This window comes from Tinamus guttatus, unplaced genomic scaffold, assembly GCF_059628265.1.
Source record: "Tinamus guttatus ecotype Peru unplaced genomic scaffold, ASM5962826v1 Tinamus_guttatus_pri_ptg000208l, whole genome shotgun sequence".
NCBI classification, from domain to species: domain Eukaryota; kingdom Metazoa; phylum Chordata; class Aves; order Tinamiformes; family Tinamidae; genus Tinamus; species Tinamus guttatus.
The window spans coordinates 2852974-2996356 of NW_028288742.1; the positions used below are offsets into that span (position 1 = coordinate 2852974).

At 42.7% G+C, this 143383-nt stretch overlaps 3 protein-coding genes across 6 annotated transcripts; 1 reads left to right on the plus strand and 2 right to left on the minus strand.

The window, feature by feature from the left end:
• Positions 1 to 44266: 44266 nt before the first annotated feature.
• Positions 44267 to 69412, minus strand: MEMO1 (mediator of cell motility 1). The gene is made up of 9 exons (XM_088524168.1): positions 69260 to 69412; positions 58942 to 59023; positions 57288 to 57356; positions 56229 to 56341; positions 54778 to 54889; positions 53486 to 53628; positions 52290 to 52366; positions 46278 to 46382; positions 44267 to 44926 (listed from the first exon to the last, which is right to left on the minus strand). The coding sequence occupies exons 1-9, from the start codon at positions 69318 to 69320 to the stop codon at positions 44795 to 44797; spliced, it is 894 nt and encodes a 297-aa protein (XP_088380294.1). The 5' UTR covers positions 69321 to 69412; the 3' UTR covers positions 44267 to 44794.
• Positions 69413 to 76045: 6633 nt separating this feature from the next.
• DPY30 (dpy-30 histone methyltransferase complex regulatory subunit) lies at positions 76046 to 79392 on the minus strand. The gene is made up of 4 exons (XM_010227314.2): positions 79279 to 79392; positions 79120 to 79167; positions 78160 to 78302; positions 76046 to 76279 (listed from the first exon to the last, which is right to left on the minus strand). Exons 1-4 carry the CDS (start codon positions 79312 to 79314, stop codon positions 76207 to 76209), a joined length of 300 nt encoding a protein of 99 aa, XP_010225616.1. The 5' UTR covers positions 79315 to 79392; the 3' UTR covers positions 76046 to 76206.
• A 2428-nt stretch (positions 79393 to 81820) lies between these two features.
• Positions 81821 to 112698, plus strand: SPAST (spastin). Of its 4 annotated transcripts, none has more exons than XM_010227316.2 (17): positions 81822 to 82320; positions 85610 to 85696; positions 86903 to 86986; positions 90930 to 91025; positions 96312 to 96499; positions 97444 to 97577; positions 97858 to 97951; positions 100263 to 100337; positions 101997 to 102068; positions 102573 to 102648; positions 103229 to 103320; positions 105008 to 105087; positions 106146 to 106188; positions 106848 to 106927; positions 109731 to 109801; positions 111556 to 111596; positions 112459 to 112698. In XM_010227316.2, the coding sequence occupies exons 1-17, from the start codon at positions 81927 to 81929 to the stop codon at positions 112579 to 112581; spliced, it is 1830 nt and encodes a 609-aa protein (XP_010225618.2). In that variant the 5' UTR covers positions 81822 to 81926; the 3' UTR covers positions 112582 to 112698. The 4 variants fall into 4 exon arrangements, with proteins under 4 accessions (XP_088380296.1, XP_088380297.1, XP_010225618.2 ...); XM_088524169.1 differs by having other exon boundaries at positions 85613 to 85696; XM_088524170.1 differs by lacking the exon at positions 90930 to 91025 and having other exon boundaries at positions 81821 to 82320.
• The last annotated feature ends 30685 nt before the right edge of the window (positions 112699 to 143383 follow it).

Below are 143383 nucleotides of genomic sequence, written 5' to 3' on the forward strand. Positions count from 1 at the left end.
TAGGCACAGGCAGTGTAAGAACTAGAAGAGGCTGTGATGTAAAATAGAGCCCTGTCAGCTGCAGGTATGCCCGTACTTACCGTCCTGGTTGTTTGTGTTCAAGTCAAAGGAAACTAGTTCTTCTCTAGGACAAATGGGTTGGGAATTCATCTAGTGTTTGAAAAGGTAACACCTCTACCTGGGCTGGTCAGATAGAAACCCTTTCCAGTCCATGGAGAGAAGGGAACACTTTTAAGGTGTAATGCATCTCTCTCTAAGGTGAAATAAAACAGATCAAATGAATCACACCATGGAAAAGCCTGTTTCTGTTCGTTGGCACTAAAGAAATTCCAGACAAATACTGCAGGAGAGCTGGATCCCACCTTTGCTTTATATAGCAGAGCTCTTAAGCTGTTTCTATAGACACATATATCAGCAGACATTCACCTGCAATGCTGAAAAGACATGGTTTGTACAGGAACACTAAAACTTTATTTTAAGCCATGCTTTATTTTTCTCATTGCATAAGCAGATGTGGGTTTCACTAGCCCAATGGAGTACTAAGCAGTAATCAATCTTGCTCTGAAATTATCTTGAGCCAAAACAATCAGGCTATAAAACACAGTTTGGGTAGTTGAAACTTCTTGTGCTTTGGTAATTTACAGATATTCGGAATAATTTTTATGTCCCAGCAGTAAATAATTCAGTGGGTGTACTGGTTGAAAAAATATTTGATCAAAAAAGTGCCTGCAGTGCTACTTAATTTGAAGTGAGAGGAAAAAAGGATATTCTATGTTCTGTTTACATATTTGATATTTGATAAAATTTCATATCTCTTGATTTGTTTTACCTTTGAAGAGAAACATCCAACTCTTCCAAAGAACCGAATTGCAGGTTGTACAAAAATAGTTACAATGGAGGCAGGAATTTATAAGTAGGGATCAGCTAGAGAAAATCTGCACTGTTTATAAATCTAGAGGTCTGTGGCTTGAGCGGCTTCTTAGAAGAACATTACAAGTAGATATCGAGCTGGTTTTGCACTGCTGCAGGTCTCCCTGCTGAGTTCAGGAGGTAACAAAGAATCATTACGAGCCATTGCAGAATAAGTGGAGTGAAGCTCTCCTTAAGCACAGCCCGCTGCCCTCTGGCATGTCCGTGCCTCCTCCGATCAGAGCATGAACGTCCCTGCTCTGGTAGCTCTGGGCAGGGGAGCTCTGCTGGATCTGCCTCCTCATCTGCAGCTCAGAGAAGCTTCTTACCTGAAGGAGCTTCTCTAAAAAGGAGCTGGACTACAGTGAAAGTACAAAAATGATCTGTTGCTTTTACTAGGAGGGTATAGAGCTGGGTGTAGCAAGAACCCTCAGCTGTTCAATCTCTTGCAGTTGCACATATATAACCTGTAGGAAGGGCTGCAGGATTAACCTGTGAATTCCTGAACGTATGGCAATGCTCAATTAGATGAACAGTTGCCTCAGGTAGCTCCTTAGATCTCCCAGAGCGTGAACGTGCACTTAAACCTGCAGAAGTGTGAACTACTTTGGTTATTACTTGTTCTCCTGACACTGTTGGAAGCATCAGAATCTTAGAAAACTGTAATATTGTCACTAAATCTGGATAGAAGTTGTTTGAAAGACAATTCTGAAAACACAGTATTCGTGGGAAGGGGAGCAGTTTGCAACTTTGCTAGTTGCAAAGAAAGCCTCATCTACAAACCTTCACTCTATAAAAACTCTGTGATGAACTGTTGATTAGCAACTTTTCATTATTTATGCTTACTTACCATTAGGCAAAAGCACAGAAAGACTTGCTTAAGCAGATCCAGTTTGAGTGAAAAGATAGTAAAGGTAGGTTTTCTAGGGAGACAAGGCAGACTCAGCTAGGAAGACAGGGAAGAGGGAAGGAATAAATCTCTTGCAGGATTAACTTTGATCTAGTGCACAAAGAGTTTTGCAACAAATTATTTTTCATACTGTTTTGCATTGTTACTAGGATGAGAATAAAAACCCTGGCAATCAAAGAAAAGTCCACAAATTTTGTAGGGAGACACTTAAAATTTCAAGGTTGTCTTTCCTTTCATTTGAAATTGTCCTGAATGAAATCAAAATATGTCAGTCATGAGATCAGAATCAGGGCCCCAGTTCTTTCCTTTAATTGATTTTATTTTTTCTGGTGACATTTTTTACTGCGTTCTCTGGTTTTCGTATTTTGATCCCTGAAAACACAGTTCTTTCAGAAGAGAAGAGCGATAATATCTTTACACCCACACTGCCCCACCTATTCCAGTTTGTTAGCATTAAAACATCCTAGCATCTGAACATTACGAGATGAGGAAATGCTCAAACTAACTGTCTAGCTCATTGAAACTGAGCCAGAAAATCACAGAATGAAAAGCAGGGGGAGCTTGAGGAGCACAAGAGAATCTTCCTCATCTAGTATCTGGTGCAAAGCACTAAGATCACAAAGCACAGAACTGCTGTTTCTGCACTCACCAGAAGCTGGGACATTGTTGTTTCAGACAGTCTCTCCAGGGAATTTAGCTGTAACACTCTAACAAGTTTCTCCTGATCATCATAAACTACAGATTTTCAAAGACTTGTCACTTGGCATGGCCCAGACACAAAAGCCATCTCCGGCCAAGTGTCAGACAGATCCTCCAGAGCTTGGGGGTGCTAGAGCAGCTCAAAGAAAATGTCACTATTTTTTAACATTTTTAGTTATTGTCTTCCCAGAAATGGTTGAATTGTTGGCTCATATTTTCCAAGGAGTTTAAGTAGACACCAAACTTGGCATGCTGGAGCCTGTATGGTTAAAGCTGGTAAAGTTATAAACAATTTAAGATGGGGCCTAACAATGGGAAATGCCAGGAGCCTCTTTTAATTTCTAATACTTTTTTCCCTACTATAATGTAGGAAAGTAGTAAGTAAGTGAGGTAGTGAAACCCATATCCCATATGCTGCTGCATTTCCCTGCAGCTGCATCATCATCGTTGCTTGCCCTGCATGTGTCTCCTGACTCGGTGGTGTGGGTGGTCGGAGTCAGCACAGCACCCTGTGGAAACTCACAGTCTGTGCTGGGCTGCAGAGCAGATGACTGCTGTGGCAGCCCTGGCCACCTCTCTGTTAAAACCAGTGCTCTGTGTGGAGTATACCCCACCTCCCATGCACCTGGGTTTCCTCTCCATTGAAACAGAAAGCCTAGGAAGAGGGCAAGTGTCCCGATACAGAGTTGGCTGAAGAATTTTCCCTGAGTATCAAGGTCCTACTGTTACATATTTATGCCTTGGTTGCCTGTGTAGAGTTTTCTTCCAAAGAGGTAAGTTGGAGAAGTTTAGGTTTCTGAGCTCGTATGACTGTCAGCAGGTTCATGAACATGAAATTGGACTAATGTTTGGGTTGTTATACATCTAGTGGTTGCTTTGTCTTCCTAGGGAGCAAAGGAAGTCTTCTCACCAAGAAGCACTCACCTTCCAAATCGGCTGTGCTTTCTCAGTCTGCCTGTTCATATTGCACCAAGACAACTGGTCTACTTTAGCTTCTTTGAGCCACTCCAATGTCCAGATTATCTTCAGAGCTAAGGATAATTCATGGGTGGAGTTTGAACTGCAGCAATCCTCAGATGATATAAAACTATAGGGAGCTTGGAAAACTAGAGCAGCCCTAACTCTTACAGAGACTGAGTGGACTGCTTTGTACCCATTCAGCTGCTGACGTGGTTATTGCTATATGCTCATTTGTATTGTAGAGCATCTTGAAACCTTGATTTGAGCACCTTGAATTGTGGCCATACACTGGTACCAGTGTTCTGCCCACTACTACTCTGTGGCAAGATAGCTCTAAATTCCGTGGCAATTTCTTTTAAATTGAGGAACAGAAGTTACTCAGAAAATGATTTACTAACAGTTTGAATGTTACTAATACATTTATTTCAGTAGTTGGATGCATTTCTGCATTTCTTCGTGCCTTCAGTGCAATTTTATTTTCCCACTTTTTTTTTTTTTTTTAAAGAAGGCTTTTAAGAGGTATGGCACTACAGAAAATGCAATAGCAAAAGTTACATGTTGCACAGCTACCTGGTCTGCTGTAGTCAATAGAACAACCACATCTCTTTGAGGTCTTTTTAGGACCATATTTATCTTTCCTTATAAAGGATTTCCTCTTGACTGCCTATAGGTCTTCATAAATACTTCATTGACAGATAGCAACAGCCTCAGGGTTTCAGTTAGATACGTTGGCCTTTGATGTGTTGGGGATGTTTTTGGAAAACACACACAGACAAATAATTTTCCTTGTAAAAGCTCCTGATTTATTAATGCCATATAGCCAACTCAAGCAGTATTGTTAACTTTGAGCATTAAAAAAAAATCAATGCCCCAAGTCACTGAGGATTGTCTTAAAATCACATGATTATATGCAAATTATAATAATCACAGTATATATAGTTACATGATATATAAAGTTTGCTGAGCTTTCCGGATATTTTGTTTTCCATTTCTGATTGTTTACTCTGCCAGGATTACAGGACTTGAACGAAGCGAAAGTTCACGTGTAATCTCTTGACTCTAATAGCCAGGGCATTATGACAGACCTCAATTAAAGTAAAAGTTGCAATAAAATTAAGATGTTAATGTTGTATCATGAGCGTAAGTTGTTTATTCTGAGTGAGCGTGTAAATCTCTTGCAAATCAGGGCCAAAACAACCATTAGTGAAGCATGTGAATTGCAGTCCCCAAGGATAACTTTAGCTGTCTATTGAGAGGAAAGGGACAGTTTGTACATTGTGATTATAGTCCAGGCAGCCTGGAGGCTCCAGACTTACTTCTGGATTGGTCTGTGCTCAACAAATGCTCCAAGGTTACTTGCAAATTGTATTGTCAAGTTAGCCATATTCATGACTGTTTTCCAGTACTGAGACCAGCTGGCACAAAACTGCCTGGGCTGGTACTATTAAACTTCCCTCTCCTCCAAAACAGGGCAATTGGACGCCAGTAGTCTCTGGGGAACAGTTCCTTGCTATCTACCAACCCGCGCCTGGGAATCCCAGCAGTGTTGTTTGGTCTAGGACGAAGCTGTGCCAGGGGCCACTCACACAATTTAACAGCTGTCCTCCAGCACCCAGGAGCAGATGATCCAATTTAGTATTGTACACCCAGCCAAAGGTAGCAGAATGCATTTATTTTTTAATGAAAGACTAGATTCTTCTACATCATTCTGAAGCTAGTAACAGTTTCTAAAACAAATCTAATAGTCATGAAACCAGCACATTGTTGTTTGCTATGTTTAAGAGACAGAACAACCGATAATTTAGTAAGTCAAATCTGCAGAGAGCAAATGGTGAAAAAGAAATTTCTCTTTGAACCCTGTTTCTAGGCAAGAAAAATAGGTATGGCTGCCTGTCGTCTGCAGAGCCATTAGGGACATTTGTGCCCCATGGCCAGAAACTAAAGTATCAAAAGTTCCACAGGAACTTAAGGAAAAATTTCTTGACAGTGAGGGTGACAGAGCCCTGGAACAGGCTGCCCAGAGAGGTTGTGGAGTCTCCTTCTCTGGAGATCTTCAAAACCCGCTTGGACGCAGTCCTGTGCCACGTGCTCTAGGTGACCCTGCGTGTGCAGGGGGGTTGGACTAGATGATCTCTAGAGGTCCCTTCCAACCTTAAGCATTCTGTGATTCTATGTGTTAATCTAAGTTGAATCTTGAAATATAGGTATCCTGCCTATGACTTAGCAGGGTTTTTTTTTATATTTTTTTCCCCTTTCTATCCTCCTTTGAAAATTTGGTCTTCACCAAGCTATATGAGATCAAACACATTGTTTCTTTCTCTGAAATAAGTATAAACAACTGTTTCAAATGAATTCTCTTTCTTTTAGTGAGACATAACAGGAGATCCTGTAAGATGAGGACTTTCATTTCCTGACCTCACATGAAACAGAATTCCAGTTTCACCCCCTCAGCTCTCTTCACCCTCCTCTGAATTACCTTAAAGCCATATGGTATTTATCAGTGATGGTGACAGTTACAAGGAGAATTCTGTTTCTAAATCTGGCTCTGACATGATTAAAAGATGTTTAAGAAGTGCAGAAATGAGCTATAAAATGACTTGTGGACTGAAAAAAAAATCATATAGCAGTATTTAAAAGTTACTGATTTCTTTAGATTAAAAGGTAACTCAATTCATGCAAAAGTACTTTTACTGAGAGAAAATACTTGGTACTAAAGGACTCTCTAACTTACCAGAAAAAAATATGCAAGAAAGCCCAATATTTGGAATTCAAAACCAGCCACATTCAAGATAGAAATCAATCATATCTTTTTTTTTTTTTTTTAACAGGAGGTGGCTACTGCAGAATAAACTGCCAAAGAAAAGTAGTAGATTCCCATTGCTTAATGCAGTCCAAATGTGATTGGGTGCTTTTCCAGAAGATAGGCTTCAGGTCAGGATGGTTACTGAGCACAAGAGGTTGGACAGAATACAGTGGCCTCTGTTAGAAGCTTAGTTAAGATGAGCTAGAGATTCTTTCTGACCTTGAGACTTATGGGCCTATGAAAAACATAAAGAAACTGCTGCTGGATCTAATAAATCCACTATTTCTGGTTATAATCACTAGTATACAAAGCTGTACTGCTCTTACCACAAACATGTCACACTTCTGTGGCCATACAAGAAGTCAGGATACAGTCTAGAAATCAAATGCTCTCTGATAGTGTGGCACACCAGCGATAGGGCCACCTCCACCTGCCACATGGGGAATACCAAGGACTTCCTACAACAGAAGCCAGAGAAAGTACAAATCCACCCGTGCATCTATCAACACGCACACATGCCAGCCCAGCCTTCAGAGTTCAGGTTTTCACCTGAACTGGGAACTGCAAACTGGTTTACTTGGGTAAATGGTTCAACTAGAAATGATGTCTGCAGCAACAGTAAAGATAATATTGCACTGGGTTATCTGAGAAAGGGTATGCAATCAAGTAATCAGGTGGGCTGTTGCACACAAATGGGAGCTTGTGCTATATACCTGCTTTTAAATAATTGAATGCACTTAACTGAAATAGGGTAATGGTGACAGGAGAAATTGTGCAATACAGAAGCTGAAAAAATCTTGTGTTACTTGGTCTCCTGGAAGCCAATTTCCTTGATTTTACCTCTAATTGCTTCTTGGTCTATTTTGTTGTCCTCACAGATTGTTTATTTAATTTTGGCTTACTCACTATGTTGGCACTAATCTAGTAACAGGAAACCACATGTTTCTATGCTGTGACTTCTGAAAGCTTGGCTGCAGAATCAGTTTGCCCATTTCTCCCTTTGCTCTTGGCAACATACGAACCAGCAGCAGACCTTTATGAATGTATCAGGCAGAATGGGAATGAGTTGTGGCTGGCAGTTAGACTCTGGGTAACTCTACCCATATCTTTATATTATCTTTGCACAGGAATCTGAAAAAGGGGGCTTAGATTTCTGTCATCACTGCTAAAGATTTGCGGCCCAGCATCTGAAATGCCAGTGGGAACCGAAGGGGAGACACGTGGGGTTTGGATGCAGACTGAGCAAACAGCATGTAGCAGGCAGCTACATGAGAGGAAGGAAAGGTGTGTGACACGGGGGCAGGGCTCGTGCCTCCATGTTCTGAGCAGACACTTATGTGTATTTCTGAATTAGACCAGAAAGCTTTGAATAGAGGTCCTCAGTATAAGTTAAACAGGTGACATGGCTGTTTTCTCAACTATAAGGCAACACTCAACACTGTGCTTCTTTTCCCCCAAGTACACATCTTTAGTTTTCATATTTTAATTACCTTCACCTCTGTTTTACACACTCCTTATCTCTGTTTGCTACATGCCATGTTCTCAGGGCACCATTTAAGTTCATTGAGGTTACTGGGAAAGACTCCCACTGACTTCAGCAAGCGCATTGGGTTTAATCAGAACCATTCAAGAAAAGGCCCTGGAGATATATATATATTTTCACATTGTTGCTTCAGACTTTGCTGTTCTTATAACTATATAGTTGACCAGGCAATAGAAGTTTAGCAAGAGCAAAGGTGGTTCAGTACTTCACTCAGCATTCAGAAGATCTACGGTCAATTCTCATATCTCCCACAAACTCCACAGGTAGCTTTGAGCAAGTTACTCACATTTACCTCAGTTCCTCGTCTGTAAAACGGCAATGATAGCACTGTATTAGGTCTTAATCCCCAGGTTTGTAATGAGGTTAGTGTTTTCAGGATTATGAGCTTCTTCAACACTACAATATTATGAGCTACTTGCTTAAAATAGACCACAGGGAACTAAATGAAGGAAATATGCATCACTAACCCTGCAGGTCACTGGCAGCAGTGCTTCATGGCACAGCACGTGCATGGGCTTTGATGCACAAACAAAGAAATAAAATTGGCTGTACTGGCAATAAAGCATTTCTAACTTCACAGTTTGTGAGCCTGACATATTCCTGGCCTGACCTTAAGCAATATGCCCCATACTGATACTGTGACTCTGCTATTGAGACATAATACCTAATTTTACCCATGTCAGTTTAAAATTGCATGGCAGTGTTCTCTTAGGAATAGTTTGTCATTGTTCTCACTTAGGTTTTAAATATCCCCAATAGTTCTCCTATTTCAGTGTTTTCCTCTTGCGTGACTCCAAATAACTGTACATGAAGACTAAGTATAGTACACAAAATACCTGCTAGCTCTTGGACACAGGGGCAGTGGTGACAGAGGAGATGATGGGGGTAGGGGATGCAAGTTCATACATGGTAATGGAGATACCATTTATCTCTTTTTTGACAGGTTTCGGCCAGGTTTCCCTGACTATTGGACAGGATTTAGAAATATCTATGTTTAGTGCTCTAAGCATTCAGCTCCTTTTTAGTTGCACCCTTTCTGGAGCTGTTGAGAATGATTATGAAAAAGATCTGCTGTAGCTAGAGGTATCTGCCAAGCTTATACTGACTGCTTACACATTTTTTAGGATGCTTTTGAAGAATGTCCCATGAGGAGAAGTCAGAGGCACCATCCATCCTCCATCCATCTAGGGAACACAAACTGCCCTGGCTTTTGTAGAGGCCTTTCTAGCTCACACTGAGCCCAGCTCAGCTGCATGTGTCACCCCTTCTGCCATCTTGCTTGGGTCAGGTTCACTGCCTGATTTCTCTCACTAATCCCCACAGCCTTGTGGCAAACACAGCACAGAGCTGGGGAGAAACAGGAGAGAGCGAAACATATGAACTTTAAAAATGTATCTCTATTGTAGTAGCTTTAAAGCCTCATTGACCCCTTCAAGCAGACTTCCTCCTGTGTAAAACAGGGTGGCCAGCCCCCATTCCCAGAGGCACGGCTTGCTTGAAAGCCAGAGCAGAGCAGAGTGGCCCTCCCTCCCAAGGCTCCTGTCAGGATGCAGTGATGGGCCCTGGGGCGTCTCCCTCATCTCTCTATCGAGCTGCTCTCTCACTCACTGGAAGCTTTCAAGCCTGGTCCAAAATCAACACGACTCAACAGCATGCTGAGACTTGGCATGGTGGGTGGAGAAGGAGGGGACATGGCCTCTGCTTGGGGGTATTCTAGTGACATTTTCTTTAAGTTGTGTCCCCCCATGGTGGGAGACTGGCACTTGCAGATTGGGAGCACTTGGATTTGGGCTCTGTGTCAGAAATGTGGCATTTGCCATTCTCTTGATGGCATACATGCATTTGCTCCAGTTCAAAGTAGCATTGTTATCACTAACTAGAGCTAAAATAATGATAATAATAAAGTTTTTTATTAAGAGAATTAAAATAAGATCAACACAATTCTGCCAAAACTAGAGAGCAATTGTAGCTGAAATGCCAACCAACATAAAGAACTAGAACAAACTGTGAGTGTTTCTACTTGGTGTCAATGATAGGATACAAGCAGACTTCCTTGCAATAAACCACATGCCAAGTTAGGTAACTTATAAGTTCTATATGTTGGCAAGCAAACAAAATTCATATGTTTCTGAAAACTAGCAAATGTCTACTTAGGCTTCGTAATGTAATACTGTAGTAAGAAGTGGAATATGCATTCCAATGGACTAAAATAAATTTCTAGATCTAGAATCAACACTTAAGCTGTTGTATACTCAGGAAAGACTTGAGATCAGTTTTAGTTTCTGATAGAAAAATGAAAAAAAATCCTCCTTTAAAGATAAAAGTAGCATTTATTTTGACAAATATACAGATAATTCAAGATACCTGAGATTATAAACATGTGTTTCTACATGATCCTTTTAGTATGTATCCTGTCAGTCCCACTGAATTTGCCTGTTTCTTTCCTGTTTATCTGAAGTCAGTGGCTGAATGACCGGTGGGCCTGCTACCTTAACTCAGGATGAACTGGGCCCTTTTCTCACTGTAAGACAGAGCTGAATACAGACACTTCTGCTTTTTTTGGACAGGCATAGATACAGACTGCCTGTTCAGACACCAGCCAGATGTCTAACCACATAGGTCATCTGTAGTTTAGTTAATACACATAGCCAACAGAGATCTTTTAGTAACTCATTCTCCAAGGGGCTGGCTAATATATCTCTAGGTAGCCCTTCCACTTTTCTCTGCTCCTGTTTTTTCTGGCTTTATATCTTCTTCCTGCTTTTTACTACCCTCTCACCTCTGCCCCTGTTTTTTTTTTTCACTCCAATTTATCCCATATTTTCTATCAATATAATTGGAAAGGACTTTGCTGATTTTTTATTTTTTTTATTTTTTAGAAATTGAAAGCAAAATATGTCCCACTTTATATCCAAGCTTTGGCTGAGTTGAGCTCTCACTGATCTTCCCTCTGCCATCCTACAAGGACTGACCTACCTAATTATGCTTTTCTCACTTTTCTCTGAATGTTGCTGGCATATGCCAAAGAACTCCCCCAAGAGGAACTTACGGAGGATCAGACGTTATTGCAACAACTTATCCATGGAAAAGGGGGTCCACTCAATGGTTTCTTCCCAGTGTTCACAGAATGTTGACTTCTATTGAGAGCATTAGAGCAAATATATAGAGAAAAAAAAAAAGAAAGCCTAAATGCACTAGGTGTCATGACAAAGCAAGTAAATTGCTTTAGATCTATACAAAGATGTTAGGATAATGTCACCTAATCATCATCATCAGAACATCCTCAGTAAAATTCATTTTATAAAGGAGTGTAAAATTAGGGCACAAAACACAATGCTACAGGAAGCTTTGCCAGGAGATTTAGCTGGAAAAATGCCTTTCCATTTTCAAGCACTCGCCACAATGGCAAGAGCAGAAACCAATTAAATTCCAAAACTGAAAAAAAAAAAAGGAAAAATAGTATTTTATCTATGCTGGCAGTTGGCTAACATTGTTATGCTGTGCAACTGTGTGGCTTCTCCGTTCTGGTAAACTCTGGCTGGGCATGTCCTATATGAGGCTTGTTGATCTCATAAATCATCCCCAGGAGATGACAAGCATGACTAAAAGCCTGGAGGACCATATACACGTTAGAGGATGAAAAGCAGAAGAACTGGAAGAGGATTTGAAATTCTGACAAGGGAGTATCCAAGCAGGGAAAAAGGCATAGAGGAAAAATGCAGGACATGATGACTAGAGATCAAATAGCCTTTTGTTCCTGTTGCTCCGTAGTTGCGGTTCCTATGCAGGTAGCTCCCCACAGGCCTTCACAGGGGTGAGGGGGAGACCGTAGTCTCATTGGTCCCATCCCAAGACAAGGAGAATAGCAGAGAGCCCATCGGCATGTATCTGTGACTCCCCATTACACACGTACCATAGTGCTTCAGTGTTGACATTGTCTTGCTATTTATGAAATCAATAAAAGCTTTTTGTTTATTGAGCATATGTTCTTGGTTACAAGGTTTATTGAAACACACTCGTCCTTCTTAAAACATTTGGATGCCTTTTGGATGGACAGTCAAATTCTTAATGTCATAAGAGGTTATACTCAATTACAAATGCCGTAGCATATTAACAACACATGTACAGCAGCTTCAAATTTGATAATGTGCCATAACAATCTATTAAAGTTTATAGAATGGGTTGGAGATTTTTTCTGAAGTGATTCATGAAGAAGTACTGTTACACATTCAATGCCCCTGCACCCTACTTTTGAGAATAAAAGTACATCTTCACACATTTCCCTGACTGATGAAGGAGGCACTTAGAAATTACCTCTCTTTCTCTCCTCTGTACTCTGCTAGGAAGGAGGTTTCTTTTATTCTGCCTCCCACTGAGCAGGCATTTGCCTTTAAAAGCTTCTAAAACACAATATGTATTAGCTGCACAAGGCAGAAATTTCTCAAATGCTTCAAGCCATGGCCTAACATATTTCCATTCTTCTTTCTTTCTTCCACAATTTACAGTCATTGTTCAGACATTGATACTATAACTCAAAAGATATAATCCTCAGACTTCTATTTGGTGGAAAGCTTATCTTCCTGAAAGCAGAGAAAATCAGATGTCTGAAAGTGAACAGCACTATTAACACACCATTTAATGTCTGCAATATGGGACTGGGGGAAGTCCGGGGATGCAGGAGTCTAGTTTCCTAAACTAGACTAAAATTTTGAAAAAAATCTTGGCATGAGAGACTATTGCAGTAGTTTGCTGCCCATTTACCTTAAAGCAATTCAGCAGTATAGAAACATGCTTTCGGGTTCAATTAAGCATTCTAGCAAAAGAGAAGCAAACAGAGAAAAAATAATTAGTCAAAATAAACCAAATATGCATTTCAAAAGCTTTTTTTTTTTCATTTAAAAATGCAAAGATAATACTAAAGCTGCTAAAAACTACAAAGCATAAAAATCATTTCCGCTAGTTTTTGTGTTGCTGAAAAAGAAACAAAGCCACTAATCAATTATTTGTATTGTCTGACACTGGCTGTTGTATGACATTTCCTGCTTTCTTTGGTTCATTTTTAATACTGCTTTTATCCTTTTGCATACTCTATTGTTGCTTTTGCTTTGAAAATTATCCGTGGCCCATTTCTCTTCTCTTCTGCATCTTTTCTTTTGGTTGAATATTTAATGTTTCTTAATTACTTTGAATTTAGCAATAAAAGATTATATGAAGAATGTGTTTTATATAGACATAAATCTGTTTATTTTTTGATCAGACAGCAACTATAGTTCTTGATACAGAATCCTGTATAAAAAAAGCAGTACTGAAAATTAATTCTATATTATATATAAAAAAAGCTTTTAAAATACACTAATCTATTCTATATTGTGTTTTTATATTGACTAACTTCAGCCAGTATGGGTTGTTGGTCTTACGTTATGCACTATTGAGAGGTCACAAAAATGCTCTAAACATCTATCGAAAAAAAAAGGTGAATGTTGCCATTAATTCACTAATTTTAAAGTGTAGATCTGTTGGCAAATAATCATGGTTCTTTTCTTGGTGCAGTGTTTAATAAGAAAATCATTGTAGTTCTGAAGCACCTACCGTCTTTTTTTGTTAGCATAATTATATTTTATGTTTTATTTTCATTTCCTACAGGGCCAAATTAGATAGACATTCAGCTATGGTGTCACTTGATGACACCGTGTTGTACAATCAATTGCAACATTCACCGCCTCCTTGCATTTATCCTAATGAGAAAACAAAAAGCAGGTTCATCTGTAAAGATATGTTGCTGTAGAAAAGTTCACAAGATAATTATAGCTGGATGGAAACAAGAACTGGCATTTTGCAAAAGAGTCATCTAAATTTTTGTTTATTTCAGACTTCAGATTTGTTTAAAAAACTATTGAAATTTCAGAGCATAATTACTTGGCTGAATGTGACTGTAGCTAGTCATAGTGAGTCTACACTGGAAAAGGACTGGAAATCTGTCAAGACTTTTTTCTCCTTAGCACAGCACTACCAATATGGACTGAATAAAGTTTTCCTTGCTATCCTCTTCTTTTTGCATTTTCCATACTCTTCTCTCATTGAAAAATGTCTAATAAATTTATTTTCTTGAATGACTTGCGTCTAACAATCTTTGTTATAGCTCGAATGGCAAATAAATAAATAAAGATTAAAGATTGCTCCTCTAAAGAGAAGTTTAGTTTTCATAATTGTAGTCATGAGTTTTTTTTCTTAGTAATTTCTGTGATGTTTGTGGCAGAGTGCTGAAGTAAACTGCAGGGAAGATTTGCTAGCACTAGCAGATTTTAAACACAGGATGCCTTAAGTTTTCTGGGTTTTTTGTTGTTGTTTTTGTTGTTTGTGAAATGAACAGTGCTTCTACAGGCATTTTCTTTTGTGTTCTCAGCACACTCTGAGGAGGTCCCCCCTGAGTCCAGCAGAGATGTGTGCAGTAGGAAGTGTCAGTGAACCTCAGATTCATATTTCTGTTGCCTGGAGCAGTGACTCACAAAATACGGGGACAAGGTGCTCACTCCTGTGAAAAAGCCCCTGGCTCCCTGTCTACAATCCCCTTGATCCAGGGCCTTGCCAGGTCTCAGAGCTGCCCAGCCCAAGGCACAGGGACAGCTCTGGGATAACGCAGTGGCCACGGCCCTCCACACCAACCAATGCACACAGGGCTTTTAGACCCAAGGCATCCTCACAGCCAAGCTGCCCCAGGAACAAGTGGTTTTACCCACCCTGAGGAGAATTTTTAGAAGTCAACATTTTTGCCATGTCAGAATGAAACAGATTTCCCTCTTCCCCCTCAGAAGAAAGGCCACTTGCACTCCTCACCACTAATGATTCTAAGGTGTAGGAAAGCAAGGTGCCTGAGCCGCTCAGACATCAGTGGGAAATGGGTTCCTAACTGCTGGAGGTGCCTTTGAACAGCCCAGCTAATTATGAAATCAAGCAGCACTCAGCTGTCATCACACGTTCCAGTCAAGGCTGCACATCTCGCATTTGCAGGCTCCAGACTGTCTCTAACAGTTTGTATCTCTAACAGGAATAATGTTGCTTCAAGGAACAGCAACAGGTTCCTGGTGTGTTATAAAGCAAAACCTTTGCTGCTGTGGAGGCATACATGGCCTGCAATGTAGGAACACCAAATCCTGCTAAAATGGGTACATACCCTGGGTATCAAAACATCCCTCAATGGCTCAGCTTCCCCATCGAGCTTTTGTTATATTCCCTAGTTTATATTTTGCCACTCTTCTTTCCCTCCATTCCTCTACAGTTTGCTGTTTTTCTTGAATATCTAGTCAGCAGGAACCTTCAACTTTACAAGAATTTTGACAATTGAAATTCAGCCCATCATGTGTTTCAAAGCAAGTCTCAACAATTCTCTATCTGTCCCCTAGCTATGAACTGTTCAGACATCTGATCCAAATTACGGCTTCAGCTTTCAGAGACAGGGATTTGCTGAATGAAAATCAATTGCTTCCAAAGTGTTTGTTTCATTCTTGCAATATTTTAAAATGCATGTCTAAAGAGCCGATTGGCAAGAGCTCTTCTTTATCAGTTATTGCTAACTAAAGGCTGTGAATCCCTCTACTATTTGGAAAATGGATGGAAATTAATTTCCCTGAAACATCAGTGCTTAATGGAAATGCATCAATTCTGATGCAAAATCTAAAAATATTAACATTAGAATGATTTAAAATGAAAATAGGAGATTCCAGCTCGAACCTCTCAAATTCTTTTCAGCCACCTCATTTCTCTTTGATTACTGTGTTACAAATTTCGACTGTGCTATTATAAGACAGTTTCTTTAAATGTCTTTGAATCATTTTTTTTTTCTTTTCAAGATATTTTATTATAAAGTTTGTTTGACTGCTTGTTTGTTTGAAACTTGCTTGTAAGTTAGATAGGAAAGAAGATTCAAAATGCAAGTATTTCCCTTGGAATGGAAATTTCTTTGTTGACTAGCTCTGAACTTGATCACTGAACTGCCTGAATTATTCCTTTAATTGTATTTATCACACCTCACATTCCAAGGAACTGAATGGAGTTCATTTCCATTTCCATATGCAAGAACTGTCTTCATCTCAGACTGCCTGAACCTGGGTTAGTACCCACCCACCATGTGCATAGATTTGATCAGGGATCTGTGTGCCTCTAGGAAGACATTTACAGCTTGTCACTGGTTTCAGCGGTCATGGATAGCCTTTTCTCAGGAGATGAAATTCCACAAACTCTCCTAGATACTGAAACTAGCACCACAGGTTTCCCAAAGGCCTTCTGGTTGCCTACATGCATTTTTCAGAGTCACTTCTGCATAGTCGCTTGCAGGTCATCACTTATTTCCTCCAGTATAACAGAGTAGCAAAGAAAGCAGCAAAGTAGAAAAAAAAAAGGAAAAAAACTACTGCCAACAAGCAAGAAAAACCTATCCATTTCAATATCCTAGAGAACAATACAAAACTGTACTGAGCTCTGATCTACAAAACTCTAGTCCCCACAGCAGGTTCCACTGCCCACTGTAATTCAGATATTTCAGGCTGTGCAGAGCTCCTCTTGAGCTCTTTCTTGTTCATCACAGCCCTTCTGGTGGGGCACCTGCTGAGAAGAGCGCATTTCTCAAGTGACTCTTGTGTAGGCATTTGCTGCACAGTCAGCTGGAAATGCTCAGTCCTTCTCTTTGGTCAGAGAGATCTGTAAAATCTTCCTGTTTCAGAGCAGCATGGCTTGGAATGGAAAATCACCTGAAGCATCTCCAGACAAAATATCTCATGACAATCCTTCAGCACATTGGAAGTCCTTTTATGATCAAAGCTCTCTCTGATATCTGCTATATTCTTGGCCTCAATTAGTCCAAAATTTCATTTGGCACCTAAAACTGGAGGCCCTACTACAATGTGGACTCCACATTTTGAGAGGAGGTGCTGCTCAGATGAGATGAGGCTCAGAGAGACTGACCAGACTTTGTGCCTTCATGCATTGAGGCCTCCCAGCATGTGAGCTAGGTTCCTGAAGGGTAATTACTTGTTTTCTCAGATATCCTTGCTTCAAGAAGCCAGACAAATTATTTGAAAAGTTCCCTGTTAGCTTTTGTGTTATGGAAGTAAAGACCATCTATCTTTTCCATCAAGGCTTCCATGGGTACAAGGCAGATACAAATGTTTTAAATGCCCTGTTTTTACATAATTTCCTTATCTTAAATCTTATCCAGTTGATCCTGAGAACAGCCTGGAAATCATCACTTTTCCCCTGTAAGACTTTGTGTTTTCTCTTTGCTTGAGTCCAAACATCTGCTGTTCTTTCCGTATTGATTAAAGTGTCTTTGTTCTTTTATCTTTTCTGGAAAATGTGATAATAGTTAGGGTGCGGATCATTTGAATTTGCTTTTACTGAGTGAGATGAACGTGATAAGATTTGATGTCTGCTTTGAGCCATCTACCATTGCTATCTGAGAAGCCACCATACCTTGGTTTAACATGCTGCTATCGCACCTTGTCTGACCTTTGTGTTGTAAGTGCTTTATCTATTTCTTCACTATTATAAATAGAAGTTTTTCTCTTCAGAAACACTCATCCTTAAAAAAATCAATATTGGAAGAAATGAGTATGAGTTGACTGTTTTAGAAATAAGTGAAACAAAACGATTACATTAACAATCACATTTGAGATTGCTGATTTTACCATAGAAAGTGTCTTGCTATTTTTTTTAAATCAAGAAATATGAATTCTCCTGTGTGTCATAGCAGCACAATATAATTTTATGTCTTTTAGGATACTCTGGTTTTTTTTTCTTCAAAAATCACTCATCTTCCATATATTCCCTAACAGGAAATGTTGGCTTTAAAGTTTTTGGAAGTTCTTTTTCAATATCAGGTTGTAGAGCCATTTGAGAAGAACACTCTTCCTTTAGGGAAATCCCTATTTTCACAAGACAGTGTGTGCAGATTTTGCTGTTTGTTGTTTAGGGTCTCATAGCCTAAAAATGTTCAATTATCTGGTAGGATCCAGGGATTTTATGGGATATGAATCTTCTGATCTCATGCTTGCCTTGGAAGAGTGGAAACAATGAGGTTAATGTATCTTCAAGACAATCTCGCAAGGTATGTTTTCCTCCCCTAGGCACAGGTATCTGGAACAGGGCTCAACCATGGCACTGGTACGAGTCACACTGGCCTCTCCTTGGATGTTCTACATGGTAGAACATGAAAAAAACAGAGCTCTCTGCACTGGTAGGTGTTGCAGGACCTTGATGTGGTGGGGAACTCACTGTACCATGAAGTCCCACTTAGGTGCCCTACGGACACGCACACGCTCATCATGAAGTAAATAGAGTCCTTCAATGACTGCTCAGACCCTCAGAGTCTGTGCGTACTACATCCCACATCTCTTTTATTACTGGAATCTCTGTATCTCTGTGGTTTGTTATAGGTTTCATGAGAAGACTTCATCTCCTGCTCAAATGCTGCTTTTTTTTTGTGGCAGGAAACAAGCCTAACAACACATTGTAAAATCAAGTGAAAGCAATACTGTCAGATGCACCTCATTAGCTGTCCTGACAGTTGTAGCCTTAGGAAGAGACTTGATCAAACTGTGATACACACTCATGTAAACACAACAGGACTGCCACAGTGTGCGGCCCAGAGGGAGATGGGATGGCTGGAAGGGCCAGCCGTGCCCAGAGCAACATTGGTCCTGGCATTTCTGAGCTCTTTTCCCATGCTGGGTCAGGATATCACTTTGAGGTTAGAGGAAAGTGGGAAGCACAAGAATGTGTTGCAGATCCCTAAACATAGGTGTCTATCGCCACGAGAGCTACATAGGCTTTTGCATGGCCAAGAGAATTTGGTTTTTAATGACCCTCTCTCTCCTTAAGACTGCCTGTTAGTCCCAGACAGCAGTCCAGCCCTGCCAGTTCAACAGTCACAGACTTTGGTAAATCCCAGACAACTGGCAGGATCTCTGCCAGAGACTTTGTCTTCTCCCTCATGTATTGCTAGCTTTGTTATGTGGCTTCTACTGAGATCTGGAGGACAAGACCTCAGACTTCTGTAAAGTGTCAGTTGTAACAGTGCATGAACCAATGCTGTGTCCTGGACCGCTGGTAGTTCAACATTGTGCCAATAGCATTTATCCAGTAGTGGCTTGAACCTGGCTGTGTGTCAGCATCTAAACAAGGAGGTGACCTGGGTCAGCATGTCCCTGGTATGACACAAAGAGCTGCTCCTGGTGGGATGTAAAGTAATGCGAGAGAGTACCCATCAAAATAGCATGCAATATGGATGTGTTCAACTGAAAGTGACACACATTAATATTCAATGTGTTTAGCACATCTTAAGCAGAACTAGAAAACAAGTTTTCTCCTATTAGTTAATATACAATAAGAATTATATCATGTGGAAATGGGAGACCTCAGTGGAAGAATGTGAGACTGATGCAAACTCATCTTCCATCTTTCTTCTTCCATTTGCGGTCTGATGTTTATTGGTGCATATCATATCTACATGCCACAGTCAAGTTCCAGGCAATTTATGAGATGGCCTTGCTCTATGAGCATGGCATGAAATATTTTGTGTGGAATATCTCCGGTTCCAGGCTGCATTGTAGCTCTTGAGTGCCTGTAGGTCATGAACAGTTTTAATCCTTTTACCATGTGAGTAATCCATCTGGACCAAAATCTAGACTCATGTCATCCATCTTGCTTTCACACTGAGTATCCTCCAACAGTGCTAACTTCCTTCTGGTGCCAGATCAGATACTCCTTGATACAACTCCCTGCCTGTATTGTATCAAACTTTTCTTTTTATCTGTCAAATGTCATCATCCAAACCACAAAGAGAGGTAGTGGCTGGCACGAATAATGGTATTTGGTGTCAACACTTGCATTTCTCTCTTTTCTCCCCACCTCAGTGTTTCTGAGTGCTTATCTTGAAGTATATGGTTTTCTCAGCTATATTTCCAGAAAGTGTTTGCACTATGTATTTGTTTAGAGCTATTCACTTATCAGCATCATTGCTTTAATCAACAATTGGTGCTCTGTCCTACCAAAATCTCCAAGATGAATTTCTGATGTGTTATTTAGGAGTGAAGGAATTGCTACATAGGAGGAGGCCCAAGGTCCCTTGGCCAGCAGCTGGTGCTAGTTATGTTGAAGAAACTCTGCAATCAGCAGTCCTCCAAACCCTACAGCTTGTCCTGACATGTGAGGAGAGGCCTGATTTATTGGCAAGGCCAAAGGTTGCCATTTCTGAAAATGTTCTTGTGATTAATATTAACGAAAATATTATCCACATGTCCACTCAGTAAGCATCCAATTTCTTTGCAAGCTGTTGGTCTGAGCAACATCTGTATTGGCAGAGGGTTACAGCTCTGAGAATGGGAGCAGAGACTTGGGGTTGCTTTTAGTTTCACTGTGCCATGAGAAAGATAGGTCCAAATACTGTAGGGCATGTTTTCAGATAAATCTGAAGGTAGGATAAAGGTGATATTTGTTTCTGGATTTTACTCTAGTGTTGTTGTCCGGTTAGTATACTATGGGCTTGACAACTTGAAATGGTGCAGGCTAAAGAAGGTGATGGCTGCTGTGTGTGCTGGACCCGCAAAGCTGCTGGAGATTAGTGGCTATCAGCAGTTTTGGGTTCGTTCAGTAGTTCATCTGAGGTTTGAGGTTGGCTCCTTTTCAGTTCTTTTAGTAAGTGCCACTCTTGTGAGCAGTACAAAGTGTGGGTGTCTGCACATATGTCTCTTCAAAGAGACTGTTCCTATTTTCATAGTGCCTGTTCTGCGAGGCGATGGATTTATGTTTTGTGCCAGAGATGCACTTGAGTAAAGACATTTGAACTAATTAGTTTACTGAGTAGGGAAAGGAAGTTTTTCTTTATTGTGGTGTGGAGCTTGCAGCTCTGGCTTGATTTGATTACTGTTCAGGAAGTTTTTCCAGGTTGTTTATTGGTGTTCTGTGTTCCTCTTTTGATCATCATCTTTTCTTTAATTAATGTTTATGTTCCTTCCATAGAGATCATTTATTCTCTTGGCAAATTGTTTAATGACTGATATTTTATTCTAGGGGAGTGATTTGTGGGAGTGACACTCTTAACTAGATGTTACACAGGAAACATTTGGAACTACTTCCTCTCTTCTCAGTAATTTAGTCTTTGCTGATGTTTGGTGACATTTGCACCCTGAGGAAAGACAGTATAACTCACTGAGTTTTAGTGCCACTCTGTTTGTTGCACACTGTACAGGTTTTAGTACAATTGTGTTATTGTCTCAGCAGAGCTGTAGATAATATACTGGTACATGATCTCCTTTCTTCATCTTCTTCTTCTCTCCTTTTTTTTTTCCCCCAAACCTTTCCACTCATGATGTTTTAGCTATTTCTTTTATATAAATATATTGTTTTGGTACTTTTGGGATTCCACGTAAAAAGATGGGTTTGTTTTGAGGGATGGTTTTCCTCTGTTTAAGCAAGGCTTGGAAATAGGAAAATTAATATTAATTTTCTGTGAGAAACTCACAAAACAGAGAGCTGGGTCTTTGCCCAGTGTGAAGTCTAGGGGACAATAGAGATAACAAAAAAAAATCCTTATGAATCTTAGGCATGAAAAAGAGTACAAATGAGAAAAACAACCTTGAAGGAGACGTGGGAGACAGATTTGGGGACCAGCAACCTGGCCTTGGCTCGCAAGTCTCCCTCAATGGCTGTGCCAGCAACTGCCTGCCTCACTCTGGGCATGAGGCAACTAGGTCTGTCAAGGGCCTTTGGTGATGAGTTTCTCCTTGGACTTACATTTTGCTAGAAGAATGTATGTCTCCTAGTGACTTGCCAGATTCTATGAAAATCCTCACAGTACTTCAGTTTTGGACATGGAACAACTGAACAGGACTTGATTCCCTCTACATTGGTTCCTAACTCAAGTGACTGCGGTCATGGGATGGCACCCAGCACTAGTGGTTTGCCGCTTGAGTTTCACAAGGTCTTTCAGTCCCTTTTTCTTGCCATCTGAAAGAGATGTGGGGAAAAGTTTTACTACTCATTTATCACCAGGGCTTTATCCTGAGGCTAAAGGAGAAAAGGAGAAACCTCTGGGGGATGAAGCAGTGAAGAGTTTTGTCCCTTCTCTGGCTGTCAGGGACAGGCAAAGAATTTGCTAAATTGATTGCAAATTGCATGTGGTTTGGCTATGGACCCTTGCCATTCCTCCTTTGTTCTCAGTAGGGTTTTCTCTGTGAAACATGCAACTTTTGCCTCAAAAACATGTGGTTCCCCTAACGGGTTGATTTTTGGTGACTGGGAGATGATTTTTGAATATGCGAGTTGAGGATCCTTGGTCTATATTTCAGGTGGCCTTGGAGTAAGGGCTGCCTTTGTTTCCTTTATTCAGTTACTGCATAATGCCTAGAGTATGAGGGAGGGCTTGGCCTTCACTGAGTTATCACAGTGTCTTTTAACTAAATCTTAGTTATGAATATTGTGAAATTGCCTTTCTGGTCTTTTCCATTTGCTCATGTTAGCCTGCATGTGAATTAGTAAAAGTTTCATTTTGTAGAGTGTGGAAACAGGATCATTACTCACGAATGTGCTGTCTCCACCTCACCTGGCCACCTAGCTTTCCCAAAGTCCGTTTCAGTTTTCATCTCAGCCTGCAAGAAGAATGCACAGGTGACTGCTTGGCTTCATCACCATTCCTCCTGCCCTGGGTTAGCATTCCTTGTCACCTCTGTTATTTCTCCTTTCCATTGTTATGGAGAGGGACTGGCCAGAAATTTTTCCTGCTGGACTGATATTTGATCTGGTTTTATGAGAGGGCTTTTTAAAAAGTTTCCCAGCTGAGGCAGCAAGATTGCCCCTGGGCCTCAGGGATTGTAGTTCATCATGTAGTTCAGCTCAACTAATCCAACCTTAAACTGCTGCCAAAAAAGGTAGTCCTGCCCACTCAAGCCTCACCCTCCTCCCTGTCACCTTATGCTGCCCTGGTGCTCATCTAATCCCATAGAGAGCCAGTGTAGGAAGCAATACAAGCAGAAACAACCTCTTTTTTTTCCTTTTTGTGGTCAGGGTTCTGCCGGTTCTGCTGCTGCCGTTTCCTGATTCTGCTCCCGGCATGGGATTAGCTGAGCGGTGATGCTGGCACAAGGGAGGCAGCGGGAATGCACAGGGGTCCACTCTCTGCAGCAGCAGCTGAGCCCTCAGCCATCCCCTCTGTGCTGCAAAAACACTACCCCATGTGCCTTGGGGTACAGCTCTTTTCCTGCAGTCTTGCAAGCAGGATTTTTTTTTTCTAAAAAAGCAGCATCTCCCTTTACAAAAATAATCTATTTATTTTATTGTAACCTCTCATGAAATTCCAAGGACAAATTCTTGCTGTTAAACTTCAATTTCATCCCTTACATTTTTCACTGTAGGTGAAACTGGCACTGCCCATGCCTGCTATTACTAATTGCTTACTTAAACAAGCCTTCTCTACATGCTCCCTTTCTTGTGCCTTTTGCTCTGGATACAGGCCCACTCTTGATACATAATTTAGAAGTTGGCTTGTACATTCATTTTTGAGCTATTAGTTGATGAATTTGCTGGTGAATAGGATTCCCCCTTTTCTGAGTTTCTGAGAGTTGTAAAAATGTTTTGATCTGGACAATGGAGAAAGCAACTAAACAGCATTCATATTTCTTAAGATGGGGAGGAAATAAAACTAACAAAAAAGGCTAAGCATAAGAAAATATCTAAATAAATTAATATTAACCACAAAGGGGAACATTTCCACACTAAAATAGGCAAGAAATGGATCAGAAATTATGTGGATAAGTTACAGATTTTCAGCTGTACTGGTACTGACAGCCTGAGAGCCTGAAGAACTGGCAAGAGTAACCTCAGAACCATGAGCCACCTCGCAGACCAATGGGAGTCAAAAAGATGATTGAAGATGAGAAAATAGGAAATGTAAAATGTAATGGCTGACTTTTAAAAGTGTAGAAAGTAGTTTGGAAATTATCAGCTGAATGAAATAAGTTGTCCCAGAAAAGAAATCGTAATGGAAGTAGCTGAACAAACTGCAGTTATCTGGAAGACAGAGAAAAAGAGTATTAATTAACACGAATTTGTTGAGTATAAGTAACATCAAACTAATTTGCTTTTCTTCTGCAGCAGGGATAATAGGCCTTGTGAGAATGGCAAAAGCAAGGTTTTCCACATACTGTGATTCTAGCCAGGCCTTTGTTAATGCTCTTTCATATAACATTCTCATTACAAGGCAGGGAAACATGGCCAAGATGGGTGGTTTCAGTCTTTTCTAATGTGGTTCCCTGAGGAGGTTCACAGTCCTCTGTAGCAAATTTAAATTACTGAAAATATGTCTGCTTTTATTTGCAGAAAGCATTTCAGAAACCCATATAAAGCCTAAACCTTATCAAGTCTAAACCCTATCAAGCAACCCCTATCAAAGCCTAAAAACAATAATTTCAACTGTATATCAACACTGTCAACACTGGTATATATGAAGTTACCATAGGGCCAGTACAAAACTGCCTGCATTGCTGTGCCCACAAAGCAATGGTCTGTTATTAACATGTAAAATATACAGAGATGGTTTCTTTGGATTTTTTCCTAGGTTTGCTCTGTTACTAAAAAGTATGTAGGTCTCTAGACTCAAAAAACACAGCTGGCAATAAAAAGTTACACAGTATACTCTACAAAAGGATATGATAGGATTAATAAGGCAATTTAAGAAGTTGAACTTGAATCAACAGTATGGTTCTGGTGAAAATAAAGCAAATATTGTCCTTGTACCTATGTGTATATAGTGATGTCTATTGACTGCAAGAGATAAGAATTGACCATTCTGCTCTACTCATTGCTTGGTAATGACTCAGCTGGAATATTGCCTGTGTCTGGCTTACATCCCTGCAGATGGAGAAAGTCCAGAGCAGAGCAACACAAATGACAAGTGATCTAGAAAACAGGACTCATGGAGGAAAAATGAATGAACTCCTGGCTCAAAGAAAAGAAGACTGAGGAAATCAGGAATATCTTTTATGTCCTTAAGTACATAAAAGGTTGCTGTAAAAGGGAAGGAATAAGTGTTGCCCATACTTGCAATGAAAAAGACAAGGACTTAAGTTACTGCAAAGACTATTCAAGAATACATTAAGAAAAATGTTGCAATATTAAGAGTGAGAAAGCCCCCTAGAAGGGATTGTTTGGGGAACTTGTGGGTTCTCCAGCAATGCAGGTCTTTGAAGAAAAGGTACAGGTACGCTTGATGCTGCCTTAGACCAAAGGACTGGCTGGTCTCACACCTTACAGTCTTTATTACTACTAGCCTGTGAAGTTATACAAATTAAGAAGACAACTTTAATTTTGGATTTCAGCTATCCAACATGGCAAACTGTCTTCAGTTTGAAGAGACAGGACAAATCACAACCAGTAGTCCTATATAGTATTGCTTTATAGCTTATAGTTATATACAAAGGGTTTTGTATGTGATTTTACCTGAAAGGTATGATGTAAAGGAGACTGTTTATAAATCCAGGTCATAGTTGCTATTTGTTTTGCAGGTGGGTTGCGTGTCAGTTATGACTTGATTTTTTATTGTCTTGTGCATTTTCACTGTTGGGGTTCTGTTTATAAATTATGTCATTTTTCTCAATAACCTTACTGAAGCTTGGATGAGGACTCCTATTTTAAAAAGACAGAGGAGTAATTAATATCCTTCAGTCCCAAAGAATTTCACATTAGTTTCAGCAGGTTTGGGCATTCAGTTTACAGATTTTATTCGTACCAGCTAAATTTATTAATTTAGTGATAGAGTAATAGAGTGAACTATTGAAACACACTTGGTATTATTGTGTATACTGAAACTCATTCTAATTCAATATCTTTTTACATCTAGTATCTTGTCTCTGACACTGGACATTAGTAGCTACTTAAGGAAAGAGTATATGAGAAAGGAAAAGACAGAGGGATCTTTCCCCTGCAGTCCTCTGGCTCAGGAGACTTCTGAACCAGAAAGTTTGAGGTTAAACCTATGGAGATTATTTAGTCTAACCCTCTTGCTCAAGCAGTGTCACCTAAGCTATACTTTCAAGGACTGTATCCAGACAGCTTTTTGATAGGTTTTAACAACCTGTCATGTTTAACAGACATGACTTGATCTATTCCCTGGGAGCTTGTTTAATGCATTTGTATTTTAGGCCTATACAGTGTCTCATGGCAATTATGCATTACGTGAAAGCTCATTTCCTTTTCTTTCTTGGGTAATGTCATTGTGTACTCCCTTAATTCTCACAGTGTTGTGGGAGGTGCAAATTCCCCCTTCTTGCATTATTCAGGATTTAATCATGTTCTTATTGTGGATATGTCACATTCTGCCCCTGCCCAGTCCTCTCTGTCCCAGCAGAAGCACTATCACGGTTTTAAGGACACCATGCCGCACCATGTTGTGCATCTTGTTATTCTCCTGTTTTGTTACATCCTTTCTGAGGGAGGAGGCTCAATACTGAGCAGTACAGTGAACTGAGTAGTGGGCAAATCTTGGATTCGTACAGTGGCAGGAGGAAAATTTCTTTTTTATTCTTTATTATTTAAGTCCATAGAATCATAGAATCATTAGGGTTGGAAAAGACCTTCAAGATCATCAAGTCCAACCATAACTCCCTCACCACCACACCTGCTAAACCATATCCATAAGCACCTCACCTACACATTTCTTGAACAAAGCCAGGCATGGTGACTCCACCACTTCCTCGGGCAGCCTGTTCCAATGCTCCATCACTCTTTCTGAGTAGAAATTTTTCCTAATATCCAACCAGAACCTTCTGCAGTGCAACTTCAGGCCATTATCTCTTGTCCTATCTGTAGGTATTCTGGAAATGAGATTGACCACCTCCATATGAAGAACTTCTTTACTGTGAGGGTGGCAGAGCCCTGGAAGAGACTGCCCAGAGAGGCTGTGGAATCTCCTTCTCTGGAGATCTTCGAAACCCTCCTGGATGCCACCCTGTGCCACGTGCTCTAGGTGTCCCTGCTGGAGCAGGGGTTTGGACTACGTGATCTCTAGAGATCCCTTCCAGCCTCAACCATCCTGTGATTCTGTGTGACTCCTGCTTCACTATAACCTCCTCTCAGACATCATGATGTATGCAGAATTTATTATTTTTTTCTTCTATGTGCATTACTTAGTATCTTTTATCACTTAATTTTATTTGCCATTTTACATCCCGGTCACTCTATATTTTGAGATGGTTCTGCAGCTTCCAACAGACAGCTTTAGTGTAACGCGTCTGAATAGCCTTTTATAATGAGCAAACTTTGTTGCCGGAGTATTCACACATTTCTTCTGATTTTTTTATGCATATGTTGAAAAGCAGAGGCCTTAACATTGATTCCTGATGAATTCCAGCTGATGTCCTTCCTTCACTGAAAAACGGCTTTGTTTTCTAGTATTCAAGCAGTTATTAATCTATAAAATGATCTTCCTCCATACCCCCTGGCAGTTTAATTCCTTTTCAAAGCCTTCAAAGAAATTTAACATGCAGCATGACTTTTATTTACACAGTGCGGAACCTTTCCCAACATAACACATTTACCCAAGTGTCTGCTTTTAGCCTTACTCTATTTTTTTTTGCAATGCCCCTGAGCAGGAGTCAGTATTACTAATCTGCTGTTTCCTGGCTAAAACTGGCAGTGATTCTTTAGAACCTGTCTTAAAAGTTAGTATTGCATCTATCAGCTTCCATTCCTGTGGCACCACAGCTGAAGTGTTATAGATATATATGTAGGAAGTATAGCTGAAAGTAGCAGTAGTTTAATGATTTTTTATCATCTGAGTTACAGAAATATTCAGAACTTCTGTGTGAGTATCTCCTGGTCTCACCAACAGGTTACTGTTCATGCTTTCTTTCAGCTGCCTGAGGTCTCAGTTATTCACTCTCTAGCTTTAGGGAGCTCCTGCATAAAACACAGCTGAAGTCTAATGCAGCGGAGAGCAATGCTTTCTGTTAACCTTGTTGCCATGGGCTTACTCATCCTGCTTGCTCCTTTTGCCCCTTGATATGGTATCAATCCCACTGACTTGTGGCTTACATCCTCCCAGCCTTTTTCTAGGGTATATAAAGTATTTAATATTAGTTTTTACCTTATAAAGTTGCTCTTTAAAATATTTTTTTCTGTCCTGACTTTTATTTATTTTTTTTATGCATTTAACTTGACAGACATCTTGCTTTATTCCTAGTTTGAACTTTTCTAAACTTCTGTCTGTTTCTGCTGTTCAGCCTCACTGACTTCTTTGACTTATCTGGGCTTTCTCAGAGTGCTTTTCTGCAGCGCCTGTGTGCCTCTGGGTTTCTTTTTTGTTCCTATGAGAAGGCTGAATTTAACACGTTGTGATGTACACACCATGTAAGCAGTTACTTACTGAACCATGTACACTGCTTAGGACTGAATCAAGAGCTGCTTCTCTGTGGCAGGTCCTCTAGGGTCACGGCTACAGAGTTAATCACTTTAATTTCCTTGCGGTGCGGCTGCAGAGGGTGGTCTTGCCTTTCCCCCTTGCTGTCACTTCTTCCCTCTAGGCCAGAAAGCTGTGAACAAACTCAGCAAAACCCTGTCACGCTCAGCAGCACCATCCAAATGTGTCATCTTTCACTTTGGGAGCAGCACATGAAGCAGCAGTTGAATCAGCCAAAGCTCCAGCTCTGCTCTGAGTCAGGTTTGGCTGTGGCTGAAAGTGCTTCCAACAACAAAGCTTTAAAAACGTGTCTTAGTTTCGCTCTGGTTCAGGTCCCCAGTCCCAACTATCACAGACCCCACGGCAAACACGTCCCTGCCACTTGCAGTCTCTGAGCAAGAGTTCCCGTCGCTGGCCCCTAAAAGAGTACAGCAGCTTTACCCGGGAGAGGCTCAGCCCGCCTGGGTGAGCAGCCTTTTCGTACTCTGATGCAGTTTTAGGAAAACACTTTGTCTCTGCAGCTGGTAGATTTATTGCAATGAGAATGAGACGGAAAACATCACACTTGTTACCAGCTTTGCCAAATAACATTTGAAAGCAACTTCAAACAAGGGGAAAAAAAAAAAAAGTGCTCCTGATGCACAATATCCTGTTGTAAGGAGTTAAACCAGACCAATAAGATGGCACATCTTCTTTGATCTTTTGTTGCTCATAGAAACTCCTCAGTAAGAATTTCTAGGTTAATTAAATGTTACTTCATATTGATGATGGCTGAGCTGGTGCTCAGGCCAATCACTGGTTATTCACTTTTATGGTGGAAAGCTTGAAGTCCTCTTCTTCGCTTGCGTATGGCACAGACCTGCCGATGAACTAATGTATATACATAACTGAAAACAGCAAAGTATGAGATCCACCTTCCTCTCTTATCAGTGATGGAATGAGCTTCACATATCAGAGAACTGCCTGTTTTTTTTCTCATATTTAGAGCTACAAATGCGTAAATTCAAATCCATTTCTTTAATGGAAGGGAGAATACATTCAGCTTTCATACACTTTCTCTTCTTATTTTGGCTTACAACAAGACAGACTGAGTTGATTTTTTTCTCTACATGAGAGGAAACAAGAGGAGAAAAGAAGGAACAACTATTACCTACTTTATGTATGATCAGAAGCAGACAGATAATGGTAACAGAGCTTTGGTAGTTCTGTTACTCTCTCATGTCTGCATGTCAAACCTCACAAAGCTTACTGATGGTACAGAAGTGTTGCTACCAGGGGAAAACCTTTATTTCTATGAAGTGCTGCCTATAATATATCTGAAGCTATTACTCAAGCAGTCTCTCCTTTACCTGTACTTTAATTAGCTCTGTACAGCAGTTCCAAACATTTCAAAAAGATTTATTTACAGCAATGAATGCTGTGGTGCTGCAAGTATGAAATCCCTGCCAGTGAATGCCAGCACTGGAAAAGTGTTCCTTGCTATCACAAGGGGACATCACAGACAGAATCAGGTTCTGCAGTGCAAGCACTAACCAGGGCCTGGCAGTGCCTCCAGGATGGGGCCAACATAACCAGATTTGGGAGGGAAGGTGGGGGAAGGGGAGTGTTAAATGACAAATGGGCTGCGCTACCATCCAGAGCGACCTGGACAGACTGGACAACTGGGCAGTGAAAAACCTCATGCAATTCAACAAGGCCAAGTGCAAGGTCCTGCACCTGGGGAGGAATAACCCCAGACACCAGTACAGGCTGGGGACTGACCTTCTGGAGAGCAGCTCTGCAGAGAAAGACCTGGGTGTCCTGGTGGACAAGAAGTTGACCATGAGGCAGCAGTGTGCCCTTGTGGCCAAGAAGGCCAATGGGATCCTGGGGTGCATTAAGAAGAGCATCTCCAGCAGGTCGAGGGAGGTGATCCTGCCCCTCTACTCAGCCCTGGTGAGGCCGCATCTGGAGTATTGTGTCCAGTTCTGGGCTCCACAGTACAAGAGGGATGTGGAGCTGCTGGAGAGAGTCCAGCGCAGGGCTACAAGGATGATCAGGGGCCTGGAACATCTGCCCTATGAAGAAAGACTGAGGGAGCTGGGCCTGTTCAGCCTGGAGAAGAGAAGGCTGAGAGGGGATCTGATCAGTGTCTATAAGTACCTCAAGGGAGGGAGTGAGGAGGATGGTGCTGTTCTCTTCTCAGTGGTGGCCACTGACAGAACTAGAGGTAATGGCCACAAATACAAGCACCAAAAGTTCCACAGGAACTTAAGGAAAAATTTCTTAACAGTGAGGGTGCCAGAGCACTGGAACAGGCTGCCCAGAGAGGTTGTGGAGTCTCCTTCTCTGGAGATCTTCAAAACCCGCTTGGACGCAGTCCTGTGCCACGTGCTCTAGGTGACCCTGCGTGTGCAGGGGGTTGGACTAGAGGATCTCTAGAGGTCCCTTCCAACCCTAAGCATTCTATGATTCTATGGTTCTATGGTTCTATGTTTCTCAGGATCCTAATTTCTAAAATGGGCATATGAAGATGCACATATTTACTGAGCTAGCATATGCAGGTCTTGGGCCACTGCAGATCCATTCACAAATTTGCTGGCCATATGTGTTCAAAAATCACAAAACCGGCTCTCCCTTATACAAAGGACTAGTTTTAATTAAAATGATTTTTTTTTAATGCCGGAAACCTTGGAATCTTTTCCTTTTGCCTTGTCTGAACCCTGGAATCACAATCGAGTAACAATTTCCAGCTTTTCTCTAGCCCATGACAGCTAGAAAATGAATTATTGCTTTTAATCAGTTCTGAGATTGCCCTGTGCTTCTGGATTCCCAACGTCAGGGCTCTAAGAAGCCTTCCAGTAGCACAATAATTGCAGCAAAATGCCTCAATTTCCCAGAGCATACCCTGGGCAGAGCTGCTTACGAATTTCATTCTAAGGAGCTTTTGGGTGAAATTCTCTTTTCCTTCAGTTACCTGGGCTTGGGAAGCATTGTGCCTCCCCAGAGGTGGGCTGGGGCTCCTCACACCAGTGACGACAGTCGCCCATTCAGCCCAGGAGCTGCTGCCGGGGTTTCTCCCCAGCACGACACAGGGTTTCTCCTGCCTTGGCACTTGGGGAGGCGCTGCCAGCGTGTTTTTGACATGGGGACTTTTCTTGCAGAGCAAGACTCTTTTCAAGTGGCTGGATACTTTGCAGCCCTTTTGAGCCGGTATTTCCAGAGAGAAGAACTTCAAGTCAACTTTTAAATCACCGTATCCTTAGAGAATCCATGCTGGTTTTGTGAACACTCAGGGTTTGTACATAAAAACATTGAACTTAAGGCAGTTATTGCAGTGAAGTGATTTTACTTGAAAGGTGATGGACGGAGGCAAAATAAAGGCTTTGAGCATGTGGCCACCCACATTTATTCATAGTCAGTCACAAGCACCTGTGCCTTGTCTTCCTTAAGTTTCTACCAGGGCAGTTTTACTCCAAGGTAACTATTTTAATTATCTGTTGCATGGTCAAGAGACAGCTCCCTTGGGCAGAGGTGGCACAAACTCAGCTCATCAAAACACAAATGAGGGGACTAGGCATGATGTCTTAATAGGCCAGCAAGGAGCTTGACTTAGTTTCAAGTCTGTGTTCCCCAAATGGTTTTTGCTTTTCATCCACAGGCTAGAGCACAGTGTGTAGTGGTTCTGCCCTCCTACCCAAGCGCGCTCTCAACCCTCAGCTGCACAGCCAGGCTCTTTCTCACTGGCTGTCTGTGATGTGGGTTTGAACTTCTTCCATCTGAAAGGCTTAAAACCCATTTGTCTCATTTCCTATGTATGCGTTCAAACCACTAACTTAGAATTTAGGCATTATGCTAACCAATGCCTAAATTTATAATAATGCCTTTAATATAAAAATACCTTTTTTGTTGTTTTTTGAAGGATAGAATAAGCCTTGGTCAGGTCTGACACAGGCGAGGTGATACCAACAGCTCTCAAGATCAGACCCAGGGTTTGGGTGCCCAAAGTCTGGAGAAGGGCAGTACAGTTCCCAATACTTCTCCTGTTTCTTGGAGGCTAATAACAAAGGCTCCCTGACTTGCAGGATCTGCAGGTTTGCACTCATCTTTAGAGGCTGACTAACTCTCCTTGTCTCCTCTATCAAGCATATGGGTAACCAGCTTCAGGTTCTGGGCTTCACTTTGGTAGCTGTGGGATGCCAAAGTGTTTTCGGCAGTATCCTAGTCCTGCAGCACACTCGGGAGCTCAGACAAAACAGTGCCAGCAGCGTGTGCTGGAGGAGGGGTGCACTCACAGCTCCCACATTTCACAGACCAGCACCTCACGGCCTGCCCTCAGCGCCCACTGCGCACCAAGACTTCGTTTGCAGCGAGAGGTAACCTGGAGCCACCACTTCGCCTTGTTAGGGAACAACCCAGGAGAACTTAACAGGAACGAAAGAATGTTCTACAGCCTTTAAGATCATCTCGTTGAATTTTTATGGAAAATATACTTCTGCTGTCAGATACTAAGTCATTAAAATGCCGCCAGAAAATACATGTTTAGTGAAATTATTCATTCCGGTAGCTCGCTATTGAATATCCAGTGCCAGATCAGCTTTTTTTTTTTTTTTTTAAGACTTTTCCGTAAGGATTTAAGAAGTCTCCGAAGAGAAATTACTTTTAAAAATGCAAAGCAGTCTTGCCTAGGGATTTAATTTTAGGATAGTGTTTTCGTAGGAAAAGATTTACTATTAAGAAAATCTTATGCATCTTCACTCTTAATATAGATCCACATATTGAAGAAATAATTGGTTCTGATCTTTAAGTCAAAATAATATTTTTATTTCAGCCTGGCCCAATACTCAATCTTTGCCCCGCTTATGGTTCAAGATAAGGCGAACTGACCTTTGGAGACTGAAAGAGCTTCTTCTGGATTGGTGTGGAATATTTTTTTCTCATTTCAGCACAAACTTTAAAACTCTGTATGAGGTTGAGTATTTCTTGCTAGAAGAAGAGGAAAGATTTATGGATAAATGTTCATTTTGTCAGTGGTAAGGAAAAGCTTAGAGCTATCTTTAATTGTCTGCACACAGCATCACCTCCAAATAACACGTCAGGTTTCCAGAAGAGCATAACCACCCAGCTGCATTCCCAGCAAATCCAAGGGACTCACCACAGTGGCCACCATGGGAGCAGGAATCTACTTTCAAGTGGGCAAATTCTGTGTTTTAGTAAAAATGCCTACATGGCTGTTGGTGGCAGGGCTTCTCCCATATTTTATCTTTTCCTGTGTCAGAAATTGCTGCCTGTAACGGCAGTTACTCTATAAGCAGATAAAGATGAGTTTCATGTGGATTTGCTGCTCTGCTGGAGCGATTCTGCATACTTTCTATGGGAACCCTTCCTCCTTCTCCTCTTCCTCTCCCTCTGTCTCTTCAGTAGTGGTGGGAAAGAGAAGAACCGTCTCTTCCCTGTGCTCAGCACTGCCTGCCCGGGCACTGTCCTCGCGCTCCCGGGGTGGGTGGGCGCGAGCCACTGAGGGCACCAAGAGCCCTGGCAAGAGCCTGGGCGCGCACGCAGGGGCGAGCGTGGCGGGGACGTGAAGCCCCAAGGCCGCAGGTGCTGCGTGAGCCAGGCTCAGCGCCGGCCTCCCCGGCTCTGCCTTCCCGCCAGCGCTGCCCTCCCTGCTCCGCAGAGCGAGCCAGGCGCTGATGTGGTGCCGTCCTTCAGCGAAAGCTGCAGCCAGTGCGAGTCTGCCTGTGAGGGACAGCGCGCTTTGCTTGCGGGAATTTTTTTTCCTTAGAAGCAAATATTTCACATCTATGAAAGGAGAAAAATTGCTTACCCTGTCAGTTGTCTGCAAACTCTCTCCCACTTCTTGGCAGCGGAATTTATTGGTGCTGCTTTGGCACATCATGCACTCCCGGGATAAAAAGATTAGTTGTTTTAGTTGTTTCTAATTAATATAGAATTTTAAATAAGTTTTCCACATAAATTAGACTCTTATACTCTTCAGTAGTGCCAGATGCACTAAGCCATCTGTCAGAGATTAACACTCATTAAAGGACCACTTAGTATTTAAAAAAATAACAATAATGCAGAATTCCAAGAAAATTTTTGCTTTGTACATTGGTTGGACTAAACAATTGCATATGAAACTGCTCTTGTTTTCAAAGATCAGCATTTATGAGTGCTTATATAATGCTTTGCAGAATTAGAAACCAGAGATCGTTACATGATTAACCCATTTTTACAGCTTGGGAACATTTCTGAGCCCCCCTGATATGAGATGATGCTGCAAATGCTGTAAAAACATTGTGGAGAGTGAGAGACACCATGGCCACTGTGTGCCCACAAGAAAGTCACAAGCGGATCAAGAGAATGAGGATTGCTGCCTGACAGGGTTAAGCCCTGAAGAAAGCATCTTTCCCTTTGAATTCAGAACAAGACCCTTTGTAGAAAGTGAGCAATAACATCGTTTAGCTGGTTGGGATTCCCACTGCCCTACAAGCTCCCTCCTGCAAGATCCCCTTTGTATTTTTGCTCTTTACTGTGCCACTATCGGCATGAAGCCTGGCCCTGAGAAGAGTCTTCTTGGCCGCAGTTGGTCCCTGCGCCCATTGTGGACTTGGCTCATCTGGGGCTGGCAATACTGGGGGACATGGGAAGGGACCGTGCAGGCACCAGGCCAGTCCAAGGCATATAATGGGTGCAAGTTGAAACATAGGAAGTTTAATCTCCACGTGAGGAAGACCTTCTTTCCTATATGGGTGACAGAGCCCTGGAACAGGCTGCCCAGAGAGGTTGTGGAGTCTCCTTCTCTGGAGATCTTCCAAACCCGCTTGGATGCAGTCCTGTGCCACATGCTCTAGGTGTCCCTGCTTGAGCAAGGGGGTTGGACTAGATGATCTCTAGAGGTCCCTTCCAACCTTAAGCATTCTGTGATTCTATGTGATTCTGTGATATAAAACTCTAGTAATCAATAATAAAGGCAAAATATAAAACCCTGGCTCTCCAAAAGCTTGATATGCCTTTCTGTGTTCTGCTTAGCTTCAGTGTCCAGAATACCACAATAGCAATGAACCAAACTATATGCAAACACCTGGGAGATGGATATAGCCAACACTGAGGAACAAATATCAAACCCATTCAGGTTCTTCCAGTGAAAGAATAAAAGCAGAAAATGCCATTCTGTGGAAGCAACAGATGTGCTTTGACTACAGCAAAGTTTGACATTGCTCATGGGGGGCTCCTGTATGTGGTGGTGACAGGGTGGGAGTGCCACTTTCAGAAGGTTAGTTCAGAGTTGCTTAGAAAACCTGTTTCAGAGAGCCGTTATCAGTAAACCATTAATCAAACTGGAAGGGTGCGTCAATCAGCATCGATTTCACTGAGGCCAGGCTTGCATGGAGTATGATTATTAAGTTTGTAGTGGATGGCTAGGATGGCAGTATGCAGGAGACACTAAAATGATCTAGCCAAATTAGAGTAGTAATCATCAAAATTATTATTTGGATAAGGACAATAGAAAGTGCTACACTTAGCAAGGGACTTCTCACATGACAAGAGCCATTTCTCAGAGTAACAACTGTCTACACAACTATTCTGCTGAATTTAGGTGCCCTCATGCATCACAACCCCTTGGTGCTGCTAAGAAAGTTAAACATCACACTGGGTCATGCTACTCAGCAGCAAAATGTGCAAGAACATGAATTGAAATTTGTTTGACTACAGCAGAAGCACTGTAATTTAGGATTCCACACTTGAAGAAAGTAGTGACTGATAGTTTGAAGAAAAAGAGCATGAACAACAAATCATGGTGTAGGAAAGTTATGAAGATAATTAGGGTGGTTCCTGCCAGGGAAGAGAATACTGAGTGAAGATGCAGTAAATGCTTTTAAATGGAAAAACAATAGCTGCAAAGGAGAAGAAAGACTTGAGCAGTCTCCTGGGTGAGGACGCAATTGCAGAGAGGAGATCTCAGCTGGATTCCCTCCCAGGAAGGGCAACGACACCCTGGCAGGACCAACCCAGGGGAGGCTGAATGATCATCACGCTACAGGCCTTTCACGAGCACGTTGGAAAAACATCTGCCAAGGGCAACTTAAATGCATGCACTCTAATCAAGATGGGGCATAGAAGATCTGAGTGTCACTCTATATAATACCGCCATTTCTTCAAATACCTGCAAGTAAGGAAAAGACCCTGGCAACCATGGTGGAGGTCACTAATGTTTCTTTGTTGCCGCTACCAAAAGAAGTCAAGCACCACATTGCTTCCTTTTTAAAGACTTAAATCGAGGCACATAGCTGTACTTGAATATAACTTGATCATTTGGGGAAGCACGGAGAGTGAAGCTAGATGGAGAGTGTAATATTCTCCAGAACATGTGACACCAGAGGTGCCAGAGGTGCAGTGGAGCACTCGCCCAGCTGGAATATACTTTTTGAAGAAAAACATCAAGATTTGAGCCAGGTCTTATTATTTTGTTTTTTTGTTTTGTCTATATTATGTTGCCCATGGAAATAATTACAAAAAATCTGCGTTTCAGATGCATAACAGCTTAGAAAATGTTTAATTCCTCTCATAAGGGACAAGAGAAACATCAAGATTTTATTACTTTTTAATCTATTAAATTATTGCATCCTCCCTGCTGCTCCAAGTTGGTCTTTTTTTTTTTTTTTTCCCCTGTAAATTTCTTTTGAGAGCTGGGCACTGCAGAAGGCATGTATTTACGGCTATGCCAAACGAAAGGGGAAGTAAGAAAGATAGATTTAATTCTGATCTGTAGATAGGATGGCTGAAGAGATTTGACTTCCTTTGAAAAATCTCAGGAAGGAAGGAAGGGAAAGCTATTCCTAAAAGATCCTCACAAAGCTTTTGGAAAACCCTGCATGAGGAGAGAAGAAAAAAAAACCACAACCCTATAGTAGTGACTATGTAATTACATAGCAAAGCTGCATCAGGAAGAAGGCAACTAGCAGATCAAGGGATGTGACTACCCACTTGTCAAGACACACCTGGCACTGGGTTCAGCTTTGCTACCCCCCAGAGAATGATACTGAGAAACTAGGGGAGTCTGGAGAGCACAAAGATGGTGCCTTATTAAGAAAGGCTGAAGGAATTGGGATTATGCAGCCTAGAGAACTGAGAGAGGGCTGTAATCCCTGTTTTGAAGATGTGAAACATATTTATAGAGAAGATGGAGGCCCACTCTCTGCAAGGATGCACAGTGACAACACAGGAAGCAACAGGCACAAGTTGCTTCATGACAAATTTTACCTAGATACGAGAAAAGTCTTCCACTGTGAGGATAACCAAAGGCTGGGATAGGCAGCCCAGAGATGTGATGACATCTCCCTTGCTGGAAACATTCAGGGCTTGGTTTGACAGGGCTCTACATGACCTAACCCAGTCCAGAGTAACCCCCCACAACACCAAACAGCAGCTGCATCACAGTGGGGGCATGTGGAAAAACCTCACATCATCCTGCTCTGGTAGCACTGGAATCTGAGTGCCAGGTGCTCCCCAATTGATGGAAGAGCAGCTCAGAGGTGGGAATTTAAGAATATGAATTTCCAAATGTCTTCACCAGCCCCAACTGTGCTCCAGATGGAAGAAACAAACAAACAACAAAAACAAAAAAGGCAAAAAAAAGGCAGACAGGGCCTTTCCTTTTTCAGGCTGACTTCTTGGTCCCTCACCTTCTGACTTCAATCTGGAATGCTGTTTAGTTATAAAATTAGCTGGATAGAGCCTGAGATCTCACTCTCAGATAAGAGGAGTTCAGCAACTAAAAGAAACTCTAATCATGGAAAAGCTCACATGTCAAGAAAATAGAACAAAGCTTTTTTTTAAAAAAAAAAAATTGGATCCTATCCCTTTTTTAATGAACAAAATAATCTTGTAAAATCAACTGGCAGAGCAGACAAATGAACCTTCTTGCTCAGGGTCATGCAGTGTAGACATTTGTCTCCAAATGCACTTTGAGCGCGTCTTTCCCATCCCTGGTTTGGTTCCATGGCGAGGCCTGTCAGTGGTGTCATTCAGCAAACTCGCTCATGATTTATAGCAGCTGCAACCTGGCTCGCCCATGTTTTTCCTGAGTGGCTCCGTATCTCCTTAGAAATGCAAAGTTTGATCCAGCTCCGACTCACTTCAATGGGGGTTTGGTTGGACGAACAAGATCTTCCAGGCTCCCTAAGAAGCAGCGTCCACGGGGCTGCTGCTCTGACCTCTAGGGCCCTGGAGGCGGTAGGAGGTCTGAGGGCTGCCCCACTGCTTCCCTGGGGCCCTTTCTTGAGAGAGAGGGTGAATACCTGTTGGACACAGCCCAAGAAGTAGCTCCCTGTGCTCTGCCAGCATTGGGGCTGGCTAAGGCCCAGGAAAGGGCAGCGCTGGTGCAGAGACCTCACTGGTCTACAGCAGAGGGGGCTGCTGCTGCTGGGGATCACCTGGCCCTCAGCACAGCAAGCAGGCAGGACAACCAAAGGAGAATATTTCACCATGTGCCTCAAGCAGAATTTAGGACTTAGTTGTAGCTGCTTCTGCCCCCCTTCCGCTTCAGAAAAGGGAGGCTCCAATTAACCTTTGACCTGTAATTTCACTTGTATTAAAAGGCACACAAAACCATTCCTTTTGCTCATGCAATGTGTGGGGTGATCTTTTCTTCTGCTGAAAACTGAATCTACCCTACCTAACACTTCTACTTTTCAGTTCAGACCTAAAGAACTGCCTTCTTGAAATGCCAAGGAAAACAAGTGAGGTTAATTTCTGCATGATTAAAGAAGGTGTGTGCTACTACATAGCGCAAGGAGGCCCTTGGCCACAGACAAGGCCAAAGGTACACACTCAGCTCCAGCACTCGGCCTTTGAGAGGGATGAATAGATTTGTCAGCAGCAGCGCCTTGATTTAGTAGAGCGTGGTGCCATTTATTTCTGACACTTGTCAGAGACAACTTAGGAGGTGACAACCTCTGATATAATTTTACTCAACAAAAAGTATTTTAAAATTTGCTATTGTAGAGCGATGGTGAGAAATTGGGGCTTTGGGGCATGGCCTTGAAGTTGAGGACAAACTGGAAACATGAAAGGATCTCCCGTTGTCACTTTAAAAAATAACAATAATTATTATCGACTGCTTGGGGTTAGAATTTTTTTGTAAACTCTTTGTCACAGGAAGGAAACAGTTCTCAAGGGCCACGCAGAAGGCACAGAGAAGCACGACACTGACATCTAGTGTTAAACAGCCCTCCTCTCTTTTTTCCATCCTCTCCCCGCCCCAAACTAAAATTTAATGCTGTTTAATAGTTATCCAGTGCTTTAAATAAATAAATAAATAAAGAGGTACTGAGCTCCCAAATCACCAATTGTGGTCACCAGATTACCAACTTCCTCAACTTTGGGCCAGCTGATATTATTCTGAGGTTCCTGCACTAACCCTTGTATCAGCCAGCAATATCATCTCCTTAGGGCCTGGCGCTAGTTATGTAGACTGAACTAGAAACACTTTTGAGGGCCAACATCACTGCAGCCTGCTGCTTCAGGGACCTGCTGAGGTTCTTCCTTTGACTTCATTGCAGGATGGTTTCCTTTCTACCAAGATTGCAGAGCTATCATAGGCTCTCAGGAGACTGTGGCTTGAGGCAGCTGTGAAGGCCCGTTCCTGGGGCCGAGTGCTCCCACGCCAGTGCCCCTGTGATGGCTGCCCACCTCTCCAGCATGCAGGTCAGGCACCTTGCCTGTGCTCGGGGTCCCAGCCCTGTGAGGAAGGGGTAGCTACGGCCAGGAGGGTGAGAGGCAAGGTCTCCCCCAGCCACATGAAGTGGCCTTTCCCAAAGCCTGTGCTGAGGCAGCGCAGGATAAAGATTGCTGGGAGCAGAGTGAGCGTCAAAGGTGTTTGTGCTGGCCACCTTTTATACCAAACTCAGTTTTATGAACTTACACAGCACGTTTAGGCTCACAAGAGCGAGCTCACTCTGATATTTCCCCAGTGAGGAGCCATCCCTCAGTAACTGTATCATGGTGGAAACTGCATAAGCTGCCACTAAGTACATGCTTATATATGTCACAATATTCTGCGGTCTGCTTTACCAGAATTAATTTTCCCCACACAACCTCATGTTTTGGATAATAGAGTTGACATGGAAATACACTGCACACCCAGGTTCCTTGTCTCCTGAATAACTCCTGAGATGAACCCTGATCACGCTTGCCAGAGCTAGTGGTCACACACAGGAACCAAATTAATTTATTTCAGAGCTCCTTGAAAGTTGTATGTGATTAAAACTGCCTTTCACACTGAAAATATTTCTCGCAATTAAAAAAAATATATTATTTCTCCCTGAAAGCAATCATAAAAACAGCATTTTCCAAATCCTCCATCTCTAGCAGACATCTTACTGACAGGTTATTTTTCAACACTAGCTCTTTGCATTGTGACCATAAAGAAAATTTGACTTTTATCATAAAAAAAGAATATTTATACAAGTGCAACACTGATTCATCACAGCTCAGCTTTGAGCTTACAGGCTCACTGCTCGTGTTCTTGTAACTACTTTTAGATGAGGAAAAAGAAAAAAGCAGCACTTTGTGCTTAACCCTACAGGTAAAAAGGCATTTGTGACAGAGGAGCACTAGGCATTACGTTGGCCTAGCACAAGGCTTACTCAGAGGCCATCCTGGCCCAGAGGGGACACATGGCAGGGGTAGGGCAGTACATACATATGAGGCATCTTCCTCCCATGGTGAGGATGAGGTAAGGGACGAGATGAGTGATCGGGGCTCAGGTTGCCTGCAGGCAGCCAGGGTTGGGACTGCTCCTAGCTGGCACCCCTGCACTGTCCTCTGTCAAGCCAGTTATGAAGCCAACTCCTTGATATTTAGGACAGTGTCGTATGAGTTAAATCACCCCAAACTCAGTTTTAATTTAGATGGGTTAAAAAGAATAAAGTGACAATACTCCAGTGCATGCTCAAAGAGTTCATCAGGAGAACACGATATTCACTTTTTGCTTAAGAAGGGACTGACTTTAGGCAATTTCTTGGAGATCAGAAACTAGCTAGCACACCTAATTCAACCCGAGGAAATAACAATTGCAAGTAGTAATGACCGATGTAATTTAAAAGCAAAGCTCTCATTGGCACAGCTGTTATTTTCCTTAGGAAGTAAGAGGAGAGAACAAACATGGAGAAAGAACAACATCCACCTACAAAACAACAAATAAGACAAAAAGTTACGCATGAACACATTGAACACGTTTACCAACCACTGACACCAGGTGCCAAAGCACTAGGAGACCCTGTGTGCAACCAACAAACAGAAGCCCCCAGTTCAGTGTCTGAGTATCAAATCACAACATACACAGCACTACCCCGAAACACAACCATAAACTAGTGGAAAATGGTAAGAGCCTAAAATGGTAAGGCCTAAAAACACCTGGACATATGGAGCATTTTCAAAGGTCCCTGGAAACGAGGCTGCATTGGAGTAAAAACTAAATTCAAGCAATTCAAAAGATTTAAACTAATGCTCATGCAGGCTGTCAGGAACTAAATTAACTCTTATAATGCTGAGGCCAAGGAATGCATGTTCTTAGGCACAACAAAAACGCCACCACCAAATGCAGCCCCTGATACAGAGAGGCATCACTGGCCAGCCGCAAAACACTGCTTGGGCTAACACATTTTTATGCTAACATTACGTAGCTTTTAGCTCTGCAGATGCGCAATAGCTGAAGAACTATTGCTTCCATTCAGCGTCCAAAACAATGGATTAAGGAATTGAGAATTCACTGGATGCTTAAAAACACTTTTTAAATAATTTTTAAAGCTTTTTTTTTTCCCCCGTAAATGTAAGAACAGGAAAGCAATGTGGTGCTTCAATCAGTATTTTCACATTTAACATGCATTAATTTTTCTAGAATGTCAAAGTTTGCAAATGAGAGTTACTTTCCTAAATTGTACTGAAAATCAGTCAAATCCTGTTCATCCTATGCGCAGAAGTAGCCTCCACAAAAAGCAAACGGGACAGTGAAGGTTCAATAACCAGACAAATGAAGTACTGAAATACACATTAGAGGGAGAACAAACTATATACTAAAGAATGAGGGTGCAGACTTCAGTGAAGATCTCTTCAATAAATTACTTTTCTTGGTATTTGCTTTTTCTTCTGACACAGTTCAAATTAAGACACCAGGAAACTGAGCACTGAAGTCAGCTTCCTCCAAACATACTGGAACCCATGGCCAAAACACCAAGTTCTTCTTTGAAAAGAGATACATGCTACTCTCAAGCAGAAAGAAAGTGTTTTTGTATAAATCCTCAAGTTAAAGCAGATTCTACAAAGTTTTAGCTTTTTCTTCTGACTGGGCTTCTGAGCTGTCATTGCTGGTATTATTAGTAGGCACAGAAATTCCCATTTTAATTAGAAACTTTATTTTGAAATACATTACACACTTTACAAGCGAAAGGCTTTCACTGTAAGATATTTTATAACATTGTGCTGACCAAAATGACTGATGAATTTCCTTGAAGCTCTTTCATTTATGTTTGTTTTTACTATAAATACCTTACAGAACTAAGAGGCAATTTAAATATTTGTATTTAGAAGCTATTATATTTACCTTTGGGAAACCATATATACTTAATCATTCCAATTAACTATGTGCTTCAATAATGATATTAAGTATTTGGCATTAAAACTGAAAAAAACTTGAGTCCTAATTAAATTTGTGTTCACCAAAGAGGAAAAAAAAAATCTTCAAGATCAAATGACTTTAAATAAGGCACAGTCAGACACATATTTATAAAGACTGGCTACCAATTCAGTTTTGCTTGCACATTCTTTCTGCAAGGCTGTCAAAAATAACCTGAAAGTTGTTTTTCCTGCTTGTTGATGAGAATTTTTGAGAACAAGGCAAACCAATAAGGCAAGTAGAAGAAACAGGCAAAAAAGTCGGGCAGTTATTATCCAGCACTAATCCAGAACATCTGCAATGTCGTTCATTTTATAAATGGAGCATTCACCTGTTATTATTAAAGTAGTAGTCATCGGCGACATGGAAAATAGCAGTGGTGCAAGCAAAAGTGGTGTTTACAAAAAGGATACTGAGTATTTTAATAGATTATCAAGATTTCTGGTATGCTTTCAGCTGAAGACTTTGTATGCAGCAATGCCCACAACTGTCAAAGTTATTCTGAATTTAATTCTGAAACTTCCCCCTGCTACCAAAATGAGGTAAACGTAAAAGGAGGCTGCTTGATAGCAGGTCAAGTATCAGGGAATGAATCTCCATTTGGACAATGAGCCAGTGCTGCCATTCTATTTTGCATTTCTTACTAGAGTGAAAGAAAGTCTTCAGGAATGGTAGTAATTTAGTTATACCATTATTTTGGCTAGAAAAGTACAAGAACATTTAAGATGCAGTGATGCTTAAATAATATAAAACAATTCTACCTCCAGTCAAAGAGCAGGGAAAAAAAAAAAGAGGCAAAATCCTACAACCAAAAAACCTCCACACCCCCAGAGATAGAAGCCTTATCTTCCCCTTCCAAATAAATTTGAGAAATAATTGCTTGAGCTTAGCACTGTATGGCTTCTGCATGGTCTATGAATGCTTGATAAGATATTCTGAGAATTCTCATTTCCAGCTATTGTCTTCAATATTAAATCACTTCAAATAAAAATACTGCATCCATTTCAACAAGTTGATCATTATAATCATTAAACTTGTATTTCTGATACAAATTTGTATCATATACCAAAACATAATTTATAGGTAACTTTGTAAAATAGAAAGAATGAAAACATACAAAAGGCTTTTCAAGTTCTTTTGCACTATCGAACTCATATTGAACATTTAGGATTAAAAAAAAAAAAAAACTGTGAATGAAGCAGTCATAACAAATGTTAAAGATAAAACACGTTCTGAAGTATTTTACAAAATAGCTGAGTTACCAAGCATAAGAACTGAGAATAAAGGATGTAAATGACAAGCAGTCACATAGAAAGAAAACAAAGCAATAAGTTTAAATCAGACTATTTTGGTTTGTGTAGCCCTTTATTAGCAACTAAAATAGAAGATATCTGTCGTACATCACGGGTAGTAACTGACTATACTGGAGTTTTATTATGTTCTAATACAGGATCATTTAATAAATGCGTTGCTCTCTTTTATTAAAAAGCTTCCACCCCTTTTTCTGTTTACAACTTGCAAAACTATTCTGAAAGCTGAGTACATGTGCACAGGTCTGCGAAGAGTGCAAATTTAGGATATGGTAAATGCTTTACATGTTGTATAAGGACTGTCTGTCACCATGCCTTTATAGCCATGACCTTTTTTAAAAGTCGCGAAGTATTTTAATACCAGCCTTCCTTCCACTGTCCTAAACAAGAAAGCATTTTTAAATGAGTTGAAACTAAGGAAGGACTACACCTACTAGAAAAGAAGAGAGTTCTATTAGTTTGAGGTTTCAGTATACCCAAAGACCAGGGACTGTATCTTTGTAAGGGCTAGGCTGGGACCCCATATAGAGTGTGTGCAGGTGCCATCCCTGAGCATTCAGCGGTTCAGTGGACCATGAGTGCTCCAGCCGCATAACTCACTGAGCTGTCTTGCCAGTTTCGACACTGGCTCGACTGAGCGTAATTCAAAAACGAAAAGCTCATGTTCATTCCGTTCTTCTGGAGCTCGTTGATAGCCTGAAGAGAGAAAAAAGGGTGTTTAAAGAAAAAAAGCATCACTGAAATAGTCTAGTATCATATCTAGACCTCAATCCTCTCTTCCAAATGGTCTTTGGGCATTCTTTTAGCACCTCTTATATTAATGAGTATTTTGTGGACCTAACCCATTTCTGCCCTCTGATTAACCATTGATGCTGCCCCTCTGCACTATGCACATCCGTGCAGCTCTATAAAACATTGTTAAATAACCTTACTAAATACATTATTTGAGAATCATGCTTTTGATTCTGTTGAGAATTTATGCAAAAACATATGCATAACGGAAAATAACTACAAACACTTTTTAGATAGCATTTCTCCCTATATTTCCAAAAAAAGCACCAAGATGTAGGTAAAATATGACAATTTATTGTCATACAAATTGGGCTAAAGAGAAATAACAAAATTCAGCTCAGATTCATTGCAAGAATAATTATTTTTAGACTGTAAGTATTGGAGATTTTTAGAGTTAAGTCATAAAACTTGACTACACGCATCCCCAACCATTGACATTGCTCATACTGTTTTTACAGAGGAATCTTTCTTAAAAGTGGGATCTATGTTCTCCACAGAGTACATTTACAATGAATTAAGCCTTCCCTTTAAAAGGAAGGCCTAGTATTTTGTATTTTGAATTATATTAAAAGTACAGTGTAAGATTCATTTAAGCAATATGACAAATCTGTACCACTCCAACAGTGCTATGAAGCAGCTGTGACCCAGTTTAGACCACTAAGTTAAGCTAGGTTTACATTTGTCCTGCATCACCAAAGCAGAATACAGTAATTAGAATGTACCAGTTAATCTGAATTCTAATTGCCATTAATTTATGAGTTAATGGTGCACTGCACTAATACTTACAGAGGCAATCTCTCATCATATTTGCAAAATTCAAAAATGCTGTCAGGCATCACAAGGCATTCACGATAGCTAGCTAATAGCAATACAGAAAAAAATACATATGTATATAAAGTATGTTGGTAAGTACTGATTCAAAAGAAGCAAATATGTACTTCCCCATGGAGATGGATTTTTTGTTTCTTTGAAGTGCCAAAAGAAAGTGAATGACTTTCATTGAAATTCAAAGGAACGTGGTACCTCATCTCCCTCAGGCAACTGAAAACCTCAGCCCTTGTAAGAACTTATATTTATCTACGCGCAAAACAAGGAAATTACAGACCAAATTGAGGACACTTGGAAAAATAAACTGATTCCAGACTTGTCATTTTAGAGTTAAGGAATACTCCAGCAGTATTACTTTTTTTTTTTAAAAAAAAAAAGAAGTGTGAACAATTTTGCTTAAAAAAAAAATCAAATTAAAAAAGCTTACATTTAATAATACGCCAATAGGATGTCTTCCACATATTGTATTATGGTATTTCTTCAAGTAATTGCTAAAAGATACAGGATCTAGCTGCTCTATAATGCTCATACCCTAAAGGAAAAAAGAAACAAAAACCAAAAAAACATTAATAGCAAAGATTACTTCACACATTCAAAAGCAGGAGTTTTTACACTACCTAGTGTAACAACATAGGATATTTCAAGGAGGAAAAACCCTCAACTTTGAATCAAGGGTACAAATGCAATCTCAGCACATGAGCTCTGGCTTGTAATCATTTTGTTGACAATCCCTGACAAGCCAGCAGCACAGAAGCTCTTCCAAAGCTGTCAATGATTTAAGATCTGGGAAGCTATCATTGTAGTTTTAGAGAGAGAAAAAAAAAAGAGAGAGAGAGAGAGAGAGAGAGAGAGAGAAATCACATTAAAAAAAGCTCCTCACACAGACTAGCTGACCTACACCTCCAAGGACATCTACTTTTGCAGAATTTTGTATAGCAATAACCAGATAGATTTACTAAAAGGGCAAAGCAGAAAGAAGTTTTGGCTTCATCTCCTCTCCCTGGTAACAGCTCTCAGGGCAGTGCATTTGCCTGGGACTTCTGATGTCCAATTCCAAACTGCATCAAACCACCGACAGAGGCTCACACAATTTAAGAATGCAGCAAAGTGTAACAGTACCCAGGCACAGGAGGCACGCAAGGCAACTGATCTGGGCACAGGCTGGCCATCTGCTCAGTGCATTAAAAGCAGACCCAAAAAACTCTCAGAAGCACTGGAAGGTCAGTGCACAAGTCAATTTTTCCCCAAAATAAATTTAAGAGCCAGAAGACACTTCCACGTTACATGTTGCAGTCGTGCATGATGCACCTATACATCTTTTTTTTTTTCCCACCATTATTGAGATCCACAAGCCCACGTAGTTATATTATGAAAGCCAAAACATCTAAGAAAAGAAAGAAAGAAAGAAAGAAAGAAAGAAAGAAAGAAAGAAAGAAAGAAAGAAAGAAAGAAAGAAAGAAAGAAAGAAAGAAAGAAAGAAAGAAAGAAAGAAAGAAAGAAAGAAAGAAAGAAAGAAAGAAAGAAAGAAAGAAAGAAAGAAAGAAAGAAAGAAAGAAAGAAAGAAAGAAAGAAAGAAAGAAAGAAAGAAAGAAAGAAAGAAAGAAAGAAAGAAAGAAAGAAAGAAAGAAAGAAAGAAAGAAAGAAAGAAAGAAAGAAAGAAAGAAAGAAAGAAAGAAAGAAAGAAAGAAAGAAAGAAAGAAAGAAAGAAAGAAAGAAAGAAAGAAAGAAAGAAAGAAAGAAAGAAAGAAAGAAAGAAAGAAAGAAAGAAAGAAAGAAAAAGCCTTTCACAGACATTTGCATTCATAAAGGCAAAAAATTCTACAGCTCCAAAATCCACCTCCTCTTCCCTATCGCAATATAGTAAAGCAAATGCAACAGAAAAGTAGTTAAAACAATTTAAGTTATTGTCTGCATCTCACCATTGTTTTGCTATTTTGGCTGAACTCGATTCCATCCTCTCCTGTTTTTCCTCCCCCTGAAAATTCTCGTCACTAATTCAGTAAGACACACAGTTGTTTTACTTTTATATGTAGACGGTGAACCTGGAGAGTTTTCCCAACAGTCCAGAAAAAAAAACACCCACTTTGCATAGGGATAGATGGAGGTTGATATTAAAAAGGAGGTCAAAGGAAGAACTTCTCCCAAGATGCCTGTGTTTGTGTGCTGGCCCTCACCCCTTCCTTCCCTTGCTACTTTTGGGGAAGCATGAGTGATAAAAAAAAGATAGCGATGCAGGAAAAAGCTGGTCTGTCTGAAGTCTCCACCTCCACAGTGAAGCCGCTTGATTACTCTGCAAGGATGTTGGCTGATCTGGCAGATATGCTAAATGCTCACTGTGGATCTCAACTTAGAACACAGAAGATGGAGATGCCCAAGAGAGTCATAGAATTAGGAAACAACCGCAACCGCCACTTTTATGCGCTCTTAATTAAAAACAGACATAAAATCAATTCATTTAAATGTAATGTTTATTGAAAAAAATGAAAGCAAACTATGCTGACCAACTGCTGACAAAAGCTCAGTTCTTCCAGGGTCACCGAGAAAATGTTTGGCTCTCTGGCCAGCAATTATTGCTGTTGCTCACTGCTGATCTACAGAACTTAAATGACTGCCCAAAATTAAAGGTAGCTATTCTGCAGCTAGTAGGGACTACACAGAAATCATTGTATTTGTAAAAGTTATGAAAAGTTTAAGCAGCAAGTCCCTGAATCATCCATTCCCTTGTGAACTGCACGTCAATACCCAACTAAAGAAAGCAGAACCAAACTTAGCTACATACTCAAGTAAAACCAAGCATGCAGAAGGCATTTGCCAGACACTGAACAGCTCAGAAACCTTTTTTATACATTAACAGACCCTTCCATGACTTATTTTAAAAATAAAAGTAACTGCTCAACTGAGAGGCTTATTTCATAGCCAAAACTCACTGGAACATACTGGGCACTCGAGCATTTGTCTTGAATGAAAAGACAGTGATTTAACAGAATGCCTAGTAAGCTTATTTCAATACACAACTCGATACCATGAAACATTTAGAGCTCTGCATTCATCCCAGCAAACACTAACAGAGCCTTCACACATAATGGATTTGAGAAAATCTATAGGAAATGAGTATTAGCAAATATCCTGCAAATTTTACTGCAGGATAAAATAAAATTGAATTACTTTTAATTTTAAATTTGTTAGGCAGAGAAGGAAGCCTTGGTTCTCAGTCAGCATGGCATTAAGGAACAAAAGAAATATTTTTGTCAGGTTGCGTTTTGTTTGCTCAAAAAAGTATGAAGCCACTCAGAAGTTTTCAGCTTCAAAACTCAACTGAGATTGAGTGATTTAGAACAGAGGTAAAATACATGACAAAAAAAAAAAACACATGATAAAGTGCAAACTATCACAGATTTCTGCAATTTATCACATGGATATCATGACACCAGAAACAATTACTGTGTCTCAGTTAAGCAGACATTATTAACAGCACCTACGATGACCTGGTAGAGAGCACAAGAGACAAAGTGTTTGCATTCTTAAATATAGTCTCAAAGAACAAAATACCAATGAGCTTCCAAAAAAAAAAAAAAAAGAAAAAAAAAAAATCATGCTTATTTTATACTATAGATCAATACTTTTTTGGCTAATTAATGTTTGCAATCAGCTATCTCAGCAGCTTCTTTACTCCTAAAGAAAAAATGCCCAACAGTACCATACTCATGAAAGGAGAAACACAGACTTGCTCTTGACATTGCTCTGTCCAACTCTCTTGGCATGAGTCACCCAGACTAGACAATTAAACAAGCAACAACAAAAAAAAGTATAGTACATAAGCCTGGAGTTACAGTCCACGCTACCCTCAAGCTAAGTGGTCTTCCCAGGCTGGAGAATGGTGGAAGGTGCTGGCGCACCAGAGTGGCACTGCAGAAGCCACCAGATTTCAGGTGCATTTCAAGGGTCATCTCAAAAGCCAGGCAGGCTGGGCACTGCTTCTGCACCAAGACTGGCAGCTGGTTCTGCACAGTTCTCCCTGGCACCTACATTGCCTTTTTTTCCTTCCTCCCTCCCTCTCCTTCCCCTGTCAGTATTCAGGGTAACAGAATCCTTCAAGTGACTCAGGGAAAAGGAGAAACATTTCCCAAGTATAAGTGAAATGATCAATCTGGCAGTGAAGATTCAAGCAGGCAGTCTACATTTTATAGCTAACCATCACCAAAAAAATAATTGTTCTTCCAATTGTTCTTCAATAATTGTTCTACAATTACGTATTACAGAACCCTGCATTCTTAATTTAAAATATGCTAAGTATTGGGGTTATGATATATAAATTGTCACACATTGGCCACTTGGTAATAACCCTTCATTCCAAGATCCTTCCCCAGTATCCCTAATTATCATGAGGTTGCTACTCCTTTCAGCAAGCAGCTACAAGGTAGACAGTGGTGTCCCCCACCTAACAACAACCTCACATTAAGAGTCATCATGGAGAAACTCACGTGCTGCCCAGTGACATTCACTGCTCTGCCTTTTTTATGTTGGAATCCGAGAGCTCTAATAGCAAATAAAATTTATCATGGTGGTTAACACTGGTACTAAGTCTACAATGCATGTCATGTTTTGCCCCCTGAGGGGAAGAGATTTAGACTGTCCTCCTACAAGGGCATGTCTAAAGAGAAATAATTCTGCGAATCCAGATTATTTTTACTGCTTGCAAAGCGCACAGCCAGCTGCTTTGCTAGTTAGGACAAATAAAACTACTACATCATCAAGTGTAGAGGTTATAATTAATAGCAGAAGTTACCCTCTCTGTTTTAACAGTTTTGTGTCTACCTTAAGGCACACTCTCTGTGGAGAGGCCTGCGGGCTCTAACAATACAAGCTTCCTTCTATTAAAAACAACATTAAATAAGTCAATAGTTACCTAAGGAAAAAATAGGCAGCCAAGCAGGGCATGTAAAAATGGAGCAAACTCATCCCAAAAGCTAATGCTATATGACAGAGGCCCTTGTGGCATCATGTCCAACGTCAGAAATGCACAATCCGCAGGGCTGCCGAGAAGAAGTTTCCAAATCCACCAAAGCACCGTGTTGTTTCAACACGGAGTCGTGTGCTCAGGGATGCATGATATTGGGTAACAGGCAAAAGGAGATCATGACTGCAGCACAGCATATTTCATTTGCCAACTGAGACTGAAAAAGTACCTTCACAGTTATTAAACAGCATACAGTAGTAATTAATTTCATCAATTTAAAAAACTGATTTAAAAAACACTATTTCCTTCTGATTAAATAGCTACTAAAGGACTGGTGCAAAGCAAAGTATTCATGGAAAGTAATTAACTGCCCAAGCCTGGGCTTCCTACCAGCTTCGACCACAGAGATTAACATGAGGAAACTAATGTTTGTTAACACATCTTAATCTGCTCTCCTGCAAAAACTCAGAACCACAAATTCCTGGAAGTCTCTCTAGGAAAACACTGTCTTCAGAGAAACCTCTCAACTAACAATGGAAATTAATAAAAATTGTGTCACTAGAATGAAGACGTATGTACTTCCAGGTTAGAGAGCAGTTTCAGCAGTGAAAAGCTATGTTAACATGGATATGCAAAGCAGAGTAAGCTCTAGAAGTCTTGGCAACTGAGTAATACCATCTGTTTTAAAAACAGATTTCACAAAGTTACAAAAATGTTCCAGTGAAGTTTTTAACCAAGTTTTAAGATTACGTATTTCTAAGAGAATTATTTCTATTCTGTGCATTAAATATAGTCTTGAGGGCTAGCACAATTTTGCTTTTAAAAGGAAATCCTTGGCTCTTGCAATTGAAAAGAAAATGCAGTTTAATTGGCATTGTAAACTTTGAGTATTTGGTTGTATTTGTTTCAGTAACTAGCCAAACCTGGCAGGAAATACAGGCTACTGCTTTTCCCCATCACTTGCCTCAGAGTCAGGGAAGACCAGTCCCAAGGAAAGAGTGACTCTTGTTTTCCTATCCAGGACAACCCCCTAGAGCCTTTCTTCCTCAAAATGGATGGTGCTGTAGCTATTAACAATCCCAACACTGTTTCAATGTGCAAGTATGGTAACTATTAAATATGAACTTCCACAATAATTTAGAGTTCTTACTGCTTCTTGTAAATATAAGAAGATACTTGGACAGAAATTAAGATACACTAGGGAATTTTAGGTAGGCAAACATAGATTTATTTTCATGAGTTATGCTTACCACATTATACCCACAACATATTGTGCACATTTAATAAAATGTAGGCTATTAGTTTAAAAACAAGTAAGTAATTAAATCCAACTAAAATATTTTTTGTGGTAAACAGAGGAAAAGTATACATTCAACAAAATCTAATCTATAATACTGTGTTAGAGAAATTTCTAAAGTGTTCAAAGTAATGTAATGTACAGGAGAAATTTGTTAGTTAGTTCCACCAAATCTGAAAACTTACCATTTTATCTAGATGCTCAATGGATCTATAAATTTCTCCTTGGGATTCATCATAGTAACTGTAACGGAACCTCTGACCTTGAAACAAAAATCATGTATAAAATAAAAAAGGGAAAAATTGTAGCTAAAACACTCCCTAGTACTTACTAATTGAAATGATAATATTTGTAAAGTAGTAATCTTCATTTACTATACTTTTTAGCTCCAGTGAGGAAATTTGAGGGCAATCACCAAAATACCAGCCCAAAAGTGAAAGAAAAACACTTTGCAGGCAGCTAAAAGAGCCCTATTATGTAGAACTGACAATGCAGTATCCCTTATTATTTGCCTGCTAATGCCTTTCAAATCCAATTCTATAAATCAGCAAGTAAAGCAGCATTTCTTTTCACTAACCCTCCTGACTGAGTCAACTTGGAGTTAAGCTATTTCTGCTTGCACAACTTATACCCACAGTGAATGAAGGTTAAAAGAAAGTGACCATGACAATTCAATAAACAGCTCTGATGATTCATTAGCCATAGCAGAATCCAGGTCATTCTTATATAGCTCTAGCTATTCCACAATTCAAAGATGAGTAAAATATGAATTACATAAGGTGATCAAAGATGACAACTGCAAGAAGGGTACGCTCTGTTTCATAACATACAACATTTTTTCTGAAGTAGGTAGGCCCTTTCCCAGCTATTATCACACCTAAAAAAATAAAGAGTTAAAGCAGAAGGACAGAAGTCAAGGCTTCTGGAATCTTTTTAGCTCTGCCACCAAAATTTACTCCATCTTCTATCTTACCCAACAGCAAAACACGTGCAGAATTTACTTCCATCAGTGGGAGTTGCCATATCCAGTGAATTCTTAACTGATTATTTGGCAAGTTGCTTTGAGATGCTTAGAAGAGCAAAATACCAAGAAACTCCAGGCACTTATTTCATTGCCAACAGTGAAGAGATGCATTTATAAGCTCATATACCTTCACCACTTCCTTCCTCTACTACATTGAAAACACATTACCACATTATTTTCTTCACCTAATTTTATAAACTAAAAAAGAATCCTTTTCACCTTTACAAAAAGCATTTGAACTACAGAGAAACATTTATCAGATGTTAAAAAGCTGAATTATGTTTAATGAAACACATTCTCAGAAAATAACTACAAAATATTTATCATGCTGCTAGAATGAAGAGATATGAAACTCACCCCAATGGCAAAAGTCAGAAGAAACGACAAAGAGGTTACTAGGATCAGCTAGGTATTTACTGAAGAGTTTTCCAAATTCCTGTTCTTTTGACTCACTCAGTGCTCCGACCAATACAGGAACAATAGTAAACTCATCCTTATGGCTTATAAGCAAAAGAAAAAAGGTTGTAATTTTTTAGGTAACATCTGAGGTTTTTCAGGGCTTGCTAACTGAAACTGCAGAATGTTTAAAAGGATACTATTAAAGTGAAAATATAGTTAATTTAATAATGTCATACTACAATGTTTTCAAACATGAACCCACTTCAATTCTAGAAGACAAATCCCTCCCGAAAATACCATTTTCCTGCAAAGTGAAAATACCAGTCAACCAAAAAAAAAAAAAAAAAAACACACACAACACAGTGAAGCCAACAATAAAGCAAGAATGAAATTCTCCCCGCAGAGAAGCAGCACAAATGCTATGCAATTTCTCAAGATACATGAAAGCCCTCAAGATAGTGTATAGGAGGCATCTAGATGTGTATTGGCACTCCAGGCAAAATTTTAAATACTGTCTGAGAAAAACTAAACGAAACAGGAAAAAAGTGATAAAATCACCTGCCCTTTTTAAAATCAAATTATTCGTAGCGCTCACCTGAAATCCGTAAACAGAACCTTGATTTCAAAATGAGTATTAATACTCTAAACAAATTTTAAATGCCAGAGGAAACACATATTAATATCTGAACTTCTTTCAGAGTTGGGAAAAATGGATCAGTGAACAAAAAAATCCCAACACTGAATCACAAAACTTAAGAGACCAGGGCAGGACTGCAAGCCACACTTGTTTTTCATCAGTAAACAAACTAACACTTGTATTTATTTATCCAATTAACAATTAAAAAAAGAAAAAAAAAACATACAAACAAACAAAAAAACCCCACTCAATACTACCACACCTCAGGTCTTATGAAAAAAGGAGGAGAAAGAATTCAAACTTTTGGAAAGATTCCAGATAGTATGTCTAATATGAAGTCTGTAAGTTGATATTGACATATGAATTCTTTCTTAAGAGGCATTACAATTTCATTTTTCCAGTGTTTGCTCTGCTCACAGTCTCTATAGTTGAGCCAGTAATAATCCTAGCATCTGATTTCTCCTTCTTTCCCCACCTCATAATTTCTATTGAGGGGGTGGAGAAACATAGGAAGGAAATCCTACGTAAGGATATTATTTGCTCCTAGTACATCTTATATGCAGCTCAAGCAATCAATGCATTATATTATACAATGAGTAATTAGCCCTACTACCTTTCCATGGCTTTAGCAGTATAAGGCAAATGCATTTCGATACTATGTTCATCTTCATCTGTCTGTAGAGACATACGCTCAAACATTCCAGTCTTCCACAACTCTCCATAAACTGAAATGAATTTGAGATGAATTTTTAGTAAGAAAAAAACAAACTATAGTGCATCTTTACTAAAAGAAGTCAATTAAAATGTATTACTTGTCTTGAAAGACTGTGATCATAAACACTTGTTTTAAAATAAATTTATGATTAAATGCATAAGTCATTAAGATACAAATACAATAAATCCACAAAATAAACATGTTTTAAATCACTGCCCTTTTTGGCCACTGATGCTAACATCATCAAAAAAAAATCCATTTACAATACAAAGTTTAAACACACAATAAAAAACGTTAAAATATGTACTAGTCTGCCTGGTCCTTTGATTCTTATTTTCACAATATCACTATACATCACAAAAAATACTGATAAGTTGAGCCATTGCTGAATGCATAAAAACATTTTTACTTTACTGTTTAATTTACTAACAATTGAATTATGAAATTTAAGGATAGGGAAAAGTGATTAAGTAATCTATGCTTATAATGCATCTTTTGTCCTCTCAAATATACCTGGATGTGTGCAAACAGAGGGATCTCTGCACATGCAAGCTCTCCACTGAATGCACAGTTTGAAGTGGGGCAGTGATTTGCTCCCCATTCCAAAGAGTGGTACAAAACTTAAAACATGTCTTCTAAGGAAAAGTCTGCAGGCACGAAGAACTGCTAGGCAGAAAGTCTAAACTAGCTTACTCAGCCTTGCAGTCACGAGAAAATGGCAATACATTTAGGCTAATTAGCCTAACAAAGAAATTTGTTCTTTAGATAAGTCTTGAGAACAGTGCAGTATTCTGACCTGCACACATCTTCACTGTGTCTTTGATTTTAACCTGAAAACCTGGTACTTTTTGGACTAACAGTTAAGTTCTATAGGTACTCTGCCAGTAAAAATGAGTAAGGTGCAATAATGCATCCAAGCAAAGACAGTTTTTTGTTCCTCAAAACTAAAGCACTATCATTTTTTTTACAGACAGAATACTTCAGAGTCATAGAACAAGGGTGTAACATATTACTCAGATGCAATTTCTGTTGTAAAAATCCTTCTTAAAAACACACTTTTCAGGAGTCATATACCGTGGGAAAGACATGATGGAAAAGACAAGTGAAAACTGAAAATTATTTACTTGCAGGACCACAACAGTGATTTTAGAGACTGCATACAGTAATGCCTGCAGCCAGCAGGATCTTTTAGAAGCTAACTTTTATTGGAGTAAGAATAGTACTACGTTTGTGTGTTACTTCAAGTGATAAAGCTCATCAGCAACAGGGTTCTTGGCACTACAATAATACAGGTAACACCGAAGCCTCAGCATTCCACCAAATGAGAAAAAGCTTTATTATTCACTTACTCTTCTGGTCAATTCGAAGATCATACAGAGGTGTTCTATAAATGTCCACACTGGAAAGTGCACATCGGGAAAGGGGCACGTGATGGGAAGGCCCAAGAATGAAAATTTTTCGTCTACAATTAAACGCAAAAACCCAAAATGTAGACATCTGTATTTCTACTGAGACACTTGCATTAGAATAATCAAAACTGTTATCATGGAAAAAATATTACAAGATATTTCCCCAAAAGCAACGATAAGACATAGACAGTCTTCAATGGCAAAATACATCCTTTGAGCAAGTACTTGTAGATATTTTTAAATTCTAAACTTAAATTTAAAAGAAAATATTCTATTATTTTAAAAGATGTTGCAGTCGGCAAAATACGTGAAAATTATACTTTAGCCTAGAATAGTTGGCTTTGTATTTCAGAAATGGGCACAGATTATGTTTTTTATACTTGTGCCACTATAAACACATATCCATTTAAAATTATTACAACAGGTAACTTTCACTGACTTCAAATGTCATATACACACAATGGTCACTGTTCTCCACAGCAGAAGAGAATCCTGGTAGCATTCAGCCCATAATCCTGCACTGAGAAACCAATGCAGAATTATGGTCAAATATTTAATACATTTAAACAGACACACACATCCAAAAATAAAATAAACCACACAACCCTGGGAGAAGTAACAAATAACTCAATCTCTTATGACTCAATGTTCCACTGTTTTTATAAATAACAAACATTATCTGGAAACACAACAGCTAACCCCTACCCTTCTAAAAGACAGCTTCTAATAGTTCAAGACTTTTAGAAAAAATAATTGCTTTATATTTTTCATTTTCAACAACATTACAATAATTTTTCTTTGCAAGACTCAATTTGAACACTTTCATTACGTGGAAATGAAGTAGAAGTGGATAAATAAAAAAAGACAACGAAATAAAAATGTATTTGAGCACTTCAAGGTGTAAAAATGCAAAAATAACATTAAACTTCTCCAGGTATTGCAATAGGTTCATTTTATACTTTCCATGTGAAAATAAAGAGAGAATGGTTTAATACTTACGTAATATTAGGATCCACTTGTTTATAAGCATGGGCTGCGCAAGATCCACAATACGTATATCCTGCATGGCTGCAAGGCAAATAGTACAGAATGTTAAAGTATTATTTAACGTATTTAATATTATTATTAAATAACAACACATAAATAATATTTATCTTGGCTACTTAGTTCCTAATGAGCTAGAAATAAAGAATGATAACAAGCAAACAAAACACACAAAAAAAATCAACCTGTGACAGAGATGGAGAGCAAGTAATATTCCAGTTAACAGAGGATCAACAAACCAAATTTAATACAAAAAGCATGTTGGATATATTTGTTAAGAAAAGAAGTCTTGATGATTTTTCACTTGAAAGTTTTAAATAGGCCTCCGGATCAAAACAACTTTTGTTATTTATAAAAGACACTATACAAGTGCATATTATGAGAACTTCAAGATAACGCTAAGTGTGCAGTCAGAAGACATGAGAATAGTAAGTTGGGAACAAAAAGCTCTTCTAACCACACTCTTGGCAATAAAAGGCTACATGCTACAAGAGAGAAACAGAGAATGGAAATGCTCTGGCAATGAAAAGAATACCTCAGCAACAAAACAGGCGTATGGAAAGCGGTGGAATGCAGCAAAGTAATTTGTACTGTGCAGAACAAGACAGATGATGGAGTCTTTCTTGTCCTGGGTTTGTGTTTCTGCTCCGATCATGCTCCAAAAAGACTCATAATTATTCTGACTACCTGTTTCAAATACCATAATCTTCAGATCCATCCTTTTCAAGAATGTTCAAAACAGGACGAGGGTCATTTTATACCACAAAAAGGATTAATTCCAGAGAGCACTTCCCAGGGACCCAGGCCAAACGGCAGGGAAGAGTTCAGACCAGGCAGCAGCAGTGGCCGTGCCCAGGCTGCCCCGTGTGTGTATATATGTGTATACACACACACACACACGCGCGCATATGCGCACAAGAGTGACTATGACAGATTTGGTCCAATTACTTCTGCACTCTCACTGGTATTACAGAATATGTCAAACATTGTTAGCACTATGTTCCCAAAGTAAAAACAAACAAACCATAATCCCTAGGGTGCTTTTACCTATTCCACATTTGGTGAATGTCCCTTTGCCAAATTTAATTCTACCTTAATAATTCAGAAATAGTCCTAAATGTAACCTTTTTTCCCATTTCTCTTATAAACAAAAACCAAATAAAAAAACCCAAAGCAATAACAGAATAATGCTTTATTATCATTTTTGTTAAGCTTACAGATTTTATATATATGTACATAAAAATACAAATATGCATGTCTTATATAAAAATATGTACGTGTATCTATTAAAAATGCGTGTAATATACATGTTGTGTTACAGATGCACTGAATGATGTGTCAATTTTAGATTATCATTCTAATCTCTTACCTGGCTTACATGCACAAATGAATGTTACGTCTTCAAACTATCTGTAAAAGGAAACTGATTATATACAAAAAAATGTGCGCAGATTTTTGCCATTTCCACAGAGCATTCAAAATCCTTGAAAAATAGCTGACATTCTTTTCACCTAAAGGCAAGCTTACACCAGACTCCAGAATCTCTCATAATAAATAAGCATTTAACATTTCAAATATTTAATTTAATAAAAATAAACTTCAAACTTACGGTGCAATAATGGCTCTAGCAGGTCTTTTTGTGGATTGTACTTGAGAAAGCCAACCTTCTAGCTGTGCATTCAGCTGGGGTCCTATGAAAAGACAAGGGAATACTGAAGCCATGGCAGAATTTAGCGTACCTGAGAAATCAACAGATAAAATCCAACAGATTTAAAACTATCATAAATGTGAAAGCTTGTGTTTCAATATCAAAAAAAATAGACTCTAAAAACAATGCACTTGCAAAACACAAGGTTACCCTAAGAGTTTCAAACTCCTAGTCCCTTAAGATCATTTATTACCCACCCATGCAAACAGATTCTTCCATTCCAAGGGCGTCCAGTATGGAAAGATGATAAAATAAAAAGACCTTACATGCTGAGATGATGGCTAAAAGCTCTAATACTTAGTCCTTCATTATCTGTAAGAGCAAAACACAACGCATATTGAAGACAAGAAAACTGCAACTAAAGAGGAAGCAGCCAGAATTGCGAAGGGGGAAAAATGCTTATAGTGATTCCAGAGCAACGTTTGGTCGAATCAAGTACATAACATTACAAAAATGTTTAACTTTGGTGTTCAATCTCATGTTTAAAAGACTTTTTTTTTTTCTCCTAAATCCTGCGCATCAGCAAATGGCAAATATTCTCGAATAAATTAGCTGACAGGTACTAAAAATGCCTTCTGGAAAAAGCAATGCTTAAAAACAAACAAACAAAAACCAACAAACAACACATTCTGGTATTTTTCATTACAAACAAGATTCCTGGTGTCACACTATTCCTGAAGGAGCAAATTTGGCATATATAGCACAACACCTTTTTATGAAAGAAGGCAAAAGAATCCCAAATATGCACCCCATATACAATTCTGCACTGCTGCTTCTGACACTTGAAAAAATAACAAGCAGCAGAGACATGTAATAGAGAAAAGGATAATGGTATCCTAGAAAATGGAGGCTTTGGAGAAGTTATGTAGCATAAATAGATCTGTTTTCATCCTTCTTCTAAGCTACTAGGGGACTAAAAAAACAGTACCCTATAAAAAAAACAAAACTTTTTTTTTTTTGGTTAAATCTGCATTTAAAAATGAAGAGGCAGAAATCATTCTGGAAACAAACAAAAATCCCAAAAACTAACTTCCTAATTCTCCCCAAGTATGTAAAATGATAAAGAACTTCCTGAAACAAGTTCTTTAAAATGGAATATTTTTTTCAAATAGTTACTAACCTGACATTTATTAAAAAAATGATTTATACAAAATGTGACCCATCTTACCCCTTTTCCCCAGAAGGGCACCCAGTGACAACACAACAGCTGTCACACCAAAGCCTTTAGAGCAGACAGACCTGGAAATCTTCCCAAACAAGGCCCAGTCTTTCCCTTTCCTCTGCCCTTTCTTTTATTTCTGGCTAAGACTATGGTGAGCAAATCAGATAACCTGCTGTGCAATTTAAACATAAAGCTCAGAATTGTTGGCAACTTCCTAAAAGCTTGGATGACTGCTCATAATTGGCCAAGACTTCTGATCTCACAGTACAGCAGAAGAGTAAGATGCCCAAGTTCACTCGGCCTTCTAGTGCGGACACAGAGTAACAAACCCTCAGTTCTCAGAGGCAGAGAAATAAAGTACGAAATCAATACAACCCACAGGATGACACTTTGGCAGTATTTATATATGGACAAGCTATCAAATTTGCATTCAATTTTCTCCCTTTAATGTGACTCTGAGATGGTTTTTTCAGATCATTAACTCTGATCTAGTTTAAGTGTCCATACCAGACGATATTTTATTAAAATAGTGCAAAAAAAGTATGTCATCAAACACTTCTCTCTGTCCAAAGGATTAAATGGAGAATATAACATATCCTGCTGATCTTTCAGCTAAAGGGAACGGGGAAACAAACCAAAACAGAAAAAAAATGACACCTCAGAAGAATTCAAAACAACTTTCCCCTTGCCATTCTTACAAATACTTAATATGAATATTTTAAATTTGCAATTTTCATGTTACCAAATTACCTAGGTACACAAGGCAACACCTAATACCACTTTTAGATCAGGAGGACCTCTGAGAGGTGGTTCTTCCAAATTATTAAACACGACAATGCTTGAGACTAGAGTCAGAATATATGAATGGGCTATACAAAATACAAACAAATCCAGATATGGTTTGGATACTCATCTCAGAGTTTCATATGATAGAGCATAGCTTCTCCATGAGCAGTCCTCCAAGCAATATTTTTCCAGTTTTACTCAAACATATGAATAGAGATTTGTGCAAGCATTGCTTAGATAACTGGGGTTAACCTGTCTCTAAGTAAGCAAGCATGAACATGGAATAGCACTGCCTATCCTGGTACTGCGAGGGAAAAAGCCTGAGAGGTTCCTGCTCCTTTAGCAGTGTTGGGAGCACCCAACTTGAGAGCTTCCAGAATGAGCAGATTTTTAAAATTCTTAAGGCTAACCTGGAGGGAAAGCTCCAGGGAGGCATCTTCTATGAAGAGTCAATACACTTTAGAGGTAATAATGTAAGATCAGTCCTTTAACCAGATAAAGATAGATCAGCAAAACATGATGTTCACTGAGGCACATAATATCACACCCATAATTAAATCCTATGAAAGGCATAGGTATCAGCATGAAAATAAGAATGCAGACACTACTATCTGCGGACATTTCACAAGTTTTTTATTTAGGAACTGGCAGTAGTCACACTAAGTTTAAAAACAACTTCAAGCTGAAACCAAGCTTCTATCAGACAGGTTTCTGGATTCATCTATAGGCAGAATTTGTTCAAGTATCTTATCTAAAGAGAGATTCTTTGTTTTTGTTTTGTCAACATTACCTTAACTAGTTAAAAGCCTATACCATGAACGAGCACATTATTTCCAGATAAGGAGAAACTAGAATATTTAATTCCAACTTCAGGCAAACTCCAATCCAAAATGTGACAAAGGACTAAGCAGTTGTCTTTCTCATTTAAAAACACAGAAAATACAACTTTTTTTTTTTTTTTAAGTGCACAGGTCCCACTTAATAAATCTTTGTTTCTAACTGCAATAAAGGCAAAATCTTTGAGTAAAGGACAAGTGATACCTATGCAAAGACTAGGATTTGTCAGAAATAGGAAATGATTTTTGAAGATGCATGCTGATGAGCACATTCCCTGCTGCTACTATATATTAGTCTTCCACCACCAAAAACTGGATGAAAGGAAGAAACGAAGAAGTCAGTTTATAAGGCAGAAATTTGCTCAAGCAAATTATGGGATTAAAATAAATAAATAAAGGATACAAATAAGTATCACACTGATGCTCCATGAACTCCTGTTTCACATATTCCAAGATGAGCATAAAAGAGCAAGCAATGAGGGAGAGAAAATAAAACTGAAGCCACAACAGAAGGACTGATTCTGCTTTGGAGGCAGTCCCCACTTGCATGTCTCGACCTTCTCACATTTCACTAGCTCTCCAATTTCCCTCAGTGGAAGTTATTAGGAAATAAATAATCAAACTGTATCCCCATTCATTAAGAATATGGAGCCATATTCACATAAGTGGCCTTATAAAACATCTTCCTAGTTAGGTCAGAGACCCAAGCAAATGACCACCTGTTTAGCAGTTCCAGGAAAATAAGTGTTTAACATCACAACCAAAATTATGTGCTAAATGCAATCTGAACTTGCCAAAGCATTCACTAGGCAACACCCCTCAGACTATTCTAATAATACCAGGAAAATGCCACATGTTAAGTGTTTTTTAAAATTGACTCCTAGCAAAACTGAGTTTATGTTATACACTTGGATAATGCTGATTCAGGCAGTACTTCAGTAATTCAGGAAGAAATAACAGCCTGGAAATTGTATTTTAAATTATTTTGATATACTTTTGAATAATACAATGTTACAGCTGCATGCTACTATCTTCCATGGTTAGTTTGCAAAAGATCCAAAGACATATGCATCTTCCACATAAAATTTCTACACTGCAGCCTGCCTCTTCCCCCAGAAACTGTGGGGAGAGAAACAAAATTTAGTATTTAACCTTGCAAAGCACATTCTTCATAGATTTGCAAGGCGATACAAAGGTTTGCTTATAGATTGTAAATTAAGAACTTATATTTTATGAGTTGTATTTGAAAGCTCCAGCTTATGCCATATCAGGACTTTGTTATCAGTACATTAGTTATCCCATTCGTGCACAAAGCTTCTATCATCCACACTGCTCGGCTCCAGTGACCCTCCTGCACTTCTAACATTTTTTCTGCATCCACTTGCCCAAGACCATCTGCAACAACACACTGATGCTGCTGGCTCACTGCTTTTGCATTATGTTTACATATACTGCCGAGTGAGCCTCACCAAGTTACTCGGTGAGTTATTTAGAGATTGTGCCAGGGTTCTCGGCACAGCCCAGTCCAGCACTTCCGCAGTCCTGTTTTGTGGAAGAAGGACTGTCTTTCTGAACCACCTCCTTGTGCCACCACACAGAATCCAACAACCACACAGTCATCTACCCTTCCATGCACTTCAGCTACTGCAAAGACTCGCACCACTACAGGGAAGTGGTTTTAAGGTAGGATGCAGCAGCTCTGAGTGTGAAGGAAAGAAACCCCAGCCGCAGTGTCGGTGCCGCAGAAGCAGGAGGCAACAGAGGTGGTGGACAGACAACGGATCCTCAAGAAGAGAGGACCATGACTGGTGCACATGCTTTCCCCAGTGCTGATGGGAGCACCAGCTCAGGACAACAGGCACACGAGTGCTGACGTTACATCAGTATTTACGACAAATGGATCCCTTTTTATCACTCTGCAGGGCCCCCAAGCTGCTGAACGTGCAAGTGAGAAAAGCTGTGCCAGCTCAGACCCCCATCGCTTCGGGGTGCTGAAGCCGGGGTTCCAGAGGGCCATAAACCAACAGTGGGCCTCGGCTAAATAAATTGGTATTTGAAGCAGAAGCAGTAAAAAACATTAATACAGGTTGTACTGAGAGATTCCCAAGGAGTAGAGGTGCAAGTCTTCTAAAAGAGCAGCTGCCTTGGAGAGAAAAATGATTTCTGAAGTGATTCATCTGCCTATTCATTTATTTTCTGTTCAACAAAAGTTCCTCTGAGTAGCACCCTTTGCAACTGCCCTAGACATCAGTGCTGAGACCTCAGACAGCTGGAAAGACAAGTTCTGAACATCCCTGCACATTTCTTGCCCAAACAAGCAAGAAGCAGCTTTAATCCTTACAAATACTATCATCAAGATTTCTGCACCTATGCACTTTGAGGTTTTTACTCCTAAGCCACAACAGCAGGAGAGAAATGCTGTACAGGAGAGCACCAGAAGTTTAAGCTCTCTTCAAACATTTATGTGGAGACAGACCATGTACTTGGCTCATCATACAAAACACTGCTTGGTAGAGAGTAAAAGACCCATGGCATTTCAAATCAACCCAGCGGTTACCACGTCATGCACAACTGCATGAATAAGGTTGCAGAAATGTAGGTTCCCGTTCAGAGAACAGGCACTAGACCACAAAGGCTGGGTCAGCGATAACAGGGAAACAAGCCCTACCCAATATAATGATGAACTTGGTCAGCAGGGCAAGTTTCAGATCACAGTGTTGTTATTTATGTACCCTTCTTGACTTGCCTTTGCTGATATTGCTTGGAAGAGCTTTCTAGAAATCTTTGTGTTTTGACTGTATTGGCATTTCACTGGTTGGGGAAAAGCTGAGGCAAGTTCTTATTAAAGAGCATGATAGTATTCAATTAGCTCTTGCAGGAGTCAAGCAAGACAGGTCAGCTGCCAGTAAATAAAGCATGTAAAGTTCCTTGACATGTGACATCTCGCTTGTCATGGCATGCTATGCACAGAGCAAGGAAAAAGGTAGGCTGATGCACATCTGCCATTGACCTTTCATTTCAGGAATGCATGGATTGCCTCCCAGAAGAGCTGTCTGATGCTTACAAAATCTAGTAGCATGAAGGAGGAAAGAGACAGTTACCACATCCTATCCTGCAAGTAGCCCACATTCAGTATAATGCCCTGCGTGCCATTCATTTTTCAAGTGCTCCTTTTGTATCTAAGAGCATGGCTAGCTCGAGTTCAAAACTATGGAAAATTATGCTATTTTTGGTACAGGTTGCCCCTACTCTTCCCATTCACCCTGATAGTCAACATATCTCAAGAGGCCTATATGGCTGAATTCATGCATCAGGAGTGGAACTTTCTGCCAAAAAATAAACCAAAGAGTGATATTTTTCACCACTGAAGATGAGATCCTTTTAAAAATATTATAGAGGACAGCAGTGCAGCAGGTTGATACACTTGTCTACACAACATGCCTTTCTCTCTCTTTGCAAGCATAGGTAGCAGCAATCACACATCAGGTTGCTAGCCCATAGGAGCATGATACCACATTCCGATTTTAACCATTTTAGAATGGACATATGGATCAAGGTTGAGTAAAAATATAATAATGTCGTTAACACGGCAGGCTACTATCAACAACAGTCATAACACCACTGCAGTCTGGAAGCTCAGCTGGAGAGATTTATATCTTCAGTGTGACTGCTAAGGAGCAACTTTTTTTCTAAGCCTCTGCTTGAACATAGCCCATTGCTGCAAGACAGATGTGCCACACATTCGTGGCTGAAGGCTACTAACAAGCTACCCATGCTGATGAAGAGCAGACAGGAAACTCTCCACACCAAGAATTCTAGAATAGAGCTTATGTAAAATTTGATTGAGATAACCATGACACTGAGCTCAACTGCAGACACTTGCTAAAGAACTTGTTTCTTCAAGTTTTCTTTACAACAACGTATGGTGGATAAAGAATGTCGGAAGTTAAATGGCTACCATGACCCCTATAAAGCCTTTTTTTCTTTTTAACCTTCTTAGTTTCATCAAGTAGGTAGGAACTACTACTTATACTTCCCAGCCTGGAGCCTCCCTTTCTGCTAAGGACCAAGCTGATTACTTATGGGTCGAGAAGCCATTCTCGCACCTAGAGATGCTTGTGTGTCTCTGCACAGCCAGGCGCACCAGCTCTGCAGGGCTTATTGGTGTCACACAAGCAGGTGATTTGCGCGCACTGGAACTAGTTTTCAAGGCAGAACCTAAGCTGGAGAAAATCGGGCAGGAGCCAGGGAAGCTGCAGAGGCCCTGCTCTCAGCAAACGCAACAGCTCTCTACAGAGCTTAGCAGTCTTAGTAAACACAAGGAACACACATCTTCAAACCCCTACACATACACTGCATTCACATTGCTTTGCATTCTGGAGCTGTTCTTCATCTGCTGCTCCTGCAGCTTCCAGGGTCCCCTCCTCAACTGACTTCAGCCCTTCTTCCCCAAGGTTGACTTCTGCTGTCAGGCCTGGCAGATGTTACATTTCTCAAGCACAGCAATGGGTGCTCTGCTGCTACAGTTAAAAGCACCTGACACAGGGTCCCATGCATCATTTCTGATATTTTGTTATCTTCCCCTCAAATGCTTGACACCTCTGCCATGGAATTGAGGTCATTCTCAGGCAGTCTCTTTAAGACGCTTTCAGAGGAAGTCATTTTGAACATTTCCTTTAAAAACAAACAAAAACAAACAAACAAAACCTTCCTCATGTCCTCTTGGACAGTTAGCAAATACGAGTGCAGTCATAACTCCTGTAGAAACTGAATGGTAGCGGGGACGAGAGCTTCCAGGACACCTGTTTGCCCTCTGTACCCAAACTTAGCTCCATAGAAATAGAGCAGTTTTCAGGAAATAGGAAGCTTAAATGCTAGCCAGTTATATATAACCTAGCAAATCACTCCCTGTCCCAAATGGAAAGCATGAAGAGAGTAGGTAGGAGGACCTGGCAACACAATCCCTGGAGAATTACAGGAATGCCCTGAAGAATTCTTACAATTCAAATTTGAATTCCTGCCACAGTCGCATCCTTAAAGTTGTGCAGGTTGAAATCATGTGGGAAAATTCAGGCTTTCTTCAAGTAATAACTGAAGAAACCAGCCTATGTTAGAAGTTTGAGATAGGAGATGGCAGTTCCTTATCTCGTTGAGCAGGAAGAACTCCTCTCATATAGCCTATGTAAGCTGCACAAGAAACCTCTTTCTAACACAGAGTGAGACATAATACTGCTGTTTCCTTACCTGAGGAAAACCCTATGGTAGAAAGGATTGGGGAAAAGAGGATTTCCTCAAGCTCCAGTCACTGCAACATCAAATTCTATCCCCAACCACTCACAAGGCAACAATTACAATGTACCCTGTTAAAGGAACAGCCAGCAAAACTAGTTAAAACAGGCCTTAGTTTAATATTTTTCTTCTGCTGAAAGTGTCTGGGCACCATTCCACACTTCCTCAGCAAGGAATAACCAGAAGGCAACACAAAAGCAACTGGAGCAACATGGGCTTTAGATGTGCTGTCACAGAGCAGTAGTACTGGCCAAACTGGTCACACAGACTCACTGGGTGTAGTCTCAGTCCAAGAAAGCTATATATAATATACAAATATAGTACCTGTGCTGCTTTAATTACAAGCGAAACAAAAAAGCAGCAACAATAACAACAACCTAAAGCTCTTGCATAAGCATCCAGCAGTAATTTGGGGTGCAGTCATTATCAGACTAGAAAATTTACATGTAAGGCCATTTGGCTGTTCCACGTTGAATAGTAATTTTCAGCTTTATTAGTGAATGAAAATATAAATAGCATGGGTACGTTTAAAATTATCCTAACACCATAGTAAAGCCATAGCATTTTGGACTCCTTGTGCGTTTCTAAAGATATATATTCAACAGGATGATGTTGCTTGCTTTCTATAAAAATAAACTAGTATCCAATAATTGTCCTGAAAATAATACTGAAAAAAAAATGCAGTGGCTATCTACTCTCTATGCAGACTTGACAGGAGTTTTGTAATGGGCAAAACAATAATGTCTTGAATGTTAAAATATGAAGGAAAAACAATCCCCCTCTATTGTTATCTTGGAACAGGTTACCACCATACTTAAGTCCAGCTACTTATCTCACAATCCTTGTTTTTCCTGTATTACCCTCCCCAGTATATTTATTTTTTCACCCTCTGAATGCCTGCCATATGCTTTATCCATTAATTGCAGGAGGAGAGAAGGAAAGCTACCTATTGTAGCCAAGAAGAGTGCATGGGGGGGTTTAATCATATCCACTTTTCTTTAAATTTCCATTTAGGATCAACAATGCTTTTGTTGTTTTTGTTGTTGTTTTAATGATACCTCCCCCATCCTTTTGGACTCAAATCATTATTTATGACAGCTTCCATTCACCCAAGCTCCTTCACCCAGGTTTGGCCATGATCTTTACTCCTAAGCCCAGAAGACTGTGCCTTACAAATGGCCTTAATAATGATGGAGAAAATTCGAACACCCATCTGCAACCACAGAGCTGCCTGTTGCCCTCCACCCTGTCCCAGGAAAAGGATGATAAAGCTTATTTTGAAACATAGGTGCTACTGAGCCCATAGCCCAAGTTTCTCTCTCTTTCTGGGGGATGAATGGTGCTTCACACCCTTCTCTCCCACACACCACCTCTGCTCTTCTGCTCTTTCTGCTCCGTATCATTGTGACAATGTACACGGCCTTTCTAAGCGGTGGGGTCCAGGGCTTTGTAACCTCTCTCTGCTGCTACGCAGAAGGCGCTAGAAGGAAAGAGGGGAGTTCACGCTGGGCGCTCACAAAGCGCAGCACAACTCCTGCTTTGCCCCCAGCCCAGTGGCTGCTTCTACCCCTGCTCCGCAGGCCTCCTGCCTCCTCTGGGGAGCCCTGGCCCCTCGCAACACCAAAGTCCTTCCCTTTGCTCTCAACCTCACCATGACGTGAAATATTCCCGATGGGATTTTACTTGCTCCAAGGTAAATCTTCGGAGCTGGCGGTCGCACAAGGAGCAGTGCAACCTGCCAGGCCCCCACGCGGTTTCCCAGCCTGGACACTCCCCGCCGCGGGGCACTGCCCCACGGCAGCCGAGGGTGGGAGCCCGCGGGGACGGCAGAATCGCGGGGCGAGGGGGTAAATCCACGCAGCCGGCGAGACAACAGCCCAGGCCACGGCCACCAGCAGGGACGCGGCCCCGCGCACGGCGCCGCTGCCGCGTGTGGGGGGTGACGGCTCCGCCGTCCTCCCGGCCCCGGCTCCCGGCCACCGCGCGGAGCGGGGGGGACACGGCACGAGGCGGCGGCCCCGGCCCTCGCCGCCATGTGCGCGGCCGCGCTCGCCGCGCCAGGGCCGCCGCTGCCTCCCGCGGGCCGGGCCGGGCCCGGTACCGTGAGAAAGTGCTGATTCAGCGCCCCTCCCGCCGCCGCCGGTACCTGAGGCGGTGTACCAGCTGCCGGCATGGCTGGCCTCCCGGCAGAGCACACGGTTCGACATCTTGGTGCCGGAGCCGCCTATGGTGTTGGGGGGAGGCGGCGGGGGACGGGCCCGGCGGCGGCGCTGCTCCCCCTCCTCCCCCGGCACGGCACGGCGCGGCACGGGCGCCGGCGGGGGCGGCGCTGCCGGGAGGGCGGGCGGCGCTGCCGGGCGGCGCTCGCCCCGCGGCGGAGGCGGGAGGACAAAGCCCGGGGCCGGGGCCGCCACCGCCGACTCCGCACGGGCACCGGGGGGACGCGCAGCGCAGGAGGCCGCAGCAGCAGCGGGGTTTGGCCCGGCGCAGCTCCCGTGCGCTGGGGGCCACCGGGAGGCCGCTCAGCCATTGGCCGCGAAAGCAAAAGCCTCGCCGCCATTGGGCGGCTGCCCTCGCTGGCCCCGCCCACCCCGTTGACAAGGCCGGAATGGAGCGGCACCGCCTCGGGGGGGTGGGGGGCAGGAAGGAGGGTGGGGCTGTGGAGACAGAGCCGCTGCGGATTGGCCGGCCGCGTTGCCGTGGCAATCGTCTCCGTCCCCGCTGATTGGCGGGCTCGTGTCTCTGTGGTGAAGGGAAGATTAGGAGCGCGGGTCAGGCGAGGGGAGGCCGTGGCCGGGGGGGGGGCGCCCCTCCCGCCGGCCCTGCCCCGCTGCCGCGCGGCCGTTGGAGCCGTTGGAGCACAGGGGCAGCCCCAAGGCGAGGAGGGGTTCCCTAGTGCCCCGGGCGACCCTCTCCTCCTGAGGGGGGCATAATTCCCCGCGTGGGAGCGCTTCTGCTTTCGTGGCCACTGTTAACAGGATGGGAGCTAGCGCATATTTTGAGGGTGTGACGGTTATTATCTCAGGTTCCTTGAGACCGTTGTTTTCAACCGTTGTTCCTTCTCATACATCTTGCTGTGCATATATTTACACTGAAGCATGCAGCAAGGCCTTTGAGAATACATTTGTGTAGAAGGCACCTCCATAATCCCTTTCCATTTTTTCACTCCTTTAATTTTCTGCTAGCTTGGTGACCGGTTTGCTGCCATGGAGACATCAAGCAGTGACCTCCTCTCTCAAAAGAGCTAATAAAAGTCAGAACTGGAAGTAGAAATATGGGCAGTAGGAAAGGGGGGAAGGGAAAAGGCAAGGGAGCCACGGACACATGAAAGAGCCAGGAGAGAAGGAAGCTGGAAGAAGGGAGATGAGGAGGCTGCAGCCACTAGGACACTAAGGCAGACTGGTGCTTTGTAATGTGGGAAAAGCCGGGGCAGGATACAAGCTTTCTTTCCCCACACATGTCATTATTTGGAGTCCTCCAACCAAAGCTGAACATGCATTTAAAATGTATATCTTATTAAAAATGTGTGGAACACTGTGCCTCCTTCAAAGGAAACTGGGGAAAATGGGCAGCATGTGCCATATGTCCTGAAGATAAAAGCCTAGTGCTGCAGAGAAATGACTGAAGTCATTTTTATCACGGAGCATCTTCCTCCGCACCCATGACACTGACCTCCCAATGAAACTGAGGGGCAGTAAGCGGAGAGTCTTTACTGCCCTGTCTATCCTTACACTATTCAATTGTTATTTTAAAAGTGTTGTACTAATGAAGGTTAATGTCGTTTACAGCTGCTTCCTAGCCTCTAGAAGCACTATTGCACTGTTTCAACATAAAGCTATCTGGCAACTACAATCCCTATTTAAAACTCCCAAAGCTTTTGCTTCTGTATCAAGAGTATTTCCTGAACTGATTAATCCTTCAATAAAATTAAATAATTAATGCAGCAGAGGATAAATTCTCCTTAATGAGGAGTAGTAAATAGGAGAAATAAATGTTACAATTATATAAAAACATGAAAGCTCATGTCAGGATATCGTCCAAGCACTCCTTTCCTACAACCCAATAAGAATTTGAGAAACCTGCTGGGAAAAATGGTGTAAGGGAAGAGGTTTTTAAAAAGTCTTGAATTATCAAATATTCCTCTCTATCATTTAGAGAAAGAGCTTTAATCTCCCTTATGGATTTTCGTTGCAATGAAAATAAAAGATAAAACCTTCCTAATAGTAATTTGGAGTTTTTTAATGAGTGAAAACACTGCTATTGAATTAATATTGCTGTATAAGGGGCATGCACTAATGCCACAGAATCCAAGTACCTTGTGTGTTTCTAGACACACAAATATATCCAAATATGCTTTTAAAATCTACCTTTAATGTAAAACGCAAATTATTTGCCTTTCCTATACACAAAGATGTAAATCAATTGTCATAGCTCTAGCTTCTCCATGCCCTACTCTCATACGTATTCACATTGGTATTTTGACGTGTGAATCACCCTCTAGCAATGTTCAGTCTTTTTTTTTTTTTAAATAAGTATGTTAGCTTTTACAAGTATTTTCTTCTGTTTTTACTACCTTTCTTTATCTAGTGTTTTTTTCTTCCTTTTTGGCTTGCCTTCTTAACATTTCTTCAACATATTTTTGTTGCATTCCACTTGACTTTGATCCCTGTTCTCCCTGTGCTCCTGTTAAAGTTTCTTTCACTTCTTTCTTTCCTTGCATTGTCTCTTCTCACCTAGAATCGGATGTAGATTAGGATAAAATCTTTACATAACATGAGCTGTGTAGAAGACCAACTATAGCTCAGTGTTAGCAGGTCACAGAAAATCTACACCTTTTACCCATACTGAGGTGGTGGCACATGCCACAGATACTGCGATAGCCTCTCTTTCTGCTGTGTCTCCTTCCTCCTCTGTTATCACGTAGCACTCCCAACACAAGGCTCAGGCAAGCTGCAAGGACCTTCTCCTCAGTTTCTACCCATTTCTGTAGAAGCTGGTCATCTGTAGCACTGCAGTAGCATTACTACTTCCCAAATAACATAATAGGATCTGAGACCATGTAAGAGGATAATTATCCGTTTTATAAATCCCTCAAAGTATACCAGAGAAAAAGGCACTCTATATGCACTCCAGCAGAGACTTTCCAGTCATCTAACAGCCTTTTATCAGTTTAGGCTCCTCTCAGAAAACTGGTTTGCAAAGCAAATTCTGAGAGGAGAGAGAAAAGCACATTGAGAAGAAAAATACAAAACCTTTCTCAAAAAAAAAAAAAAAAACCACCGCCACGGAACTAATATTCCTTAATTCCCAGTCAGTGTCGTTCTGGCATTGCTTTCCCCTCCTTATTCACTGGTGTTTACATTTTAAAACCTCAGTTAAAACTTTAATGGTGAACATTAGCAGAAGCTGCACTGTTTCTCTTTTTTCACCAGCATAAAATGTGTATTTCTGAAACTGTTGTCATTCTGTACTTCTGTGATCTAAAATATGCAGTCAATCCTCAGATGAATTCTGACTGTGAATATTAGAACAGGGAATGCACAAGCTAAAACTTGCCTAAGAATAATTTGCTATATAATTAGTACCATGATAAAAATAAATCAAAACGTGTATTTTAACAAGCCCCGTAGGCATAGGGATTCTTCTCATGTGTTTCCATTCCAACCTACCATTTTCAGTTGCTTGTAACTTTCTGAATTTTCAGATTTCGCCTGTTTTATACTATTGTTTTATACTAGAAAGTTTGATGGAGAGGGCAGGCTTTGCAAAGTCTTTTGATCACAGCAGAGCTCACAATAGCCACAGCACTTGAGAGTAGAGTGGACAGCTCAAAGAGTTGTACTGACTTTGCAAAACCTCATTGATAAATGGGAGATGCATAAAAAAAAATCTACCGAGGTTTGTCAAGTCAGACCCGTAGTTTAAAGCAGAATAATTCTGGCTTCAGAATGGCTTCAGAATGTGAAGATGTGGAATCCTTTGAACAGAATTACTTTTAGTGGGAAATCCTTTCTTATGTCACTGTCCCTTTCCAAGTAAAACATAATGTTTTCAATGGAAGTATTTACAAAGGCAGACCTCAAAGTACCGCATTTGGTATATAATCCTTTCGAAGTTAGGATATTTTGATATCTTGGTATTTAATTTACATTAATACTAAATTTAGTCTTGAAGCCTGGAGAAATATATATTTTTTCTTTTTTTTTTGGGGGGGGGGTGTGGAGAATAACTCTGAATTAAATTAGGATACTGCACATCAGGCATGTCTCTTGTCACAATTACCACTGTTTTGTAGTGTGGGAGCTTAAAACAAGGAAATGCTTTGGACATCTGGGCATTGTATTACACTGTATTACTTCCCCAACCTTGAGATCTGGATTAACCAGATATGATTCTGATAATAGCAATTTGCTTTTGCTTATCCTGTTACACAGTATTCCTTATGCAGCAGATACTAATTGGTGAATTTAACAAGTAAAGTTGTATTCATGTTGACTGGTCATGCCTTTGTAAGGATCATTGAAACTTCTTCCTTGGAGGTGGTGGGCTCACTGGTCCTATTAATGTTTCAACTTATTTTCTTGGTGGGAGCCTCCCAAAGAAGCTGTTACAGTGCATCCTGTAACAGCATTACCTTGTGAGCGTAGCTGTTAAGTTCTGTTGAGCTGTTCTGGATGGGACGACAGCAGCAGGTGACACTGCGGACCCAACTTCGGTGCTGGCTTGTTGCAGGCAGGGCAGCTCTGCTGAAGGTGCTGTGAGATTCCAGGCCGATCCACGGGCTGGACCAAGAGCCACGGTACTTACTAAGTTTTGGGGCAGCCGCATATAGGATCTTATTGCAAACTGAGAAATCAGACTTAGCAACTCAATCAGTTTTGAGACGTTTTCACCTGTGGATGAAACCTTGACAGGCTCTTTTAGCAAGAGAAATAGCTCTACTAAGTCTCTCTTTATAGTCTGTACCCTCAGCTTCACTCATACTTCTGCAAACAAAACCATAGTCTGACTTCTGTTGCTGCCTTTCCACTGTGTCTTCAGTCATCTTTTCAGTTCCCTGAAACTAATATCTCATTTCCAGATTGCAGGCTCCTCGTATTACTTTTCCTTCCTTTCCCCATCACACTCTCACAAGTCTGCCTCGAGCAAGGCAGATAATGATTACGAGTTAACTTGGCCTCTGTTACCATTTGTATTAATTGTTTCAACAGAATTAACCCATCAATTTTTAAAAGGCTACCAGGGAAGCTGCTAACACGATTAGTTCTTCAGTGACATCTGTGAAAGCAGCTTATAGCAAGGATTCTTCACTTTATAAAATATTAACAACTAATAATATTATCCCCCCACAGAGATGATCAGTCAACAGAAAGAAGTGCTAACAAAAGTTATTTTCAGTGATAAAAAACCCACTCTTACTGCCCTTAGAGTACATGAATTCTATGTTTATCTCATAGCATATTAAGAAATATTGAAAATGTTGAGAGATTTTTCCTAGTAGGTACAAGAGTCTTCTCCTTCCCTAGCTCCTCTGAATTCCTGAACAACTGAAGTTAATGATCCCCAAATGATCCATCTTCTCTTGACTCTTATGCCTGTGTTTCTAAGCTATTAAAGTAAGACCACAGTAAAATAAGTTACAATAAAACCCTCCAGATTAGGATAGAAAAATCATCTGTATGTCAAATTTGAGGGGAAATATTCTTATTTGTGCATTGGGACACATGAATATACTTGCAGTTTAACAACCTCTTTAAGTCATCACAGGAAAAGTGTAATATGAGTGAAGTCCCTTTTTGTAAATCTATACATAATTACCAAACTCTGCAATCCATTTAATCTCTCACAGAAAAGACCTTCAACCCCTTCCAGAACGGCAACAGACCACAGACATCTGTCACATCATGTACCCAAAGGAAAAGCTCTACAGTGTCTGGAAAAGAAGCAAAAGTATGAGGTAAACAGCAGGTTTATTAACACGTAATGAGAAAGTCTCCATACTTGTGAAGAATAAAACTAAGAATGCTTCTAGAATGGTTTTTAAGAACCTAATCCTAGAAGTGTTGCACTAATACTTTTCCTAATTTTATCAAATTATCAAGTTATCTGCCTTTCAAACTATAACTTTAGATTTTCAAAGCTTTGCTTGTGCTCTGCTGTTATTTCTTGTATTGTACAATGAGGCTTGAGGTCTTTGCTCACTACTGAAGAGATACCAGGAAAAAGAAACATGAAAGGGCCAGACAAAAATCTGAAGAATGTTTGGGGAAAACCAGAAAGAGAGAATGTTTGTAAACCTAAGGGAAAAATATATTAGAAGACTGTCAGTATTTAAGTGTATAATAGGTAAATTACCCAAAATAAAGAGTATTAGAGCTAGCAATAGTAGTAGTAGCAGCAGCAGCACAAAGACTCAAATTAGCACAAAGACAGGAATTACAGAATTGCTTTAAGCCCTTTCTAACTTTATTCTATGTCAGTTAAATCCAGCATAATTCAAACAACACATCAATCACAGGAAATCAATGATAAATGCCTGAATAGCACACTTCATAAATTTAACAGTCTGAAGTGTTAGAGATTGCCTGCAGATGATCTGTTTAGCTGCTGAGCCTGACTGATGGTCTGTTTTAAATAAAAACATTTCCAGGTCTTCTGAAGCAAGTTCTCTGCTTCCTATCTTAGTCAATTAATCCAAACAAACAAAAAAAATATAACTGCTCTTAATTAGTTTGCCTTCAGATTTTTAGGTATCTTGCACAAGAGAGGTGCTATGGAAAATCAAATTATATTATCTACAGTATCATCTGTGTAGGTACCATAAGAAATAGTTACCTTTTGTTTCATGTATTCAGGTAATGCATCCAGCAGTGCAGTTTCAGTACTTTATTTTGAAAGTCCCTTAATAGCTAGTTTAACACAAGCAAGCAAATGAAATTTAAAGTGTTCTTTATTAAATAAATCTAAAGGTAAAGGAAATAGTATGTTTAAGAAAGACAACATCATGGTTCCAAAGGAATTTTACAGCAGAAAATGAATTGTGGCAAATGAGCATTTCAGTATAGCAGCCAAATTGTCCTCATTTTTATGGAATCAATTTCGGTCCTCAAACTGTGACTTGTTTTTTAAAAGAAATGCTGCTAGATATTCAATAGGATTTGGCGGTCTGTAAAGAAAAAGAAAATCAAGAGCACTTACTATGTGTTACATATATATACATAGCAGAAAACCTGGTCACCTTCCCTTAAAGGCAGTGTAACTCTCAAACATCTGTATGCATTCACCTGGGGATGACTAATTACTCAGACTTATCCAGTAAATTTCCAGGTTTAAATCTGATGAAGACATTTTCAATACGTAGTCTTAGCTACCACTGGTTCAATATACTGTTCAGGATAGAGCTTGTTTGAGTGAATACTCACTGGAAGCTCTGTGTATTTGCCTATTTCTCTACATTGTGCTACAGGGTAAAAAGGTAAGCGGTAAAGTAAAAATAAAGCTTTCTTGCTTCATTTTCTCCGAGTGGTTATTGGATAGCTTATGCTTGTTATTGTTTTGGGCACCTGCTGGTTCCTTTTAAGTTAACATCACAGAAATTTCAAATTGGAAAAGCACTGTTAACTTGCAAGCAGTTAATAAAAAACCCTCCGAGTCACTGGCCTTACTTTGCAAGTGTTTAAAAATCTCCTTCAGCTATCGTGCATGAATCCCGGTAATACTGAGTCTGGCAATGGAATAAATGACAAGGTTATTTATTCCACTCAGGGTCACAGAAGAGGTGCTAGTGGTAAGCAGAGATGTCTATGAAGAGCATGGAGAAGTGTGCAAAGACACTTGTCTAGAACCCCCTCTTGGCCTCCAGGTCTTACAGTTCTCCAGCTTCCCACGCTAGCCCCTTTGATAGACCTAGGTAGATTTTGACTGAGCAATGCATTGACATATATATGGAACTACTTATGTTAACAATTCAAAGATTTTTTTCACAAGGTAATGCTTAGCTCAGAACAAATCATCTTATCAACAGCATTAGGATATTTCTTATCTTCTAGATATATCATTTCTGCTTATCTGTATGTATTTTTCATCTGTCATGTCCCCAACCAATCTTGCCCAATTTCACATCAAGTTCATTATAAATTATTTACAATTATTTATATTTGATTAACTGAAATCCAACACTATCATCTAGTATCATTAGCAATTAATTCTGTCATCCATTCGGTCAGATCACTGGGAATGATCGTCTGCAGGATCCTAGAGGTAAACTCATCTCACTATGAAAATTCACCATTTACTTTTACTCTGTCTTTTATCTTCCACCCAGTTCTTCACTCATATAAAGGCTTTTCCTGTAATCCCACAGCAGCTTGCTCTCTTTGAAAGCCTTTAGTGAAAGACTGTGGCATGAGAGGGAGATTTAAACCAACCCTATCCTCTGGATTCCTGTTTATGAGTGCTTGTTAACTCCTTCAACGAATACCAAGAGCAGCCTGACCTCAGCAATTCAATACTGTTTTTTTTTTCCTGTATGTCCCACAACCTTTTCCGCCAACATTTTGATTTGAACAGTTTGTCCCTTACTGTATTGACACTGCACGTAAACCTCATCCTTTAGAAAGTCTTTAATCTACTACAAGAATGTATGTCAAACTTGATTTCTCTTTCTGTTTTCAACGGAGTTAAGCAGAACTTATAATAACTTAGTAAGGAAGCTGGTTCGAAACTAGAGAAACTTCTTGCCTTGTTTCTACAAGGTGAATCATTTGATAATATTAATGAAAAAAACACCTTCCAAAGGCTTGTAATAGCACATCTCATTGGGACATCATAAATCCATTACATAATGCTTGTGAAATATGTGCAGCTAAATGACAAACACATTTTGCATGTTCGAAAATATTAATTGATCAACTTGTTTGACATTACTTTCTTACAACTATCAAACTAGCAAAATTGTTAGGTGTTTCAGATTGGAAAAGGTAACAAACTATCCAAATTTGAGCACTTTCTTCATGTAAGAGCAGTAGGAACATTTAAGCATCTTACCTTTCTTTTGCAAGAACAGCAAGTCCCTGTAGTAAGATGGGTACAACTGTCTGATCCAGGTAGGCACGTGTGGGCAATGACTGAAGATCAACCTTCTGCTTTGATGTTTTCTCTGCATTTATTTTCTCATTTTCTACTATTCTCTGAATGTTAAAAAAAAGGAAGTGAATGAGCATTGATAATGAATATTGATCCACTTTGAAGAGGGAAACAAAGTACCTGTTTCTCTGCAAATTAGCTGAAAATAACTTCCTTACATTTTAAAATCTATTTTAAGTGCATATCTTTCTTTGGATAAAAATGTAAACAAGAGGAACGTTATGCTAAATTCTTATGTTTTGGAGAAACAATTTTAGAAGTCTTAAGTTGTGTAAAACAGAAAGTATTCAATTACTGTAATTTTTCTTTCTGCTTCTACATTCCCAGATTTAATTATACAGACATGATTAAAGACAAGAAAGATTAATATCACTAGTCCTAATTAAACAGCACTTATATCTACTTCCAGCCCAGAACTTTAAAGGCACAAGGTCTTATCCCCACCAAAAATTCAAGACAAGTCCAACAAGAGGAACTTTATGGAATCAAGCACTCTGAGAACATGCTCTATTAATGTGTATGTGGATATATTAAGCAAACATACACTGCATCCTTCCAGGTGCCTTTTGGCTTTTTGCAGTGCATCTTGATGGTAATATTATCATATGCCACCTTCAAATAATATCGCATTAAAGGGTTCACTATTTACTTCAGTATCATTTACTATAAAGGAAGCAGCACAACAGAAAAAGTACTAAGTCAGCTGTGCAACAAACTGGTAGTATCTACTGGTGGGTTTGTTTCCATTTATCGTTCAGGAGTGTCTACATCTTTTGAAGCTACTCTTGAGATTCAACACTCTTCCCCTAGATCAGCAATGTGAACAACTACTGTAATAGACAATAGCAAAATCATCTTCACCTCTACATTTTCAGTGAGACCATATTCAGCATGGGGATTTTCTGGAACCTGTAAAACAATATATGGTCATCAAAGGTTTTTTGTTGTTATTTGCTTTAAAAAAAAAAAAAAAAAGCTTCTGCATGTAAAAGGATGCACATGGGATATATCTTGCAGTACCTGTGGCTGTCCCTCCATAATCTGCTCTGCCTCCATGACTTGAAACAGAAACAGAAATCCCTGGAGATGAAGCAATCTTGAAGGCAACAAAATCACCGGTCAGCGGGCAGAGACAGACACAGACACACGCGTGCGCAGACCCCACAGCCCCCCAGGCCGCGCGGACCCCCCCGCCGCTGCCCCGCCCCGCCCCGCCCCGCCCCGCCGCCGCCCTCGGGGCGCCCTCACCGGCGCGGGGGGCTCCGGGCGGCGCCGTCGTCGTGGGGTTCCGGGGGCCTCTGCGCAGCAACGGCAGCGCGGGCGCGGGTGTCGTAAATTGTTTGGTCGTAAGTGAGAAGGTCGCGCTGCTACCGCCGCCGTCGCCAGGCGAACTGCGCCTGCGCAGAGCTGTGAACCCCGCCCCCCCACACACACACTCCGTGGGGGGCGCTCGGGCGGGCCGCTGAGTGACGTCACCGGGGGCGGGTCTCTCGCCCTTCTGGGCCGCCCCATTGGCGGGCGGGCGCGAGGGGCGGGCCCGCCGGCAGCGCCGCCCTCCGCGTTCCCTGGCGTTTATCCATGCGCGGTGCCTTCCCTTGGGATTTTGCCGTAGTGCTGCGTTGGGAGCGCGGAGGGGTGTCCTTTCGGGAAAAGGAGAGTCGTCAGGCGTGTAGTTGTCCCTTCCGGATCCCTGTCATCTCAGTGCTCTGGTTCCTAAATGCTTTGCTGAGATACGGTGTTTTATCTCGCGTGTTTCATGACTCTCCAAGCCTCGGGAAGGTGTAAAATGAGCTTTTTGTTTGTTTGTTTTGTTAATGTATTAATTTTATGCCACGTTATCAAGTAGAGTAGTTTATGGACAGATGCAATGAATACCAGAGCTAGCTTAAACTAGCAGAGGAAGGTAATTAAGTTGACTCGAAAATCACTAAAATAATTCTTAATGATAAATCTCAAAATAATTCTATAGATGCTTGCTAAAAGCGCTATCGTGTCCAATTCCTGTTTGATGTCTAGTTTTTACACTGTTTTGGTTTAGCAAGTTGCATATTAGTGGCCCAATATGTGCATTGTTTATCCTACGTAATTTTACATTTTAGTGCCCTAACATAGTCAAATGCCTTTCACAAACACTACATTTTAACATATATATATAATTAATATTAAAGTAATGGAATAGAGGGTACTTACGCTTACCTACTACCAATGAATTCTTCTTAATGCCATTCTGTGTTTTTTTTTTTTCTTCAAGTTATGAATAATTTAGTCCTTCAGTGCCTTTTCTGTTCTTTTGTGTGGGGTGATACTCTAGATGGCAGACAGATAATGGGCAGTGACAGTGCAGACCGTAAATGAGCAATCTATAGGCATAATGGTTGATTCCAAATGATATTTTTGAATGTTACATAATATCAGAATGGTTTGAGGTGTCTTTGTTATTTCCTGATTCAATAAATTTTAAGGTTGGTAAACCATTATGTCGTATTTTTAAAGGCGAATTAGCGGTTGAATATTGCTTAACTTGAGGTTATATGAATGGACTGCAAAGTACTTCACTATATTTTTACAACAGAAGTACATCAGCCTGATTTCCAAATAGAAAAGAAAAACACATATTGAACTGTATCGCACTGTTAATTTGTGATGTTAAGTGATGTTAATAAGTGATGTTAACTTAGGAAAAGAAGATACATTTGGGACTAAAGCAGTGGATACCAGTAGCAAAGCTAGGATCAGGGAGTCCTGCTCGATGCCTGCTCGCCCTTGTTCATGGCACCAAAGCACTTGACAATAGTTCAGGTAACAAAAGGAGGGGCAAACTGGGTGCGCTCTCCCATCAGGAGAGATTTGGAGCAATGCAGGTGGGTAAATAATTGATAAAGGTGATGTGACACGTGTGTCATGAGGGTAGAACAAGTGTTTTTTTTTTTTTTTTTTTTTTCACTCTTCCAGTTTTTCCTATGTATAATGTGTATTCTCTACAAAGGAACAAAGGCTGCCATTTCAGTTACTTAAATTTGCAGTAGGCAAAGCACTGTAGAGAATATTCTCTAGAGGGCAAATCTACAGTGGCAGCCAGAGGGAAGACGTAACCCACTGGCTCTTACTTATGTCTCACTGAGAGGCCTTTAATTTTGACAGAGAGGAAGTTACAGGGGAACCCTGCTAATTTGAGTTTAAAAACGACTGTAAGCAGTACAATTTATTTATACTGTATTAGCCGCAGTGTGATTCACAAGCTCCGTTGCAACCACTCATCCTCTAAATCATTCACCGCGTTTCCACCCCTAGCGGACGCAGCGTGCCCGGAGCGGCAGGGCCTGGCGGATGCGGAGCGCGCCGGGCCGGGCCGGGCCGCGCGCCGCCACCGGCCACGCGCCGGGCCGCGATGGCCGTTAACGGCCGCCACGCCCGTGACTACATTTCCCAGCGTGCCCGGCGGCGTGCCCCGTGGCGGGCGGCGGCTGCGCCTGCGCGGGCGGGCGGTGCCGGGGGCTGTAGGCGGTGGCGGCGCCGCCTCCTATTGTCGCCGTCGCCGCCGAGCGTAAACAATAGGGGCGGCGGGGGCGCCTGCGCCCTCCCCCGCCCAGCGAAAGGGGCGTCGCCGCCGCCGCCGCCATGGCCGGTCGTTGTCAGTGGGCGGCAGCGGGTTATGGCGACGGCGGTGAATGAATTCCCCGGGCGGGCGAGGCAAGAAGAAGGGCTCCGCCGGCTCCAGCGCCTCGGCCCCGGCCGCCGCGGCATCGCCCCCCGCGCCGGCTCCCCCTGCGCCGCCGCCGGCGGGGGCGGCCTCGTCGCCGCACAAGCGCAACCTCTACTACTTCTCGTACCCGCTGTTCGCCGCCTTCGCCCTGCTGCGCTTCGTCGCCTTCCAGCTGGGGCTGCTCTTCGCCTGGCTCTGCGAGCGCCTGTCCCGCGGCGCCCTCATGGCCGCCAAGGGCAGCAGGGCCGCGGCGGGCGACGCGCCCGAGCCCGGCGGGGCGGCCGAGGCGGTGCGGGCCTGCCACAAGCGCGCCTTCGAGTGCATCTCCATGGCGCTGCGCATCGACGAGGACGAGCGGGGTAGGCGCCGGCGCGGGGGGTTCTGACTGTCGTTTGCTTATTCACCGACGCCGCTGCCTCCCGCCTGGCTCGGGGACCGCGCGAGGTGCGGGCTCGCCCCAAGGGCTGCTGCCCAGCAGCTTCTCATATACATGTATACATATCTACACATACATATAATATAATGTGAGCACGCACCATTAATTTGTTTTTATTCGATGCAGAACAAGCCTTTGTATTTTGGCTTTAATAACCCTCAGTTGAATTTTTCGATTTTACATCTCGGGGTAAGGTGGTTTGAGAGTTAAGGGGTGTTTTCATGTGTGGCTGCAGCTGGGTTTAGATTTGACCAAGCCACCTGGCCCTCACTCAGGGTGATGATGGAAGCGCCTCCTTTAATGTCAGGGTGTGCAAATGTATGTAAGTGCTCAGGTGAGAATCCCAGGCTCGCAGTCTGCACACATCAGGTCAGCTGACTCCTAAGGAAAGAAATGATTATTTGTATCTTAGTCGTTGCTTTTTTTAATACTTTTTTTTTCCTTAAACTTTTTAGCACATTTATTCTTAAACACTTGGCTCTGTGTTTAGTGGGCTTTAAGGACAGTGTTTAGCACTTGACTAAGTAACTAAGTATAATGCAGGAATAGATTATTTATTTATTTATTGTCTAGAAGATTCAAAAAAGAACAAAAATGAGAGCAGTTGCTTCTTTATTTCATTTAGCTTTCTGGTCTAAATGCAACAGCACAATTCTGGCAGTGTTTGAAAGATCCTCTTTTGAGACATGCTGTGCTGGGTTTTAAACTTCCCTGCAAGCATCCTGTATTTCCTCATGTATGGCCTAATATTTAGTTGTAGAGAAGGAAGCTAGGAAATACTTAGGGGTTGGAGCTTCTGTGAAAGCCAGGAGCTGGGTGCACCATTAAGCAATGAGTGCTTTTCACTCTCCATTGACAGTTTAGGAAGAGCAAACTAGAAAAAAAGTGTGTAGCTGTGTTAGGTCAGAAAAGACCTAAAACACTGGAGAGTCAGGGGCTACAGGAGTAAAGCGAGAAAGAACTGGAGGCTCAAGGTAGCTTAAAACTTTAGCAGTGTTGATGACTGTCCTGAAGTGTCTTCCAAAGAGTCTTAAATTGCCAGACACCTGTTATGCTCTTGCGGTTTAGAGCCACTGACAGTTGTAAGATTTGAGGCTTAAAAGTTAGACTTGCAAATCCTGATTCCTGTCATATTGTGTGGCTTCTTATTTTTACTCTTTCTGCAGTTGTTATATTTGGATTAGTTCAGCAAAGTGAACATCTAGTAAGAAGAAAAAAAAAATCCTTACTGCTAACTCAAACAGCTACAAACGTGTTATAGCCCTGCCACTGTAATAATAATTTTGCTGGGAAGGAACTCACCTTGCTTTAATGCACTCATTATTACTTGTATAAACTTGTTCTTAGAATATTTCTCTTTATTGGTCATAGCACTGGAATGCATACATACCCCTAATGTTTTTATTTACTTTTTCTTTTTGTAACTTCAAATAGAAAGTAATATATTAGGCATAGTATATGAAATGGTTGGTATTTTTAAAGTCTCATCCTTTAATTATGTGGAGTTCTTGCTATTCTGGAAGATGTGTGCTTCAGTAATTACAAAAACACTGCAGCGTTAATTTTTATGCCCCTAAATTGTTAAGGAATCTCCTGCTCTTTTTGAGGTATTTTCAAAATTAATCTTAATACGCCATTTTTCTGTGGGACTGACAAAGCAAAGCTATGATTTCTGAAGAATTTTTTTTTTTTTTAAAGTCCCAATGACTGAAAACTAGCAAGCTACTCTGTGCACATTCAGAGCATTGTCTTTGCCAGCAAGCCTGGTGTTTTGCTTTTAAAACTCCTCTGTTTGAAAGTGGGTGTGGGGATTTATTAAAACCTTTGGCATGTTCACAACTGCCCTCCAGATTGCTATAGGCAAAGCTGACGTATCATGTTGAATTAGATTTGTAATAGCTATAAGCAGCATTAGTCTTGCAATGAAATTGAAACTGTTTCTGTAGGTGACAGGCAGAAGTTAAAAGGTGACTGCAGGGGGGATCAAAGATACTCAGCCTTCATCATTTCATTTATATAGTGTTGCCTTTAACGATGGGAATGTGGGAGGTTGGCAGGGAAAGTACAGGAAGAGAATGATTCTCAAAATGCAAAGCCTGGATTACTAGCACAGGCCAGCTTGCCCAGTACTGTGAGCAAATGTTGCAACTGGAGATGAAAAAGGAAGTTGTTAATAAGATTCTGGAAGTGCATTTAGATATTTTACTGATGCTCAGATTTCCTGAAAAATAGGACTGGGTATGTCAAAATTTGGGGGCAGAAGCAACAGTATCACTCGTAACTGGCACCTACAGATAGTTTTGTGAAACTCTCATCTTTTTCTAGGCATTTGTTGCCTCATTGAGCCCTAGTAGCTTGCCAGGTTTAAATTAGAATATGTGATGTGTTATCTTCCTATGTGGAAAGGGATTCTTGGTATAAGGTACCTAACTTTCAAGAGTCTATTTCAATATGCAATTTAGTATCTCCTCGATGCAGAGGATCTACAGCAAGGAAAGATATGTAGTAGATCTGAATATCTTTCAGTATCTTGCATTTGCTGACATGATGTCAGGCAGCCTAGAGTAGGTAAGTTCATTGAATTATTTGCTATATTGCATTTATGAAGTTGTGCACTCTGGTGTGCTCTCCATTCTGCATGGTTTGTGCTTTGTGCACAAACACCCGCAGTACTAAAAATTCATCATAGGATGAACAATCGAGTCAGTGTGCCTGGGAACATTGAGCTGAAAGGTGAAACACTGTGGAAGTTGCCTGGGAGAGGAAAAGAGCTCTCTCATTGCACTTGTGCAGCATCTTAGGATCTTTGCTTGTCTTCTTGAATTGCCCTGTTCCTAGGGTTATGTCAGTATCTGGTGTCATTGGAAGATTCAGAGGACTATTTTGATTTGATATGCTAAAAGAAAACCTGCTAACCTCAGTATGTGTGTAGTTTAGGGCTTTTTAAGGGAAGTGATATCTTTAAGGTGGTTGGAGAAATGTTCTAAAAACAGGCAAAAGTGATCTGAGGCCAGTGTAATACTTTTAGAGGAAAAGCTTATTTGAAACCAAGTAGAAATAAAGTTGACAGTGTCCCTTTAAGTGTTTCTTTAAATCATAGTTCTGTTCAAACGTATGTTCCATCCTTTTACTTGTTATATGTAGTATTATATGGAACCATTCCTAAACTTTTAATTCATTACAGACAATAATGGGTTCAATTCCTTTTTAAGCAGGACAAAAGGAACAAGCTGTTGAATGGTATAAGAAGGGAATTGAAGAACTGGAAAAAGGAATAGCTGTCATAGTAATTGGTCAAGGTAAGCCAGTTTTGAGTGTTGTGGAGCAGATTTATTGCATTGATCAATACTGAGTTTATGACTTCCTCAGAATGAGGAATCAGTAGTGCTGAATGTGACAGGTACTAGGAATTGTCTGCTCTTTTGGGCACATAAAGGTATCTGTCATTCTTGTTTGAGCTGTAGGTGAACACTGGTCCATTTCTTTGTTCTATCTTAATGTTGAGAGCTGTAGCTGACCAAAATCTTATGCAAGTTTCAATTTGATTTGCTGAAGCAAATCAAGGAGCAAATCCAAGCAAATGGATTAGTTTGTGTTCTTGCACCTGCAGAGCTTTATATACTCTTTAATATAAACAAACAAATGTTTTTGGAATGGGCTAGTATAGGGTTTCTGAAGAGCTTATGCCAAAATATCTGAACACTTTCAACAAAAGAAGGAAGTGTCTATTGTATACAGAAGCATTTTAAGCTCTAGTATAGAAATGAGTATGTACATCTGTAGTACATTGTAGAGAAACCGTTGTAGTGAAAGGCTTACTGAGAATCCCAGTCCTCAAAACAACTCTAAGCATAAGCAAAAACCTAAAAGCTCACACCTGAAGCTTTTTTCTTGGGTCACTCTTTGGTTTCTCTGCTATATTTTGGGAATTTTGCAGACACTATTAATTGACATGCTACTTCTAAACAACAGCCTGTCTAAAAGAACATTTTTTTTAATTGAATTGAACAGATATTGTTTATAGGAAGTAATATTACTGTCTGTAATATTCTTCACATATCTTGAAATGCAAAGGGACACAGTCAACAATTTAAATCTGTTAATTTTGCTGAAGTAAATATGTTTTGAATCGTACTTGCCTCTCACTTCTTGAACTTAAAAAAAAAAAAAAAAAAAAAAAACCTTCCTTCCTTGGTAGCTGTTTAGAAAAATACCAAGCAAGTAGATATTAGGCTAGCATGAGACTTGGGAGAATGTGCAAAACGGTGCATTGCTCAAGTTGCCCACTCGGTACAGTCAATGTTTTAAAGCAGATAGTAACAGCTAATATCAAAATCTTGAGTAAGTAAACAGGTTTTTGATATTTTTGCTGATTTTTGGAATACAGCTCCAGTGTTGAGGGTAGCTGAGGAGTGGGTGGAAGAGGAGGGGAAGATGATAGCATTCTAGAATTTAAAATTTTTAATTTGACAAATTCTGATTTAATATTGATTTTTCTTTGTAAGGTGATCAGTGTGAACGGGCTCGACGTCTGCAATCTAAAATGAGGACAAATTTGGCAATGGCCAAGGATCGCTTGCAGCTTTTAGGTACCAGTTACTATTCATGACTTTGGAAAATTTGTTGTTATGCACAACTTCATGTAATGCAGTCTTTTAAAATATTACTTTACAAATTTCAGAGTGAAGGCATCATTGTCTGCATAGGGTCTCTTAAAGTTTGGTTATAGCTATGAGTAATATTTTTAATGCTGTTCTTGGCTTTTAAAGACAGAATTTCTTGGTTCGCTTCCTTAAGTCTTAAATAGGTATAAAAGCTATTGAGAGGTCTGTACAGTGTACTTGATTTCACAAGCTGAGGAGGTCTTGTCTATGTAGGAGCTAACTTAGAATTCCTGTGTTAATAGTAATAAAACTTATGCTGTATTGCTCATTTTGAGTGCTTAAGTGTGCCTATTGCAAGTGTAATTATTTCCTGTTACTGTTAATTCTGCTTTTATGTTTAAGACTATTTTCTTGATTATTGGCATGTATTGTAAAAACAGTTCTTCAATATTACGTAGACCATAAGGCTATGAAATCCTAATTCTTGCAGTCTGCATCTAGTCATGTTCTGTTTTAAGATCAGCAGGTAAGATCAATTCTTTTCAGAAGCATAATGTTGCACGGTTTTTAGCTCTACCGAAGTTAATTGGTATAGGTGACTTCTTAATGCAGTCACTAAAACAAGGAGCTTGGAAAAGACATGTTATTCTGCATGATAAAACTCAAGTACATATGTTGGCTTTCCCCTAAAGAGCAATAAATATCCTTGTTTCCATTCTACTGACTAAGCTGGCAGCAGTTCCAGAGTTCTCGGGTTAGAAGGCGCAACACAACTCTGGGCTTTCTGAGGTGGCTTTTTGGCTGTTTTGTTTAAGCTTGTGAATGTGCTGCTTTAATCTTGCATTGTGCTTAGAGTGCTTCAAGGCTTGCCAGGAAGCCTCTAGAGTGGTCAGGAGAACTAACCTTCCTTCATTCCTTTCTCCTGCTACCCCTAGTAAATCTTGCATCTTAATCAGTGATTTACAGGGAAGTTATGATGGCCAAAAGAAAGTGATTTTTTCCCCCCTGAAGTCGTTCATGTCCTTAGGCCTTTTTGTCTGCATGTGAAGGATGCATGGGGTGTAGCACACTTTCAGCTTCTTCCAGTTTAGCTTTGAGTGTTAAAATCTCAGTATATTGAGAAGAGATTTTCTGCTTGCTATAGTTAGAGCTATCCCCCAGAGGGAATATGGACAGGGGAATGAAAGAATGGAAGTGATTGCATGCTAACCATCATTGACAAGATACGGACTGTTACTGACATTTTAATTAATACAAATAATGAGGACTTTTTAATGTTCATGTTCTTTAAACCTTGTAGTAGCAATGTATGTATTAATTTTGTGGGTAGTCCTTCATGTTTGTCTCATTGTAGTAGCTCTTGTGGGTAAGTTGCTTACTTGCTATATTCTGATTAAGAATATAAAAAGGGTAGAAACTGCAGAAACACTAGTCAAGCTATTGTGTTCAACTTTAATGTCATAATGCATGGTCATATGCTCTTTGCATTCATTTGGATTGCAGGGTGAAAGGTGATTGGATGGAGCAGGGTAACCAGTTGGTGTTGAATATGTTTTTTGACTTTTAAATAATTAAATTGACAGTAGAAATTGTTATATTTAGTACCTTACTCCACATAGATTTGTCCAACTTAGCAGGATGAGTCTGCCCCAAATGATATAGTCAAGAGAAAAATAAGGAGAGGAAGGAGCAAACGAACTGCACGTTTTCATCTAATGAAGGAAAATCAGTAAGAAAAATGAGGTTTTTCAGGGAGGTTTTTTTCACAATTAATCTCTGAAAGCTTGAGTTGTTACGGATTTGAGCAATATTTGTTAAACCATGTAACACACTCTAAACTACTTAAAGCATCTCTTTATTGCCATTTCACGTGTCTTTTTTGTGGACCCTGTGGAAATGTTAGTTCAGAGTTGCATTGCATGTTCGGTTCGTTTGTGGCCTGTAGAAACAAATAGTTGGAGCTTCTGTAAGATTTATGTATCATTCAGGAGATAAAGGCATGAGAGTGTGTGATTTTAGTTGTTGTCTTCTGGAGACATAGGAAGAAAGCATTTAAGTAGGAGGAGATAAGATGTCCTGTTATTCTCTGGAATGACATTTAATTTCTTTTTTTCCAAAGGGCTGCACAGGTATGTCACCTCTTAAGAAAAGAGGTGCATTATTAAAATGGCAGATTAATATGCTGCATGATGGGAAGGCACTGTAAATTCCATCAGGAAAAGAGTTGGATTGCACAGATATGCCTGGATTTCTGTTGCAATTTCTAAGTTCCTGAATATTTCAAACTGCCATGGAAGTGTAAGAATTGATCATCCTGCTAAAACCCCAGACTCAAACTGTAGTGTTGAAGCACATAGCGCTTGAAGAATGCCTGCCTAAACCAATTTACAGAGGACACTCCCTAGAGGTTTTTTATAAAATTCAGAAAGGCTATCCCAAACTGAGCAGATTATCTAGTGTTTTATCAAGTCTTGAATGCTCTTTTTGTTTCATGAGCTTCTCTGCACTTGCAGGTTGTGTTGAGCAGGGATTGGAATGTCCTGTCACCACTCACTGCTGTGACACTGTTTCTGTAGGCAGTCGTGCATCTCCTCACAGAAATAAAGTTATGGAACATGTGCTTGTTTGCAGAATGCTCTTGAGTGATTTGGAATTTACTGTGTTCAGTGCTAGAACTTCAGGTTTTCATACTTACCTAGTCAGAGTTTTCATGCTAACCTGCACCTTGTTCAGTTTGGACATTATTACTACATCATCATATAAATCTGTGTGTGAAAATGCTTTTTGGGGAAGTTAAGCTATGAGTGATCAGGAACAGGCAGAGCAAAGAAATGAAGGAGATGGAGTGGGGGAGAAAAGAATTGTAATAGGCTAACAAATGGAGCTAATTAAGCATTTTACCTTATTTTGGCTGTCTGATCTGCAAGCTCTGAATGGTGCCCCTTCTTTAATTTGGGGCTTATGTAGTCTTGTCTGTTTAGATTTTAAAGTAGAATTAAGCTTTTTTTGTAGTATGTGCTTTTGTGTCGCTAGAGATTGTCTCTCCTGTACTTGGTCACCTGTTCCCCGGCAGCTTCTTGGTTATTGTTATTAAAAAAAAAAAAGGCAAATATGACAACATATGGCTTTTCTTAGAAAACAAGGATTTATAATGGAAGGGCTGGGCATTTAGAAAGAGGCCTACTGGTTCTTTTTGTAGTGAACAGTAGAGAACAGAGTTGTGAAACTTAATTCTTGTTTATTTGTTTTGTGTGTGTGTGTGTTTTTCCTTTGTTTTGAGGCATTACTCCTTTCAGATTTATGCTTTGACCAGTCTAAACTGATCTCGTAGAGTTCATTTTTTTTCTCTCTGTAATTTTGTAAATCTTATACCGAGATGCTACCAAGTTAATTCTCTTGGAGAAAATGGTTTCAATGACAGTTTTATTTACTTTCTAGTCAAATGTATTTCTAAATACTTCTTGAAAGACCTCACTAATGTATAAGTGACATCTTGCTTGAGCTGATGAGGTGTCTGTCAAAAGTTGGCTGGTTGTTAACTATTTCAGTGAAGCAGCCTCATGGAGAACTCTGAGAAATGGGTTATTAACACAGATCTTTTGAGAGAACTGAATTAATCTTGACGATTGCTTTTGGGAAATAACTACAATCATTAGATTGGAAAGGTTGTTTTAACTAACTCGATCAAAAATGGCTAGCTTTAAAGCTGATAAGTCATGTATATACTTGTAGAATTTAAATATGTAGATTAGTCTAACCTTGTAGATGAGATAGTAATATTTCTTTTATCTTTAACCCTGTATCAAGTAGAATAAAGTCAAAGTAGACTTTTGAGTGTTTGAGATACATAAACTTTCTTGGTTCATTTTTGTTTTTTTTTATTTGTTTATTTTGTCCTTTTTCCTCCCCCCTTCTGTCTACTGCATAGAGAAGCTGCAGGCAGTTTTGCAAATTTCCAAGCCGCAAATGGAGGTCTATAATGACAGTACTAACCTGGCATGCCGCAATGGACATCTCCAGTCAGGTGGGTTTGGTGTACCAGGCTCTAACTGTTAAAGGGATGTCTCTCAATTTCTGGTATATTACAAGAAAAAGAAAAAAAAAAATGCAATGCTATTTTCTGGCCCCAGGAACTTTTTAAAATTTTCATATTCTGTTTCATATTTCTGTTGTTAAAGGCTTTATATAAAATATATTCCATCTTTTCTATGACTTTGGTAACACTGTTTGATTTTGTAGCATGCAGTTTGGTCTTAAAACAACTATCGTTATTCATGTCCTTATTCATTATTGACTCATATATTAGAATCCAAAGCTATTTACTGAGACAACATTTTAGCAAATATTTCTCATATTATGTACTTAAAGGAATTAAGTTATAATTGCTTTAGAAATGACAAAATTAAGGCATCAGCAAGTTAGCACTACTTTTAGTGACATTTGTTTTATTAAACCTATATATTTATAGTTCTTGCTTTATAACATTGTGAGAGTGAATGTGCATTTGCATTAAGTTGGTTTAATTTTTTTTTTTTTTTAAGCTCTGAGTAAGTGGTATACAACTTAGGGGAGGGGGAACAATCTTTCTCTGACAGGAAGGAAGGATGTTTTTTTATCCTTCCCCAACAATGTTTTGTTAGGCACTTTAATCAGTGTTAGTTTCATTTGCCTTTGTAGATAAAATGGCTGCTGAAGAGAAGTTCCAAAGTAGATTAGACTTCTGCTTTAAAAGGAGCTGGTACAGCTCGTATATCTTTACTGAGATAGCTAATTGGAGAACAGATGAGTAGATGTACATAGAAATTGGTAAGATGCTTCATTTGATTCAATATGAACGGGTCTTTAAACATTTTTTTTTCGCTTTATTTGCCTTATTTTTCCACCTCTTAGAGTTTGATGCTGCAGGAGAAGGCTAGACTGAACTTCTGTTTCTCTTAAACCTACTTAAATCTGTCAATAGCAAAGCATAAGGAGAATGTCTGTATCTGCTTGAAATAAACATATTGCCAGTTCTGCGGCAGGTGATTTCTTTTCTGAAATTCCTGCAGCAGGGGTGATTGCTGCTGGTAAACTTTTGAGAAGTGATGCTGTTGAATTTACCTGTATAGAGTCATACTTAGGGTCTTTTAGGAACTGCTTCAGAAGTGTGCAGGGAGGAATAAAGATACAGCTGCAAGGGGCCTGGATCATATGGGGGTATCTCCCCCTCTCCCCCCCTCTCCCTCATTTTGTTCTATTTGAAAATGTATATGATATGGTTATATAAACTTCATTGTAAAGACTTCCCAGCCTTGAGGTGCAGGAGACTTGCACTTGCCCTAAAAGAATAGTGACAAGTAGATGTGACCCAAAACTTTATTTTGGAGAATAGATATATATTTTACTGTTTGTCAGTCTTATTCTCAGAATTGTTTTAGATTAGATGCAAAGAAGTCTGGATTTCTTTTTTCTTCAGACATGTATATTTTCCTATATTTTTATGACAGTCTTGCCAAAGGCAGTTTTTGATATATAGTTTTAATGAATTTAATTTATTGCCATACCATAGTGGTAGTATTGCAGTAGTTCCAATATATCATTTCACGTTTAGCATTAAATCTTAACCTTCTGATTGCAGAAAATTAACTGATAATATAGAAAGGTGCTTGTGTGTGTATGATTTTTTTTTAACTCCTTTTTTTGGTACTTCCCAAATGGAAGAACAAGTAGTAATATAACATCCATTTTTAACACTACAGTTTGACAGCAGTAGATGTTTTACTCACATGGCTCTGTCTATTCAGAAAGGGAAACTCTTCTCTTTGACCTGTGTGGCTACACTTTGATGCAAAATTGCATAACAGGATCTTGTTAGTTTCTGAAGGTGTTTTTAAAAATGAGTTATTCCACTTAGTGCATTCAAATAATTGGGATATAATCTTTGAAGGTATTATTAATTTGGACCTATAATGAGTGCTGATCCTGAATAACTACTGGTCTTTCAATTAATGGCTGTAATTCATTATGTGATGGTAGCAGGAAATGTGTAGCTAAGCAGTTGGAGTGACTAACGAAAGTTATTTGTGTCTGTTATCAACAAGCATATGAGAAGAATTTCTAAGCACTGCTGATCTGGGGGCTTTGACCATAAAGGCTGGACACTTCTGCTGTGCTGGAGCTGTTAGTTTTTCATTTAGACTTTTTTTTTGGTGTCTAAGAAGCTTAAAACAGCTCTGAGACTTGTCTTACTTGGTTTTTCAATGCATAAAGGAAGAAGAATGTGGAATCAGGGACCTGTCTCTGTAACTTCTCATAATTTAACCAATAGAAAACCTCATGCAGCTTGATCATAATCTGTGATCTTGTAAACTAAAGTACCAGATTAAAGTTTCAGGGATGCTCTTTGGACCTGATACCCATCCTTTTTGTTCCAGTGGTGTTAACTAGAAACTTTACAGTAAATTTAATCCAGTCAAGAATTAGAGTAAATTCAAAATGATCAAGCCCATGCTATTGTCCTCTAACAATAAATACATGAAGTAGACTACTAAATTATTCAATGTCTTGAATATACTTGAAATATGGTGGTTTCTTTTATAATTAGTACGTATGCTTGATACTTGCTCAACAATGAGCAACAATGTAAAACAATTAGATCTTTGGCAAAAGGCTGCTGGAGACAAGTTTCAGCCACTTATGACAGATTTTCAGTCTTACGGGTATGTAGGTGATGTACAAAAAAAAAAAAAAAAGTGTCCTGAGGGTTTTGCGTTTATTGCTGCAACATATAAATTGAAGTGAAACATTAGAAATTGAATGAAACAATTTTGTTTTTTAACAGGGAGTCTTTTCATAGGTTAAATAGATGGACTGAACTTTCTCAGTTTCATTTCTAGGCTTGATTAAATTCTTTATGTATGTTTCTTCATTGAGAAATCGTATAATCAATGAAGTCCCTCTGTTGTGCTGAAACAGAGCACCTACATTTAAGAGTAATTAATTTACACTTCTTTCTGTGTTACCCATCAGGAATGACCGTAGAGCATGTCTAAACTTAGTGGTCTTGATTCCTGGAGGTTCAGCTAGACTGAACTGTAATTTGCTTTATAAATATTTCTGTTTTCCCTTTCTGTTCTCCCTGTATTTCCAGCTTCCTGAAGTGCTCCTTACCTGAGAAAATACATGATGCTGAAAATTGCAATGTCTTACATATGCATCTTTCTTAATAGATGGAGATTATTTGGAAAAGGTCGATAATTCAGCAACACATTGATCAAATAAATAATTTTTCCTCCATGTTGTCCTTAAGCCCATACAAATGAGACTGAAAATAGATTTTGAATGTTAGTATTCAGTGTTGGATAGCTAGTTTTTATGATAGATTGATACGCTGCTTTTTGACTTTGAAATTTAAAAGGTAAAATTGAAGAGTTTTTCTGATTTGGAAGTTATTGTTCAGGAATGTTTAAACTTACCAGCTCTGTTTATCTGAGTGATTTAGTCAAATGGCCCTTTTTACAAGAACCATTTTACAGCTATGTAAATGTAGTTGCTTGTATTCTTCCAGTTCCCTTGTGTTTTGCATGTTGGTGCATTTGTCGCTGTGTTCATGACGACCTCTGCAGAACTTTTGTAGCTTCTTAAAAGGGGTAGCTTTGTGACCCAAGGAGGGCTGCCTACCTGCTTGTTTTGGGAGCTTCTTGGCCTAATTAGTCACATGGATAACTGCAGGCTGTATAAGAATTCACTCCTCAATAGTGTGTAGGGTTTTTTATATATTTAAAAGAAATTTTATATATATATTTATATGCCTACCTGCTTGTTTTGGGAGCTTCTTGGCCTAATTAGTCACATGGATAACTGCAGGCTGTATAAGAATTCACTCCTCAATAGTGTGTAGGGTTTTTTATATATTTAAAAGGTCTTTAAGTATGGTAGAAGTTACATAACCATTCTAAAGAGTAAATACATATTAAAACTAGTAATAGTTTTTTTCGCTGAAGTATTCCTACTTGAATTTTTAAACACAGCTTTCTAAATAATGAGGCTTTCTACCTTCAAGTATTGTTTTTTCTCTGAACTACAATTTCATAAAATAAAAATGCTTCATAAAACCTTTAATCTGCTTTAAAAATCAGCATTCTCCAGCCTGTTGATTGTCTGTTTAAAAAAACCTTAGCGAAGAAACTTATAGCTCAGGTCTGTTCTTGAGCTTCTTTGAGGCTTTAGCCTTCTACCTTTAATTCTCTCTTTAATGCCTTTTATAAGTATATAAAATAAGGCATTATTTACAGCTTCCATTTCAGCCAACAAACTAAGAAATATTGCCGCCAGTGCTATATTTGCACGACACTAACCACTGTGGTGCTGCAGACATTAACTACCTTGGCCAGCCTGTGTGCTTAGCTTTCTAAAGGGTGTTCTTACCTTTAGTCTGTGTCCTGATGCTTTATGTTTGCCATGTCTGAGCCAATGAACCTTGATTTCTACATCCTCCATGGGGGTTGCATGGAGGAATAAGCACCTACTTCCTTTCTTCTTGATCAAAATAGCCTTTTTTTAGTTTTATCATCTGTGATTACTATGCTGAACTTTCAGTCATCAAGTCTGACATCTTCATGCTCCAACATGAAGGTGGATGTGAATAAACCTGAAGAAAATGATGCATCTTGTTTGAATTTAATGTTGCAAAGTTTAAGATTAATTTTGAAAGTAGGAAGGTAAGCTGCTGCAGAACTATTCATTCAAAATTAACTTACCCTTTCAGATTTCTGAAATGAATCAAAGTAGTAAGCAAAAAGTTTCTAATAGTTACATTGAGTTACAACTGTTACTTTTCCCAAACTAAAACCCTTAGTAAAGCTTCTATGCATAGAAGATGCTTGACAAATTGTTAGCTAGCATCCAAAGTAGCAAGCCTACTTGCATCACTTAGGGAATGGATGCTCTGAATCTAGTGGATTGAAATTTGGGCACTTATAATAATAACTTTCAAAAGTTCTGGGGGAAATAATCTTTTGGTCTGTGTTCTGTCTGCTTCTCTCAGGTAACAGCAGGTGCTCTTTCCTTGTTGGAGGACTTCTAATTGAACTTCACCAGTGTTTCTAAGATAGCTGTAGATTTTGAGAGCTTCTAAAAAAATTCAAAATTTACTCTATCAGAAAGCTAAATAATTCTTTGAAAGTGCTGTAAGCCTTTGTATAGAGTTTACATTATTCTATGTTATATGTGTGAACAGTGTTATCTTCAGGTGGGAGTTGATGCTAAAAGAATGAGTGCTGGTTAGTACGACTGCTGAAACATCTTCTCATGACTTTGGTTTTCTTTGTAGAGAGCGGAGCAGTTCCGAAAAAGAAGGATCCATTAACACACACGAGTAATTCCCTTCCCCGTTCAAAAACTGTTGCAAAAACTGGATCCACAGGCCTTTCAGGTCACCACAGAACACCTAGCTACAGTGGGATATCGTCGTCTTCTGTATCTAGACCAGCAGCTAATCCTGCAACATCCGCTCACAAGGTATGCGGAGGGTGGAGGTACTTAGACATGCCCGGACAGGTCATGCAAAATCCAGAACAAACTCTAGATTCATTACTTCTACTGTAGTTTTGTAGTGGTCTGATAACAAATATATGGTTTTGTAAAATTAAATGCTAGGCTCTAAACTAAGACTAATTTTAAAGACTCTAGGCTAAGTTCTGGAGCCAATTTTAGAAACCAGAAAGTGTAAAAGATGACATTTAACTGTAATGGTAATACTGAACATAATACTTTATTTTGAGATCTGCATAGGAAATTGAGGCATGCCTAACTAAAGATAGATATTTTCTTAGTGTATAAATGATATAGGAAGTAAATTTTAGTTCAGAACTGCAGAGCGTTTCCAGTAAGTCCTTTCACAAGTGGAGTGTGCATGCACAGGTTCCATTGTAGCCACGTTGGAAGGCTAGCTATGATTAGATTGTGATTGAAGTATTAAATCATGTAGTAATAAGGCAGAAAAATGCTGCTCCTTTGCTTCTTATGTCCATCCCCTTCTCATACCACAGCAAAGTAGAACAAAGATGAGAAAAATGGGGAGGAAAAGAGCATGAACTTGAATATTGCTGCTGTAATAGGAGGGCACTTAAGGGGCCTGTTATTAGGGTTTTACAGTGGTAGATATTTTTGCTTATATGTTCTGGGAATACATGACTGCCTTATTTTTGGTGTACACCTTAAAACTAATTTTCTTTATAGATCTCAGTTTAATATTAGAAAAAGACATCTTCTGGAGTCTAAGATGCTGTACCTATGGCTGAATATAATATTGTGATTTGTAGTAAAATGTAATATAACAATATCTGATATATGTTAATAAGTTAATTTTTTACATGAGAAAATGGAGTGTAGTTTTTTTAAAACAATATGCTATAAAATCTTCTTGTTTTATTTTTCTTTTCTACCCGCCTCCGCCACTCAAGGCTGCTCCTAAAAACAGCAGAACAAATAAGCCTTCAACTCCTACCCCTGCTGCTCGAAAAAAGAAAGACACAAAGATATTTAGAAATGTGGACAGTAATCTTGCTAATCTCATCTTGAATGAAATTGTTGACAGGTAAATCTGAAGAAAAGTGGGTTCTTCTATACTACAGTACCTTCTTGAATTTGTTTCTGTATTGCATACAATCCCGGTCCTCTTAGCAATTAAAAAAAGCATTTTTTCTTTCTACTTGACTAAAAGAATCAAAAGTCAAATAAATGCTTATACTGTGAAATGTGTAGCCTAGTCACTTGTACTTCACTTCAGAATAGTTCTGTCAAATGCATTAAACCAGTCAGCTGCAGCCAAGAAGTAGCTCATTGTTGGACTAATTAGCCTTTCATTTCTTTGTTAGTGGGCCAGCTGTCAAATTTGATGATATTGCTGGGCAGGAACTGGCTAAGCAAGCTTTGCAAGAGATTGTTATCCTTCCTTCTCTTAGACCTGAGGTAAGCAATTGAGTATTGTTATGTTTCTGGGGTAGAATCAAAGAAATGTATTGTACTTCACACGTGAAGTGGTGATTCTTGAATCCTGTCTGTGCTGCTTGTGATGACTTTCGATAGCTGGGTGGTGATAGTCCTCCTGAAAAAGGAGGATAAAGAACGTGTGTTTAAAATACTGCTATGAAGTTCATTCTTTTTCCTACATTGACTGAGCAAAAGATCAACTGAGGTGAATACTTTCTCAACAAACAATTATTTAAAAAAAAAAAAAAAGATAGAAAATTACCGAAGCTGACTGTTCTAGATGATAAGCTCTTCAGCCAACCATGGATGAAAATGTAAGAGGCAAAGCTCAAAACTGGAGTGAAACAGATGAGATCTCCTAACTTACGCATCGGTGTTGAGGTCACATTCTCCACATGGGTTTTTAGATATTCTGGAACAGCCCTGTTCTCACCAGGCAAATACAGTACTGAACAAGCAAGTACATTCAGGTGTATAACATTTGGGGATGGGTTTAGTCTTACTGGGCTTGACGGGAATGGGTTATTCAGGCTTCTGTTAGGCTCAGGTCTGCCAGCATCACAGTGGAATTTTATGAGCCACTTAAAGGGATTTTGTGTTTTTTAATTGGTTAGCTGCTAAAAATGTTGATCTTGATGGAAACTTGCAGTAACTGCATGCAGGTTTCTATGTGTGAAAGAAAGAGATACTGACTGTTAATTGGAGTTGTGTTGTCTTCCAGTTTCCTTTTAATACCACTTCTGGATTTAAAGGGTAGCAGAAGGAAACCCAAACATGGTATAGAATCACAGAAGTAATAAGCCAGATGAAAACAAAATTTTCACATCAAATATGCAGGTTCTGGTGTTCTCCTGCAGAAGGAAAATCTCATTCCAGTGTCTCAGTGTTAGAGTGCTTTAGGCGCTTTAGGATGTCCAGTTTGTTTAGTAATGCTTGTACAGTGCGCTGGGTGGGAAGGTCCTTGACATATAGGGTTTGAAACAGTTATGGCTCTTCTGAGAATAGCTGATAGTTTCAGGGAGGACTTTTCGTTAATTCTAGAGCTATCGGTAGGCCTGACCTTGGGGTAGTTTGAAATGCAGAGCATCTGTAAAAGAACAGAGTAACGTGTAATTTTTTAAACGTCATACCTTAGGAAAAAAAGTGGTTTAAGTTTCTTTTATTAAAAAAATAAAGGACATGATGGCTGTGGAATTATAGGGGAGTGTTTATTCAATTAAATACTACTACAATGTTCATTGTAATAGCCTTTTGTGCCTGCATCTTTATATATAAACAAATCGATGGTATTTTTTGCAGGAAAGAAAGAACTGAGGTGAATGGAGAGGATCAAGCATAACCTAAATATTGTGAAAGATGAAATAGTAGGGGAAAAAATGCATGTTGATTATCTCAGACAGGGTAAACTTGTAATGCAATCACTTCTTAAAATGGAATGTCATCTGACTACAAACTAGATATAGTTTATATTGCTGATTCTTGTCTATTCCAATTTTATGCTAAGGAATTACTGGAGGCTAAAATGGAGTAGTAAGTGTGAGGTTCATAAATGGTACTGTAAAATTCTCCAGAAAGTGCTAAGGTAAAGCACTGGGGGATAACAGACAAGAAAAAAAAAGAGGAGGAGATTTATTCTGTGAGTTTGTAGATTTGGTTGCCATTATGTCATCTGTGATTGGTGCAATTTCATACTGTGTCAAAAAAAATACATTGCAAAATGGGAGGGAAAAGATGATGAGTGATAAAAGGGAGTTTGGAGAGAGTAGGTGCTTATTAAGTAAAATTTCAAGTAGTCTTGGACCAAAACCTAAGTCTCATTGAAAGAAGAATTGAGGCATGTGAATCTTTTTTTTTTTTTTTTTTTTTCCCCCTCTGGAGTTAATAGGGCCTTTGCTGCTCTGTGTTCTGTCCCACACATGTATGTGCATGCATGGGCTACTTTTTTAACTTTAATGCTTTAAACTTAATGGACTGTCTGCCTTGAGGCATGTTAGTACATCTGTGCACAGAATGATCATGACTTATCTAGTGTGTGGGGAAACAATAGTGACATGTGCATTAGCTCCAGCTCGTAATAGGAAATAAAAATCTCCCCCGAGTAATTTATTTTTCTCCTCTAAGCACATAAGCACAGCTGATAGATGCATGATTTGCTTCAAAGAACTAAAGCAAAATAAGATTTGTACCGTTTTACAAAAACCTACTGAGTCCAAGGAATAAGTCCAAGTGTGCACATACTAGGTTTGTAACAGTTTATCTCTTTGAAGGTAACCTATGATGCATTTTTCAGTTATTTACCGGGCTTAGAGCTCCTGCACGAGGATTGTTGCTGTTTGGCCCTCCAGGAAATGGGAAGACAATGTTGGTAAGAACTACTGCATGCAAGAGTTGATGGGCATAACAGATAACCATGGATTGGTGGCTTTCAGTGTCTCAACTTCACTGTTCTTCAGTCTTGTTTTATGTTGCACGATTCTCAGCAAATGCTAATAAGCAGGTGGCTTCTCATATATGTCCTGCAGACATTTTATTTTATATTTTGTGTTTCAATAGGATAGTTTTAGTGCAGTGTTTGCACATTGTTGGAACTATTTGGGGAGCTACCTCCAATGTGTGTATATGTCTGAGTGCCCACAACTTTTGGTATATTTTGCTCACGTTTTCAAAAGTAAAGTGAATCACAACACTGGAAAATTTTCTTGACTTTGAAGAGTTTGGAGTAAGCTTGCTGTGGCGTATGCTGGAGAGTTCACTGGAGGGGTGAAGGTGGTGATGAAACTGTTGTGGTCAGTGGCACTGGAATGAATTCAACAGAGCACTTCCAGACTCTTAAATGAGAAAAGATTCTTGGTGTTACAGGTGTTGTATTAGTGATCTATAAACTCTTTCTGGATTTGTGTTATGGTTTCAGTTTAATTTGAAAATACCATTTTTTTCTTACCTGTAGGTAGTTTCTTTTTTGGGTAGGGAGGGACTAAACTGCTAAGCCGTTCTTGAATTTAATTCTGTACAATCTCGCCATATTTTAAAACTTTAATCAGCAAGTCCAAGCTTCTTTTTCTAGAGAACGCAGTGCTGTGGTAAATCCCTTACGTTGTGGGTTCCTGCAGGAGCGTTCGGCCGCTCGTGCCTGGCGCGGCAGGTCGGGGGCTGCAGCCAGACTGCCCAGCAGCCGCCGGGAGCGTCGCGTCCCCGCAGCGCGCGGGGCCCGAGCGCGCGGCTCGCGCGGCAGCCTCTGCTGCGCCTGTTGTGATTGCCTGGCCACGTAGATCGTAAAGTTATCTATTGGATAGGGTGAAGCTGTTGTGAGGGTGCTCTGGAAGTGTTTTGGCTGAACTGATTCTTTCCTAGCTTTTCTCTGGAAACAGGCTTTGTAAGGATAGACAGGAAAGAAAGGTGAAATTGTTAATGTAGTTTGATCTGACTAAATTATCACACTAATTGAATTTTAGCTGTTTTAAATGTTTGCTGGATACATTTTTGAGAAGAGTTGGAGACTTGTATTCTTCAGTGAGCGAGTTATATTTGGTTATAGAGTTATGATTAGAGAAATATAAGGGCATCTCTAGTGGTTGGACCATTATCCATTCCTATTTTTAAGTGGCCTCCAGAGACACTTTCTGCAACATTCACAAGATGTTCCCTTTAAAGGAAAGTGCTTCTTTTTTATCATCAATTAGGACATGAGTGACAGCTTCAGAAGCAGAGAGGCTTGCAGGTTTGATGAGCATAGTCTGAAATAACTGCTTGCAAGCCGTCTCAGCAGCCTTCAAGTAGTAATCAGAGAGTAACACTATATTCCTCACCATGTGTGCTTTTGACCTTTGAGAATGAGTACCGAGTTTAGAAGAATTCAGAGAGTGTATGGAAATGTATCTGTATAGGGTTTTGAGCTATCAGAACTGTGTCCGTATGGGTGTTTGCTTTCCCGCACAATGTGCATTTACATGAAATCTGTTTAAAAATTTGTAAAAGAAAACAGCTTACCTTCTATATGACATTGTGTTCTTTTTTCTCCTACCAGGCCAAAGCAGTTGCTGCAGAATCAAATGCTACTTTCTTTAATATAAGTGCAGCAAGCCTAACTTCAAAATATGTAAGTAGCAGCTCTAAGTCATGTTAATTTGAAAGTAATTATATTTGTCGCTTAAGAAGGCAAGGGACTTGTGAGGAGTCCTTGGTCAATTTGTTGCAAGTAACTGTAGAAAAGTGGCTGATGAAGTCAAGATTTTCTTCTTCTATGCTTCCGATATATCTTAAGGGCTTTTCTAGTTCAGGATGACCCTTGCTGTCAAACAGAAGAGTGCTTGTGGGTCTTGCCTACCCCATGAAAATGTACAGGAAGAGGGTGCCTAAGCTCCTCTTGATGTGTAGGCACCAAACTCTCTTTAAAAGTTCTGACTGAAATAACTAGTAAAGCTCTAATGTTTCTTTTGAGACTGAAATAATGCTGCTCTGTGTTACACTGAACTGATGGAAATCTGAGGAGTATAAGAATGGATTGACTATCGCGATTTGTAAGCAATGTTTTCTGCATGTCCTTATGTTAGCTCTCTGGTAATAAATTTTATTTTATAATAAAACAATTCATTGTTTTTAGGTGGGTGAAGGAGAGAAACTGGTGCGTGCTCTGTTTGCAGTAGCCAGAGAACTTCAGCCTTCTATAATTTTTATAGGTAAGACCTTAAATGCTGTTAACTCCCTGTGTAGTTTCATAAACATACAGACTTTGTTAGGGTCAGGTAAACTTCTGGAGGGTAATTCTGCAGTCCAGAGCTAGAAAAGTAAACCAGTCTCTGTGATAACTGGCAGACTAATCCATATAGACAGTTCCATATAGACAGTGTGTTTGATTTCTATTCTGTTACTCAGTTGATGTTAATAACCAGCAGCAAATGTCCTCAAAAGCACCCAGGTTATACTACTTCTCCAAAGCAATATGTATTACAGAAGTGTAGTGTAATTCTAGTGTATTACACTAGAAACATGAAAATGGGTTTTGCTTGTGCTAGGTGCAGTCCATTATCCAACAGATTTTTTTTTTCTTTTTACTTTTTATCTGTGGTTGGTAGAATATGTTTAAAGGGCAACACATGGTGGGATGAGAAATCTATTTACTAAGACCTCTGTCTGCTGGGGAATGAATATTTCAGCTTTCTTGCTAGAGCCTTGTATGAAGAAAGTAACTTAGGCAAATATGAGGGCTTTAATCTTGAAAGCCTAACTAAGATTTGTTTTATTTTTTTATTTTTTTAGATGAAGTTGATAGCCTTTTGTGTGAAAGAAGAGAGGGTGAACATGATGCTAGTAGACGTCTAAAAACAGAATTTTTGATAGAATTTGATGGTGTAAGTATCTAGTCTTGGGCATTGTTTGATTTTGTTGAATTGACTAATGTACTGGGTGTCAATACAAGCTGCAAGTGTAGCACAAATAGGATTTGGCTCTTCAGGTTTATCTCTGTCAGTTTCTTTTTTTTTTTTCTTCTCTTTGCTGTTCGTGTTTTACCTGCTAACTGGAAAAGTTAGTCTAGAGTGAAGGATAACAGCGAGTAATTTGGAGATGAGCTGAAATGGCAGGTTGAAAGACTGGTTGGACAAATAAGAGAAAAAAGGATAATGACGTAGCTGTGAACAAATGTCCTTACAGGGCAAAGGGGGCACTTGTGGATTGAGCAGTTAAATCCTTGTTTGCAACGACATGTTTTGCTGAAGTGCAGGTCTTCAGTCTAGCAAAGTAAAAGAATATTAACTGGTTTTTCATATCGTCTTTTCTTTAAGGAGGGACAAGTCATAAAAGCATGCTGCTTGTAAAGAGATGATGTGAAACTCGGATTTCAAACTGACAAGTTCTGACCATTGATTTATACTGCTCTAACACGCATCTCTATTAGTATGGTTTTTAATGAGCTATTGATTTCTCTTTTCTCCTTATCTCAACCCAATAATGTCAAGATACAAAAAGAATAATAAAACACACATGCAATACTCCGGTAAAGGAACTGGATATTTAGGTTTCATGGTTATGTGGTTGGGAAAAAAAAAACGGGCAAATGAAAATTGCAATGTATTCTGTTAGGTAGTACTGTTTGTTGTTACTCCATTAATACAGTGAAGGAGGAAGGGTGGAAGGGTACAGAAGGAGGTGACAACGGTGGGCAAGATTGGGAGAAATTTGTCTAGAGGGAGATGAATTGGGATGGATAATGCAGCATGACACTAATGTACAGAAATAAGTCTTATCCTTTCTTCCTCCCTCCATTTTTTTATTTAATAAAATGAGTAGGGGAAAATCAGACGTAGTAAGAAATCTTAAAATCAAGATGTATTTGTATTAAACAGTTATTTTCTTAATACTGTTACTTATTGTTGTCTTAGTGTGTCCAAAGATTTAGCAAGTCCGTAAGGAATTTGACAACGGATGAATGATGTAAAGTCTCTGGTAATCTAATGTTTTCTCTGCAGTCTGGAAGCTGTAAACCTTCAAAATCTTGGATATAAACCAAGTCTTGCAATTGACTACAGATCTGTATAGTATTGAATAACTACTCATTTTGATTTCTAGCTTCTGGCAAGACTTTTGTCAGATGGATTCCTGATGTGGTGTAGTGGTTCTGGCTGTGCTTTAGCCCAAAGTTTTCATTTCCTTATTTGTAGACTTCAAAACAATGTTAGGTTTTAAAAACACACAAGCGTCTTGCTTTTTTTTTCTTTTTTTAATGTAACTATTTCTGGATCTCTGAATTTTTGAATGCTTTTGTGGTCTTTCTGCAGTGTTACAAAGTGTAATTGCAGAGCAACATTTGTGCCCTTGCAAGATTTTTCAAGGAATGTACCTTGACAGCAAGTATTTGGGGGTAAGGGGAAGGAAGTAAATGCAGGGTGTAAAGTTTTTCTTAATTTGTAGCTACAAAGCATAACACATGTGAGCATTTTTACAGTAAGATTCCATCAATGCACTGAGTACATGACAAACTTTAACTGGTTTTGTTGCATTACTAAACATAAACCAAAAGCTGGTCCCCCTACATTATAGGTGCAGTCTTCTGGAGAGGACAGAATACTAGTGATGGGAGCAACCAACAGGCCACAGGAGCTTGATGATGCTGTTCTCAGGTATCAAAATGTCTCTTCCTTTATTTGAATACAAGAATATGATGCTTATTATGAACAGCAGGTGTTGATACTTAGTGATTGATTGTTTTAAGTTTTGGACTATGAAAAAAGGTTTTTTAGGAATGTTAAGTTTAACTTCTCAGAGAGGTGCCCCTCTTCCTTTCACATGCCTGAACACAAGCACAATGGTTTTGAAGTCATCTGAAAACAGCGTCTGGTGAGACCGAGTCAGGATTTCATAACCTGTTTATCTTATGCACTGCTGCTTACCTTGTTTGGATTTTAATGGCAGGCTAAAGGAAGTAGTTTCACTAGTGAAATGTAATATTGCTTCTCTGACACTTCATTTGTGCAATTACAGGCAAGCAGTGGTACCTCCCATGCACTTACATTAGATTTGCCTTTAGGCCTTCTTTGCAACAAATTCTCATACTTAATTCTCCATTTTTGACTGAGAGAAACTGGCTTGTCAACTCTAAACAAATTAAAAAATGCTAATTTTGTGCAATGAAGAAATGCTTCATTTTGTTGAAGAACCTTTAGGAGGTTTTCAGTGTGGGAAGAGTTTTCGTGACCTTGTTAAGAATAAGGTGTCACTAACAGCTCATGCCTTTGCTGTCAATATTACTCATTTATCAAAGCAACATGGTGTCTGTGGGAATTGCTGTTAGCTTGGCCATAGAGAGTGCTTCCTAGAAAAAGCTTAGCTCTTCCAATGAGTAGAAAAGTCACACAACGCAGTCACATAATGCAAGGAAGGGTGAGAAGGTTGTCATGTACACTTTAGACTCCTCTGCTGTCTGACTTAGCCTGCTGAGAAGATGAAACCGTAGCCAACAACACTCTGCTGTTTCTTGTTTTTGAGTCCACTAATGGGATTATTAAGAATAATATCTATTCCGATTTCTATAATTTCATACTCAATATTTGCTGTGAACACAGTTGATTTTGTTGCTACTAACTCATATCATATCCAGGTCAAATGCCTCATCTAATGGCGCGAGGTCATTAAAAAAACAATTTCTGACTGTGGGTTTTTTTTGTTTGTTTTGTTAAAGGCGATTCACCAAACGGGTGTATGTTTCTTTACCAAATGAGGAAGTAAGTATTGGTTTACATTCATTTTCTTCTAGATCAATTTGGTGAAATAAACTGTATTTTATAGGCTGTGTATAACTTGTTCTAGTGAATGATCCCAGCTAACAATCTGGTGAATTAACTCTTGACCATACTTGACCATATACATTGTGCTTTAATTCTCATGACTGTTTTAAACTGCAACATTTTGGTACGCTTACTACTAGTAAATCTGGTAGTAATTTTGTAATTTCTCCATGTTTCTTGGTTAGTGAGGTGTTGCTTATACAAGCAGGCACAAGCAAGCCTGGAATAGGGCTTGCAGGAGCAGGCTTGCCTGGTTAGAGAGAGTTTATTGCAGAAGATGAAAGCAGCTGAAGAACACTGCTTTCAGAAAACTGCACATCAGATCAAGGCTTTTGATGATGATTCTAGCGTATTATTTAGTACCTGTTTAGAACTGGAACCTTCAACCAGTTGGACCTTTCATCTAATTATCAAATTTATCTTTTCCTCTCAAGAGATTATCATATACATTGTAATGAAAAAGTTTATAGGCAAGTTGATACTAGTGAGGCACAAACCTAACTTGCTAAACACGTAGCTTTATTGTTACAAGAGAATGTAAACTGTGTATCATAACAATAAGTTTATTTGATCTGATAAATGTATCTTCTTTTCAGACAAGATTGATTTTGCTAAAAAATCTCTTAAGCAAGCAAGGAAGTCCACTGACCCAAAAAGAGCTGGCACAACTAGCTAGGTGAGTACTTTAAATATACTCTTGTACTGCATCAATTCATACTATTATAGTAATTCTGAATGTAACTGGTGTTAAGCATCGGCTAGTGACAAAACTTTCTGAGAATGAATTGCTTGCATTTTTGGAAAGACTTTAGAAGACATCAGAAAAAGGTTTTCCCGTCAAGCCATCTGAAAGTGTGCTTCCCATATGCTTTTATATAAATGGTGTGGATTTTTTTTCCTCCCCTCCTCTCTTGCCCAGGTTTATTGTTGAAACATTTCTGAGAAGGGAGTGAGAAGTATCTCCCCACCCGTGCCCCAGGCAATCCAGCTTTCTTTCCTGATGCCAAAAGATAGTACCAGTTTTCCACTTGAAATGGGTGTTGAATAAGAAATAGCCATTTTGTGTGTGTGTTGTTTTGTTTTCTTCTCTGCTTGTCTATTTTTTTCGAAGGCATTGCCAGGTCGTAAGCATTGGTTAACTTCAATTCTGCCAATATTTTAATTCATGTTTTATATTTAATTGGAAAAAAAATTGGTGAAATGCCCTTCCTATTATGAAAACTATTGTTTTAATGTTTTCTCATTATTAAATTGATAGAATGCTACTGTTTATTTTCTCAGATGAAATACCTGCTTTTCCTACACAGCATTTGTAATGGGTATCATGTAAGCTAGATGGAAAAGTAGGTAAAGTGCCTAGGTCAGAAGAGAGGGGGAAAAAATAATGTGAGATACTAAAAATGTTCAAGTGGCTGCAGTTCAGTCTCTTGTTCCATTTGTGGTGGTCCAGAAGCAGCGAATACTCTGTTGGATGTGGTGTTTGCCCATCTCATTGTGTTAGCAGCATTACAGAAATCGGATCTATAATCCAAGTGAAGAAATAAGGTCTGAACTTGAAGGAGAATAGCTGGAGCTGTACCTAGACTGCCGTAATAGCTAACTGAAGAAAAAACATGATGATTTGCATTCTAAATGCAGATTTATGCACCTCATTACAAGTGCAACATAAGCATGTAATTTTTAAAGAATTTATCCGCAGTACTGAGGTTGAGGATGCTTTCTCTGCCATCTTTTGGTTAGAGAGAGATTAGTGTGCAACAGACTTCATTTTGTGAACTCTTTTCTCTTCCATGTCTTTTCCAAAAACTGTAAAAGCCTGAGCAGTCAATCTTTTTGCCAGCCACAGTTTGATAAAGCTATTTGTTTTCCTGTTTTTGTTGTTGTTACAGTTTTCTTCAGCTAATCCTTGCTCCTACTTTTGCGAGTTTTGCGAAGTATTTATTGATGGCCTCCTGTTTCATTGGATAACTTTAATATTGAAATATTTTGTTAGGTAACTTGGAAAATACATGTTAAGCTCTCGGAGAGCAGGGGTCTTTGCTTTGATTTCTTTGTTGTGATACTCAGAATTCGAGTTATCCATATCTCTGCCTGTCAAATGGTAAAGAAACAACTGATAACAATATATCTTGCTTTCAGTTCACTTCAGGAGTTTTTCTTTTTTTAATCAATTGAACTTGTAATATACAAGCTATTGCTGGCTACTGTTGCTGGATCCTCACATGTGGGATCCTGAACAGATCACTGGTAAATTAAACAACAACCTTGGCTATGAGAATTGAAATAATCCATGATAAACCACCTGTTCATTAAAGAATGGCTCAAGTTCAACCCAGCTGAGGAGCTACTGTTTAGACACTCGGAAGAACTATCACGTGCTTGGTATTGTTGTTAGGAAAGTCTGAATGAAATGAAGAATGGAATAAATCAAAAGGTTTTTGAATCTTACCTGATTTTGGCATAGGTCACAAACAGAAAATAACCAAAATGTCTGATGCATGTGCTCACCCATAATCCAATTTATAGAATTCATTTTTTTAAATACTCCTTTTCAAGCGGAAAAAAATCATTGTTATTTGCAGTTAAATGTGAAAAATATTTAGGCTTTAAGTACTGAGGCTGTGGCTCGGATGGTTGCAGCTGTGAGGACTCTCATTCTATTCCTGGTTTTTAGCATTTCCCCTTTTAAGCTGTGATCTTAAATTTGGGGTTGGCTAGTGAGCCAGACCTGACATTTTTATAGTTTCCGTATGGAAAACGGGTCTCTAGACTGTTTTAATAGTCTGATAAAGTACTTGGCAAGCTTCTCAGAGTGTGGTTTTCATCAACCATGAGCTGTTCAGAATTTGCAATTTGCACTTTAAGAGCCTATCTGTTACTAAACTTTAAAAAAGGCATTTACAGCAGAAATGATGCTGTACCATGACTTTCCATGAGTGGCACACTGTGAAACTATTATTTGCAAACTGAGATAATCTTGTGCAGTTTGCAGTAGTACTTGTGTGTGTTTTACTTTCTCCGTCTCCAGAGTCACCTAAAACTGCATATTGTTTGTTTTCATCAGAAAACTGATCATACCAAGTGCATTTGTTATTTGGTTCTAGGACTACTGATGGAGCAGAAAGAATACAGGAGAGTTGAGTTTCTACTTTTATATCAACCTGCAACAAATAATAACTAATGGTAGGGCATTTCTTTAGTACAAACAGTAGTATGGTAGAGATTGGTTTTCATTTCCAGATCCTCATTGGTTGCTCTCTTTTTCCTAGGAATTGAGTACTATATTTAAATTCAATCTGGAAAAGTCCTCTAACCACAGATCTGTATGTCAAATGTACTTCTGATCTATTAAAATTGCAGAATGACATAAATGGTATTTCTTGTTGTAATCATCTGCTGTTAAAATGAAGAGACTTTAAGCATTTGTTTCCTTTCTTCTCTTTTTTTTAAAATTTTTTTTCTCCAATCTCTTCACAAAGAATGACAGATGGGTACTCTGGAAGTGATTTGACTGCATTAGCCAAGGATGCAGCACTTGGTCCCATTCGAGGTAAGCTGCACGGCCTTTGGTCTAAAACCATAAGGGGAGAGGAAGGGGGGAAAAGGTTATGGTTTGATTGGCCTGACTTCTTATTTCTAAAGCTACTTGATACCAGACTGGGATTCCGGTGATGATTATGACTTAATTTGTTTTACCTGTCTTTGTTTTTCATGGGACATATCGAGCTTTGCAAAACAGGGTATTAATGCAAAGTGAATGTTTAAAACAAACAAAAAATCCTTCCGTTTCACTAGCTGTTTAGCCTCTAGTAGCCACATCAAAAGGAGCTAGTCTTATTGAATGGGGATCGCCAGAATGATTTTTGTGAAAAGATTGCAAAAGACTTGATTCTAGTTTTCTATTTTCAGATATATTAACCTGGCAGAAAGATATTAAGTGCAGTCAGACTGAAATACTCTGGAGTATAGTTGTATTATGTGCAAATCAGTCGTTGCAACCCCTGTAAAAGTTTCAAGGGAGAGGGCTGTGTGTGTACGTGTGTGTGCTTTATGTAATACAGTTTTACCCATATCCATGTGCTACATTCTTTGAAAGAAGGTGCTTGTCTGTTACCTTGACACGTTTTCTTAAATGTTGAAATATTAAGGTACATGTCCCAAAATCCTGTGTGAGAATTGGGAAATACCTCTATAATAAATGGCTCTCTCAGATTCAGATCTCCTGAATACTTTAAAAATATTTATTTAAAATGGCTGAATTAATACATGCCTTTAGCTAAGCAGACTTTGCTGAAAAACTGCTTCATGTGGAAGTCCATTCTGGGGGGGAAGAAAAAGAAAGTGTTGTGTGACCCCTTATTCCTTCTACCTGTTTCAGGCTTTCATATAAGCATTTTTTTTCCCCTAGGATGTTCGTACTGTCAGCCTTGCTGACACTTCCTAGATTTTTGCCATTCTTGTACCCACACAACCAAGTGTGAAGGAGTGATGGTAATGCCAATACTATGACACTGCTACAGGCAAAATCTGTGGCGTGCCTCAGGGTGCTAAAATGATGAAGTCCCACCAGTGCTGCAAATGGCAAGATGCTAGTTGGTGTCCTGCCTGATTTTCCTTCTGTATGTTTGGCTGATCCCATCTTTTTGTTTCACGAAAGTGCTCAGAATAGAAATAGGCACGTTTTGGAGGAGAGGAGTGGAGTTGTGGCTTCCAGGAATAAGCAGAGAAGCTCCTGGGCCTAGTTGCCATTTCCTCTACCACAGCAGGAAGGAGGTGGTTTCAGTTTGTGGCGTGGTGAGAGCAGGCTGGGTCTGGAGCTGATGTGTGGGGAGGAAGTGCCGAAAAACACCGTGGACCTTCCGGCCCGGGGGGTTCAAGCCCCGTGCACGGAGCTGCACGAGTGTGTGGGAGACGCCTGCTGAGCGGCCTCGAGGGTGAGCAGCAGCTGATAGGATTTTGTGTTTGCCTGTGCAGGCCTTTGTGTTTTTGTTTTAACAATACCACATCTGCAAGCATTTATCCACAAAGTACAGAAGTGAACCTGTTTTGATTGGAGAGAAGACAGCTGTACTAATGAGCTGAATGCCAGATGGCTTGTTTTCTAATTTTGCACAAATCTACTTCTGTTTACCACATTTTAGAGTAAGTGTAGATGGAATATGATGAGGCTGAGAGATACCTTTTTAGCTGTGTTTTTTTTCTTTTTTTTTTTCTCCAGATTAAAATTGCTTTTTAATATGCTTTAGTTGTCAGAAGTGATTAAAGTTTTTCTTATGAAGATGACTGACTTTTTCCTCTTTACAGAACTAAAGCCAGAGCAGGTGAAGAATATGTCTGCCAGTGAGGTATGCTCTTCTAGCAGGTGTATTTTCTCCTTTGAGTAGGACACATGGATACTAGAAAATGTTAAGATTCCTCTTTTAAGCATAATACCATATGAAATACCTAGCGCATATATATATATTTAGTGTTACCTTTAGGGTTTAACACCTAGTCATTGAAGAAAATTCTTTAAAAATGTTGATAAAAGAAAATTCTGTGCAGCTTGGATATTGGGCTGTAAAGCAGCTGTTATGATAGCCGGTCTCTGCTGCTGTTTCATTAGGCTTCACTAACTTTTCCCTTACTCTTAACTGCAACTTGATCTGTGATCTATTGGGATGATATGAAGAGGCTTGGCTTTTATCTTCTTATAGTGTCAGTGCCTCCAAATCATTTTCAGAAGTATGTTAAATGAGGGGTTTTCCCCTATTTCTTTATATAGAACAAAAGGCATCTTAAACTTTTTTTAATAGCTCTGGTGTATAGGTATAGTGTGTGTATATGAGTTATATATAAATAATTTCCATGGAACATTATAAAGTAGCTTTGTTACCCGTAGAGCTATGGGCAAAGAGCAAATACTCCAGACCATCCTACTGTTTACTCGGACCCTGCCCTTGTAGGCTCTGCCTTCTGCCACCTCGTGGAAGGAAGCGATGCCACCATTTCACCTCCATGTAACAGGCAGAAGTTGCTGCTGCCAAGTATGTTAGTTTATAATAAAATAGGAAGTGATGGTAGTGTTAAATTGCAAGGAGCTGTTGCATCGGCACTGGTGAAGCTCCTATAGAATGTACTTCTTGAGAAATGAGCGTGGAAGTAGCGCTTGAATAATCAAAGTGCATAAACCCCTTGTGATCCTGATGATGTTCTCTTTTCAACTAGATGAGGAATATCAAATTATCAGATTTCACTGAGTCTTTGAAGAAAATAAAGCGCAGTTTGAGCCCTCAGACTCTGGAAGCATACATTCGCTGGAACAAGGATTTTGGAGATACCACAGTGTGAAACACTATTTAAAGTGAGACAAAGTGCTGCCTAAAAAGAGATTGGTACCAACCACTGGAAAGCAGCCAGAGTTTACAGGACTCTACAGATCTTTAAGTATCTGCACTAAAACTTGAGCTTAAGAGAAATATATAATGTGAAAAGCGTTCATCAAGGCCTCCTTGCTACTTAGGATTTACACAGTGTAAGTAAGAGCACAATAAGACTTGGGTTAAGATTCATAGCAATCCAATCTTGGTTTGAACATTAATTTCTCTATTTTCTTTCTGCTAGAAAGTTCTGATGATACCAATTGTTGGAAGACCCGTCCCCTAAGTTGAGTGGGGAGAGGGTTGTTTCATTTTTTTTAAATTTTGCCATAATGCTGATGTCTGGCTTTCTTTCTGATAATGATTAACTTACAATTGGAATTTTGTTAAATTTGGTTCCATTTTTGGCTTTTTATCCTCAATGTGCCAAATAACTTCCCTATGCAAAGAACAGCAGCAGCATTGTGGGATTCTGATTATTAAGAGGTACAAAGCAGCTGGTCTGTTATTATTTGTCTTTTTGTTTAGTTGTAATGTGACAGCATTGTTCAGGAGCAGTTTTTTTTTTTTTTTAAAAAGACCTTTGATAGCAGAACAGCAAAAACCTAATAAAAACAATTGAAAGCTTTTTTTTTTTTTTAGACTAAATAAAATGGACTAAGATATTCCTTTATTGGCACTATTTTCTCTTAATGCATTTTGTAATGCTTCCATTGGTAGAATGTTAGCTTATGCTTATGGTGTATAACTTAAAGCCCAGCTGATGTTTGAGAGAGTAAGTGATGCTAATTGTCAAGTTTCGGAAATGAAGTGTTTTGACTCTGTATTTTGGTCTGTTTACAATAACTGAAAGTAAAATTTCCATTGTGATCATTTTTAATCTGCACATGTGAGCATTGAGATAAGAGGCTACATGCTTAATAACTGGCACACATTAATGTTTTTATAGCTTTCATATGTTTTGGTTTATATATTAAAGTATGAAACAAACTCTACTGATCTGCTTTTTTTAAAAAAAAATTACAAAGCTACATATTGTTTATAGTTAAGTAAATTGATTCATATTATTTTTGTTTGTGGTCTTAACAGAAAACTCTTAAATATTACATTTATTTTTTTTTTACTAGGAATAAGTTTTAAATGCTTCTAGGACTGCTAATCTGATTTTATATATATAAATATATATGGATTATATGTGTATATATTTGTATATGCACATATGAATACATATATACATGCATACACTGATGCAGTGGCAGTTTAGTAATACCATGAGAAAGTTGTTTGCTGCAAGGTACTGGGAACTGAATAGAAAAAGTCGTGTCAAATATTTTGACAGTCAGATGCAGTATGTTTGGGATTTTTTTTAATAGCGATGCTTTTAACTGATCTTCATATTAAGAGCAACAAAATAAGCTTGTGTTACACTAGTATGCCTTTTGAATTAGTCCAACTAAACCACTTCTAGCCTTTGAAATATGACCCTGATGTATGTAAGTCCAATGTACATGGCTTGTTTGTTTGTTTTTGCTTGTTTTGTCTTAGTTCTGCCTTCAGCAGAGTATTTCTGTTATGTGATATTCCTGATGGACTTGATCAGTTTTTGTTATAGACTTTATAGGTAGACATGTGAATTACTATTTTCTTATTTGCCCAATCAGTTAATACCTAAGAAACGCTGCCTGTCTTCCTAATCATAAGATGTGTAAACTTCCTTGAGAGCCTTTGCAAATGAGAACTCTGGGAGTACCTCTGGTTGCAAATGTTCCCAAATACTTCACATCAAATTCACCTTTCCTCGATTTTGTTTTGAGGAATGTACTTCTCTAATTCAAGACGTGTGCATTGGCATGTGGTATTTACCTCAAACGTAGAGGTAGAGGTTTCCATCTGCTAAAACACCAGTAGTGTGCAGCACAGGCTTAGAAGCCGAGGCTGCTGCTGCTGCTTTGGAAACACAAAGGACTCGGCTTCTTGCTTATTTGTCCAACTAGTTAAGTGTGACAGCCTCTTACTGGATTTTTGGCGTTCTACCCTGAATATTTCCTGTGTCAAGTATGAACCAAAGCACTTAGAGTGATTTCAGAATACTGTAATAATTTAATTTTGTTCTACAGCATCAGTTTGCCACAGCTGCTCTATTTACTTATGGTTGGGTTCAAAGATCACCTTTAAATTTCATGAAGAACACTTGCTAAATAGTTTATTTTAAAAATAATTCTGTTCCAAGGTGTTTCCCCACATATGCTTGGTGATTCACCCATGACCCAAAATATGCCAAAATGCTTTTGGAACAGATTACAAAGTAAATAAATATAACACTCTTGATTTCCTGGCTGACATGTACTGAGCAAGTCCCAGCTCAATTATTTTCATCTAATCAATGGATGGATTGTGTGTAAAAAAGCAGTTGTGGGTTTTCTCCTTTTAATCCTATCTGTATTTGCCATATCTGTCCTTTTTTGTATACAGCCTTGCAACTCCATTTGCCATAAAAGCGGAAGATGTATTAAGGCAGTATCATGAATTACAGAATAAGCAAGGCAGCATCTGGGATTGTTTTAATGTTTGCTGAATTAAAAAAAAAAGTCGTCTTAGCAGCTGTATTTACACATTTATTAAGCAGGAAGTACAACATTATCTTTCTGCTTTTGGAAGAACAACATCTTCTAAGGTAGCAGGTCTTTGTGGCGAAACAACTGGTGGGAAAACCTCCTCAAGGAGTATGTGCCTGCTGTAGCTCAATTAAATTGTGATTTCCTATGTCTTATGATATCCCATTTACTTATGCTGACTTATGTATAGTCCACTAAACCCGTACAGGTTTTCTTCTTGAAGGTGAGACAAAAGCATTGTGGAATATTTGAAGATGAGCCTAGAATAGGCTCATCTAGGATATTTATAGATATATGTATTTTTTTTCCTGTTTTCTTAATTTCTTGGACTCAGTTTAGTGCTTTAGAAACAAGCTTTTTACTCCTACACCTCTTATTAGCTAAGCATTATCTACATGAGCAATATGATGGCAATAATGACATAGTAACATTCGATAATTAGCAGTATAAAATCTCTGCATTGAGAAGGAATTCACTGTTGTGCTAATGGGAGGCAGTAGCTGAGTTCACTATTAATCTCTTGAATGTGATTAAAAATGGCAGTGTTACACATGCAACTTGCTGTGACAGTTAAGCTCACATTCTGGTGTAGAATAAATGGTGGATTTTTTCCCTATTCTAGATGAAAAGTCATTGGTCTTGGTTGGCACTGCTGCCACGTCCATCTTGTGAAATCTAAGCACTTTCCTTTGAGAGTACTGAGATGAGAAACAGCAGACTTTTCAATCACATTGACAAGGTGACAAGTATGGACAGCAGCACTTTTCGCATGAAAAGGAGCAAGTAGGTAGTGGAGGCAACTGTCCAACTGAGTTAACTCAGCTGCTGTGCTAATTTGAAGCAGTTGTTGAACCCAGTGTTAGGTTCTTTTGAACTGTTATTTAGTGTTGAAGAATATTTTATTCTGATACATGATTCTCCTTGATTAGGCTGATAGGTTGGTAGCAGGAAAATGGATGAGCCATAAACATTTTCTTACAACTACAACAACTGTTATTCCCCAAGACAAGGAAAGAACTGTGGCTGTAAACTGTACAGCTGTATCTGTAGTTTCTTGCAAAGACAAAACGATCTGCTAAAGTTAGGTCAGTGTGCTATGCTTTTCCTGCTTCTCTTGGGAATTCCTAACAGTTTTAGAGTAGAAACTGTTTACTTTGTCAATAACTACCTCCTGAGTTCAGCAATAACTGGCAAGTTAGGCACTCTTACAGTGGATTAAATTTATTGGCTCAGCAATATGGATTGTGTCAGAACTCCTCAGAGTCTGGTCTCTTTACATGCAAACTTGTAACGTATCTGAAATTCTGGTGAAAGAACTTGTTTTGCTGTAGTGTTTTCACAAAGTGCTATATACCCTATTTCAAGGAAGCAGCTTTCAGGAAAAGATTGGCATCTTCTTCGACTTCACCAAGGCTTTTGACACCGTCCCTCACAACATCCTCCTGGGCAAGCTCCGGAAGTGTGGGATAGATGAGTGCACAGTGAGGTGGATTAGGAACTGGCTGGATGGCAGGGCCCAGAGAGTGGTGATCAGCGGTGCAGAGTCTAGTTGGAGGCCTGTGGCTAGTGGGGTCCCCCAGGGGTCAGTCCTTGGTCCAGTCCTGTTCAATTTATTCATCAATGACCTGGATGAAGGCACAGAGTGCTCCCTCAGCAAGTTTGCTGATGATACCAAACTGGGAGGAGTAGCCGATACCCCAGAGGGCTGTGCTGCCATCCAGAGGGACCTGGACAGACTGGACAACTGGGCGGTGAAAAACCTCATGCAATTCAACAAGGCCAAGTGCAAGGTCCTGCACCTGGGGAGGAATAACCCCAGACACCAGTACAGGCTGGGGACCGAGCTTGTGGAGAGCAGCTCTGCGGAGAAAGACCTGGGTGTCATGGTGGACGACAAGTTGACCATGAGGCAGCAGTGTGCCCTCGTGGCCAAGAAGGCCAATGGGATCCTGGGCTGCATTAAGAAGAGCGTCTCCAGCAGGTCGAGGGAGGTGATCCTGCCCCTCTACTCAGCCCTGGTGAGGCCGCATCTGGAGTATTGTGTCCAGTTCTGGGCTCCACAGTACAAGAGGGATGTGGAGCTGCTGGAGAGAGTCCAGCGCAGGGCTACAAGGATGATCAGGGGCCTGGAACATCTGCCCTATGAGGAGAGGCTGAGTGAGCTGGGCCTGTTCAGCCTGGAGAAGAGAAGGCTGAGAGGGGATCTAATCAGTGTATATAAATACCTCAAGGGAGGGAGTGCAGAGGACGGGGATGGTCTCTTTTCAGTGGTGGCCACTGATAGGACTAGAGGAAATGGCCGGAAACTGAAACATCAAAAATTCCATAGGAACTTAAGGAAAAATTTCTTAACAGTGAGGGTGACAGAGCACTGGAACAGGCTGCCCAGAGAGGTTGTGGAGTCTCCTTCTCTGGAGATCTTCAAAACCCGCTTGGATGCAGTCCTGTGCCACGTGCTTTAGGTGTCCCTGCGTATGCAGGGGGGTTGGACTAGATGATCTCTAGAGGTCCCTTCCAACCCTAAGCATTCTATGATTCTATGATTCTATGATTCTTACAGTAGTTGGTTAATATGTGTGTTCTGTGAAGACACTACCCATGTAGCTTCTCTGTTCTGTGGCTCTTTAACATCAGAGGTGGGAAGGAACTGCTCTATTTCATATTTCCAGCCCTATCAAAGGGCCTGGGAAGCACAAACTGTTTTGCCCCATGATTCAAAATTGCATTCGTGTGAAGGGCTAGACAGCATTTTTCAGAAATCTGGATTAGAGTGAAGGAAACCAAAGGTGCAGACAAAACATTATACCCTACCCTCACTAAATATACAGGATGATTCCAGTTTGGAATGGAATTATTCTTGTATATTGTTCTGAGGACTCTTGCTTCAGGGTATATCTTTGAGAATGTTCTTTGAAATGTTAACATCACTTTATTAAACAGTGTTTTTTTTTTTTTAAAGCATGCACAGTCACATGGCTTTAGCTTCAGTTTTCAACATCTCCAGTGAAATGCTGTGTTTCTCCTCTTCTTATTGTTTCCCTGCCTGTTTAAAAGATAAATTGTCCAAAAATAAGAGCCTTTTGGTTAAACCTGAAGCCTATTATATTACTGTCAGTTTAAGATTTTTTTTCATGTGTTATATACTAGATGGTAGAAGAGTATGTAAATACCTCATTTAATTTCTAAGGGACATGACTCAAGTTCTTAAAACTAATGTAAACTGAAGTGTGCTACTTCCTAAATAAATGTGCTGAAACAGAAAATGTGCTTATCTCGGTCTTGATAAATCACTGTGAAAACCAGAAGTTTCACATAACTAATTCTAGTACTCATGGTGAAGAACTGTGAAAATAGTTAACTGGAGACAATTTACCTTGGACAACTCCTCTTTTCCCAGAGAGGGTGGCCCTTGCATTATATTTGGTTTAACGTACGAAGCTTTTTCACTTCTCCCCATCTCCTTTTGATTAGTAATTCTTGCTAGCTGTTGTTTCTAGGCTTTGCTTGGACTCCTAACAACTATTAGAGCTTTATGTTCTTGTACTTCCATTCTGAAGATAAATAATTGAATTAAAATAACTTTAACACGAGGAATATCTGGCAGCATTGAGAGTTTCTCAAAAAGCAGCCTTGACCATTGCCTTCAGCATGTCACATCTGCTGCTATAAAGCCAGGAAGTCAAAGAATTAACATAGCCATTAAAAAAATTAAAATCCAGTGCAAATGCGTCCTAGACGCTCCAAGCCACGGCAGTGTGAGGCAGCGCTCTGTGCCTACTACCAGTAGTAGTGGGTGAGTGAGTGTGTGGGTATGTTTTTGTTATTTTCTTCTCTAGGTGAAAAATGTTTGGTATATTTTAATATTTTAGGTTTACTAGAAAATATAAGAAAAATTGATCTTTTTAGAAATTTCCCAATAGTGTAAATTTTGTATTATTTTGCTAATTTGTGAACTAATGAAATCCTGCCTGTTTCCTACATTGCCCCTACAAGGGACTACACAGCTCTGGAGCAGACAAGAGTCATGCAACTTTCTTAAAGTCATTTTTCATTCTGCACATATTAACAGGGAAAGTATTATATAGTGGTGAAGGTGGGCTGGCTGGCAAGGGGCACTCTCCTTAAAGATCCAGTTTGGTTAATTATCCAGCTGTCAGTCCTTAGGAGTGACTTACTCAAGGTCATCCAGAAGTGCTGTGGTAGAGCTAGAAATAAAAATAGGTCTTGGGAAAGCCACAAGACTGCAGCCAACCTAAGTAACAAAGCTTGTTGTTCTTAGAAGGTGTCTGAAAATCCCACCTTTTTTTTTTTTTCCCCATGACTATATATTGTAAGCACATGCCATCTAGTAATGTAACTTGGAGAGTTTTCAAATGAGATTGAAAATAATAAATCTGATCCCCCTCACTTGTAAGCTGTTCTTAAAGGCTGTAGCTTTTACTTAGAAAACGTGAGTGTTAATTGCGGTGTTCATCTTCTATGCGTTCATCTTCTATGCGTTCAATTGCAGTGTTCATCTTCTAGTGGGGTTTCTTACAGCTGTCTGCATCTTCTGGGAAGAAATACCCTAGAACAGAAATAATCCAAAAGCACAACACTGTCAAGGGCAAAATAACAGAACAATGTTATATGGGTAGAGCAGAGAGTAAGCATAAAAAATTAGTTATTTACTGACCTCAGATTTCTAGGGCAAGATTAAGAAAAGGGGGGTAGTAATACAGGAGGTCAGAGCAAGGCGGGAGAGGTGGTTGGTGGCTGGAGAAAGCAAGTGCTCTTTCAATGTGGCAAAGGACTGAAGAAGTGGACCATCTCCCTGCCCCCAGTATCTGGGATGGTGATGGAGCTGCTGCTGCTGCTGGGTGCCATTGCCAAACACGGGAAAGGCAGTAAGGAGGTTAGGAGCGGTCAGGATCCCTTCACAAAAGGCAGATCATGCTCATGCAATCTCCTGGGCCTCTGTTCTCATGATGTGGGCAGAGTGCTGACTAGTTGTCTCCCTTGATTTCACACTGTCTCCCTTGATGTCCTCTAAGAGGCAAGGCGATGAAACTAGGGACTAGAGTAGCGAGGTGGGGGGAGACTGACTCACAGCTTTCAGTTCCTGAAGGAGAAAGGCCAAATTCTGCATATAGAGATAAATAATACTGCCACAGGGGTAACAGGCTGGGACCCGAAGTGCTGGAAAGCAGCTCTCCAGAAAGGCCCTGGGAGTCTTCCTGGGCAAGAGGGTGACTGTGAGGCTGCCATGCCCTCTTGCATTGCAGCCAAGGTGGCAGGCAGTGCCCTTGCCTGCGCTGGGAGGAGCATGGCCAGCAGGTGGAGGGAGGCTGTGCTTGCCCTCAGGCCTGCTGAGGCCACAACTTGGAAGAGTGCTGTGTCCAGAGCTGGGCTCCACAGCACAGGAGAGCCGTGGAACTCGTGGTGTGAATCCAGACAAGGGCTACAAAGCCACAGAAGGGCCTGAAGCATGTCTGCTGTGGGGAAAGGCTGAGAGAGCTGGGGAAAAAGAAGCCTGAGAGGGAATCTAACTTTCTGAAGGAAGTGTGTAAGGGAGACAGAGCCAGGCTCTTTTCAGGGGTGCCCAGCAACTGGACGAGAGCTAACGGGCACAAGCTAAAACATGGGCAAGCGTGGCTGACTGACTACTGGTGTATGTTGCCCAGAGGGCTTGCAGAAGAGTAGCTCCTCAGAAGCCATCTAGACGTGGTCTTGAACAACGTGCTCTAGGCAAGCCTGCTGAGGCAAGAGGTGGCAGAGGGGAGCACCAAGGCTCCCTTCAAAACCCCGCATGTGGAAGCGTGTGTGTGGCATGTTTCTTGAAAAAACCTACTCTTGAAAAAACCTACTCTTGAAAAAAACCTAGTAGCAATGCTACTTCTTGCCCAGCTTCCTCCTCGCAGGGTCGTGAATTCCAACATCTCATGGTCCCTTGCAGCCAAGACCTCCACCTTCACACTTCCAACTAGACCATCTCTCTCTGTTAGTATCAGGTCTGGCAGTGGCCCCTCTCCTCGTTGGCTATCTCCCACGTGCATGAAGAAGTTATGTGCCGTGTGCAGCAGGAACCTCCTGGACTGTCTCTTCCTAGCTGGGTGGTCATCCCAGCAGACATCGGGGGCGTTGAAGTCCCCCGTAAGGACCAGGGTCTGTGATCGTGATGCTAAATCCGGAGCATGCACTTAGCAAAAGAGAGCAATTGCAATGTACGGCTCCGTCACCACGCCGCGGGGGTGATCCCCGTTCCTGGTCTCTCGAAAGCGCTCACCGTCACGCCGCGGGACATTCCCAGTCGCCGGGAGTGAATGCGTTGGCTGAAGGCAGCTCAAGCCCGCGCTTCTCTTGGCACTTCCTCTGGTTGTGCTTCAGGTCTCACACTCTGTGAAGTGTCTGGGCCTCTGCTCCTGCGTGCCCTGAGGTGCTTCCAGGCCAGCAAACGGGCACTTCCTTTTGCTAGGACACCAGCCAAACGCTGGCAGCCAGCCCCAAGGCAATCCCTGTGTTTCTGCTTGAAGGTGCTTGGGAGCTCTTGCTTGCCAACTGCTGCTGCCTTTCCCTTTTCTTCCAGCTTTTCTCCCCCTTTCTACCCATTGCCCGCTTTCTTCTTCTCCCTCTCCCTTTTGTCTTCCTTTTTTAATGCGTACTTTGATTCTCCCCATTTTTTGCTCACCCTTCTCCCTTTCAACTCTTCTTCTCCTTTCTTTTCCCTCCTGCTTTCTTTTCTCCCCTTTTCCTATTCTTTTTTCTTTCTCCCATTCCTGTCCCCCTCCTTTTCTTCCCCCTTTCTCTTCTCTCTTTTCTCATCTCCCTCTTCCACCACTCTTTTCCCCATCTTTTCTCTGCCCTCTTCCCCCCTTTTCTCGACTTTTCTCTTGTTTTCTTCTCCTTTTGCTTCACCAGTCTTTTCTCTAGCCTCTTCTCTGCCCTGCCTTTTCTTCTCCCCCTCCTCCATCCCTTCTTTTCACCACCTTTTAGCTCCTGGGTTTTCTCCTTTTTTCTCCTCGTTTTCCTCAACGTTTTGGGCTCTTTTTGTTCCCCCTGCCTTTTGTTATCCCATTTCTCCCACCCTTTCCTCCTCCTTTTTCTCTCCCCCTCTTTTTCTCCTTTCTTTGCTCTCCCTCTTTCTTCTCCCTTTTCTCTCCCCTTTTTTCCTCATCTCTCCCTCCCTTTTGTCCCCCTTTCCTTTCCTCTTTTATTTCCCCCTTTCCACCTCCTTCTCCTCAACTTTTTTTTTTTCCCCCTTGGCCTTCCTTTTCTTTCTTTTTTATTCTCTCCTTCCCTTCTTTTATTTTGCCTCACACCCTTCCCCCCCATTTCTTCCCCTTTTCTCCTCCCTTTCACTCTTCTCCCCATTTCTCTCCATTATTTTCGCCCCCTTTTTTTTCTCAACACTCCATTTTCATGGTTTTGCTCTTTTTTTTCTCTCTCACCAGTATTTCTCCCCCATTCTTATCTCCCGCTTTTTTCTTTCTCCCCCTTTTCTTCATTTTCTTTCCTTCCATTTACATCCCCCTTGCCTACTCGCCAGTTTTTTCTCTCTACCTTAGTTCCCCTGCCTGTTTTTTTTCTCTCTTGCTTCATCATTGCCTGCCCCCCTTGCTTTCTCTTTTTTTTTTTTACTTTTTTCTCCCTTTCCCTTTATTCCCCTCTTGAGCACTCCTGTCTATTTCTCCCTTGCTTCTTTCCTTTTGGCTCCCGCTAGCTTTTCTCCCTCCTTTTTCTTCTCTCTTGCCTTAGCTCACCCTTCTTTGCTCTCTTTACTTGCCCCTCTCGTCTCCCCATTCATTTTGGCACCACTCTTTTCTCCCCCTTACTTTCTCCACCTCTTCTCTCCACTCCTTTCTCTTCACTTTCCTTCCCCCTTTCCTTCCCTACTCCTTTCTTTTCACACTGCTCTTTATTTATTTATTTCTCTTCCTTTATCGCCTTTCTTTTGCCCTTTCTCCTTCTCCTTCTTGCTCTCTTCCTTCTCTGTTCTTTTGGCCTTTGCGGCCCTCTCTTTCTCTCTCTCTCCTTCTCTTTCTCTTTCTCCCTCTCCTTTTCTCTCTCCTTCTCCTTCTTCTCTCTCTCCTCCTCCATCCCCTTGGCCTTCTCTTTCTCAGGCGCCTCCTGGCTCTTGCAGCTCTCGCGGCCCGCAAGCAGCAGGCAGGAAGGGGAGAAGCAGCGGCCGCGCAGCTCTCCTGGGAGCACCCGCAGGAGCTGGCGGGTGCGGAGCCGGCTGCTGGCTGTGCAGCCAGGACGGCAGCTTCTTCTTGCAGGGCCTCCTTCTCTAAGGGCAGCTGTTGGGAACGAGCTGCATCTTTGTGCGCACGCCTGGGGCCTCCCTGGGCCCTTCTCCTGTCTCCTGAGCCGCCCGTCACGGCCAGGGCTGGCTCTGAGAGGCTCCTGTGCAGCGTGCGCAGAGGAGGCAGTGGAGGGGCAGAGCCGCAGGGGCCATTTCTGCAGCTCCCGCTGGGGCTTCTCGCTCGGGGCTGCTGCAGGGCCTCGGTGACTGGTGGGCCGCCTGCAGCTCCAGCCTCTGGGCAGGGCACGGCAGGAGCCTCCTCGAGAGTTGCCCCTGCGTGCGCTGTGCGGAGAAAGAGGCTCTCAGCTCCTTTGTGCTGGGCCTCTAAGGAGGGAAAGGGTCACTTCCCCGCAGAGAGGTCCTAGCACGGCCCATGGCAAGGTGCAACCCAAGCAACTATGGAGATGAGGAGCAGGTCGGGAGGGGACACAAGTGTCTGTGGGGACAGTATCGTGCCGGAGGAGAGGGCCGTGGCAGGCCCTAGGAAGTAGTGCTGTGAAGAGCAGGGGGTTACGGAGGTTGGGTATGGGGGATGCCTTTGGGGGAACAGCGTTGCCCCTTGGAACTTCGGGCAAGTGTGGGAGGAGGAAAGCACTGCCTTAAGGTCCTGGGCCCCCTGCCCCTCTCAGCAGTGCCCCACATGTCTTGCAATCGATGACCGAGCCGGCACGTTGCTCGGTGCCGGTCCTCAGGGCATCGTCCTACCTGCGGAGGTGTCCGTGGCCTCGGCTGCCTCCGGAGCTGCCTCAGCTCCCTCAAAAGAATTCAGCAGCTCCGGGAAGGGCTGGCGAGTGTTCAGTGCCTGCGGAGGACATGGTTGGCTGTGGGAATGGCCCCTGCCATGAGCCCTCCCAAAAGTCGGGTGGCTGCCGCCATCCCCCAACACGGGCTGGGCCAGAGGCAGCTCCCGCTCACCTGCACCACCAGCAGGGCCTCCACGATGCGAGGGGTCAGCGACCCCGGCTAGGAAAGAGAGCAGAGCGGTCCCGTGAGCAGCTGCTCGCAGGGCCCTTCCCCAAGGTCCCGCCGCAGCGCTGGGAGTGCAGCGCACGACCCCGCGACACTTACGGGACCGTTGAAGGCCACGACGGTCTCCATGAGGAGCCGAAGGGAGGCGAGGCGGGTGAGCCGGCTCTCCTGGGCTCCTGGGCTTTGGCTGGGCACAGGGCAGGGACGAAGGCAGAGCTCGCTCACTGCCAGCCCCTCTGTCCCCTCCCCCCCACCAGCCGTGTGCCCCCACGCCGCCACCCTGGCCCCGGAGCCCTTCCCGCCGCGCTGGCTGGCTGGCAGCAGCGCTCTGCGTCGCCCCGGCCCTGCTGCCTGCGCGGGGGCCCCTTCCTGGGTCCCTCTCCCCCAGCTCCAGCGCTGCCCCCCGCGCTGTGGGCAGCTCTGCACCGCCGGCAGCCTTGGCGCCGCCACCGGCGCGCTGAGCTCCCCGGCACACCTCACCTGAACATGGTGCTCAGCCAAAGCTCCTTGGCCTCCTGCGTCCTGCAGCGAGAAAGAGAAGCAGCGTCAGCGCACGCTGCTCCTCCTCCCCGGACACATCTCGCCCACTTGGCAGCGCTCACAAGCCCTCCAAGCGTCCCCAGCACTCACCCAAAAGTGAGCACGCAGGGGCCCATGGGCCAGATGAGGACAAGGCTCTTGGGGCACTTGAGGCCCCCAACCTCCTCCTCCTCATCTCCCCATCCGGACGCCGCCTCATCCTTCTCACACAGCACCCAGAGGTCCCGCAGCGGCACCTGGTGCTTCACAAGGAAGGATGATCCGCATCTGCCGGGAGGAAGCGCAGGTATCGCCTTGTGGCTGTGTGCTGGGGGCGGCCCCAGCACCCGCAAGGGCACCTTGGAAAAGTCCGCGAGGGCTCAGCTATGACGGCAGCTGTGTTAGCCTGCGGGCTGCAGCACAAGCACGTGCCGCTCTGCGGCCCCGACAGAGCTGCAGTGAGCAGCCCGTGCCCGCCGCGTCAGCAGGGAGCGTCGAGGAGGCGCTTTCTGCTGCGGCGGGAGCAGCTGCGGGAGCAGCGGTGCGCGGGGGCAGGGGCCATAGGCGGTGGCTGGGGAAAGGACGGCGCTGGCCGCTCTTCTCACCTGAACCTGGCGACGGCCATGGCATCCGGCAGGAGCAGGAGATGCCTGCTCTTGGTGCGCTGGCGCCGGGTCACCAGCACGCTGTCGCAGAGCAGGAGCTGCGGGCTCCTGCGCGACACAAAGGCGCCGAGTGGCGCCGCGGGTCGGGAGGCTTCCCCGGGCACGAGTCCGTGGCCACTGGCAGGATTCGCGCCGTGAGGGGCCCCAGACCCTTGCTGCGTGCCCTCAGCGGGGCCATCTGCGCCCCGGGCGCCGCAGCACATGGCCTGGCCCATGGTGACACGGCCAGGCAGAGGGCTGCGGTGTGAGCCTGTCCCACGCCGACAAACAGCAGGCGCTGGTCAGGTCGCACCGAGCCTACAGCGCTATCTGTGTGCCAATAACACCGCTGGGCTGGGAGCCTGCGACTCCCTGCTGCCCCGCACCGGCACAGCGCTGCACTGGGGCGCGGGCGGGCGCCGCGGGCCTTATCACCCGCGTGCCAATGGGGCTCATTGTGATGCGCCGGCCGGGTCGGGGGCCGAGCCGGGCATGGACCAGGGCTGTGGGCGCTAAGGGGATTCTGCCGCTGCCCGGCAACTCTGCCACGGTCACAGTGTCCTGCCTGCTTGGGCTGGGCACCGCTGGTGGCTCCTGCGATGCCCCTTGGCAGTTGCTTTGCTCTCTGGCTGCGGGGCCTACATGGCCCGTGCCAGCTCCTGCTATGGAGAGGGTCTAAAAGACGTGATCAGAGACAAGGAGCTGCCTTTGCGAGTGCCAGTGGGGACTCCCGACGGGAGACCCACGGTGCCCAGGCGAAGGGTGCACATGGCCTTGGGGACCATCTTGCTGCTGGCCTTCGCAGCCAGCTCCGTGTCGGTGAAAAGCCCCTATGGACAGGCCTCCCCACGCGCCTGCAGCATGCCCTGTTGCAGCTTGGATTTGTGATTTAAGAGAGTGATGCAACCCTGTACGGAAATCACAGTTCACACAATCACGCAGTCACAGAATGGTTGAGGCTGGAAGGGAGCTCTAGGGATCATCTAGTCCAACCGCCCTGCTCAAGCAGGGACACGTTGCACAGGGTGGCATCCAGGCAGGTTTTGAAGAGCTTCAAAGCAGGAGACTCCACCACCTCTCTGGGCAGCCTGTTCCAGTGCTCCGTCACCCTCAGAGTAGCCATGTTCTTCTTCCTATGGAGACGAAATTTCCGTGCTTTAATTTATACCCATTAGCCCTTGTCCTCTCACTGAGCAGCACCGAGAAGAATTTGGCCCCATCCTCTTTACATTCTCCCCTCACGTATTTGTACGTGTCGATGAGATCCCCTCTCCAACTTCTCTTTCCCAGGCCCAGCTCGCTTAGTCTTTCCTCATATGGTAGATGCTCCAGTCCCTTAATCATCTTCATTGCTCTGCACTGGACCCTCTCTAAAAGTTCCACGTCCCTCTTGTACTGGGGAGCCCAGGACTGCACGCAATACTCAACGATGATGGAGAGCAGCTGAGCAAGAACGTCTGCCAGTTCCCTCAGCACTCTTGGGTGCATCCCATCCACGCCCATAGATTTATGCGTGTCCAGGTTGCCCAACTAATCTCTAACGCAGTCCTCCTCGACCAGCGGGACGTCTTCCTCTCTCCCGCTCTTCTCTCTTGTGTCTGGCCTCTGTACTTCATGGGGACTAGCCTTAGCATTAAAGACTGAAGCAAAGAAGGCATTAAGTAACTCTGCCTTCTCTGGATCCTCCGTCACCAAGGCACCCAGCCCGTTCAGCAGCGGGCCCACCTTTTCCTTAGTCTTCCTCTTGCTGCTGATGTGGTTGTAGAAGCCCTTCCTGTTGTCCCTGACATCTGTTGCTCACTCTAATTCCAAAGGGGTTTTGGCCTTCCTCGTTGCATCTCTCAGTGCTCCCTGCTCACTGTTCCTATATTGTCACCTCTCTGGGGTCTGACCCTTCCTCCACCTTACGTATGCTCTCTTTTTCTCTTTACGTTTTCCTACGAGTTCCTTGCCCACCCACACAGGTCTCCTGCTCCCCCTTGCTTGACTTCCTCCTTGTAGGAATGCACTGACCCTGAGCCTGGAGAAAGTGCTGCTTGAACATCAGCCAACTCTCCTGGACCCCCTTTCCTTCTAGGACCCCGGCCCAGGGGATTCCTCCAAGGAGCTCCCTGAAGAGGTCCAAGTGATCTCTCTGGAAGTCCAGCGTTGCAATGCTACTTCTTGCCCAGCTTCCTCCTCGCAGGGTCGTGAATTCCAACATCTCATGGTCCCTTGCAGCCAAGACCTCCACCTTCACACTTCCAACTAGACCATCTCTCTCTGTTAGTATCAGGTCTGGCAGTGGCCCCTCTCCTCGTTGGCTATCTCCCACGTGCATGAAGAAGTTATGTGCTGTGTGCAGCAGGAACCTCCTGGACTGTCTCTTCCTAGCTGGGTGGTCATCCCTGCAGACATCGGGGGCGTTGAAGTCCCCCGTAAGGACCAGGGTCTGTGATCGTGATGCTAAATCCGGAGCATGCACTTAGCAAAAGAGAGCAATTGCAATGTACGGCTCCGTCACCACGCCGCGGGGGTGATCCCCGTTCCTGGTCTCTCGAAAGCGCTCACCGTCACGCCGCGGGACATTCCCAGTCGCCGGGAGTGAATGCGTTGGCTGAAGGCAGCTCAAGCCCGCGCTTCTCTTGGCACTTCCTCTGGTTGTGCTTCAGGTCTCACACTCTGTGAAGTGTCTGGGCCTCTGCTCCTGCGTGCCCTGAGGTGCTTCCAGGCCAGCAAACGGGCACTTCCTTTTGCTAGGACACCAGCCAAACGCTGGCAGCCAGCCCCAAGGCAATCCCTGTGTTTCTGCTTGAAGGTGCTTGGGAGCTCTTGCTTGCCAACTGCTGCTGCCTTTCCCTTTTCTTCCAGCTTTTCTCCCCCTTTCTACCCATTGCCCGCTTTCTTCTTCTCCCTCTCCCTTTTGTCTTCCTTTTTTAATGCGTACTTTGATTCTCCCCATTTTTTGCTCACCCTTCTCCCTTTCAACTCTTCTTCTCCTTTCTTTTCCCTCCTGCTTTCTTTTCTCCCCTTTTCCTATTCTTTTTTCTTTCTCCCATTCCTGTCCCCCTCCTTTTCTTCCCCCTTTCTCTTCTCTCTTTTCTCATCTCCCTCTTCCACCACTCTTTTCCCCATCTTTTCTCTGCCCTCTTCCCCCCTTTTCTCGACTTTTCTCTTGTTTTCTTCTCCTTTTGCTTCACCAGTCTTTTCTCTAGCCTCTTCTCTGCCCTGCCTTTTCTTCTCCCCCTCCTCCATCCCTTCTTTTCACCACCTTTTAGCTCCTGGGTTTTCTCCTTTTTTCTCCTCGTTTTCCTCAACGTTTTGGGCTCTTTTTGTTCCCCCTGCCTTTTGTTATCCCATTTCTCCCACCCTTTCCTCCTCCTTTTTCTCTCCCCCTCTTTTTCTCCTTTCTTTGCTCTCCCTCTTTCTTCTCCCTTTTCTCTCCCCTTTTTTCCTCATCTCTCCCTCCCTTTTGTCCCCCTTTCCTTTCCTCTTTTATTTCCCCCTTTCCACCTCCTTCTCCTCAACTTTTTTTTTTCCCCCTTGGCCTTCCTTTTCTTTCTTTTTTATTCTCTCCTTCCCTTCTTTTATTTTGCCTCACACCCTTCCCCCCCATTTCTTCCCCTTTTCTCCTCCCTTTCACTCTTCTCCCCATTTCTCTCCATTATTTTCGCCCCCTTTTTTTTCTCAACACTCCATTTTCATGGTTTTGCTCTTTTTTTTCTCTCTCACCAGTATTTCTCCCCCATTCTTATCTCCCGCTTTTTTCTTTCTCCCCCTTTTCTTCATTTTCTTTCCTTCCATTTACATCCCCCTTGCCTACTCGCCAGTTTTTTCTCTCTACCTTAGTTCCCCTGCCTGTTTTTTTTCTCTCTTGCTTCATCACTGCCTGCCCCCCTTGCTTTCTCTTTTTTTTTTTACTTTTTTCTCCCTTTCCCTTTATTCCCCACGTGAGCACTCCTGTCTATTTCTCCCTTGCTTCTTTCCTTTTGGCTCCCGCTAGCTTTTCTCCCTCCTTTTTCTTCTCTCTTGCCTTAGCTCACCCTTCTTTGCTCTCTTTACTTGCCCCTCTCGTCTCCCCATTCATTTTGGCACCACTCTTTTCTCCCCCTTACTTTCTCCACCTCTTCTCTCCACTCCTTTCTCTTCACTTTCCTTCCCCCTTTCCTTCCCTACTCCTTTCTTTTCACACTGCTCTTTATTTATTTATTTCTCTTCCTTTATCGCCTTTCTTTTGCCCTTTCTCCTTCTCCTTCTTGCTCTCTTCCTTCTCTGTTCTTTTGGCCTTTGCGGCCCTCTCTTTCTCTCTCTCTCCTTCTCTTTCTCTTTCTCCCTCTCCTTTTCTCTCTCCTTCTCCTTCTTCTCTCTCTCCTCCTCCATCCCCTTGGTCTTCTCTTTCTCAGGCGCCTCCTGGCTCTTGCAGCTCTCGCGGCCCGCAAGCAGCAGGCAGGAAGGGGAGAAGCAGCGGCCGCGCAGCTCTCCTGGGAGCACCCGCAGGAGCTGGCGGGTGCGGAGCCGGCTGCTGGCTGTGCAGCCAGGACGGCAGCTTCTTCTTGCAGGGCCTCCTTCTCTAAGGGCAGCTGTTGGGAACGAGCTGCATCTTTGTGCGCACGCCTGGGGCCTCCCTGGGCCCTTCTCCTGTCTCCTGAGCCGCCCGTCACGGCCAGGGCTGGCTCTGAGAGGCTCCTGTGCAGCGTGCGCAGAGGAGGCAGTGGAGGGGCAGAGCCGCAGGGGCCATTTCTGCAGCTCCCGCTGGGGCTTCTCGCTCGGGGCTGCTGCAGGGCCTCGGTGACTGGTGGGCCGCCTGCAGCTCCAGCCTCTGGGCAGGGCACGGCAGGAGCCTCCTCGAGAGCTGCCCCTGCGTGCGCTGTGCGGAGAAAGAGGCTCTCAGCTCCTTTGTGCTGGGCCTCTGAGGAGGGAAAGGGTCACTTCCCCGCAGAGAGGTCCTAGCACGGCCCATGGCAAGGTGCAACCCAAGCAACTATGGAGATGAGGAGCAGGTCGGGAGGGGACACAAGTGTCTGTGGGGACAGTATCGTGCCGGAGGAGAGGGCCGTGGCAGCCCCTAGGAAGTAGTGCTGTGAAGAGCAGGGGGTTACGGAGGTTGGGTATGGGGGATGCCTTTGGGGGAACAGCGTTGCCCCTTGGAACTTCGGGCAAGTGTGGGAGGAGGAAAGCACTGCCTTAAGGTCCTGGGCCCCCTGCCCCTCTCAGCAGTGCCCCACATGTCTTGCAATCGATGACCGAGCCGGCACGTTGCTCGGTGCCGGTCCTCAGGGCATCGTCCTACCTGCGGAGGTGTCCGTGGCCTCGGCTGCCTCCGGAGCTGCCTCAGCTCCCTCAAAAGAATTCAGCAGCTCCGGGAAGGGCTGGCGAGTGTTCAGTGCCTGCGGAGGACATGGTTGGCTGTGGGAATGGCCCCTGCCATGAGCCCTCCCAAAAGTCGGGTGGCTGCCGCCATCCCCCAACACGGGCTGGGCCAGAGGCAGCTCCCGCTCACCTGCACCACCAGCAGGGCCTCCACGATGCGAGGGGTCAGCGACCCCGGCTAGGAAAGAGAGCAGAGCGGTCCCGTGAGCAGCTGCTCGCAGGGCCCTTCCCCAAGGTCCCGCCGCAGCGCTGGGAGCGCAGCGCACGACCCCGCGACACTTACGGGACCGTTGAAGGCCACGACGGTCTCCATGAGGAGCCGAAGGGAGGCGAGGCGGGTGAGCCGGCTCTCCTGGGCTCCTGGGCTTTGGCTGGGCACAGGGCAGGGACGAAGGCAGAGCTCGCTCACTGCCAGCCCCTCTGTCCCCTCCCCCCCACCAGCCGTGTGCCCCCACGCCGCCACCCTGGCCCCGGAGCCCTTCCCGCCGCGCTGGCTGGCTGGCAGCAGCGCTCTGCGTCGCCCCGGCCCTGCTGCCTGCGCGGGGGCCCCTTCCTGGGTCCCTCTCCCCCAGCTCCAGCGCTGCTGCCCGCGCTGTGGGCAGCTCTGCACCGCCGGCAGCCTTGGCGCCGCCGCGGGCGTGCTGAGCTCCCCGGCACGCCTCACCTGAACATGGTGCTCAGCCAAAGCTCCTTGGCCTCCTGCGTCCTGCAGCGAGAAAGAGAAGCAGCGTCAGCGCACGCTGCTCCTCCTCCCCGGACACATCTCGCCCACTTGGCAGCGCTCACAAGCGCTCCAAGCGTCCCCAGCACTCACCCAAAAGTGAGCACGCAGGGGCCCATGGGCCAGATGAGGACAAGGCTCTTGGGGCACTTGAGGCCCCCAACCTCCTCCTCCTCATCTCCCCATCCGGACGCCGCCTCATCCTTCTCACACAGCACCCAGAGGTCCCGCAGCGGCACCTGGTGCTTCACAAGGAAGGATGATCCGCATCTGCCGGGAGGAAGCGCAGGTATCGCCTTGTGGCTGTGTGCTGGGGGCGGCCCCAGCACCCGCAAGGGCACCTTGGAAAAGTCCGCGAGGGCTCAGCTATGACGGCAGCTGTGTTAGCCTGCGGGCTGCAGCACAAGCACGTGCCGCTCTGCGGCCCCGACAGAGCTGCAGTGAGCAGCCCGTGCCCGCCGCGTCAGCAGGGAGCGTCGAGGAGGCGCTTTCTGCTGCGGCGGGAGCAGCTGCGGGAGCAGCGGTGCGCGGGGGCAGGGGCCATAGGCGGTGGCTGGGGAAAGGACGGCGCTGGCCGCTCTTCTCACCTGAACCTGGCGACGGCCATGGCATCCGGCAGGAGCAGGAGATGCCTGCTCTTGGTGCGCTGGCGCCGGGTCACCAGCACGCTGTCGCAGAGCAGGAGCTGCGGGCTCCTGCGCGACACAAAGGCGCCGAGTGGCGCCGCGGGTCGGGAGGCTTCCCCGGGCACGAGTCCGTGGCCACTGGCAGGATTCGCGCCGTGAGGGGCCCCAGACCCTTGCTGCGTGCCCTCAGCGGGGCCATCTGCGCCCCGGGCGCCGCAGCACATGGCCTGGCCCATGGTGACACGGCCAGGCAGAGGGCTGCGGTGTGAGCCTGTCCCACGCCGACAAACAGCAGGCGCTGGTCAGGTCGCACCGAGCCTACAGCGCTATCTGTGTGCCAATAACACCGCTGGGCTGGGAGCCTGCGACTCCCTGCTGCCCCGCACCGGCACAGCGCTGCACTGGGGCGCGGGCGGGCGCCGCGGGCCTTATCACCCGCGTGCCAATGGGGCTCATTGTGATGCGCCGGCCGGGTCGGGGGCCGAGCCGGGCATGGACCAGGGCTGTGGGCGCTAAGGGGATTCTGCCGCTGCCCGGCAACTCTGCCATGGTCACAGTGTCCTGCCTGCTTGGGCTGGGCACCGCTGGTGGCTCCTGCGATGCCCCTTGGCAGTTGCTTTGCTCTCTGGCTGCGGGGCCTACATGGCCCGTGCCAGCTCCTGCTATGGAGAGGGTCTAAAAGACGTGATCAGAGACAAGGAGCTGCCTTTGCGAGTGCCAGTGGGGACTCCCGACGGGAGACCCACGGTGCCCAGGCGAAGGGTGCACATGGCCTTGGGGACCATCTTGCTGCTGGCCTTCGCAGCCAGCTCTGTGTCGGTGAAAAGCCCCTATGGACAGGCCTCCCCACGCGCCTGCAGCATGCCCTGTTGCAGCTTGGATTTGTGATTTAAGAGAGTGATGCAACCCTGTACGGAAATCACAGTTCACACAATCACGCAGTCACAGAATGGTTGAGGCTGGAAGGGAGCTCTAGAGATCATCTAGTCCAACCGCCCTGCTCAAGCAGGGACACGTTGCACAGGGTGGCATCCAGGCAGGTTTTGAAGAGCTTCAAAGCAGGAGACTCCACCACCTCTCTGGGCAGCCTGTTCCAGTGCTCCGTCACCCTCAGAGTAGCCATGTTCTTCTTCCTATGGAGACGAAATTTCCGTGCTTTAATTTATACCCATTAGCCCTTGTCCTCTCACTGAGCAGCACCGAGAAGAATTTGGCCCCATCCTCTTTACATTCTCCCCTCACGTATTTGTACGTGTCGATGAGATCCCCTCTCCAACTTCTCTTTCCCAGGCCCAGCTCGCTTAGTCTTTCCTCATATGGTAGATGCTCCAGTCCCTTAATCATCTTCATTGCTCTGCACTGGACCCTCTCTAAAAGTTCCACGTCCCTCTTGTACTGGGGAGCCCAGGACTGCACGCAATACTCAACGATGATGGAGAGCAGCTGAGCAAGAACGTCTGCCAGTTCCCTCAGCACTCTTGGGTGCATCCCATCCACGCCCATAGATTTATGCGTGTCCAGGTTGCCCAACTAATCTCTAACGCAGTCCTCCTCGACCAGCGGGTCGTCTTCCTCTCTCCCGCTCTTCTCTCTTGTGTCTGGCCTCTGTACTTCATGGGGACTAGCCTTAGCATTAAAGACTGAAGCAAAGAAGGCATTAAGTAACTCTGCCTTCTCTGGATCCTCCGTCACCAAGGCACCCAGCCCGTTCAGCAGCGGGCCCACCTTTTCCTTAGTCTTCCTCTTGCTGCTGATGTGGTTGTAGAAGCCCTTCCTGTTGTCCCTGACATCTGTTGCTCACTCTAATTCCAAAGGGGTTTTGGCCTTCCTCGTTGCATCTCTCAGTGCTCCCTGCTCACTGTTCCTATATTGTCACCTCTCTGGGGTCTGACCCTTCCTCCACCTTACGTATGCTCTCTTTTTCTCTTTACGTTTTCCTACGAGTTCCTTGCCCACCCACACAGGTCTCCTGCTCCCCCTTGCTTGACTTCCTCCTTGTAGGAATGCACTGACCCTGAGCCTGGAGAAAGTGCTGCTTGAACATCAGCCAACTCTCCTGGACCCCCTTTCCTTCTAGGACCCCGGCCCAGGGGATTCCTCCAAGGAGCTCCCTGAAGAGGTCCAAGTGATCTCTCTGGAAGTCCAGCGTTGCAATGCTACTTCTTGCCCAGCTTCCTCCTCGCAGGGTCGTGAATTCCAACATCTCATGGTCCCTTGCAGCCAAGACCTCCACCTTCACACTTCCAACTAGACCATCTCTCTCTGTTAGTATCAGGTCTGGCAGTGGCCCCTCTCCTCGTTGGCTATCTCCCACGTGCATGAAGAAGTTATGTGCTGTGTGCAGCAGGAACCTCCTGGACTGTCTCTTCCTAGCTGGGTGGTCATCCCTGCAGACATCGGGGGCGTTGAAGTCCCCCGTAAGGACCAGGGTCTGTGATCGTGATGCTAAATCCGGAGCATGCACTTAGCAAAAGAGAGCAATTGCAATGTACGGCTCCGTCACCACGCCGCGGGGGTGATCCCCGTTCCTGGTCTCTCGAAAGCGCTCACCGTCACGCCGCGGGACATTCCCAGTCGCCGGGAGTGAATGCGTTGGCTGAAGGCAGCTCAAGCCCGCGCTTCTCTTGGCACTTCCTCTGGTTGTGCTTCAGGTCTCACACTCTGTGAAGTGTCTGGGCCTCTGCTCCTGCGTGCCCTGAGGTGCTTCCAGGCCAGCAAACGGGCACTTCCTTTTGCTAGGACACCAGCCAAACGCTGGCAGCCAGCCCCAAGGCAATCCCTGTGTTTCTGCTTGAAGGTGCTTGGGAGCTCTTGCTTGCCAACTGCTGCTGCCTTTCCCTTTTCTTCCAGCTTTTCTCCCCCTTTCTACCCATTGCCCGCTTTCTTCTTCTCCCTCTCCCTTTTGTCTTCCTTTTTTAATGCGTACTTTGATTCTCCCCATTTTTTGCTCACCCTTCTCCCTTTCAACTCTTCTTCTCCTTTCTTTTCCCTCCTGCTTTCTTTTCTCCCCTTTTCCTATTCTTTTTTCTTTCTCCCATTCCTGTCCCCCTCCTTTTCTTCCCCCTTTCTCTTCTCTCTTTTCTCATCTCCCTCTTCCACCACTCTTTTCCCCATCTTTTCTCTGCCCTCTTCCCCCCTTTTCTCGACTTTTCTCTTGTTTTCTTCTCCTTTTGCTTCACCAGTCTTTTCTCTAGCCTCTTCTCTGCCCTGCCTTTTCTTCTCCCCCTCCTCCATCCCTTCTTTTCACCACCTTTTAGCTCCTGGGTTTTCTCCTTTTTTCTCCTCGTTTTCCTCAACGTTTTGGGCTCTTTTTGTTCCCCCTGCCTTTTGTTATCCCATTTCTCCCACCCTTTCCTCCTCCTTTTTCTCTCCCCCTCTTTTTCTCCTTTCTTTGCTCTCCCTCTTTCTTCTCCCTTTTCTCTCCCCTTTTTTCCTCATCTCTCCCTCCCTTTTGTCCCCCTTTCCTTTCCTCTTTTATTTCCCCCTTTCCACCTCCTTCTCCTCAACTTTTTTTTTTTTCCCCCTTGGCCTTCCTTTACTTTCTTTTTTATTCTCTCCTTCCCTTCTTTTATTTTGCCTCACACCCTTCCCCCCCATTTCTTCCCCTTTTCTCCTCCCTTTCACTCTTCTCCCCATTTCTCTCCATTATTTTCGCCCCCTTTTTTTTCTCAACACTCCATTTTCATGGTTTTGCTCTTTTTTTTCTCTCTCACCAGTATTTCTCCCCCATTCTTATCTCCCGCTTTTTTCTTTCTCCCCCTTTTCTTCATTTTCTTTCCTTCCATTTACATCCCCCTTGCCTACTCGCCAGTTTTTTCTCTCTACCTTAGTTCCCCTGCCTGTTTTTTTTCTCTCTTGCTTCATCATTGCCTGCCCCCCTTGCTTTCTCTTTTTTTTTTTACTTTTTTCTCCCTTTCCCTTTATTCCCCTCTTGAGCACTCCTGTCTATTTCTCCCTTGCTTCTTTCCTTTTGGCTCCCGCTAGCTTTTCTCCCTCCTTTTTCTTCTCTCTTGCCTTAGCTCACCCTTCTTTGCTCTCTTTACTTGCCCCTCTCGTCTCCCCATTCATTTTGGCACCACTCTTTTCTCCCCCTTACTTTCTCCACCTCTTCTCTCCACTCCTTTCTCTTCACTTTCCTTCCCCCTTTCCTTCCCTACTCCTTTCTTTTCACACTGCTCTTTATTTATTTATTTCTCTTCCTTTATCGCCTTTCTTTTGCCCTTTCTCCTTCTCCTTCTTGCTCTCTTCCTTCTCTGTTCTTTTGGCCTTTGCGGCCCTCTCTTTCTCTCTCTCTCCTTCTCTTTCTCTTTCTCCCTCTCCTTTTCTCTCTCCTTCTCCTTCTTCTCTCTCTCCTCCTCCATCCCCTTGGTCTTCTCTTTCTCAGGCGCCTCCTGGCTCTTGCAGCTCTCGCGGCCCGCAAGCAGCAGGCAGGAAGGGGAGAAGCAGCGGCCGCGCAGCTCTCCTGGGAGCACCCGCAGGAGCTGGCGGGTGCGGAGCCGGCTGCTGGCTGTGCAGCCAGGACGGCAGCTTCTTCTTGCAGGGCCTCCTTCTCTAAGGGCAGCTGTTGGGAACGAGCTGCATCTTTGTGCGCACGCCTGGGGCCTCCCTGGGCCCTTCTCCTGTCTCCTGAGCCGCCCGTCACGGCCAGGGCTGGCTCTGAGAGGCTCCTGTGCAGCGTGCGCAGAGGAGGCAGTGGAGGGGCAGAGCCGCAGGGGCCATTTCTGCAGCTCCCGCTGGGGCTTCTCGCTCGGGGCTGCTGCAGGGCCTCGGTGACTGGTGGGCCGCCTGCAGCTCCAGCCTCTGGGCAGGGCACGGCAGGAGCCTCCTCGAGAGCTGCCCCTGCGTGCGCTGTGCGGAGAAAGAGGCTCTCAGCTCCTTTGTGCTGGGCCTCTGAGGAGGGAAAGGGTCACTTCCCCGCAGAGAGGTCCTAGCACGGCCCATGGCAAGGTGCAACCCAAGCAACTATGGAGATGAGGAGCAGGTCGGGAGGGGACACAAGTGTCTGTGGGGACAGTATCGTGCCGGAGGAGAGGGCCGTGGCAGGCCCTAGGAAGTAGTGCTGTGAAGAGCAGGGGGTTACGGAGGTTGGGTATGGGGGATGCCTTTGGGGGAACAGCGTTGCCCCTTGGAACTTCGGGCAAGTGTGGGAGGAGGAAAGCACTGCCTTAAGGTCCTGGGCCCCCTGCCCCTCTCAGCAGTGCCCCACATGTCTTGCAATCGATGACCGAGCCGGCACGTTGCTCGGTGCCGGTCCTCAGGGCATCGTCCTACCTGCGGAGGTGTCCGTGGCCTCGGCTGCCTCCGGAGCTGCCTCAGCTCCCTCAAAAGAATTCAGCAGCTCCGGGAAGGGCTGGCGAGTGTTCAGTGCCTGCGGAGGACATGGTTGGCTGTGGGAATGGCCCCTGCCATGAGCCCTCCCAAAAGTCGGGTGGCTGCCGCCATCCCCCAACACGGGCTGGGCCAGAGGCAGCTCCCGCTCACCTGCACCACCAGCAGGGCCTCCACGATGCGAGGGGTCAGCGACCCCGGCTAGGAAAGAGAGCAGAGCGGTCCCGTGAGCAGCTGCTCGCAGGGCCCTTCCCCAAGGTCCCGCCGCAGCGCTGGGAGCGCAGCGCACGACCCCGCGACACTTACGGGACCGTTGAAGGCCACGACGGTCTCCATGAGGAGCCGAAGGGAGGCGAGGCGGGTGAGCCGGCTCTCCTGGGCTCCTGGGCTTTGGCTGGGCACAGGGCAGGGACGAAGGCAGAGCTCGCTCACTGCCAGCCCCTCTGTCCCCTCCCCCCCACCAGCCGTGTGCCCCCACGCCGCCACCCTGGCCCCGGAGCCCTTCCCGCCGCGCTGGCTGGCTGGCAGCAGCGCTCTGCGTCGCCCCGGCCCTGCTGCCTGCGCGGGGGCCCCTTCCTGGGTCCCTCTCCCCCAGCTCCAGCGCTGCTGCCCGCGCTGTGGGCAGCTCTGCACCGCCGGCAGCCTTGGCGCCGCCGCGGGCGTGCTGAGCTCCCCGGCACGCCTCACCTGAACATGGTGCTCAGCCAAAGCTCCTTGGCCTCCTGCGTCCTGCAGCGAGAAAGAGAAGCAGCGTCAGCGCACGCTGCTCCTCCTCCCCGGACACATCTCGCCCACTTGGCAGCGCTCACAAGCCCTCCAAGCGTCCCCAGCACTCACCCAAAAGTGAGCACGCAGGGGCCCATGGGCCAGATGAGGACAAGGCTCTTGGGGCACTTGAGGCCCCCAACCTCCTCCTCCTCATCTCCCCATCCGGACGCCGCCTCATCCTTCTCACACAGCACCCAGAGGTCCCGCAGCGGCACCTGGTGCTTCACAAGGAAGGATGATCCGCATCTGCCGGGAGGAAGCGCAGGTATCGCCTTGTGGCTGTGTGCTGGGGGCGGCCCCAGCACCCGCAAGGGCACCTTGGAAAAGTCCGCGAGGGCTCAGCTATGACGGCAGCTGTGTTAGCCTGCGGGCTGCAGCACAAGCACGTGCCGCTCTGCGGCCCCGACAGAGCTGCAGTGAGCAGCCCGTGCCCGCCGCGTCAGCAGGGAGCGTCGAGGAGGCGCTTTCTGCTGCGGCGGGAGCAGCTGCGGGAGCAGCGGTGCGCGGGGGCAGGGGCCATAGGCGGTGGCTGGGGAAAGGACGGCGCTGGCCGCTCTTCTCACCTGAACCTGGCGACGGCCATGGCATCCGGCAGGAGCAGGAGATGCCTGCTCTTGGTGCGCTGGCGCCGGGTCACCAGCACGCTGTCGCAGAGCAGGAGCTGCGGGCTCCTGCGCGACACAAAGGCGCCGAGTGGCGCCGCGGGTCGGGAGGCTTCCCCGGGCACGAGTCCGTGGCCACTGGCAGGATTCGCGCCGTGAGGGGCCCCAGACCCTTGCTGCGTGCCCTCAGCGGGGCCATCTGCGCCCCGGGCGCCGCAGCACATGGCCTGGCCCATGGTGACACGGCCAGGCAGAGGGCTGCGGTGTGAGCCTGTCCCACGCCGACAAACAGCAGGCGCTGGTCAGGTCGCACCGAGCCTACAGCGCTATCTGTGTGCCAATAACACCGCTGGGCTGGGAGCCTGCGACTCCCTGCTGCCCCGCACCGGCACAGCGCTGCACTGGGGCGCGGGCGGGCGCCGCGGGCCTTATCACCCGCGTGCCAATGGGGCTCATTGTGATGCGCCGGCCGGGTCGGGGGCCGAGCCGGGCATGGACCAGGGCTGTGGGCGCTAAGGGGATTCTGCCGCTGCCCGGCAACTCTGCCACGGTCACAGTGTCCTGCCTGCTTGGGCTGGGCACCGCTGGTGGCTCCTGCGATGCCCCTTGGCAGTTGCTTTGCTCTCTGGCTGCGGGGCCTACATGGCCCGTGCCAGCTCCTGCTATGGAGAGGGTCTAAAAGACGTGATCAGAGACAAGGAGCTGCCTTTGCGAGTGCCAGTGGGGACTCCCGACGGGAGACCCACGGTGCCCAGGCGAAGGGTGCACATGGCCTTGGGGACCATCTTGCTGCTGGCCTTCGCAGCCAGCTCCGTGTCGGTGAAAAGCCCCTATGGACAGGCCTCCCCACGCGCCTGCAGCATGCCCTGTTGCAGCTTGGATTTGTGATTTAAGAGAGTGATGCAACCCTGTACGGAAATCACAGTTCACACAATCACGCAGTCACAGAATGGTTGAGGCTGGAAGGGAGCTCTAGGGATCATCTAGTCCAACCGCCCTGCTCAAGCAGGGACACGTTGCACAGGGTGGCATCCAGGCAGGTTTTGAAGAGCTTCAAAGCAGGAGACTCCACCACCTCTCTGGGCAGCCTGTTCCAGTGCTCCGTCACCCTCAGAGTAGCCATGTTCTTCTTCCTATGGAGACGAAATTTCCGTGCTTTAATTTATACCCATTAGCCCTTGTCCTCTCACTGAGCAGCACCGAGAAGAATTTGGCCCCATCCTCTTTACATTCTCCCCTCACGTATTTGTACGTGTCGATGAGATCCCCTCTCCAACTTCTCTTTCCCAGGCCCAGCTCGCTTAGTCTTTCCTCATATGGTAGATGCTCCAGTCCCTTAATCATCTTCATTGCTCTGCACTGGACCCTCTCTAAAAGTTCCACGTCCCTCTTGTACTGGGGAGCCCAGGACTGCACGCAATACTCAACGATGATGGAGAGCAGCTGAGCAAGAACGTCTGCCAGTTCCCTCAGCACTCTTGGGTGCATCCCATCCACGCCCATAGATTTATGCGTGTCCAGGTTGCCCAACTAATCTCTAACGCAGTCCTCCTCGACCAGCGGGACGTCTTCCTCTCTCCCGCTCTTCTCTCTTGTGTCTGGCCTCTGTACTTCATGGGGACTAGCCTTAGCATTAAAGACTGAAGCAAAGAAGGCATTAAGTAACTCTGCCTTCTCTGGATCCTCCGTCACCAAGGCACCCAGCCCGTTCAGCAGCGGGCCCACCTTTTCCTTAGTCTTCCTCTTGCTGCTGATGTGGTTGTAGAAGCCCTTCCTGTTGTCCCTGACATCTGTTGCTCACTCTAATTCCAAAGGGGTTTTGGCCTTCCTCGTTGCATCTCTCAGTGCTCCCTGCTCACTGTTCCTATATTGTCACCTCTCTGGGGTCTGACCCTTCCTCCACCTTACGTATGCTCTCTTTTTCTCTTTACGTTTTCCTACGAGTTCCTTGCCCACCCACACAGGTCTCCTGCTCCCCCTTGCTTGACTTCCTCCTTGTAGGAATGCACTGACCCTGAGCCTGGAGAAAGTGCTGCTTGAACATCAGCCAACTCTCCTGGACCCCCTTTCCTTCTAGGACCCCGGCCCAGGGGATTCCTCCAAGGAGCTCCCTGAAGAGGTCCAAGTGATCTCTCTGGAAGTCCAGCGTTGCAATGCTACTTCTTGCCCAGCTTCCTCCTCGCAGGGTCGTGAATTCCAACATCTCATGGTCCCTTGCAGCCAAGACCTCCACCTTCACACTTCCAACTAGACCATCTCTCTCTGTTAGTATCAGGTCTGGCAGTGGCCCCTCTCCTCGTTGGCTATCTCCCACGTGCATGAAGAAGTTATGTGCTGTGTGCAGCAGGAACCTCCTGGACTGTCTCTTCCTAGCTGGGTGGTCATCCCTGCAGACATCGGGGGCGTTGAAGTCCCCCGTAAGGACCAGGGTCTGTGATCGTGATGCTAAATCCGGAGCATGCACTTAGCAAAAGAGAGCAATTGCAATGTACGGCTCCGTCACCACGCCGCGGGGGTGATCCCCGTTCCTGGTCTCTCGAAAGCGCTCACCGTCACGCCGCGGGACATTCCCAGTCGCCGGGAGTGAATGCGTTGGCTGAAGGCAGCTCAAGCCCGCGCTTCTCTTGGCACTTCCTCTGGTTGTGCTTCAGGTCTCACACTCTGTGAAGTGTCTGGGCCTCTGCTCCTGCGTGCCCTGAGGTGCTTCCAGGCCAGCAAACGGGCACTTCCTTTTGCTAGGACACCAGCCAAACGCTGGCAGCCAGCCCCAAGGCAATCCCTGTGTTTCTGCTTGAAGGTGCTTGGGAGCTCTTGCTTGCCAACTGCTGCTGCCTTTCCCTTTTCTTCCAGCTTTTCTCCCCCTTTCTACCCATTGCCCGCTTTCTTCTTCTCCCTCTCCCTTTTGTCTTCCTTTTTTAATGCGTACTTTGATTCTCCCCATTTTTTGCTCACCCTTCTCCCTTTCAACTCTTCTTCTCCTTTCTTTTCCCTCCTGCTTTCTTTTCTCCCCTTTTCCTATTCTTTTTTCTTTCTCCCATTCCTGTCCCCCTCCTTTTCTTCCCCCTTTCTCTTCTCTCTTTTCTCATCTCCCTCTTCCACCACTCTTTTCCCCATCTTTTCTCTGCCCTCTTCCCCCCTTTTCTCGACTTTTCTCTTGTTTTCTTCTCCTTTTGCTTCACCAGTCTTTTCTCTAGCCTCTTCTCTGCCCTGCCTTTTCTTCTCCCCCTCCTCCATCCCTTCTTTTCACCACCTTTTAGCTCCTGGGTTTTCTCCTTTTTTCTCCTCGTTTTCCTCAACGTTTTGGGCTCTTTTTGTTCCCCCTGCCTTTTGTTATCCCATTTCTCCCACCCTTTCCTCCTCCTTTTTCTCTCCCCCTCTTTTTCTCCTTTCTTTGCTCTCCCTCTTTCTTCTCCCTTTTCTCTCCCCTTTTTTCCTCATCTCTCCCTCCCTTTTGTCCCCCTTTCCTTTCCTCTTTTATTTCCCCCTTTCCACCTCCTTCTCCTCAACTTTTTTTTTTCCCCCTTGGCCTTCCTTTTCTTTCTTTTTTATTCTCTCCTTCCCTTCTTTTATTTTGCCTCACACCCTTCCCCCCCATTTCTTCCCCTTTTCTCCTCCCTTTCACTCTTCTCCCCATTTCTCTCCATTATTTTCGCCCCCTTTTTTTTCTCAACACTCCATTTTCATGGTTTTGCTCTTTTTTTTCTCTCTCACCAGTATTTCTCCCCCATTCTTATCTCCCGCTTTTTTCTTTCTCCCCCTTTTCTTCATTTTCTTTCCTTCCATTTACATCCCCCTTGCCTACTCGCCAGTTTTTTCTCTCTACCTTAGTTCCCCTGCCTGTTTTTTTTCTCTCTTGCTTCATCACTGCCTGCCCCCCTTGCTTTCTCTTTTTTTTTTTACTTTTTTCTCCCTTTCCCTTTATTCCCCACGTGAGCACTCCTGTCTATTTCTCCCTTGCTTCTTTCCTTTTGGCTCCCGCTAGCTTTTCTCCCTCCTTTTTCTTCTCTCTTGCCTTAGCTCACCCTTCTTTGCTCTCTTTACTTGCCCCTCTCGTCTCCCCATTCATTTTGGCACCACTCTTTTCTCCCCCTTACTTTCTCCACCTCTTCTCTCCACTCCTTTCTCTTCACTTTCCTTCCCCCTTTCCTTCCCTACTCCTTTCTTTTCACACTGCTCTTTATTTATTTATTTCTCTTCCTTTATCGCCTTTCTTTTGCCCTTTCTCCTTCTCCTTCTTGCTCTCTTCCTTCTCTGTTCTTTTGGCCTTTGCGGCCCTCTCTTTCTCTCTCTCTCCTTCTCTTTCTCTTTCTCCCTCTCCTTTTCTCTCTCCTTCTCCTTCTTCTCTCTCTCC

Excerpts from the sequence above, each read along its gene's own strand:
- SPAST (XM_010227316.2), top strand. The coding sequence starts at position 81,927 with ATGAATTCCCCGGGCGGGCGAGGCAAGAAGAAGGGCTCCGCCGGCTCC. Across the intron at positions 106,928-109,730 it reads GAGCTGGCACAACTAGCTAG|AATGACAGATGGGTACTCTG; the intron begins GTGAGTACTTTA and ends CTCTTCACAAAG. Across the intron at positions 109,802-111,555 it reads AGCACTTGGTCCCATTCGAG|AACTAAAGCCAGAGCAGGTG; the intron begins GTAAGCTGCACG and ends TCCTCTTTACAG.
- MEMO1 (XM_088524168.1), bottom strand. The coding sequence starts at position 69,320 with ATGTCGAACCGTGTGCTCTGCCGGGAGGCCAGCCATGCCGGCAGCTGG. Across the intron at positions 56,342-57,287 it reads CAAGTGGATCCTAATATTAC|ACGAAAAATTTTCATTCTTG; the intron begins GTAAGTATTAAA and ends GTTTAATTGTAG. Across the intron at positions 46,383-52,289 it reads TTGAGCATCTAGATAAAATG|GGTATGAGCATTATAGAGCA; the intron begins GTAAGTTTTCAG and ends TTTTTCCTTTAG.
- DPY30 (XM_010227314.2), bottom strand. The coding sequence starts at position 79,314 with ATGGAGGCAGAGCAGATTATGGAGGGACAGCCACAG. Across the intron at positions 79,168-79,278 it reads TTATGGAGGGACAGCCACAG|GTTCCAGAAAATCCCCATGC; the intron begins GTACTGCAAGAT and ends ATTGTTTTACAG. Across the intron at positions 78,303-79,119 it reads GTCTCACTGAAAATGTAGAG|AGAATAGTAGAAAATGAGAA; the intron begins GTGAAGATGATT and ends TTTAACATTCAG.